Source organism: Dreissena polymorpha, chromosome 7 (genome assembly GCF_020536995.1).
Source record: "Dreissena polymorpha isolate Duluth1 chromosome 7, UMN_Dpol_1.0, whole genome shotgun sequence".
NCBI lineage: Eukaryota > Metazoa > Mollusca > Bivalvia > Myida > Dreissenidae > Dreissena > Dreissena polymorpha.
This window is the reverse complement of record NC_068361.1, coordinates 106610718-106754896: the sequence shown is the minus strand read 5'-3', so window position 1 is coordinate 106754896 and position 144179 is coordinate 106610718. Positions and strand designations below refer to the sequence as shown.

General features: G+C 34.7%; 4 protein-coding genes and 3 long non-coding RNA genes across 7 annotated transcripts; 3 read left to right on the top strand and 4 right to left on the bottom strand.

The window, feature by feature from the left end:
• The first annotated feature begins 13413 nt into the window (after positions 1-13413).
• Positions 13414-16579, top strand: LOC127837018 (uncharacterized). Its single transcript, XR_008029043.1, has 3 exons — positions 13414-13565; positions 14522-14603; positions 14761-16579. It is a non-coding gene; the product is annotated as an uncharacterized LOC127837018 (long non-coding RNA).
• A 1354-nt stretch (positions 16580-17933) lies between these two features.
• On the bottom strand, positions 17934-23819 carry LOC127837017 (uncharacterized). The gene is made up of 5 exons (XM_052363713.1): positions 23607-23819; positions 19943-20070; positions 19434-19531; positions 18700-18912; positions 17934-18109 (listed from the first exon to the last, which is right to left on the bottom strand). Exons 1-5 carry the CDS (start codon positions 23613-23615, stop codon positions 18096-18098), a joined length of 462 nt encoding a protein of 153 aa, XP_052219673.1. The 5' UTR covers positions 23616-23819; the 3' UTR covers positions 17934-18095.
• On the top strand, positions 22872-29317 carry LOC127837020 (uncharacterized). The gene is made up of 3 exons (XR_008029044.1): positions 22872-22962; positions 27848-28108; positions 28301-29317. It is a non-coding gene; the product is annotated as an uncharacterized LOC127837020 (long non-coding RNA).
• Positions 29318-35039: 5722 nt separating this feature from the next.
• On the top strand, positions 35040-37999 carry LOC127840017 (putative nuclease HARBI1). Its single transcript, XM_052368406.1, has 6 exons — positions 35040-35574; positions 36562-36663; positions 36918-36995; positions 37143-37249; positions 37383-37573; positions 37866-37999. The coding sequence occupies exons 1-6, from the start codon at positions 35040-35042 to the stop codon at positions 37867-37869; spliced, it is 1017 nt and encodes a 338-aa protein (XP_052224366.1). The 3' UTR covers positions 37870-37999.
• LOC127837016 (uncharacterized) lies at positions 37568-41459 on the bottom strand. Its single transcript, XM_052363712.1, has 7 exons — positions 41420-41459; positions 40835-41023; positions 40530-40577; positions 39987-40043; positions 39269-39298; positions 39026-39095; positions 37568-38766 (listed from the first exon to the last, which is right to left on the bottom strand). The coding sequence occupies exons 2-7, from the start codon at positions 41007-41009 to the stop codon at positions 38619-38621; spliced, it is 528 nt and encodes a 175-aa protein (XP_052219672.1). The 5' UTR covers positions 41010-41023; positions 41420-41459; the 3' UTR covers positions 37568-38618.
• Positions 41460-46883: 5424 nt separating this feature from the next.
• LOC127837014 (DNA polymerase lambda-like) lies at positions 46884-108825 on the bottom strand. Its single transcript, XM_052363710.1, is given in 6 exon segments — positions 46884-47664; positions 52295-52386; positions 97638-97806; positions 103848-103976; positions 108661-108755; positions 108758-108825. Coding segments are annotated over 6 exon segments (561 nt in total). The 5' UTR covers position 108825; the 3' UTR covers positions 46884-47655.
• A 14586-nt stretch (positions 108826-123411) lies between these two features.
• On the bottom strand, positions 123412-132382 carry LOC127837021 (uncharacterized). Its single transcript, XR_008029045.1, has 3 exons — positions 132289-132382; positions 128685-128846; positions 123412-123470 (listed from the first exon to the last, which is right to left on the bottom strand). It is a non-coding gene; the product is annotated as an uncharacterized LOC127837021 (long non-coding RNA).
• Between the last annotated feature and the right edge of the window lie 11797 nt (positions 132383-144179).

Below are 144179 nucleotides of genomic sequence, written 5' to 3'. Positions count from 1 at the left end.
TGATTGCAATGGTAGTAAATGCTCTTCACAACACAAACATTGTCTATTTTATGTTTCTTATTTATTTGTACAAGTTAATGGTTTTAAAACATTAAAAAAATACATTTACTTATTATAACAAAGACAGTATACCTTATTCTAATATTTCCCAACAAAAAAGGTATATAATAACTGAATGTAAAAAAAAAGAAAATTTGCAGCATTGCTTTTCACAATATAAGATAAAATGAAGTGGGTTTTGCAATGTTTACAGCATTATTATAGAAATTTAAATGGTATAAATGGACATTACAGTATGTACAAAAACACAGTAAAGAGTTTAAAGAAATGTGTTCAAAGATATTGGAAAAAAACTGATTGTCAATCTGTGTGACCACCTATAAAGAAAAAGGTTCTAAATAACTTCTTAGGACATAACAATTTTATTTGAACATATCAATGAAACTGCATTTAATGTGTCCATATGGTTTATAGGAAACTAAAAAAATAATCTTAAAATTAGTAATTAAATAATTCAGACAGTAAAGATTAACAATGACCTTAGTTAAAATTTGACACTTCTTCTTCATGGCAACTGCATTTATAATAACAATATTAAAGGTTTTGAATGTTGATATACCATATATAAAACAAAATGAAATGATTTTGTATTGTCCCCATGGTTTGTGTTCTAAATTTTTTTTTGTAAAAAACCTAAAAACTCAGAAAAAATGATTGTAAAGCATACAGCAACAACAAAGTTTTGCCATCAATATGATATTAATATGATTGATTACCGATGACATCTGATAATAAACAAGAGCACCGCATATCTGGTGCCACGCTGTGCTGTGAAAGCTTGTCAGAATTTTATATTTTTGTAGAGGTCACAGTGACATTGACCTATAACCTAGTGACCCAAAATAGGTGTGGCGTTTAGAACTCATCAAAGTGCATCAACATATGAAGTTTCAAAGTTGAAGGTGGAAGCACTTTGAGTTTAGAGCCAAATGTTAAGGTTTTAGCACATTGCCTACAGCGGACGGGCAGACGTTGGACAACTAGCTGGTTATGACAATAGCTCGGGTTTTCTCTCTCCGAAAACAGCCTCGCTAAAAATACAACTTTGAGCATATTACAACTGTAACTTACCAAAAACAAACCTAATTGGTTTAAAAGTCATAGTGTTTTGACAGTTTTTGTATAAAATGACATATTTGGTACATTTCAATACATGTTTTCAGTAAATTTACTTATACAGTGAAAACTTTTCAAACCTACTTTAAAATTAGCCATTATTAATATTCAGATAACTTAAGTTTAAGTTGTTACAATAACCATTGCGCAAAGTTAGCCAAGTGTGTGAGCCTTGACTTTTACTTCCAGTTAATAATTGCAGCGCTTAAACAACTGAAGCTTGATTGGTCATTGTTGGCCCCGTACTACTTAAAAGTACCCGGGGTACTTTTAAGTACACTTCAATGTACCCTGGGTACAGAGTTGTATTCCTGCCTAAAATCTGATGTCATCAAACGCACTTCCAAATACGAAACAAAATCCTCTTTGAACAAAACCTAACTCAATATGCTTTTTTGAGTACGAGTTTCGATAATATCATCGCGGAGGCCATTTCACAGAATGGAAACAGAAACATTTTTAATTTGAAAATAGAGCCAACAACAGCAGATTTAGCCTAAGTATTCCTGGGTATGTTTAAGTATATTTTCTGTACCCAGGGTATATTGTAGCATACATAATAGTACCCAGGGAACTTTCAAGTAGTACCAGAGCTGACAAAGACCAATCTAACTCAACTTAGCTAACATGTCGACAGGTTGTATCTCATAGTCTCTGCAGTATATTTTATTTTACGCAGTTTTGACAAAATGATATATGCATGATACTATTTCCAATGAAATGGATCTTGATGCAGAACTTCTGCTTAAACTGTAAATGTGCCAAATTCAACAATCAAGTGACAACCGTATACACATTTATAAGAAGCGCTGTTGACATATCAATTAAAATTGTATACAGTAATCTACGTTTTTGTAAATAGTTGCATTTATATTATACTGCTGGTATTAAGTAGTTCCCTTATATTTGAATCTACAACGTTGTAATATCTTGCAGTTTATTTCCGCCAGCTTTTTGTATTCATCGTATAAAAGAGCTGCATTTAGATCCTTGAAATTCAACACTATTTCTTTTCAATCCTTTCAACTTATTGTGAATGCCTACGCATATTTGCACACAGTAAGACCATTATGTTACAATTCAATACATTATGTATTGGCAAACTTTGGATTGGCAAATCGCATGAATCGCAGTTTTACCTTTAGCCAGTTACGTGTGTGTTTTATTATTGATCCAAATCGCAAGTTAAGGTAGCTCGGGAGAAATTGAAAATCATATTAGCAGTGAAACTAGAGGTACGATTTACGCTATTATATAAATATTAGAAAGGTATTCTGTATATCTAACTTTCATTCATGGATTAGAATATACTGTTCACTTTATTAAAATCTTAAATGCATATCGGAACTATTATGGCAATGCAACAAAACGCGGGTTAATTTGCTATTGTTTTTATTTATATTTTATAAATTAAAATTTGACTCTTGTTAATACGAAACATTATTTAATTATATGTAACAGTAACGTGATTCACGCTCGATTTCTCTATAGTCAACATATTTCGAAGCCTGACATGTACGCTTAATCTTAATTCGTACTCTATAGTCGTGTTTATTGAGGCTAATACGATTTTGGTTTATATAATATGTGTGCTTTTAAAACTGTGTAAATACGCAGCGTTATTTCACAACTTAAGGAAAATATACAGCGCGTCGTCTGCTAGTGGTTTTCTAATATCCTGGTCACGTGAGCGAAGCGATCGCTTATTCACGCTGGTAATGCGAATACTTCGATGGCAAACCGATGGCAATAGACTTATCCCGGAATCAATTCTATCACTCAGCAAACGCCACATTCGTTGAGTTCAACTTGGCGTCTTGTGTTGGATAAAGCCTTGTTTAAAACGAAAGTTGAATGAATTGTCAAAAGGAAAATCGAACAAATCATAACAACAATCGATTCGAACATGTAAAATTTTCTCTTTTAGCAAAACTCCAATCCACAATCGTACACAATAGATCCTGCACAATCAACGCAGGATTTCCGTTACAGTATCTTCCCATGCCCTACCAAGATCTTAATATAGATAAAGGTTTAAATTAACTAAAATGATGTTGCGCTCGTAGATTTCGTCGTCTCCGTTCGGTTCTCCGAAATATCGGTGCATACGCCGCCATATTTACGCTAAATTACTGAGTTACGTGAGCCTTTGAGCACCCGTAACTTTACGTGCAAAAATACGGTAAACGTAACTTTACGAAGTTTATAGAAACGCTACTAACTGAACGTTTTGCACTTACGCATGATTTTTGAACGTACGTGGTTTTAAGAAACGGTCCCCAGGAATCTAACCACACGACTCTCTAATTGATAGTACAGCGATCTTCCACATGAAATAGCCGACCCCAATCTTATTAGAATTTTGTTTTTAACGGTGCCTTTCTGTGTACGGAATATCTGCCATAACGATACAATGGTACAGATAATACAAATTGTATGTTTTGCTTTATAAATTAATAATCGAGATGAAAGTAAGATACATAGAATAACCGGACACTTTTAGAAGCTTACATGACTCAATGTGTAATGATTTACGTAACAATGAATTCAACAAAACACAACAAGTGTTTAACGTATTGCGGAAGACTTTGGGCACACCTCAAAAGGTAAAATAGATATTAGAACATTTAGATGTTCCAGCAATTTAACGTATATTAATATATGACACACGTATTTCATGTTGACAATTAAAACAGTTATAACAATAAAGATTATAGAACATTATTATATTAAACACAAGAAGTAAATCGTGTTCGAATTTTACTTCTTACAAGATGGCTATTGTAGGGCAGTTCTGATCGACCATACAATTCATATTTACTTTAGTAAATGTTCAGGAATAGGTACTTATTATGCGCTTTATCGTGTATTTGTTTTAAAGCATATGTAAACATTTAAGGACGTACGCGGCAGTTTAGTTTCACGCAAATATTTTTTTACTGAAACACCGGTTGCGAAATAAGTGCAATATATTTCGGATAAAAAAAGAATGTAAACAATCTTAGAAACGAAAGAACAACAATACATGCTTAAAATGAACGAAAGGTAAAACAATGGACTGTTTTTGTCCATGAAAATTAAATACCTTTGATATGCCCCTTTAAATGGGCCGTCCAACAGATAAAGCGTCGTATCGACGCGAAACGTTATTTTGGGAAACTACGAGGATTGCTTATATAGCTAAAAATACATCTGATCAAACATGAGCGAGGATGGTCGAGTGGTCTAGGCGGGAGTGTTTTTACTCCAGGAATCCAGGGGTCAGTGGTTCGAGCCCTGTTGAGGGTTACTTTTTTGTCCTTTTTTAAAATTGTATTCTTGTTCTTTTATTGGAGATTTTTAGTTCAAATGTTTGAATTTACCAATATTAAGCGTTGTAAGTATTTAATGACAAGCTTCACTACATGCCTAAATCTGTTGGACGGCCTCTTTAATATATTGTATACATCTTGTTTTCAGTTATTAAATTTTACTGTATTATTCTTCTTTTACTCATATTGCTACACATAAGTTGTGTTTTCATTTACATTTAAATCTACTTTTTTATTGGCATACAGCAATACATGTACTAGAATGTGTTTTGACCTGCACCATGTACATGGTTTTCACTGTTTTTAAATTGTATTTTAATACATGATGTCAAACTGCATTTGTGAACAAACGACCCTGGTGACCTATTGTTTTCTTTTTATATTTGTATTAAGTCATAAGTCAATAAACATTTAGGTAAATTTGGAAAAAATCCAGGTGGAGGAAGTCATGTTAAAATAAAAATGACTTTGATGCATTTTATTTATTTTCAAATTTGAAATTCTGTTTTTGTTTATGTTTAAAAATTGATAAAAAAACATGAATCAATGGATTCATGTTTAAAAAAATTAATTTGCAGTCAAACTAAATCAGTTTTACATATTTTGTGAGAAAAAGAGGTTGTTTTCAACACTTTTCTCATTAATTTACTCTAGTTTTTATGTTATTACCTTATTGGTGAATTGTTATTGTGCTGAACTATGCTTGTTGTTCAAGTGCGAATAAAAAAAGAACAACACTGGTGACCCATGATTTTTATTTTATTTTTCTATCCACATCAGATGGTTCTACCTACATACAAAAAATTATCAAATTCTAAGTGGAGTAAAATTTGCATTAAAACTGCCGCGTCGTCTTAATTCAAATGCCCTTCTAAATCTTGCACGATAAATTAAAATAAAGTAATATGTCATAAATCGTATTGTAAGCTTCCCATAGGCTTTCAAAAGCATTAAAACACGGTGTAGCTAGCGTAGGACTAAATCAAGATAGGATACACGATACCGGTATGACATACGATTGATCGTTTTAAGGTAGCGCACCCCTAATGGGCACATATCCAAATATAATCTGATTAATTATTTTCTTAATCAGCATCATTTCACTAAACTACATGCAAATTTGTAGGTAGGCTTTCCATGCTTAAAAAAATAATTATTTTTTTTTCAAAACCACCCCCACGCTCGGCTTTTGTCCAGTTTATTTTCACCCCTGGGGTATATAAAAGTTCCATAATTCATTCAAATTTCCAAATATGGGCATGCAGTTGGTGTGCACAGATGCAGTTAAGGTGTTTAAAGTTTAAACAAGATGAAATAAGTATTATTTTACAGACATTTATTTTTTACAAATTTGTATCTATGGAAGAGCGCCATGAAATGTAAGTGATTTCAGCCAAGTAAAAATTGGGTCGGTTTAAAACAAAGTGTCATACAATTCAAAATAGTATCATTTAAGTTATATTTTAAACTTAGTATTTATAGAAACACTTTATACAGCAAAAATACCAAGAAATAGACAGATTTACCGTTTACATTTAGAAATAAAAATAAAAATGCAACATGCATCATTCGTATTTTCAGCAGTAAATCACCCAATTTAGCCATAACGTTGTTTTAATTATAAAAATTGAAGGATGTGCATAAAAAGTTCAACATATTAAACAAGAAACATAGCTTATATGCTATATTATATCAAATTACGTTAGAAAAGAAATAAAACGCGTCGCAAAAAGTATGCGATGTCGGCAGGATTCGAACCTGCGCGGGAAAATCCCAAAATATTTCTAGTCCACCGCCTTAACCACTCGGCCATGACAACTTCACATTAGTACGAGCTTAAATTAGATATTTATAAGTAAACAGGTAAAAAGTCAATCTTTGAAGAAATTGCGAAATCGTATTTTTCAGATGATATTTGGATCAAAGTCAATATTTATTGTGAAAATAATGTATTCTAAAGAAATAACGTAAACATATATCAAAATTCGAAGTTTGAAAAAAATAAAATAACCGATCACACTCTGGATCAGCAGACGATTTATTTAATAAATCAATCTCTGGGTTAATAGTCGCCATCTTTCGAACTACTTTCAAAAGTACAACAACAACAATTACAGTAGAAGACAATTTTAATTGCGAAAAGTTGAACAATTGAGTACATGTGTCACGATTGTTGAGTGGAATAGTGTTATTTTCAACTGTGTACGAAGCATGTGAACTGGTAGTGGAATAACCGAATTGTTGGTGGAAATGGAATTTAGAAATATATCTAATAATTCATCATTTTTCATGTCATGATCGTGTAGAATTATCATCAGCATCATTTCTGTGGAACATTGCAATATTCAAAATACAAGTGTTTCATAGCTATGGTGCTTTTGACATAGTTCACTAACCATCAAGACTGAAATGATTCATGCACACAGGTAAAGTAAATAATTGAATTTGTGCAGAATGTTTATTTTTTACAAATTATTATTTAATTTAACCAATTTATTTTAGATAGATTGCACTTGAACTTAGGGTCGGCGTTTAGGTTTTGAAAAATGCTCATAACTTCTATCAAAGCGTTTATCGGGGGCGTATGTCATCCTACAGAGACAGCTCTTGTTTTTGCTACTGTCCTCTGCACAAACCATGATATATCTGCATATATGCATCCAACCAAATCAGTTAAACTATTTGTCACTTAATTACAGTAAACTTATTGCATGTTAACTTTTCAACAATATATCTATATATATATATATATATATAAATATCTATATAAATATCTATATATATATATATATATATATATATATATATATCTATATCTATCTATCTATATATATATATATATATATATATATATATATATATATATATATATATATATATATATATATATATATATATATATATATATATATATAGATATATATACATATATATATATATTATATATATATATAATTATATATAACAGATCTTGAAAAAAACACACATCAAACTTCAAATTGTTTTAGTAAATTATAGGCTTTAATTGGTATTGTGACATTGACAACACTCATGCATGCGACTTTACAATTATACAACTATGGAACACATTATTTATTAGAAATTCCAATACATCAACATAACGTCTCAGATTTAAGGCAGATAATCTAGTGCTTTTTTGCTGCCATTTTTACTATTACACATTTTTTCATTTTATGTTATGATGCATTGATCTTGTTTCTAAATTAACCAAGCAATCATGTTAAACTTTTGAAGAAAGATGTTGTCTGATAAATATTGAAAATATAATCACTACAACGTGAACAAAATTCAGTTGAATACTGTGACCAACAAAGATTTGCCAAAGAGCAATTCAGATCATGATTTAAATTAAATACAAGTAATATGAAAGTCTGCCTATTGGATCCCAGTTATGACTTATTTGTCAAATCTGCACATTAATTTGCCCTTGTCCATGTAGAATTGGGGACTAAATACCATCAAGTCATGTAAAAAGGAGCAGGGTATAGCACGCTGCTATTGATCTCTTGAGCTTTCACATGAATTTTACGGGTAATTTTCATACAACAAATGATATTATATAGTGTAATGATAAAGCATTATGAGCACAAATTATATCTCTTACTAGTTGTGCAAAAATCAATTAAGTGTCACATTTCAAAAGAAAATTTATATAAAAAGGTATTATTAATTGTTAAAGCATTAAAAAAGTTTATTTCAATTCACTAAAGCATTTAATTACAAGAACAAGTGCATTTTATGTCCATTACAATACATGTAACAGTATTGGCATTGTATTTATCTGCATTTGATGTGCATTTAATACACTTAAAAATGCAGACCAGACACACTTCTTACAGAAACAAATGTATTTTTTCTGCATTTTTCCAGAATAAATACTCTTCAAGTGTATTTTTTATCATCCCAAATACACTTTACCGGGTAAAAGGTATGTTAAAATGCATTTTTAGTTTGTTTTAAGTATATTTTCAAATGCATTAAGACACTCTTTTGCAAAAAATGTTGAACAAAAACTTGAAAATATTTAATATACTAAAGTGAAGTAATAATTAAAGTTTTGTATGAGCATCAAAAACAGTGTCAAATTCATACCAGTGCCTATTTAGTAGCAGTAGGCCTTATATGGTCTACTTGTGGTAGAAATAATGCATTTTGTATAATACAACATACATAAATTAAAAAATATAGCTGCCCCTACAGTTCAATACAATGTTCAATTAACTACACTATGCAAAGTTGAAATATGACATCAAGCTTGGAATAATCTTTTCAATAATGTATAATATGCTGTTTTAATTTATAAGTGAAGTAGACACTTGCATACAAAAACTGATTTTACATCAAAACTAAATGTTTAATTTGATTTTTAACTCCAGTGGCCAAAGGTCCTGTGTCCATCGTGCGTCCGTGCATTAACTTTTCCTTTAAACATCTTCTCCTAAACTACTGGTCCAATTCTGATGAAATTTCTTAGGAATGTTCCTGGGGTGAACCTCTTTCATATTTGTTCAAATTATGCCCCTGGGGTAAAATTTGACTCTGCCCCGGGGGTCACAAAATTGAAAATTTGCTTATATAAGGCCTATTTTGTGAAAACTTTCAAAATCTCCCGTCCATAACCATTAGACCTAGGGCTATCAAATTTGGTATGTAGAGACATCTAATAGTCCTCTACCAAATTTGTTCAAATTATGCCCCTGGGGTCAAATTTGACCCTGCCCCGGGGGTCACAAAATTGAACATATGCTTATATAGGGTATATTTTGTGAAAACTTTACAAATCTTCTCGTCCATAACCATTGGGCCTAGGGCTACCAAATTTGGTATGTAGTGGCATCTAATAGTCCTCTACCAAGTTTTTTCAAATTATGTCTCTGGGATCAAGTTTGACCCTGCCCCGAGGGTCACAAAATTGAATATATGCTTATATAAGGCCTATTTTGTGAAAACTTCAAAAATTTTCTTGTCCATAACCATCCGGCCTAGGGCTATCAAATTTGGTATATAGTGACATCTAATAGTCCTCTACCAAATTTGTTCAAATTTAATCCCTAGGGTCAAATTTGACCCTGCCCCGGGGGTCACAAAATTGAACGTATGCTTATATAATGCCTATTTTGTGAAAACTTTAAAAAAATTCTTGTCCATAACCATTAGGCCTAGGGCTACACAATTTTGTGTGTAGTGACATTGTATAGTCCTCTACTTAGTTTGTTCAAATTATGCCCCAGGGGTCAAATTTGACCCTGCCCCGGGGCCACAAAATCAATTATATGCTTATATAGTGCCTATTTTGTGAAAATTTTTAAACTCTTCTTGTCCTTAACCATAAGGCATAGGGCTACCAAATTTGGTATGTAGTGACATGTAATAGTTCTCTACCAAGTTTGTTCAAATTATGCCCCTTGGGTCAAATTTGACCCTGCCGGGGTCACAAAACTGAACATACGCTTATATGGGGCCTATTTTGTGAAAACTTTAAAAATCTTGTTGTCCATAACCATTGGGCCTAGGGCTACCAAATTTGGTATGTAGTGACATCTAATAAACCTCTACCAAATTTGTTCAAATAATGCCTCTGGAGGTCACAAAACTGAATAAACGCTGATAAAGCGCCTATTTTGTGAAATCTTTAAAAATCTTCTTGTCGAAAACCATTCGGACTATGGCTACCAAATTTGGTATGCAATAACATCGTATAGTCCTCTACCAAGTTTGTTCAAATTATGCCCTTTGGGTCAAATTTGATCCTGACCCGCGGGTCACAAAATTGAACATTATATACGCTTAAATCTTGCTTATTTTGTGAAAACTTTAAAAATATTCTTGTCCTTAACTCTAGGACCTAGGGCTACCACATTTTGTATGAAGTGAGATATAGTAGTCCTCTACAAAGTTTGCTCAAATTATGCCCCTGGGGTTAAATTTGACCCAGCCCAGAAGGTCACAAAAGTGTACATGTGCTTAAATAAGGCCTATATTTAAGTATTTGCACATGCAGAGAAATTTGTTTCAGCCTTTTTTTCAGCAGTGGAGCGATACAGGGCCATCATGGCCCTCTTGTTTAAATACTCAAAAAATGAAACCGTGTTCATGCTTGCATGAACACAGTTTATAAATGCTGTCAGAATAATAAAATATGCAATTACTATAAATACAAATGCCAGGTAAAAGTGCTTTTTGTACTAAAAAATTCGAATGAATATTACAATAATACATTCTGAATACTTTGGTATGTAATTAACAGTTTTGTCTGAGAAAATCACTAAATTTTATATATTTATTCATATTCACATAAATCATATTTCAAAAACACATAATTACTTCAAATCCTTTCACACAATACTGAAAAAATGCACAGTTTCTTATTGTTATTGATTCTTTATTAATTTATACATGTACCATTTTTTTAATCTCGATGCATTCTAAATTGTATTATGCACATCTTAATCTGTTTTAACAATTATAATATAAAGATTAAGGCTGACTCAGTAAAATAACAATCCATGATTTCTGCAGTACTTGCAGACAAACTAGGAATACTGCTGTGATATTATCTATCTATTCAATGGGATATTAATTTGGCTTCAATAAAAAAAAATCAAAGCATACACATGTATATAATGCGTTTGTATATATATATATATATATATATATATATATATATATATATATATATATATATATATATATATATATATATATATATATATATATATATATATATATATATATATATATATTAGTTAAGCTTAAATTGATTGACCATCGAAAAAAAGATATAATAATATATGTATATATATATATATATATATATATATATATATATATATATATATATATATATATATATATATATATATATTTGTAAAACTAAAAATTAAATATGTATGTTTCTATTACATCATTTAGGACTTTTATTTTCAGACAAAGTAGAGTGAAGCTTAAAACAGTATCCAATTGTAACAGTCAATTTTGGGAAAATCAACCTTATAATTATTTTCTGTGTTGGTCAATGTCATAATTGGTATAAAATGTATATTGAACTGGAAGTTTTCTTTATTTTAAATGACACCATTTGCTTGGTCAGTCATAATTGTCACAATCAAGTGGTCTTTTTACACTGTAGTTTTCTCACTGACTATGGGTTTGTTCTGAGAATGAGCCACACAAAGTATCGTTGGGGAGATGAGTTGTCAATTTTATGTTTATCAGTCTTTCTAATCCAGTATACCTGTAACAAGAAATATCTTTAAAAAAGATATACGGCGTTGATAGTTCAATGAATGAGATCAAGGATAGCGAATGTCTTTTTTCTGTGCAGTTCTTAGCTGCATCACACGCAGTACGGGATGTTACGCGGAGTTTTCGCGGCTTATTTTACATTTTTACATATTGCTGGTCATAAACCTATAGATACAAAACAGAAAACCAAAAGAAGAATGGAAGTGAAATTAAAACATACGAGTCAACCGGCCACACGAGAAGTATCCGTATTTATAGGCGCGTTCTTCGAACAAACCTGTTTTAGTGGTTTGATTCGATTATTAACAGTATCGATAATCATCGCGCTCATGCTTAATACATTGGTCAATATGGTGGAATAATTATTGTTAAATTAATCAAAAATAATATTTATCATTGTATTGTTGAAAACACATTAAGAATCTACATATTTCTGGTCTAAAGAAAATTCCAGGTCACCTAGTTCACGGATAGCGTATTTATTATATAACTATTATTTTACTGGCCGCGAACTCCGGAGATGACCTGTATATAAACTCTGACATTCATACACTGGCCGCGAATTGACCCGGGTTGAAATGCAATGTATTAAAGTGAGGCCTCGCTTCCACTGCTCTTTATACTTTTACATGTTAACATGTTGACAAGAATATGGAAGTAAGTACTAAATATGAGAACATAGCCTTTAAATATAAACGCGTTGCGCTGGTAATTCTCTGAAAATAAAAGGTGTACGCACAAACTGTATTTATGTCGAGAATTGAGTGTAAAACTGTTCTATCTATTAAGCCTTTTCATTAGAAATAAAATTGTTTCATGCAGTAAAACAGTGTTACAAAGACGCGGATATGTTTCCAATGTTCTGGTGGAATACTCAAATCAGCCAATGGAATAAATGAAGTGTATTCATTCGTACCTAGCCGCGGGAAATTTTATTTGAATTTTATTGGACACTTACAAAGGTCAGGAGAGGTGAAAAGCTGGCTTAATTCAGCTTACGCCGAAAATAAAAATAAAACATGCAATGTTAATTTATGAAAAAAACGTTTTAATTTTATCAATATCATGGTAATTACAACTAGACACAGGCAATAAGATCAGAAACGTGCATTAATTATATTAATGATCAACCCAGACATTTGTAGTGATTTATGGTCACTGACCTGTCATAAAAGGTATTTTTTTAGCCAGTACTACAATCGGCAATGATAGTCTGTATTGCATACATATTCCACCGTCTATTATCGATTCGCTTCCTCAAACTGAACAAATATTTAATGTTTAAATCGCGAAACGTAATGCATCTAGTTTCACTTTCGGTTTGGTTGGTTTTGTAAACACCGTAATTTCATCTTAAAAATTGGATGATAGGGTTATTAAATATTAATGGAAAAGTAAATCACTTGGATAAAAGGTCAAAATGCAACACAAATGAACGTTAATAGTGCTCTTAATATCAAAGTTTCGGTAAAAAGTTTGGCGCTAGTTCAACGCGCATCGTATACAGCCTCATAACAATAGACTGACAACCTTTTGGGTAGTAAAGTAGTAATACAAGGCAATATGGCGACCGTTAGCCACGAGGCCTATCTTACGGAGGAATCCGAGATAGCCGATGTATCACGATTGTAACCGATCATTGAAGATCGGCAATGATCGTAAACTAAATCGCGAGAAATCATTAGGGGTGCGCTATCTTAATTAGAGATAGTATTATGTGATAAGTTTCGAAGTACATGTAGTTACGTTCATGAGATATCGCGAAAGCGTTTAGCATATTGCAGTTAAGAATTTAGGATTTGACCAAAACAGGTATGTAATTAAAAGTGAAGAATAGAAATCGCAACAATATTCTTAATTGTTATTAAAAGTTTAAAAACAAGATGAAAAATATGAACGAAGTGAGTAGAATTAAATTTTATATCAATTTGAACTTTAAACAGCTTATCACGCTTATGGCTGGATAAAGACTGCATTGTTTCAGTTTAAGTTACAGTGTTTAATATCTGTACCCGATAAATATTTCCCATTGCTGCGAAGGTTTCTATGGCGACAATGAAGATGCGCAACTGTTTTTTTCTTTCACTATCACATTTGCATGAGCAATTTAACTGGTAACTTTGTCTTATCATAAACCAGCCGATTTGTAGCGTTTCTCTTTGGTCTTGTAGACGAAATAAATACATGGCATTCAAACCAATTGCTAATTCGTGCCATGTTTTTCTCTCTGGGATGAGAAAATGAAAACAATTACTTTGTCCCCCAATCGTCTATTGTCTTCTTTTCTTCATCTTGTACATGGTCTCTACTTATCCACCGTGCTATATCTTTCAATCAATCAATTTCGTCTCCACCTATTGTCACACAATATAACGATGACAAAAGATCTCTCCAAAGTATTAAATAATTACGCATTTGTAACGCGCTTTATAATTGTATGGATTTCTAATGATGATTATTCTAGAACGAAATTGTATTTTTAGTATGAATCCCTGTCATTAGTGTTAATTTACTCATTGATGTTCATTTTTCTTTTTTTTCTCGGTGAAAAAAAATACATTTTTACAAATTGGGAACAAGTCACCTTTCAGCACATGTTAGTTATCACCTCCAAAATTAACATGCCCCTCTTATCATGGCTTCACATAATAAATTATTTATTATGAAAGTATAAAAAATTTAAATTAATCCGTTATACTTTATAACAGCCTACATATACAAAATATATTGCACAATAACAACAAAACAAACGAAGCCAATCTTTACAGAAAAAAGAACGAAAGATGTTTCTCCAAAAAGGCATTGCAGTTATGCTGGCTTTCCTGAGCATATATCCGATTGGAGCAGGAGGTATGATATAATAAGTCAATTAATGCACGTTTATTTAATTGAACTAGATTATTGCAGAAGTAATACTTAAATAATAAAAGCAGTAAAACGTTATGAACTTTCGGGTCGTATTCAGTATAATTGAAATACTTTGCTTAACATTAACATGCCTTTTTAGGGCTGGATGTCTGTTATTGGACTTGCTTGCCAATAGTCGGGGTGGGTGGCGTGGCAGGTCTGACCTATTTGGGATTCACTGCTACCGGAATTGCTGCAGGCTCCTGGGCGGCTTGGTGGATGGCATCCTTTGCAGGCGCAGTACCGAAAGCTAGCTGGTTTGCATTTTTTCAGTCATTTGGTGCAAAAGGAACGGCATATTACACAGCCCCAGCAATATGTGCATACTTGTGCAGCTAATGTGTGAGCGGCTTTACAGATGTGACGGATAATGTGTTCGGAACGATGAAATTTATAACTGAATGGACTTTTTTATTTGAAATTTTACTGTATTGAAAACATGTGTATTGGCAATAGTGATGAAGACCAAAAAATCATCCTCGGAGAAAAACATGTTATTACTGTGGTTTGCATTCTAATTTAAAACTTTTATTTCATTAAAATAATATAAATTGCAATTGAAAATAATACAAAAGTACATATTTAACTTCCTGTTTGATTATTTCATTCTATGACTGATTTGTACACGTAGTTTTAAGTGATTTTATAATTGCTTTACTGATATCAACTATGACTTTAATTTTGAATGAAGTTTTTTGTGTGTGCGTTTCATTCGGTGCCCTGTGCTGTTTCAATCTATGTGGTAATTGGTCATTGGTAAGTGATTTTGCGAAACTTGATGATTGGACGGCACTGGGATGCACGATATGTAAACAAATTGTGTCCACATGTGTCATTTCTTAAGTGTATGATTTTGCGCTGTGCACGATGTGTAGTTACTACGGTCAACATAGTTGCAAACATATTCGAAGCGTTGCACCTCTACCTTTGGAAATCAGCAGCCTACAAATCATAAAGACATAACGTTTTGTGTACAAGATCGATTAAACAACTGTTTTATAATAAAACAAACATATTTTGACTCTCTGGAAATTACACCATTCTACCACAGACTAAGACTTAGCATATGCCTATTTTCCATAAAAAGCATGCATACATACGATTCTTGGTTTAGACGAATGTATTTAAAATAAAAGAAGCTTGTTAACCTTTAAATGCTGTAACTTGTGTCGATTAAAGTACCATAAATACTCAAAATCAACGAATATTTACAAAATATTTCGTAAAATAAAGTTAACCTTTCAAAAATCATTGTTCACAATAGCAATAGCCATAATTTCAACGCTAGATGTGGGATGGTAACATAGATTTAACGAGATACAAGATGCTCGTTTTTATTTTATGTGGCACAATATATTCGATTATATATTTTGTGCAACGATATGTATTCATACGACACACGAAAACTAACATGGTACATAAACATGTGTTGGATATATTATCCCACAAAAAAGAGCATTTTGGATCGTAATAAATCTATGTAACCAGACCACATCTAGCGTTGAAATGTTGGCAATTGCTATAAAACATTGATTTGTTATGTGTTAACTTTATTTTTCGAAATATAGTACGAAATATGCAATGATCATTTTGATTGTAGATGGGGTTTAAAGGAGATTTAAACATTGAAACTTCTAGTATGGCTTTAAAAGACAACTTAAACCAAACTTGATATGTTTGTAAATGTATTACGCCAATTACGGGTTGCTATATGTGACGTGTGTATGTCGCCATGCATTACATGTTCTTAAATATGTATGTACTGAATTTATTAATACCAATTATGCTTCGACTAGCGGCTAAGCCTAAGAAGAAGGTGGTTAACATATAAATATGCTCGAAAATTACTTATATATACCGTATGTATTTTTGTTGTATGTGTTAGTCGCATGAATACATAATAAATATGTAAGATGTAATTATATATATATATTAAATTCGATATAATACAGCTGCAAACTAAGTGCATGCATAGTACTCTAGGTTTTAAACATTGCTACAAAAGTGTTTTTTGGAATGGCAAAATAATTTTTTACCGGAAAAATGGGTGGTGAAAAAACGTATAGCCAGTCTGAAATTATGAAATATTTTAATTGAAAACAATTGTCTTGAACATCTACATAATTATACATTAATCAAAATTGGAAAGACACTTCATGTTTTGTTTATGTCCAATAAGTTAAGCTCTTTCGGTCATTTTTGGCCCAGGTTCTACTTAAAAGTACTCCGGGTACTTTTTAATATACTACATTGTACAACGGGTACGGAAAATATACTAAAACGTACCCGGCCAATAAAACACCCGAGCTTTATTCCAGCCAAAATGCGATGTCATAAAACGCGCTACCGAATACGAAACCAAATTAAAAAATAAAATAAAACCTCGCTCAATATGCTTTTTGAGTATAAGTTTCGATTATATAGAGGCCATATTAAAGAATATTGACATACATATGGAAATAATTAATTTAAAAAAGAGCCGACAACGACAAGAAATAATACGGCTTCAGTCCATTTTACTATGATGCTAATGGCTTACTCGAATTGTTATTACATTCGTTTAAATGTATTGATATACAATATTGGTACTAAATATGATATAATTGAGATATTATTTATGTGTTACACTGTTTATTTTGGAATTTCTTATCGGTTTATTGACTAAACACATTCCTATCTCCATATGTTTTACGTAACTATTACCAGTGCTTTTGCCAACCAGTAATTGCGCATGCGCAGAAAATAAATCCCGAATGTAAACAATAACAATCAACTTGTCCATATGAGCTGCCTCTGGCGGTGTAAGGAAGAAACCCCCTCCAGAAAAACACCCTTCCCTAAAAACAGCCTAGCGGAAGAAACACCCTTTCACATTTTGCATACGCGGAAGAAACACCCTCGCTAGTTTGCAGATACGGAATAAATCCCCTTCCATGGCGGGACAAACCCCCTTCCATAATGAAATTAGAGGCAAACACACAATGCCCGCAGGCAGCCATGATGTACTATGCAAGTAAAAGAAAGTAATTTTTTTGAGATAAGACTTTCTGCTTACATTTTTCAGTGGGACTTTTACACTTCTGATTTATAAAGCGATTCATTTTCATTTTTGGCACAACACCATCCTTCTTGAACAAACCAACTATATATGACTGATACATATATTGATATTATCTCAGCGCTCTATTGGTACTCAAAATCATGCTTTAACTTAAAAGGGGGTGCATTTAAACAGCTCTTTTATGAAAAGGGATAAATTGTCAAGACATCAAGAACGAATTAATTTTCTGTTTACAGAACAATTAACGAAACAGCAAAGCAACGTATTTTTTTCCAAAGATTTTAGATTCCACACCATTATTGTCCGACCACTCAAAGAATTTACGAAACAGCAAAGCAACATATTTGTATTCCAACGATTTAGATTCCACACCATTATCGTCCGACCACTGAAAGAAATAATAAGTGACATTTTATTAAACTAGAGATCTGTACAAAACAGCATTTCTTATGATATCAAAAACATGTACGAGTAAAAGCAACCCGATCATACCGGTATAATAGTAACATGCTACATGTTATCGCTACCAAGACAAAACATCTACATGTACATTCCATCTTCTTAATAAATTCTTTGGCAGTTTGCACAAAAAGATTGACATGTTTTTTTTAAACAATTGGTTAAAATACCAGAGAAGGATTGTTTTGAACTTACAATCTGGATGTGGTGTTGGAGCAACGCGAAGTCATTAAGATATTTGAACAAAAATGCAAACAGATTACATGTATATAACTTTTGGAAAACAGCATGCTGGATTCATCAAAACTGACTGTTCGTTAGAATAATTTGTGTTTTGAAAATTTTCTTCACACGATAATATCCTCCAAAGTAATGTCATACAACGTTTATCGTGAAATTCGGACATCCAATTATAGGAAAATTATATTTAATTGTTTCGCTCTCTCGTTTTCTATTGTTTCTTATTTAATGATATTAGATAGTAAAAAGGGAGACATGATGTATGATGAAACTGCGAACCTGTTGTAGCTTTTATGATGTCCGCTTCTAGAATGCACGTGTTGCCAAGGTGACTCATTAGGGTTGCCCTCTGGTGTGACGTCAGAGGTGAATGACGTGTCAACAAGGAGAGGTGCATCTTGCCCTTGCCACATGTGCCAATCTTCATTGGCTCATAACACATATAAACAAGAGCAACATGTCGGTAGTCTGTGTTCGCTACTTGGAAGGTAACTGTAAATAGACGCCGTTTAAGAGAACATCTACATAGTGAGTTTGCGACCAACATGGATATAGACGATTCTGTGCATGATGTTATCCGCTTTCATATGATGCATAATCATTTATTGAACCGTAATGGTCTCGCAGAAGATGTCCGGATGTACAGACTCAACTGGATCCATTCTGGTTGCAAGCGCCAAATGTTGTTTTTTTCTCATATACTACTCACGAAAACAACATAGCAATACTCTATTCCAATAGTTTCTGATGCAAAAAGCGCTGTTTTAACGTTTGTTTGCAATTGATTATTTGTTGCAATTTTGATAATTACAGCAATTCTGAACATGAAGTGAATTATATATGATTTGTCCGGCTATTAAAAGGTTATGGTGTCTGACATTTTGTAGACAAAATCTGTAAATGTATTTCCTTATCTATCAAGTCATTTATAGAATTTATAGTTCACCGAGTCCAAGATTATTTACGTGAAATCGAGATTTCAGTTATATCTGTATTTATACGTCAGATCTTACGTTCGTATACGCCAGCTTCTGACGTCAATGTAACTCGGCCGATCAGTGACGATTCAGTAAAGAACCCAGTCTCTGGCGCAGAACACCCTTTACTCTGACTGTGGTATATATGAAAGAAATAAAAGCCTGTCGTTAAGATGGATGATATTAAGACAAACTATATTATATTAAATAATAAATAATATCATTCAGTAGTAAATCGTATACGTACAAGCTAAATAGAATAAACGTTGTTGTACAGTAATCTTCACACAAAATTATGCATTGTGTGCTAAATTTGTTGCGATTCCCCAACGCCCTTCCTCATGTAAGACAGACACGCATGAATATGTCACACAGTTTTGAAAAATAAGTGGTGATTACACTTAAAAACTTCGTCATATTATAACAGAATCGAATATGTCACATGCCAAAAAGTAGCAAGCATTTTCAAAAGTGTGCATGCGAAGACTTCGTTCGGCATTGATTTTGTTTTTATCTTCACAAAAAAGTAATACACGAAAACTTACGAATGTCCTGTGTATGAAAAATAGTTGGTTCCATTGGTTGCCTCAAATATGTTCCCCACGGCAGATTGCCATGTGTTGTGTCCCCATTGTAGTTCGGTCCTTTCTGCTTCAAACCAGTTACCTAGAAACTGTATTTCGATAGTGGATAGAAGAAACAACATTGAAACCAAAATATGTACTATAGACTACTACGTTAAAGGTTCATGATGCTTTTCAAAAAATGTGGCTGCCACATTTCTAGCCATGTACTAAAATCTTATTATTTGATTGCTTAATCCAGTTTTTAATATTTATTTTCTCATTAATAAAGAGCCAGGCTCGAATATAGTATTAGCATAGTGTGATTATTATTATCGTCGAGTATTCCAACATCGTGGGAGTTCTAACATCGTGGTATCCATTATTCTCGTGACCTCACGTCGCGTGCGTTATTTTTCCGCGTGCGACTTCTGACAAACGTGACAGCGGAAAAGAAATCAACGAAAATGCGATTCAAACAGGTAAAAAACAAAAAATAAATTACCACATTTCTAAAAAATGATATTTTACTATTCCATGTTCATATCACGTGAAAAATGACCGATATAACGCCCTAAAGTGTTGCCCCAATTTTTTTTCCGTTTACAGAGAAGACGACCTGATCTTTCCAGGGCCGCGTATGCAAATGAGTATCCAAATATTAGGCCAAGCAATTTTTATTTTTCGGTTAAAGTGACTTGATATTTTAGCTGTTTTCTACCTGTTATCAATGGTCTGCAATAAAATAGCACTTAGTAGAGTTAAATGGGTTAAGTAAACGCTACTAATTATATCATGCCTATGGTCTTCACTGGATTATCATTCAAAGGACCTCCATGCTGCAGTATTAAAGGGATTCATTATAAGAACACAAGTTTTAAAATAGAAACGTACACATTTAATGAACAATAAAGAATGTATATTCCTGTTTGTTACACACAATAACGTATGTATTTTTCAGGATTTGGTATCATTCCTTAATATGTTCTTATTTCAGCCAATTCCTCAGCATGTGTTTACAAGGAGGCAGTACTCACCTACATCCTTAACAAATGCATACCTTGCAGTTTTGGAGGAAAATTTGAGTGTCTATAAAGCCTCCAAAGTGTATAAAATACCAGAGCAAACACTTCGTTCGTGATCGAGTGATAGGCAGAATCAGCATCGATAAAACAACCACTGGTCGCTTTCCTGTCCTTTCACTTGATGAAGGAGAAAAGTTAGCGTCCCATCTTCAAGATATGGCCAACTATGGTTATGGATATATCAGATAGGAGGTATGCGACATTGCTACCGACTTTGCCATCCAGCTTGGGAAAAGGACAAAGGAGAATCCTTTCACTCTAAATTGGTTCAACAAGTTTATCAAGCGATGGCCCCAAGTGAGAGTATTGAAACCAAGAGGTCTAGAAAAAGTAAGAGCTAAAGGAGCCTCCGATTCTGTTGTCGCTGACTACTTTAAGGAACTTGTTGCCATAATAAAAAAATATGATCTTAGCGACAAACCACATCTGATATACAACATCGACGGGAAAGGAGTTATGCAAAACCATACTCCACCTGCTATTGTTGCTGGCACTGACTTGAACGATGTATTCCAGATCTCATAAAGGGTGCATCACCAGGAGCTGACTGCATGAAGTCTGACTCAGGGTGGGTGAATGCAGATGTATTCAGATACTATATTCAGAAGCATCTGACAAATTTCTGCCACAAAGAGAAAATGAACAACACCTTCTACTAATTTTGGATGGTCATAAGTCCCATATATCGCTTGACCTTGTAGAATGGGAAAAGAAGCAAAACATCATTCTCTTCATTTTACCAGCTCATTGCTCCCACATTCTCCAGCCTCTTGACGTTGGCTTCTATGGACCGTTCCAGAGGATGTATAATTCCACCTGCAATAAGTTCATGCGAGAGACATCAGCAAGTATTACCAGATACAATATATGTGAGCTATCATGTAAAGTTTATTCTAAAGCTCTTTCAGCAGAGAACTTGCACTCTGCATTTAAGAAGACTGTGATATATCCTTTAGATAGCACGGCAATAAACAAAGAAAGTTTAATACCTGCTGAAGTATATTAAGTTACAAGCGGAACTGCAAGTGACAAAGAAGATTTCAAAGGATAGGATGAAAACCATATGCCTGCTTCTTCAGATAGGCAGGTAAATGAAGATTCAGATGGTGATCGGGATAAGGATATTTTCACGTCAAAAGTGAAGGATTTATTTGAAATCAAAGGGAGAAAGGATGAGAATAAACGAAAAAGGAGAAATGTGAGTGATATAATAGCAGGGAAACCCATCACAGAAAGCCAAATTCAATCAAAATTGATTACTTATAAAGAGCAGCCAACATCAACACAGAAAAGCGAAAATGTCAAAAGAAATAAAGGGAAAGCTCAACATCAAGCCAAAAGCTCAGATCGGCCTAATCTCAGAACAAATCTCTTATAACAAGGACTCCAGCTGATGACCCACAAAGGCCTGGTACATCTCAAGTGAAAGTTCCCAAGGTGAAACTGATGAAGAGATGCCCGAATCTGAAAAGTGTTGCGTCTGCAAGCGATTCCAGCCTAAAGAATTGGTCAATTGTGTATCTCTTCTTTTTACCAAGTGGGTTCAGTGTACTGTTTTCTCTCATTGGCTGCACCAAATGTACTGCAGTGACAAAAGAGTTGTAAGGAGTGGGGATCCCTTTTACTGCATCCATTGCTCCCCTGGTTCAGAGGAATAAGTCATGTTTTAATGAGACATGTTAATAGTGTTCTTGTTGTTTTCAGTGTTCAAAAGTTAGAACTTGTTTATCCCACAAACAAAAGAAATTCTCAGCTAAATGAAAGTTAATTAGTTACAGTAAACAATTGTTTTGATTGGCCTTATGCAAAAAATACCATATTGAAACCGGAAGTTGATACATTTTAACCTGGAATATTTACCAAACACTAAGGATACACAGGGACCGAGACGCTGAGCAATGGGTATGCAATAAAAAGGTAAGTTATGTAATATTTTGCTGCATGTTTTTTTGTTTTATCTACCGTAGTTAACATTAACCGATAACCGATGTAATATTTAAGTGTTGAACCGCCATGATCTCTTGACAGTTTACGTCGCGCGAGGCCGACTTTCGTTATTACCACGATGTTAGGATACTCGAGGATAAGTAAATATATTTTTATTACCTCCCTTTATGGATATGACGATATGCTGTTTCATGTACAATATTAAATCTAGTGCCTTTTGGATCATGTTTTTATGCAGACTTTCTAGTTGGACGACTGCTTTATCCGTTTTTAACAAAAAAGGTTTGGAGGTTCAGTGGCTTTAAAAAAATACTATTGTCATCGATCAAACCAAAATATTGTACAAGGAACATTTCACTTGGCGTTATCTTAGGCTTATACATGTATTATTTATTAACTTACTGTCGAATTGATAACATTAAATTTTGTACATGGAGATAGGGTTTTCAACATCAAGTCTTAAGAATGTAATTATATAAACAAAATGTGCGTGACTAACAACCAAATTACTTTTTTCAGTTATCTAAAAAATTATAACAAGTATATTCCTAAAGATATTTTGAAGGATAAAACAAAGTAAATACTTACATAAAAACGTGATAAAATTTAATTACCCGTCGCATATCAAAATTTGGTTAAAGTGGACGACCATTTAAATCACAGGTTTCGGCATCAGCCACGTCGACAAATGCGAAAAATAAGAAAATAAAAACGCGAGCCAAACCACAAGTAATCATTTTAGGATATAAGGAGAGACAGATCTTATTTGAAAACTTGTCTCTCTATTACGACCATCGGCCGTAGTTTCCAATTATCGTATCATCCACAATTTAAGACGCACGACCAGTGAGTGTAAGGTCAACACGATTTATGGATAACGACTGCGAAAAGGATAGCATGCACAGATGAAAATGTGCCTGATAGATCTGTATTGCTTTTTTAGACTCGAATTGCCTGAAAAGTGGATCCCTTGGAGGCACTAATTTCATCGAAGAATCATAAAAGCAGACCCGGTTTTATCATTTGAAGACCTATGGAACATTTTGGTCTTTGGTTTGATTGAATCTGTTCATGATGGTAATGGAATATGCAACACCACACGTCGGAGTCGTAATGGTGATAATCGGCATATATAACGATGATGAAAACGCACAATAACGCAATTCATCATTCCATTATTCTTTATATAATAAACCACAAACTCTGTACCGTTGTTTATCGTTGATTTGACCATGGTTTGGAACTCAGATGAATATGAATCAGTCCCCGAGTACAGGCGTCTATACCACAAAACATGATCAATCCAACGACACATAACGGAACTACTACTACTACTACTACTACTACTACTACTACTACTACTACTACTACTACTACTACTACTACTACTACTACTACTACAGCACTACTACTACTACTACTACTTCTACTACTACTACTACTGCTACTACATCTACTACTACTACTACTACTACTGACCATGGTTTGGAACTCAGATGAATAAGAATCAGTCCCCGAGTACAGGCGTCTATACCACAAAACATGATCAATCCAACGACACATAACGGAACTACTACTACTATTACTATTACTACTACTACTACGACTATACTACTACTAGTAGTAGTAGTACTACTACTACTACTACTACTACTACTACTACTACTACTACTACTACTACTACTACTACTACTACTACTACTACTACAGCACTACTACTACTACTACTACTTCTACTACTATTACTACTACTACTACGACTATACTACTACTAGTAATAGTACTACTACTACTACTATACTACTACTACTACTACTACTACTACTACTACTACTTCTACTACTACTACTACGACTGACTGCTACTACATCTACTACTACTACTACTACTACTACTACTACTACTACACTACTACAACTACTAATACTACTACTATACGTAACTACTACTACTACTACTTTCTACTACTACTACTACTGTACTACTACTTCTACAACTTCTACTACTACTACGCTACTACTCACTACTTCTAGCATACATACTATACTACTACTACTATTACTACAAAAACTACTACTACTTACTACTACTACTACTACATACTACTACTACTACGTAACTACTACTACTACTACTTCTACTACTACTACTACCTACTACTACCTACTACTACTACTACATACTACTACTACTACTACTACTAGTACTACTACTACTAGTGCTACTACTACCACCACCACCACCACACCACCACCACCACCACGTCTACTATTACTACTTCTACTACTACTGCCACTACTACTACTACTTTTACCACTACTACTACTACTACTACTACTATTACCACTACTACTACTACTACTACTACTCCTACTACTACTACTACTACTACTACTACTACTACTACCACTTCTTATCATAATAATAATGATACTACTACTACTACTACTACTACTACTACTATTACTACTACTACTACTACTACTACTACTACTACTACTACTGCTGCTGCGGCTGCTACTATTACTACTACTTCTACTACTACTACTACTACTACTACTACTACTACTACTACTACTACTACTACTACTACTACTACTACTACTAATAATAATAATAATAATAATAAGAAGAAGAAGAAGAATTATAATAATAATTATAATAAATATTATTATTATTATTATTATTATTATTATTATAAATTTCATTTCGGATTGATAACAACAGCATTGTACCTAAGCATGTATTGAATCCACGTTGTTATTGATGACTTAATGGTACGTCAAATCGAAAACATCGGCCTCACTAAGCATTCACGTAACAAGGGGGGGGGGGTGCGTTTGTACTATTAGTTGCACCCAACTTTATTGGACGCAAAAACTTTTTTTCAGGAACCCAGTGGGTATTTAAGCGTTACAATAATGTTGTATTCAATATGCAACCGACAGGTCACCATATAATTAATTTCTCGATTAAGTTATTTCTAAGATAGCGCGTGAATTGTATTTTTAATTTTTTACCGTATAATTGTTGAAATCAACAGAAGTTGTGACAGCAAAATTTGAGAAGATCTAAGAAGCCGGTCCCCGCAAAATGGAATTTGAATCTTTGTTACAAAAAATAGATATTTGTTTTCTGTATGACGCAAAATTATTTACCTGGCACTCTTATCCGTATAAAATCGATTCTTATTTATAGATATTTGATACTAAATGATTGTTTTGTAACTTTTGTCATCGTTATTAATGTCTATAAATGTAAAATATATCCTAGCATGGGTTGAAATATCCCAGTTCAATAACCTTTTTCGACAATTATCTAAAGGGCTGGAACAAAATTGATTTACTTGAATAAATAAATAATCTTATAAAAAAGAAAATACATTTTAGATGATAATTAATGGAATGTTATGTCAGCTTCCAAAAATTACTGAAATCAAAGGACACACTTCGACTATTGCCGAAGACTAATGATTCACTGGTTAATACCTTTGCATAATACAACGATTTATAACAAGAACACGTTGTGCAAAGCATTTTCGACATACTGAGTTGTCATTTGTTATATCCCCGTACAACAATTTTCGCATCACCAAAGGGTTTTCCAGCAAAAAATATCAGCTATAATCAAGGCATGATTATTGTTTTGTTAAATGACAAGAAAACAAATCATTGTTACAAAGCAATGAAGCTTTTTATGTAGTTAACAAACGCTTAATGGCATATGTTCTGCTGCACATACCTAACTTTCCACAATGTTTTAGTTATGTCAAACTTGACAGTCGGAATGTCCTATTCTTAGACAGTTGTTATAATGAATTTAAAACGTTATAACATATGATCAGATGGACGTAAACGTTTAATTTCCATCAACTGTGACGGATCTTGAGCATATAATGGGAAAATAAGTACATCTTTTTTTCTTCAAAGTCCTGGTTTACATTGTTAAGGACTTTGAGACCATAGGGCCAGTAGTTTGTGGTTATAGGGTCTTAATGTTGCCTAAAGTGTTATATGTTTCTGAAATTCGTTTAATCAGTGTTTGTTTTACAATACACAATTAGCACGTTTAGAGCATTGCCAGGCCTCTTGTACTATCCATAGTAGCAGACAAACAATTGTTTTGAAAAAACAGTCAAATATTTCCATTAATTTGCTCGATTTATGAATGGTAGAATGTTCGCATGGTAAAACACACCAATTTTATCAAGATTCCAAGATTCAAATTAAAAATGATATCTAATACCGCTGTTATTGTTGATTGTACATTCTATAAATTTGTCGTTGCATATGTAAACAAAGTGTGTGCCCGCATACTAGTGTCGGGATAAACACCGTATAAAATTATGTATTTCCGTGACTGATCGTAAAAGGTAGTTATTGAACAACGTGGTGGGGAATACTTGTATGTTTTATCATATTCATGTCGATCAGTCACTGAGTATGGTCAATGAAAGTGAAATTTCATATACAAATGCTCTTTAACTTCATTCTCTAAATACAGTTGAAAAGTGGCCAGAAGGTAGGAGTTTACGTTTCATTTTCAAAATTGTCTAGGGGGACAACCCCCAAAGCCCCCGATTGCAGGAGAAACATCCCCTCCCGCACAAACCCCCTTCGCCACTTCGTTGCTCAATAACAATCGTCGATGGCAAAAATTCGCACCCCCTTTTTCAAAACCCTGGCTACGGGCCTGCTAAGCCTCATTAAATTGTCCCTTTATATAGCTATGAGATAACTAATGACAACATGTGTCTCACGCTTGATATTTTAATCAAATTCATAATTATTCAAATCAATTTCAATGGGAGTTCAGATATAGTCCATTATCGAATTGTTTCGTACTTGTATTTCAGGTAAGGGTGGCTGCTGGAACGGTTGGGACCATCAGGAGGATGGCTAGGAAGAGAGAGTGACAGGACACCTCATCAGAGCCCAAGAGTGCGTCACACATCCCAATTCCGTTGCCCGATGAATATCGAAAGACCCTTATCTTTGACAACGAGTCTGCAGCTCGCATTCTGATATTTGCCTCAGAGAATGGTCTTCGACTCATAGACAATGCCGACACCTGGTTCCTGAATGGCACCCACTCGTCAAGTATGACAATTGAACAAGTATGTAAACATTTAAATCATAACCATTCAGTATGAAGCAGCTCCTTTTGTTTGCAAACAAATTTAGCCTTAAAATGACCCATTTACATGTGCAAATATGTTTGATGATGACATGCATTCTTTTATGCTATCCATTATCAAACGGTAATAATTTTTTTCATGTTTGTTTTTTTATGTTTTCTTATGTTACAGCTCCATCGCAGTTCCAGCAGCCAGCTGCTCATCCTTCGCGTTTCCTTAGGAGAGACCTTCCAGCTATCGGACAGGAGCGATGGCAGAAGTTCTAACATTAGACGACGTTTAATCGAACGATTCGAAAGAGCTCTGCCTTACATTACATTTATTTATTGATGTAACATTATTGATGAATATTACAACTATAAATGAAATTAAATATATAAATTGAAAATTATCAATAACTCTTGCATTGGAAATTAATAATAATATAATACTTGAATTTGGGAAATTATTAAAATATGTTTAATTATAAAGAATATAATTGTAAAATTAAGTAATATAATTTTGAACAAAATATTTCATGAGAATATGTAAAAATGTTCTAGATCAGTAATTTGAACGGTAAAAACAGATAAAATATGTGATAGCGGTAAGAATAATTGCAGTAGTGAATTATAATCAGGTCATACAATCTCGAACGTCCGTCGATCTGGCAAAACGTTCTTATTGTAAGTGCAATCTGATTGCCTCTAGCATTCTAGTCTGGGTTAGCTATTTATAACATCGGTTGAATGTAGTTAATGTTGTCTACACGTTTCCTGCATGATTGAATCAGTACATTTAGAGATTCAGCCAATCAACAATTAGCACGTGTGAAGATTAATACTTCTTACCAATCAGAACAGCACACGTAACAATCAAATGTTTCGTTCTTTATATCTTTGCTAGTATGAATGGAGTATCATGACCACAGCCGGATAGAAATGGTCGTAATTTCTTGCTATCGCAGGCGGGGATCGTTTTGGGGTCTTCGCTTTCATTTTGAAAAACATTTTGAAAACGCGATGTTTAAGCAGAAATAAAACTTTAAGAAATCTGAATTGGAATTTGTCAACGTTTATTGTCTACGTTTACGTTTATCGTGTTTCTCGAGGAACTACGTTACATTTATTAATAAAACTTCCGTTATAATCACATGATAAAATCAAAACAATAGCATGGTGTAGGTCCAACTGGGCAGATCCAATTATACTGTAGAATAACAATCAAAGAATTATTTTTTGTTGTTGTTTTTTTCCCGACCCGTTCTTGAAACACAATTATATATTTACCAATCCGTATTCCCAGCACGATGGTCGTCTTGAGCATCGGTAAAATTTACCTCGCTGTCCGAGTCAGAATCAGAAAATTCTGACTGACTGTCGCTTAATTCTGGCTCATACATGTACGGTTGAACGAAAAACTCATCATAGTCACAATCATCGTCCATTTGTCATCAATTTTTCTAACCGAATATGCGAGGAATAATACATCAAAAGCCATATAACGCCGGTTCGTTATGAAGAGCATGAACAATGGGAGAAAGTGACGTCACTTCCGGTTTGAATGAAAATGGCGAGAAGATCGGAATGTGTAAAAAATCGCGACCTTCTATTCGTTCTCACTTATAACACCGTCATTGAATTGAAGTGAGGTGCGAAACAGTTTGAATATACACTAAATTCGATAAATAAAGGGGTTTTACGGGTTTTTAAAATCGCGGCACGTGAGCTGTGATAATGGGTCATCAGTCGTGGAACTGTCATCAACTGTAGCCAATGGTGACATTGCATATCGAAAAAAAATTTTTTTAAATGACCAAGTACGATTCCCACATGTGACCAGGCGTGCAGATCAATCGTGTAATGTGCATAGTCATGTACTGTGACCACGTAGAATAGACAAAAGTTTTAATAACCTTCGTTTGTTTTAGTCGAAACGGTAAATTGCTTGGCGCATTTTATTTTCACAAAATAAGTGTATATTATTTCTACCATTTCAGAGAGAAGTTGATGTATTAATGACAGTAACAAAAGATGCCCCTCCTTATTCGTCTTGCGATTGCATCATGGAAATCAAAACGATGGTAAACTTGTTAATCTTATTGCAAGAAAAACTGTTGTCTATAATAAGTTGTGTCTTTTCTTCCTTTTATTGCAATAATAATACAATTATTCCATACTTGTTAGAACCCATCAACAGGGTAGTACAATAGTAACTGAATTGAGAAAACATATTCGTTTTCAGGCATTCTGCTCAATATAATTCCAATGAAAAAAAGGTCAACTGATATTTGCACTAAACTTAAAATTGTGAGACAATGCATTAAAGGTTCGAGCAAAAGTGAACTGGTGCTGATTATTAGCCGTTCAAACGCGGTGACCCAATTTCATATTTATAGTGGGTTAATTTTTAAGTGTTTGTTTGCTTCTACAACATAATCGCCGGAATTTACAGTCGGCGACCCAAAACTGCCCCCCCCCCACTTCACTATGTACGTGTCCGGTTATTTTCCAAATCAGTACAGCTTGCCAGAATCCAATTGTAACTTAATGGAGAAGCTCAATTGCCGTTACCGAATTGTGTGTTCGTATAAGAACGTTCTTTTATCCCATCATCAGACGTGCATTGTCGAAATAAACCACTGTGGAATAAATTTTCCTCTATTTCAGCAGTGCTGAAATATAGCTGTCACGCGCGGCGAAGAATGTTCATATTACCCGGAATCAACTATAAAGTTATCATTTTTAGTAAAATCGAATCAGATTCAACAAAACAAACAATTTGATACCAAGATGTAATATATTTTTAACACATTATGCAACTCAAAAAGCAAATAAACATTATTTACAAATATTAAGTGCGCGTACTCGTGACGTCATTATTAACACGTCATACGACACAATGCATGTTGTTTCACGCTAAAGATGCAGTTGTATAGTGTCTTTTTTTCATTATTTCTTAAAAATCGGGGACGCAGAGGTATGATAAACAGAAAAACAGGTTAGTTACTGATCTTTTTGTAATGTATTAGGCTCGACACGATTAAAATAATGAAACAATGTTTGCTTAAAATATCTTTGGGATTTTCCGTCTAGTTCAATTTTCCTATTCTATTTTTAAAGAAATAATTTACGACTTAGAAAATTGATGGGATAAATTGAATACTAGGTCGGTGCCGAATAAAGCAAAGTTTATCTTGCTCGGCACGAAAATCTGAACCACTCGCCAAGGCTCGTGGTTCAGATTTTCTAAGCCTCGCAAAATAAACTTTGCTTTATTCGGCACCGACCTAGTATTCTCTATTTATCCCATCATCAGACGTGCATTGTCGAAATAAACCACTGTGGAATAAATTTACCTGTATTTCAGCAGTGCTTAAATATAGCTGTCACGCGCGGCGAAGAATGTTCATATTACTCGGAATCAACTATAAAGTTATCATTTTTAGTAAAATCGAATCAGATTCAACAAAACAAACAATTTGATACCAAGATGTAATATATTTTTAACACATAATGCAACTCAAAAAGCAAATTAACATTATTTATAAATATTAAGTGCGCGTACTCGTGACGTCATTATTAACACGTCATACGACACAATGCATGTTGTTTCACGCTAAAGATGCAGTTGTTAAGTGTCTTTTTTCATTATTTCTTAAAAATCGGGGACGTAGAGGTATGATAAACAGAAAAACAGGTTAGTTACTGATCTTTTTGTAATGTATTAGGCTCGACACGATTAAAAAAATGAAACAATGTTTGCTTAAAATATCTTTGGGATTTTCCGTCTAGTTCAATTTTCCTATTCTATTTTTAAAGAAATAATTTACGACTTAGAAAATTGATTGGATAAATCGAATACTAGGTCGGTGCCGAATAAAGCATAGTTTATCTTGCTCGGCACGAAAATCTGAACCACTCGCCAAGGCTCGTGGTTCAGATTTTCTAAGCCTCGCAAAATAAACTTTGCTTTATTCGGCACCGACCTAGTATTCTCTATTTATCCCATCATCAGACGTGCATTGTCGAAATAAACCACTGTGGAATAAATTTACCTTTATTTCAGCAGTGCTGAAATATAGCTGTCACGCGCGGCGAAGAATGTTCATATTACTCGGAATCAACTATATAGAGAATACTAGGTCGGTGCCGAATAAAGCAAAGTTTATTTTGCGAGGCTTAGAAAATCTGAACCACGAGCCTTGGCGAGTGGTTCAGATTTTCGTGCCGAGCAAGATAAACTTTGCTTTATTCGGCACCGACCTAGTATTCGATTTATCCCATCAATTTTCTTAGTCGTAAATTATTTCTTTAAACATAGAATAGGAAAATCGAACTAGACGGAAAATCCCAAAGATATTTTAAGCAAACATTGTTTCATTATTTTAATCGTGTCGAGCCTAATACATTACAAAAAGATCAGTAACCAACCTGTTTTTCGTTTATCATACCTCTACGTCCCCGATTTTTAAGAAATAATGAAAAAAAGACACTAAACAACTGCATCTTTAGCGTGAAACAACATGCATTGTGTCGTATGACGTATCAATAATGACGTCACGAGTACGCGCACTTAATATTTGTAAATAATGTTTATTTGCTTTTTGAGTTGCATTATGTGTAAAAACTATATTACATCTTGGTATCAAATTGTTTGTTTTGTTGAATCTGATTCGATTTTACTAAAACTGATTACTTTATAGTTGATTCCGAGTAATATGAACATTCTTCGCCGCGCGTGACAGCTATATTTCAGCACTGCTGAAATAAAGGTAAATTTATTTCACAGTGGTTTATTTCGACAATGCACGTCTGATGATGGGATAAAAAGTAATCATTTTTAGTAAAATCGAATCAGATTTAACAAAACAAACAATTTGATACCAAGATGTAATATATTTTTAAAACATAATGCAACTCAAAAAGCAAATTAACATTATTTATAAATATTAAGTGCGCGTACTCGTGACGTCATTATTAACACGTCATACGACACAATGCATGTTGTTTCACGCTAAAGATGCAGTTGTTTAGTGTCTTTTTTTCCATTATTTCTTAGAAATCGGGGACGTAGAGGTATGATAAACGAAAAACAGGTTGGTTACTGATATTTTTGTAATGTATTAGGCTCGACACGATTAAAATAATGAAACAATGTTTGCTTAAAATATCCTTGGGATTTTCCATCTAGTTCGATTTTCCTATTCTATGTTTAAAGAAATAATTTACGACTAAGAAAATTGATGGGATAAATCGAATACTAGGTCGGTGCCGAATAAAGCAAAGTTTATCTTGCTCGGCACGAAAATCTGAACCACTCGCCAAGGCTCGTGGTTCAGATTTTCTAAGCCTCGCAAAATAAACTTTGCTTTATTCGGCACCGACCTAGTATTCTCTATCTTGAATATGTTTTTTCAAAGCTGTTATGTTTCCAGTGCATGTCCCCAAAAGACGGCATACAATGATCGCATCGTCCGTCCGTCATACCTTCTGTCTCTTGTGCGGATTATATTTCGGCAAGGATTGATGTTGGAATTCCAGGATCATTAATTTACCTTAAGGATTTACATAGTTATTGCTCTTAATGCAAACTTTGTGCAGATCTATGAATCCTTTAGTTTTAAATGTATATTTACATAATGTGTACATTTAAATAAGACGGGCAAAGAACCACAACTCTTTTGTAAGCTTGCCGTGAAGTAACAACATGTATAAGAGTTATCTCCCGTGTGTTAGCGGGACCATAAACTGTACGCGTGCGTGCGTGTGTGTTTGTGTGTGTTTAGTCAGAAAAGATCTGGAAAAAGCAAACAATCCCAAGCATGTAAGACCTAAATCTGACAAAAAATTCCATAGCACCACTTTCACTGAACACAAACCAAACACAAAAGAAAATGCTCCGTGTAACGTAACTGAGTAATAGTCCATTCATTATTAGTTTATTATTTACCTTATATAGTACAAAAAGTTCAATTCGTTCACAACATTTTTATAAAATATTCGAACTTAACTTAAATAAACTCATTGTAAATAATTAACTAAACTAAATGTATATGTTTATGCATGTTGAAATAAATCTCAATTCTCGAAACAGTGTGTTTTTTAAGAATAAAGACCACGAATTTGAATTTATCAAAACAAAGTTGAAAGGTTATTCATTACGATCTTGTTTTTAACAAACATTAACGCAAAACATGTGAATACTGTAGATATTTTATTAAAACTAATTCATGCATTTTTGCTTTTGAAGAACGATTTAAGAACAAAGCACTCAATGTAATTAACAGACGGTTCACGTTAAAAGATTGACGAAGAAAATGTGAGGATGCAATTTCGAAAAGCCAATAATGTTTGACACCTATGTTATCCCCCGCAAAAGGGATATAGATTTGGCGTTATCCGTCCGTTCTTCAGTCCGTCCGTCTGGCACAAAACTGTTCAGTGATATATCTCAGAAACTATATAATACATGTATATCAACACGAAACTTTATTGGTGAATGGACATCAACGAGGATAAGTGTTATTACTTTCTTAAATAACAGTGAATGCATTTGTTGTTTTGTAGGAGATAACTTTTCAGGACTATATCTCAGATACGATACAATATTTCATCATGGAACTTCATGGTGTGTACAAATAATGGGAAGAAGTGTCATGCACAAGAACCATACACTTTCTTAAATAAGAGTTATGGCCCTTGGTTGTTTATGATGCTACTTTTCAGCAGCCAATTGTATAAATATGGATAACTCTTATCCAGCGGATAACTTTTGGTTATCTTCAATTTTAGGATATCTTTTTCGGTTAGCGATTGTATAAAAAAATAGTTATCCAAAACGGTTCACGTTCTGGTTAAGTTTTGGATAAGATTTAGCCAAGATATTTGACGTCGGTTATCTTTATCCAAATGAAGAACGCGCTGACAAAATGGCTGACTTTGACATACCGAACGCTAGACGACCAAGACAATTTCGACGAATAGACAGATTTACGGAAACTGACGACCCTGAAGAAATACGACGACGATTTAGATGTACACCTGACAGCATTGACCGCATAGAACGACTGATCGGACATAGACTTGAGAGACCAACTGGACGGAATCAACCCTTGACACCGAGGCAGCAAATATTGATAACACTGAGATTTTTTGTTTCTGGAAATTTTTTGCAATTAATAGGGGATACTTTTGGGGTGGACATTGCCACGGTTTCAAGGGTAGTGACCACAGTAACTGACGAACTGTGTGACCTGAAAGACCAAACAATTAAATTCCCGACGACGGACAGACATAAATCAATTATTAAACAGAATTTTTTCAAAATCGCTGGATTTCCGTCTGTAATTGCGGCGATCGACGGAACGCACGTTCGCATCATTGTTCCCCATGAACACGAGGAGCAATATGTGAACAGAAAGCACTATCACAGTGTCAATGTACAGGCAACGTGCGACCATCGAGGTATTTATCAATTTGTACACAAAAATTCAAAACATAATTTTAGTTCTTACCTTCAAGTTTGAGTATCCCTTCATTTTATAAATCCATTTATTTATATTTATATGCATCCTGCTGTTTTACACACCAGATCAAAGATTCTGTAACACTTACTTATGATCTGGTACGATTTTTTATTATTCAGTTTTTCTTTTAACACACGTCCTTTAAGTCCAAATTTCCACAGTGTAATGCATATTTTGCGCCCAAAAACTCACATGTACTCAGTTCAAATGACGTAACGATTCTAAATAAAGATAGGTAAAGTCTGTTTCATGGTTCAAATATAGTCTGATCCTTTGTATTATAGAGGCACAAGACAGGGAATTCTAAAAGCCTTCTTTCCTCTCTATTCATCCAACCCTATAAATTCATCCACCCCCTTATTTTGGTAATTATGACATTTTTCTGAAAAAAACTTAAGTAAGTAATGCTTATTTAAAAAACATACAACATAGATGTTCTATTTTGGTTAAAAACATGTGAATTTTAGATTTTGTTAGAGAGAAAACAATAATTTTGAAAATATTCACTTTTAAACAGTGTTTTTGTGTTTATTAGTCTATAAGATATATTTTTTAATGATTATATCAAAATTACTTCAAAAGATTTATGTTTTCCTATAAAAATGTTGATTGAACAGATTGATAGGAAAGATACAGACAAATTAGTGGTTGCTAGGGTGTGCGTTGTAAATTATTTTGCAATACTTTTGTTGGAAAGATATAAAATGTCTAATTAAATGTCTCACTTGTGGTGAAATTCTTTTCATTCAGTAGAAAAAGTCAATTTCACTCTTAAGGGGATGAATATACAGTAAAAGAGGCTACAAAGAATTATTTTCTTGCTACATTTTAATAATAAGATGTATCATACTATTTGAATGATTTACTGCAACGGAATGTCTAAAGTTAAATTGCATACATTATATTCTATGTAATCATATTTCAGGTGTATTCACCAGCATAAATGCCACATGGCCTGGAAGTACTCATGATGCTCATGTTTTCAGAACCTCAGTACTATCTGATTATTTGGAAGCCCATCATCATGGTAAGCGCATATTCTAAAATGGATTGATTTTTTTTTTAATGCTATTTCATTTATTGTTCTGCATGTTCCTGTTTCTCATTTATAAATGTATACTTATAAAAGGTTATTCGCCGTGGCGTAATGGATGTCCGCCTAGCGAACTGGATGTCATGGGTTCGAACCCCACTGGGAATGTTCCTTTGATCTCCCCCAAAAATTATATACATTTAGAAGAGGATCATTATGTAATTGTTGTTTAATTGTTCTGTTCAAAGGTTTGGAGGATGGAATTGTGTTAGGGGACAGTGCCTATCCATGCAGGAAGTTTCTCATGACACCTTACCTTCATCCTGGTGAGTGCTTCTCTGTTGAACACCTTATCAATTTACCGGTCTTTACAAAACACATTGTACTGAATCTTTTCTTATAACACATGTCTAAGTTCATGTTTATGTTATATGTTTGAAATTAATATTGTAACTATAGCATATTTACACCAGGATCCCCACAGCAACAGATGTTCAATGACGCACATGCAAAGACAAGAAATGTTATCGAAAGAGCATTCGGTGTACTGAAGCGGAGGTTTCATGTCCTTCATGGAGAGGTGTTAATTAAGTATTAATGTGTTAATAAGCACTAAAACATTTATGTTTAATATCATGAAATATCTAAAAAATATGCACTAAATTAACTTATTTTAATTTAAAAATGTTTAATAATGTTCTTTAAACATTAAGGTACGAATGAAGCCGGGCAAGGTAACAAAAATAATTCTGGCATGTGTAGTATTGCACAATCTCGCTAAGGCATGGGGTGAGAGGGAGGCATTCCCAGAGGAAGAAGACCCTCAACCTCCACCACTTGTCCAGCTTGAGGGTAACCCTGACGGGCAGGCTATCAGGGATGCAATAACTGCAAACTATTTCAGGTTTGAAAATAATTCATTCAATGCTAAGAATACATGAAACAAATGTTATGACTATGTGCAATAAATTTGTTAAAAATATTTTACTTAGCAAGTAAAAGGCTGTTTAAATCTAGCTTAAAAATGAACAAAAGCATTACATTAATAAGCAATGCACAATAATTATAATATTAATAATAATATTGAATATTAAAAAACCATTTATAACATAAATAAATAATAATATTTATAACAATATTAATAACAATAATAATGAGTAATAAAACTAATCATCAATAAATAACATTAATTGCAGATGAAGACGGACGGACATTACAAGGCACCATGGGTGACTTGATCTATGTATGGCGTAATAGTATTCAGACTGATGTACGGACATAGACAAAACAAGTCTTAAAAATGTGTGTTCATGTACATCTGATAAAGACAAAACAAGTCTATAAAATGTGTGTTCATTTACATCTGATAAAGACAAAACAAGTCTATAAAATGTGTGTTCATTTACATCTGATAAAGACAAAACAAGTCTTTAAAATGTGTGTTCATAAATATATAGTTTAATAATTTTGATTATTTTCCCTGTGCATAATTATAGAGATCCATTATGTTTACATTTAACTGACAACTAGGTCAGCCATCATCTGATTGAACAGATGTATTTAAATATAGGTCAGGAATTTTCTCATGCACCTTGTAAACACTGTCTACAACTGAGTGTCTACTCTCTAACTTACTTTATTTACATTTTTGTGTTTATTGTGAGATGATTTCATGTTCATCCATATAATTTTAAATAGTAACTAAATGTTAAGTCACTTGTATGTAAAACCTTGCAAGAGGTAGATGTTGTAGTTGGCTATTTTCAATTGCCACTTTCTACACTAAGTCTTGGTCACTGACCATCATTCACATATATTAAAAACTTGGAACTTAAAACCCATTGTGTTGTTTACACAAACCCCGGCTACAAATGTAATTTGTATCATTTATTATCATTTTTAGATTTTTTTTTTCAAAATGATAAAAAATGTTGTTTTATGACATTCTTTTACAGTTTGTCTTTGGCAAATGCCATCATGAGTTTTCCCTCCTCAAAAAACTCTCTCTGGGATTTCATAAGGAGCAACTTTTCCTGTTGAACTGCAATGGATCCAGCATAATATGCCATCTGCAGTTCCCTCAGGGTCTGCTCTTTCCTGATTTATAGGAAAGTGCTTTGTAGCATTTTTTACCATAAACATTTATAAATAATAAGTTATTATAACTTAATAACAAAATCTTATTTATTATGTCATACATCTGCAGTGTTTATGTTGATTTTTAAATCTAAGTAAGGTCTAAGAGTTTTTCCATTTAAATTTGATTTCCTTAATGATATTATTAAATTTATTAAATAAATGAAATTATTACACAAAGTTTGAATATGTAACAAATGAGAAAAAAATTAGGATATACCTTTTACCAATAGCTGGATTCCTGCTTGGTTTAATTTCCTTATTATTCACAGGAACAGGCACACTAAGAACTGAAATGCAGATATTTATTTTACATCTTGTTAAATACTTATTTACAATGTTAAGTTTCAATATTTTCTATGGAATAAAACACTTTAATTTAATGCATTTAACTTATCTTATTAACTTCATAAGTGTGGTCAATAGGCGTTTCTTGATTGTATAAGCCAATTATGCTATTTACCTTGATCTGCACTGCTGTCTTTTGATGTTTCTGGAAAAAAAATGAAATCATTTATTAATAATTTAGAAAACAATATTAACTTATTATAATTTCCTGTGATTTTTTTAAACATATATAGTCAATATGATTAAGAGCAACAGTATATCAATTATTTATAACTGCATCAGGGATGGAAATTAGTGGTTGACCGTGAGCCCGGGGCAAGTAGATTTTGGCCTGGGCAACTCAATTTCAAAAGTTGGTAGTCAAGCTGTGCAACTTATTTTTTTTAAAGCTTGAAACAAATCAGTGCAATAAAAAATTGTGACTGTGGATCAACAATTGGAAAAAAAGTTACTTTTTGCTGTTAAAAAAACAACCTTTTTTTTAACTTTTTGCATTTGGGAAACATTTTGTAAGAGGCTGTAATTTTGGGCAAACAAAATCACTGATTTCAAAATGTTAAATTTTGTTTTGTATAAATGTGTAAGTAAATTATTACTATTGTTAAAGCCATGTTTTGATGCATGTACAACAATAAATAAATAAATAATACTTGATTTATTGAGTGATAAATTGTTATGTAATGTCATTTGTGTGTTTTTCTTAATGCTCCATATTAATTGCTTATCATTGTTGGATGAAAGTGAACATTAATGACAAGCTATCTAACTTTCCTTGACATGTTGCTATTACAAAGTCATGTATTTAAAAAAGTAAAAGTTACAATATAACTTACCATTTACTGTTTCATCATCGTCGAATGGACGAATATCGTCAGCAAAGTTGAGGAAGTCTAAAATGTAAATACATGAACATCATTGAAATATATATAAAAATGATTTATACATATTTAAATACTATTAAAAGTAACAATATTATGTATTCCCCTTAAGTAGCCTCATTTGCCTTGGCAAACTGACCTACGCCAATGTCGGAGTCGTGGAGATGTCACATACAAGAGCATGTAACACTTTTATAAACAAACGCGTGATTTCTCAGATTATAAGCATACTTGCAAGAAAGAATATTAATAGTACGATTATAATGCCAATTTCTCGCTAATCATTAAAGGCATTTGCGTACATAGTATTGATTATTTTAGTATCAATTAACCTTCGAAAAAAATGAACTCTTCTAAAAGACTACACAATCTAGAAAATTCTATGCATAGAAGCGTGTAATGTTTATCAGTGACAGTGTGATTTTTAAGCGACATGGAGGCACATGGAATGTGTTTTGTTTCTTGCAAAGGAAATTAAAATAAATTGGATTTAATTACCATCCAGTTGGAGCAGCTCAACAAATCCTGTTGCGCTGCGCACTGCACCTAACGAGAATAAAAATATGTATGGATTAAAATGGAATTATGTGAATATATTGAATGAAAGGTAAGAATAGTTAGATACATGTATGTAGCTGGCACAGAAAAATTACGCACTCGACAGTGTAATTCTTTTCAGTGGTTTATGATTTAGGTATAATCTGATTGTGTTGTATTTATAAATTAGGTACAATTGCAGTGGAGCTTTCATAATCAATATAGTTATTTTTTTTTAATAATTAAGTACGCGGGTGGTCACATACCGATGGTGGTTTCGGATTGAGAAGCACCCGGAATCCCACTGAAGGACGGCGTTTCCTTCATTGTTTCAATGATTGACATCGTTACCGTGTCTGCGGCTTTCATCGGTTGTCCGCCACCCGTCTGCCGGGCGTTTTTTCGCTCCATCGTAAGCGACTCTCTGGCCTTCGAGACCATTTTCCGATATTTTTCTAAATAAATAACACACAATAAAATTACTGATTACATAATTGTGTCTTATTCTATCTCGGCAACATATTACAATCAGTCACTTGCGCAATTTGAAACTTGTCAGATATTTACGGAAAATGCTAATTGTTCATTTCTGAAATTGAAGGAATGACAATAAGCTCTATAAATTTTTGTAATTATGCATAATCTCTATATATTAGTCTCTAGAAATTGTATACGGATTCATATTGCGTTTCAAACGGCGCTATGATTACATGCGCACGGACGTTGTTCTTCGACTTCGGCATGTGGAATACTAACACCTAAATACATCAGTTAAGTATTAATAAATACATATATTTACATATCTCATATTAACGAATGGCCGAAAAATATCAATGTTGGCGTTCGCATACCTTTCACGTCGTCAATCGTGCGACACGCACGACCGACGGAATTCACTTTTTCCGTTATTTCGGCCCACGCCCCATCTATCTTGAATTTTCTTGGTGACTGGTGTTGAGCCGCTTGAAAATTTCTTTGTCAAAACTTTGTCAAATTTCATAACACCTTCACGGACTAGAGCAGTTTCCTCATGGGAAAAGTTAACTGAACGTTTTTTACGAAGCGAAAGCGTTTCAGCCATTTTGTTGTCGTCTGAAATGACACTTTCCGCGAAACCGTCTTGACCGGAACCAGATAAAATATGCATTGTGGGTTTTTTATGTTTGGCTAACTTTAACCAAATCGGATAAAGATATCCAATGCGACTTGCATTTTTATACAATAGGATAACCACGTTGGATAACATATCCAAAAACGGATAAAGTTAACCAAAGGTTATCTTTTGGATTGGCTAAAGTTATCCATATTTATACAATTGGCTGCAGGGCTATATCTCAGATACTACAAGATTTCAACATGATACTTCATGGGTGGATATCAATGCTGAGAATCGCAATACGTAAAAAACAAAAATCCTACACTTTATTATTTTTTAAGACGATAACGTTTATCAAGGGATTTGTACCCATTCATAAACAAAATTTATTTTGGCGAGACACGTATTGGTTAATGCTTGCGTTAAAAACAATCGTTGATGGATTTTTTTGGTGACAGAGACAGTGATAGTGCAGGATTTGCGATGTACAACCAAAAGATAAACTTTTTCTTACTAATATGATTTTAAGCCTCGACTTAAGTGTGGTTAAATGTTTTAGATAGATTTCCAAATACCAGGTTTAAAATGTTATTTAACTTAATCCGATGTTCGTAAAATATATGAAGATAGCTTTCAAAACAGTCACGAACTTCGTTGAGAAAATTCATTCAATCCGGTTTGTGATGTAATAAAAGTGAAACACCAATAGAAACTTGCCATTTAACATGGGCTCATTTACGCACGATCTACCGAAAACACGTTATTATCTAACGTCCACATGGCTATTATAGCACTTTGATATAAAAGGAGTCACGAAATGCCTTGATAAATTCAATTGGGCGGCCGCTTTTTAATATAACGAAAGTTACACCTCTGAATTATGAATGGTAGACAATCATTTAAACATTATCTCTGTATTCATTATTTTAATAATGCCTACTTGTCTTTCATAACATAACCATATACTATACTTACGCAAGTACGTCTTACATCTCATGCGTGTATTTTGACATGAACTTTATGACGTCAACCGTGCTAAATTAGAGCTTCAGTTTGACATAATAATAAATGTGTCAACACTGTTAAAACGATGACACATATAGGCCGTGCTCTTGGGAAAGGGGGTCAAATTCATATGCGTAAAGTGTCGTCCCAGATTAGCCTGTGCAGTCCGCGTAGGCTACTCAAGGACGACACTTTCCGCCTCTATGATTTTTTTCGTTTACAAAAATTTTCTTCTTAGCAAAAATTTAGTTTAGGCGGAAAGTGTCTTCCCTGATATGCCTGTGCGGATTACATAGGCTAATCTGGGAAGACACTTAACGCACATGCATTAACCCCCTTTGTTCACAGAGCACGGCTCATATCAATGTGTAGTAGTACTACGAATTGGACAGAAACTAGACTGTGATTGATTAACAAGTTTAAAAGTTAGCAGTTATACTCGGTGAGTGTTATTGCAGTCGTACTTTTTTTAAATAAGAGAATCATACATGCTTTTTTTCCACAACATTATGAATATACATCGATTTAATGACATAATAAACAACATAATGAGGCACATTAACTATTCATGTTGTATTTTCTTTTCTAACATACGGCTAATACAATCGCAACCAGATTGCGTTGGCAAGATTTAATATATTTAATATATCAGAAACGTTTGACGAGGATATCATAATTCGCGAACATGAGGTGATAGTGGTGTTATTTAAGGCGGAGAAGTAAATGTTATCTTCGTTTACATTCGATATTCGATTCGATGGTTAAAATATTCGATTTTACAGATAGTCGATGATGACATTTCCAATATTATCTAACACAGGCGATATCGTCCATTGGTTCAAAAAGGTACCTTTTTGCACCAAGGGGGCGATATATCGTTACACGACTCAACGGTTTTTAGCAAGCCTTGTTTTTATACTCTTCGGTACGATTTCGTATCAGATACGTGCACATTTTCAGTAATTCTACTTTGCCAGATGTTCCTGTAGCTACAGTTTAAGGTTTAAACACTTTAACGTCAATGTGAGATGCCAAAAGTGCGTGCTATCGAAAACCGTTAAGCTTACAACACACGTGCGTCTTAATTTGCCAACCAAGCCTTAGTAAAATACTCAGTCAACACGGCCTGAAAGCCAGTATGACATCACATATACTTTAATGAATTGTTTGTATTTTTTAGTATCTGGTGTACATGTGTATTTAAATATATATAAAAAACACATGTACATTGGCACACGTAATAAAATATGTAAACAGCATGTGCTGTATTTAATTATTGTGTTTTATAGTCAATTAGTTAAAAAAACGTGGTATTAATATGGTAGGACAAAAACGTTCGAAAGAAACACATTAAGCACATGTGGTGCCGTTGCACTATTCAAACAAACACTGAACCCGTATACGTTTCACTTGACCAGATTAGATGCACTCATGTGATGGTGAAATAGCGAGTAAACCTATATTATATAAAATATAATAGTATCGTGATTTATTGTAGTATAAACACCATATGTGTCTTGTTCTGAGAAAACTGGGCTTAATTCATGTGCGTAAAGTGTCGTACCAGATTAGCCTGTGCAGTCCGCACAGGCTAATCAGGGACGACACTTTACGCTTTAATGGTATTTTTAGTTTCAAGGAAGTCCCTCCTTACCGAAAATCAAGTTGAGGCGGAAAGTGTCGTCCCTGATAAGCCTGTGCGGACTGCAAGGCTAATCTGGGACAACATTTTACGCACATGCATTATGACCAGCTTTCACAGAACAAGACACACATAATCTTTATTAATCAGGTGCACATAACGAGACTATGATGTATTTTTGTTTAAACAAGTAGACGTATTATTTTTATGAATTCGAACGTAATGAAATCCTAAGTGACGTTTCTACCAGTATGTTTTTGTGTTTAGAATGCATGTTAATAAAATTATCAAATACACGTTTGAACCGAGGGCCAAGTAAAGCCTGATATACATTTATTATTAATTTCATGCCTATGGTTAGAAGCCTTATTTACACTCAAAATCAATGGATATTTCGTAAAATAAAGTTAACCCATGAACATTCAGTGTTTCTTATAGCAATAGCGAAAATTTCAACGCTAGATGTTGTGTGGTGACATTAAAGGGAATATACATTGTCAATGTGCAGATATCGTCGCGGAAAATTCACATGGAACATATTGTGACACAAAAAAAAATAAAAACAAGCATTTTGTATCTCATTTAAACTATGTTACCAGACCATAATTTGCGTTGTAAATTTTGCTATTGCTATAAAGAACACTGATTTTTTACGTGTTCATTTAATTATACGAAATATTTAGCGAGACTTCGGTTTGTCCTATCGTCCGTAAGTCTGTCTCGCTTCTTATAAGGGAAATAAATCAAACTCTGCAAGAATTGATGTAATTTAAATGAATCTTCTTTTGATGATAAATAACTTCAATAGAAATGGCATTAGCACCATAACTATCTCTTCTCTTAAAGACATAAAGGGTTATGGTATTTCGTTTATTGTTCATGTGTTGGGCATTTATTCACCAGTATTGTATTGTTTTGCCTATTTTGGACGAATACTCTTTACGTCGTGAAGGGAATCTTACACAAATTCATATAGTGATTTGGAACACTGAAGGGCAGTACAGAGTAAAATCATTCCTCTTTCTACTGTATTGCATTGTTATTGTTAGTGTTGCATATGCTAATTTTCTTAATAAACTTGTCTGTGTTCTTATACTTTGAATAACAATATCACACATTCGGTTCGGAAAACTTCCTTGGCATTTTTCTCTTACAGTGACACCACTTGTTTAAGTACAGAGTGCACACATGTCCGCAACTTCCGGTCAGCATTTGCTGAAACTTAATGGATAAAATAATTACCGCTGAGGTGTGCACTGAGAGACGATGTTCTGCTGAAAATGAAATTATATATCCATAAATCTCCCGGAACAATAAGCGGGGATCTTTTTCAAAACTCTACACGTCCCCCTTTGTTCAAGCCTCTGAACATTTTCCATGCACATAAAATAACGCCGCATCCCTCTGAAGAATGGACAAAAGAAACACAGTTGCCAAGCAACGCAACCTCAAGACAGTAAGAACACATTCAGCGTGTACATCTTGTAAAGTGCATTCCCCAGTAATTTCTGACTAGACTTTAATACATCAATTATTACATCGTTCATAAAACGTGTTATCATTGTTCAGTCTGTTTGTGCGTAATTACTGATCCGTAAGTTAACTGCTATCCTTGTGGTTTTTCATTGCAGAATAGACAAAACCAGCACATGCATAAAATATATTTTTGACAATTGGTCACTTACCGCGAAGCAACTGTAAGAGTTATGTTTTCCAGAAAATATCCCTTAGAAAGCATTAAACCTTTATCAGACAAAAAGTTATTGCAATAGCGCCAAGTTGTCTACACAAAATCAAAACTCAACCAAATACGTTTCATGTAAAATGTTTTAAAAAAGGAGCCTTTTCACAGATTTTGGCATGTTTTGAAGTTTGTCATTAAATGCTTTATATTGATAAATGTAAAAATTAACATTTAAAAGCTCCAGTAAAAAATCAAAAATTAAATTTAAAACAGGAAAAAAGTTGCCCGCAGCAGGGCTCGAACCAGTGACACCTGAAGTAAAAACGGATTAGCCAACTGAGCTATCCTGCCAAGCATACATAAAATGCGTATTTTATACGTTATATGAGCAATCTTCGTAGTTTCAAAAATTTAAACGACAACAACAGAACTCTCCAAATGTTTCAATCGTTTTGCGTTGCAACGCTTTATAATTTTGAGGTTTTTAAATCGTCAAAAGATGCCTATAATGGCTATATTAGACCATGGCAAATGTTCAGTAATACTGTTTCCTCACAAATATCATAACTATACCGAACATTTGCGAATCTGAAACAACTTTTTTCATTTTTTCAATTTACCAAACCGTGAAAAGATCCCTTTAATTAATACATGATCTGGCGGTAGATATGCAATTTGATTTGCACGTGTATTTGGTGTCTAGCATTGCTTAGATTGTAAATCAATTTATACTTTACTCCAACAGCTGTTATGGTGAAACAACATGCAGACATACCAGTTTCACAACATTATTTACTGTTAAAATATATTAAATACACATGATAGTCCATTCAAAATGATGAGGTATTTGAAATAAATTAAAATTATTTAAACATTTCTTAAATATAACACAAAAATTAACAATGACTGTATAACTATAAGGATGTCACATTAAATATCACGTATAAATTGTTATGTGAAAGCATCATAAATATATTGCACATAACAACACAAATACAATTAATAATTGAATACAGTAAATGCATAATTACAACATTTAGCATATATTGACATCTATCTCACAACTTGTATAAAAAATATTCGACATAAAATTGAATTCATTTTAAATAAATAACAAAAATAAATTAACATTTGTGTGCATACAGACGCAAATCGCAATGCTCCAAACATTGCGTTTTACGGAATACAGACCAAAATGATCTATATGAATCTAAATTTAACAAAAGCTAGTCAATAGGCTTTTGATCACGATATTATTTATAGCAGGTCCAAACACAAAACATGTGACAAATGCAGACATATAACTGAAACTTATTCTTTACTATTGATGAACAATACATTAAAAGCATGTTGGTTTTATAATTCAAGTGTCAAGATTTTTGGAATCGTAAACAAACAAATCAAAGAAATCGACTGACGATGGGGTAGGCGTAAAAAGGTTAGCAATGAAAATTAAGGATGCAATTTCCAGCTAACCGCCAATAACTTAATACTACACGTCGTAGATTCTCAACCAATTATAAAATATATATCGTTTCATCTCCGAGTTTTCGTAGCAACAGTTAATGGTCCTTTTCTTCTGGGGGTCTTAAAGGGATTCCCATTTTTATAAACACCGATTCTTCCGTGGGGGTGGCACTGGCGTACCTTCGTAGATCTTTTATGTCCCCTGTAATTGGAACATAACATAGTTTTATTACACATATATTTTACAGTTTCTAGTGCTAAACATAATAATATTAATACACAATACATGAATATAGTAAGTGGATTAAGCAGAAAGGTTATAAAATAATAATGGATTATTTTTACAGATAATTTTGCAAAATTCGTTGTATATCGCATGTTAACAGTGTATTTAGCTATATATGGAACCTTTTAAATACATGAATGTATTTATAATCCATAAAGTGAAACAGTTATTGTAATTTGGAAGAGCATGAAATAATACAATTCGAATCAAACCACATATTATTTAAGAAGCAACGGCACAATTACGAATTATAGTTATACTTCATGTATATGTATAATATATATCAGCACCTAGTCTATTATCAGTAAAATATAACAACAATTATAATTTCAAAACATAAAAATAATTATAATTTCGAAGAACCACACACCTCTGTTCTGTTCCTGTAATTTGGGCATTTAAACTCTGGAGTAAAAGTGAAATAAAATGCTTTAGAATAGTATATATGCGATTGTGACAAATTATCATAAATATCTTTACATATGGTCTTTAAGGCATATTTGAAATACCAAGTTGCGTATTTATTTATTGACTTTACGCAGTGACAAGCTAAAATATCGCACTGACACATTTAACCGGTCGATTCTGTTTTTGCAAAGATATCTTAGGCAAATCCAAATGCATGAGTAATAAGGAATTGAAGTGTGAAAAGCTGATTTGGGATATATATTCTTACTTTTTTTCTTTCAAATATTTAAAGAAAGCAGTGACTTTTCACTAAAGCTTTCAGGAATAGTTTTGACAAATCATTTAGATTCATATGCCAAGTTTGATAAGTATCCCACATGAACGTCGGTTCCGTTACTTTCCCGTACATTTCACTATTCTGATACGAGGCCTACAGTGATACAATTTCAAGGCTGATATGGCACGTATGACACGTGTACTGACGTAAACATAGAAAGAACGAGTAGTATACCACCTATTCACGTTCATTTTACTTAACAAGCGGTAGATACGTTTTTTCACATGAGCTTACGAAAACCAAACGTTTAAAATGATAAGACTACATTTAATTTGATACTACACGCTTCACACCTATATTCAATAAAACCTCAAATGTATCAGTAATTCTTCGCACGCAATAGTCACTTTTTGTTGACAACGGCTTACGTAAATACAAGTGCTGAGGGACTTGGGGCTAACAGCGACAGTGATAGTGTAGGATATGAGTTGTAAAACCAAAAGATAAACTAGGTCTAATAAGGTTGGTTTAAGCCTCGACTTAGTGTGTTCAAATATTTAGAATAAATTATAAATGACCAATTTCGAAATATGATTATAAAGTAAATATGATGGTGTAAAATAAATTACAATATATTTCCAACAGGCTTGATTATGATAATACTTTGATATAAAAGACGTCCCGTGCTACGCTGAGAAATGTCAATATACCCGCTTGGTAATGTAATAAAATTGAACACCAATAGAAACGTGTCATTTTACACGAGCACATATACACGTGAGCTACCGACGACGCGATAACATTTAACGTCCACGAATTGATTTACACCTTTGCATTATGAAGGGTAGTCAATAATTAACACATAATTCACACATCATCTCTGTATTCGTTATTTTAATTAGACCTACGCGTCGTCCATTCAAATAGTATACCTGTATTCATTATTTTGATAATGCCTAATTGTCTTTGATATCGAAAACATAACATACGCAAGTACGTCTTACATCATGCGCGCATTTTGACATGAAGTATATGACGTCAACGGGGCACAATTAGAGCTTCTTTCTGACATATTAATTAATGTGCCAACGTAAAAATACGTATTTACAATCTTTGTTCTGGACTTACGATTAATTATGACATTTCAAACGTTATCTAACAACGGCGGAATACCGTTACATGACGCAACAGTCATTAATAAGCCTTTAAGTAATCCCCTGTAAGATTTTGGATCAGATGCGTGTAAATAGTCTACGATGCTACTTTATCACCACTTCCTGCTGCTATTAGTTAGTAATAAACACCATACCATCATGATAACGGCCTTCTTTCGGAAACACGAACGCTTACAACACACGGGGTTCTAAATTTTCAAACCAAGCCTAAGTCAAAGGCTCTGTAAAGAAGGACGTCATCTCTGTATGACATCACACGTAGTTTATTTATTTTTTTAATAATTTAGTATTTCAGGTATTGTTGCATATCAAATGAAACAGGTGTACATGGGCAAACATGATTATCTCAGGTAACAGCAGGCGCTGTATTTAATAATTGTGTTGTATAGCCAATTAGTTGAACAGCCATGATATTTACATGACAGGACAAACACGGTCGAAAAAAACAACAACACAATTTTCACATGCGGGGCTGGCGTGTTATGCGAACACTCTCAACACGTGTATTTTTTATTTGACCACATTAGATTTCCAAATGTTTAATAGCGAGGAAACCTATAATTATTGCAAATAATGAATCGTCATGTATTGTATTTTAAAAACCATATAACTTGATCATATTTTTATTTAGTAATTGTGTAAAACTTCATTCCTAAGCTCGATCCCTGAAGAGTTTAACAGACTCACTGGAAATATAAATAAAATACACTTTTTTATGTTTCGCGCCCACATTTATTTGTTAAGTTTCCGATGCCTTTGAGCAAATCTTTTATTATCTCTTGCATGAACAATTTGTGATCATATTCCCCGTATACGACGCCAACATTCAAGGAATGCTCTTACAGTGACATTTCCATCTTCTTCGCCAGATGACGCAACGAGCTATTGAAATGGGCGGAGCCTGTGAAGTATACCAGCGCGCATGCGTACTCGTCGTATGGCACAACGATGATATCCAGGCGTCGGTGATGAAACAATTAATACATGCCTAGTTAAGCTAAAGAGCGACCGCGTGATGGAGTATAACAATACGTGTTTAGCAAACCATGGCCATAAGAAATGTATTGGCGTTAGTAAGGGACTATCTATATATTTTCCATACACCGTATGCAGAAAACATCGTCTTGGATTCGAAGAATGTTATGGAACATATTTTATGAAATACATAATTTGAATGGAAGTGTATTGTCGATATGAGTGGTCGCATATGTTTTTTGTTTTCGTTTTAAAACTTCTTATGATGCTTTCATTTTTTCCAGTCCTTTGGAAAGTCACATTGTTTGCCAACGTATGTCCTTTTATACTAAAATGAAGGCCTGGCAGGGAGCATGTCTCGTATAAACCCGCAAAAAAATACTTGAGGCAATTACTGTGTTCTTCTCTATTTTGTTGGAATTACAACCTGGGCGACCCCTTTCAATTTTCAACATACACATTCAATAAGTAATGACTATACTTTTAAAGTGTCAGTATGTCAACAAAACACTAACATTAACTTTTTTTTAGAGGTTTCAAAAACATAGGTATAAAAACTCATTGTAATAAACTAACGTAATTTACCGTTAAAAAACAGTAACAACATCGCACGATATCAATTTACGTTTATTTAAATAATTACGTATGCCAACAAATTCAAGAACACAAAACCATTGAGATGGTACAATATTGCGTCATATAATTGAGTGACCTTTATATTATGTATTTGTTCAATACGTCATGCATCATGTTCTTATTGTGAGAATACTAAACTATGCAAGACTCAGATTTCTACAATTTTCTTTGATCAGTGCCAACCCACGCATACTATAAATGTCAATAGAATGCAATGTATTCAGTTGTTTTCTGATTAATATTCAGTCGCAAATCTTCGTTAATATCTTATGGAGACAGCTGTGCGGGAACAATATAGAATACGACTTACACGACTGGATAGAATAACACTAGGACGAAAAGTAAATAATAGCATTGCCGTATACGGAAGATTTTCAAAAGATATCAAGAACTTCGTCATAACAACATGTGATAGAATTGACGTGCTGATACTCACAGCTGTTAAACGAATGCATACGGTGACAATACGAGGAAAATCAAATAATGCATTACCGCATATTGAAGATTTGTCGTACATTTTTATGCGTTTTTACATAGCTGGGACTGGACCATTTGATAGAAAATCAAAACCGCTGTAATTTGAGTGGTTTCAACCAAAGATGTAATCAAATTAACCTATAGCTCATACGATCATTGTGGGAAATGGGTTATTCTAAATCGTTTTGTATTTTATTCCCGATAGAACAGGTATTGTCTTTGCTAAACACTGTTTTGTTAGTTTATGAAAAGTGGAAAGCATCAATGTTTACCAGTACTCTATGCTTTCATGGCAATTAGAAAACACGATGACAGTTCTTCACGTAGGTTAATTATAGTGACCGCTAACACACACTAAAAAACTGTATGAATTTTAAAGGTATCCATACTCTTTTAATTGTTTTATCTCATAAAGCTACATTTGGATGAGACAATGACTGTCTTGTGAAAGCTTCGTGGAAGCTGTGAGTGACATAATAGTAGTAACAACGTACGAGCAAATATACACATAGCAATATAATCTATATGCATGTTAATTTTGACAGAAATGATAATTTTTTCATGTTGATATTACGATAAGTAGATAGTCACGGTATACCTTGCTGTTCTCTCCTGGCAACTTGCAAACGCCAAGGTATTTCTTCTGGTTGCCGTTATCTTCAGCCGTGACAAGGTCGCCCGTCAGAAATCCTGCAAAATATATCATATTTGTCCCCTTTGTCTTTTTTCATTTTAAGTTCAACTATTTAAGCCAATTGTTATGATTAATTAACTCTTCTCACTCTGAGAAAAGATTGCTGAAGAAAGTTGCCAATCATATCCAAGAGCACATATGCCAATGATATCCAAGAGCACATACTTACATTACTTAAGCTATTAAAGGGGCCTTTTCACGTTTGGGTAAATTGACAAAATTGAAAAAGTTGTTTCAGATTCGCAAATTTTTGTTTGAGTTATGATATTTGTGGGGAAATTGTAATTCTGAACATTTACAATGCTCTAAAATAACCATTACATGCATCTTTTGACGATTTCAAAACCCGAAAATTATCAAGCGTTGCAACGCGAAACGAATTAATAATTTGGAGTTCTGTTGTTGTCGTTATATTATGTGAAACTACGAGTATTGCTTATATTAAGTATAAAATATATTAGATATTGTATCCGGAAGGATGGCCGAGTGGTTTAAGTAGATTGTTCTTTTACTCCAGGACTCCAGGGGTCAGTGGTTCGAGCCCTGCTGAGGGTTACCTTTTTTTCTTTTATTCTTTTTTTACTGAAGCTTTTTATATCTAATGTTCATTTACCAATATAAAGCATTTTATGAAAAACTTCAAAACATGCCAAAATCTGTGAAAAGGCCCCTTTAACGGTGCCGCGGCGAAGTGGGGTGATACAGCACTCTGGGACAGAAATTTATAGTTTCCCAGTGTATTGTGTCAAAATTAATTAATTCGCACACATTACAATCGGAAAAAACCACATGTAGGAAAATAATAACATGCGCGTACAATCGTCATGGTTGTTTATGTAAGTGATTTGTGAATGGGATTAAAAGGCTTTTACCACTTAAAGTATCTAATAGAAAGCCATTTACTGGAAGAATTTAAGTGGTTCCATGACACATTTATTTCGTCAAAAAAAATAAATATTTTATCGAGTATTTTAGATTTGAACTACTCGTTAACGAATCACAACTACTGACAAACAGCAGTCTTATTGTTAGGTCAGAAATGGAAAGTTGTTAACAACAAATACAGTGGCTATTTAATTTATTTTAAAGGGAAAAGCAGGGGGGGGGGGCTAAAACAGTCAAACTATTTTCCTCTTCTTAAAAAATGGAGTAGATCTTCCGATCCTAAAGCCTTATGCGATAAATACTGAATATATACGCAAGTACAATTTCGTGCATTTATTATTTTGGCAAAAATAGTAAGACATGTGTGCTTTCTATGTTTTTGTTAAATGTGTCTGCAATCAATTGCGATTGGGAGAGGGAGTCACTTAACCGGGTTTGGCCCTATATATCACATGCAAATTATCTAGTCACTTTTAACGATGTGATAGTAAACGGCCTTGTTAATGAAATGCAAATTAGCTTGTCCGTTTGTTGATGACATACTAAACGTATATTTGGAAAAACGTTTTATTGACGATCTAACAAAAAACTGTACATACTCTAGTGTTAATTAATTGAAATGAGCTTAGCATTCAGTGAAAAACTTAGCATGTTTCCTATGTGAGGTATTTTATGTACATAAAGACCCCCCCCACACACACACTCTTCAAAAATCAGACAATCCGATTATCGTGTAAATTTAAACAAAAGGGCCTCAAAGACCCAAATTCGCTCACCTGAGATACAAAAGAACTGATCTGTTCTGTACAGCCCAAAATATAATTAGAAAAAATGTTCTTACACATTTTCATGAAGAGTGAACTATAAATGCCCCCTTGTGGCAATGTTTTTCAAAAGACTGGAACCATTTTCGAACTCATCCAAGATATCATTAAAACAAATGTTCAAAATAAGTTTCATGAAGATTGGACAATAAATGTGACTTTTAGAATGTTAACAAGTTTTTACTATAGTCATTTTAGGAAAATGCCCCGCCCCCTGGCCCCTTAACTAGTCCAATATATCATTAGACATTTGGACAAATCTTCTGACAAAGTTTCACGAAGATCCAACAATAAATGTGGCCTCTAGAGTGTAAACAAGGCAAATATTCATGACGCAAAACGGACGACAGACAATGGACGAAAGCTGATCGCAAAAGTTTGCCATGAGCAAAAAATATTTAGCTCATAAAGATTGTCACCATGTTTGAAGATATCACTAAATCTAAATGAGTAAAAAAATCAATAGATGATCAGAACATATGTACGCAGCAAGTATCATTAAGATTGAACTGACAATGTGAGTAACAGTATTCACAATGTTTCGCTGTAGACAACTATAGACATTCAAAAAAAAAACTGCCCTCCACCCGAGTGCCTTGTTTTTAAACAAATATGAACTATATTCAGACTCATCTTGCAATTATATTTCCAATTAAAACAACTCGTTTCAAACACAAATCTTTGATAATCACAAACAAATTCAGACCTCGTAAATAAACAAGACAAGACAAATAGAACAACAAGGTACCAACCAGGTTCACTCAGAGATGTTTATTGATTTTGCTGCTCTGCATGTGGCTGATAAAGGTCAGTTGAAGGAATTAAGTATGCATTCATGATTGGAGGTCAAACAATACATACTATCAACCGTTTCTTCTCCTCTATGTAATTTTCTGCCAAATAAATATTTCAACATTTCACAAACTTTCAGAATATTTAATAAATAAATGTGGCCTCTAGAGTGTTAACAATGTTTTACTATGGCCATATATAGCCGTATAAGGAAAAATGCCCCGCCCCGTGGTGACCATGTTTTTCAACCAACCGAAATCATTTTCAAACTCGTCCAAGATATAATTGGGACACATCTTCTGATCAAGTTACATGATGATCTGACAATAAATGTGGCCTCTAGAGTGTTAACAAGGTTTTACTATAGCCATATACGGAAAAATGTTCCGCCACCTGGTAGCCATGTTTTTCAACCAACCGGAACCATTTTCGATCTTATCCAAGATTTTATTGGGACAAAACTTCTGGGCAAGTTTCATGAAATCGGACAATAAATGTGGCCCCTATAGTGTTTACACGTTTTTACTACAGCCATGTAAGGAAAAATGCAAATATTTTTAAACCAATCGAAACCATTTTCGAACTCGTTCAAGATATCATTGGTAGAAATCTTCTTACAAAATTTCATGAAGATCGGATCTATAGTCATGTAAGAACATGTTTTTCAACCAACCGGAACCAATTTCGAACTACTGTGAAACCATTTATTTTCGACAGCACAAAATTTCGTCATTTTGATAAAAATGACGATTTCGTCAGCACTTAAATTCGCCGATTTCTGATTTTGAATTTTAAAAAATTTGCGTCAGTCAATATCCGATTTGTGTGTAATACATATTCGCGATCAATCGCAGTTGCAAAAAATCGTGGTACGAACGCGGGAACACAGTTGAGAATCACTGCAGGAGGTGGGGCCTGTTTGTCACATGCCAATTAACTAGTCTTTTGTTATCAAGGGACAGTAATGGACCCGTTTAATGTATGCCATTCACACGTTCATTGTTATGATTAGCGGACAAGTGGGATCGAATAACCGTTAACGAGTGTTTGTAACAACGAAGCCAATTGCCATAGTCTTATTTTATTATTATAATTCCCATACTGATAACAATCGTATCGTAATTTGGAGGTTCCAGATTGTTAAGTGTTTTTTTTCCAAATAAAATGCTTTTTTTATTCTGATATCGACATTAAAATTATAAACTCTATGTGTGTGTTTGTTGTTAAAAAGTAAACTACTGGTAAATAAATCAATAATGTCAATAATTTAAAAATAAATAAATTGATACATATAAAATAGTAATAAGTGTGGTTAAACGCAAACAATCAAACAACAAACAGCAATTAAAATATTCTTTATTAATTTGTGATAAATACGCATGTTGATCACACATCGTCATCTTTTCATTTGGTTTATTGTCTTTCATCGGCATTCGCTGCGTGATAGCTAATATGCAACACCCCTGAAAAACACAATGCACCTAATGGGTAATAAAGTTATAAACAATTAGCGCTTATTCATTACCATTCTACATAAACGAAGTCAGCGCATTCGATACAGCTATACCGCACACGCGTTTTAAAGAAGTGTAACGTGTCAGTTAAGTACCTTGTGTAATCTACATCCCTTTGTGTCAAAACCGGATTAATCTTGATTACGAAACAACAGTGAATGTGTGCATGGATTATGTTGGAATTTAATGCCTCATGTCTACGGTAAAGTTTTAAAATAGTGTTCAACTTAGTGTTTGTTTTTGTTCAAACATAGAGCATGATTGTTCGTTAGGATCTTAAATTCGCCGATCGGTCGACTGACGAAATTTATGAAAATTAATGTCTGACGATTAATAATGGTTTCACAGTAGTCGAAGATTTTATAAGCACAAATTGTCTGACCAAATTTCATGATGATCGGACAATAAATGTGGCCTCTAGTGTGTAACAAGGCAAATGTTGACGCCGCAAGACGGACAAAAGGCGATCACAAAAGTTCACCATGAGCATCTTGTGATTACGTGAGCTAAAAATAAACCAAATTTGCTCATTACAAATCTAATTGTACTCACTTGCGTTAAGATTCCACAATTAATTCGGGATTTTCGAAACTACATAAGTTGTCTCTCATTTGGGTATACACGAGTATCCCTGGTAAAAAGTGGTCCGTCTAAAATGGGTATATGACTCATATCCGCGGATATGACCGAAACGTGCGGATATGGACGAATACAAATCGACACTTTTTCTGCAATGTTTATTTCAATCTTTAATTTAAAAAAAATACACAATATTTTTTAAATATATTAGTATTGTCTCAAATTATAACAATTTAATAGACATTATCATTTATCCAACTCTAAATTCATATCCGCGAACATGACGAAGTGCCAGAAGATTGTTTTAGGGCTACACACCACAAACAATATAACCACGCCGACACCATATATGTTTTGTTGTTTAAGTTTAAATAATGTTTATATAATATACTGAATGTATTATTATTCTTAATGTCGTCTGAAAACTTTAGAATTTAGATATACAATATGCTTTAGAAAATAGTAAAGTATTTTGGGCCGATTATCGCCAGACCACAAGTAATTAATGATGTTACTTTTCTCTGGTTATATTTTAATTTGAATACACAATGTTGAATTTATTTAAATATACTGAATGTTATGAATGCATTAAATATTGTCTGAAATGTCACTGTTTCAAGTGGCATTTTTCATTTGAAAATAAATGATGATTTCAAATGCGCGAACATGATAAAATCGACGAATGTGGTTTATCAAATAAAGGATCTATATTTGTAGTGCTATAATAACTTTATGCAAGGTAAAAATATCTTCTATTTCATTGTTACTATATATTTATGCTTTCCGGTGGTTTATTGAGCAATAAAGTGAATGAAAACTGATAATTTAACTGTTTCAAACTGTGAACATTGACAGCGAAAATTATCGATAATTTTCACTTTTTACTGTGAAATGACGTCATTTTTTTGACGAAATTACGTCATTATCCCAGCGAAAATCTTTTGGTAAACTCTTATACAATGTGTCAACATTTTTGTTATTCCGTCTTGACAGAGTTGTCGTTCGTGCGGGTAGGTATACCTACTTCCGGTGTTAAGGAAAACGATGGGGAAATACTACTGTTCCAAGTTAAATGCAATAATTTTAGCGGTATAATCGTTAAATTTTCAAAATAGTAAAATTACATAAATTGCCTAAAGACTCATGTACAAGAAAAGCTTGGATGATAGCAATTTGCCGGAAAACTTGGTTTCCAACGGCGTATACTCGCGTCTCTTCCGACCACTTTCGAGACGGAATCTGTCAAAACTCTGTTGACCGAAACAAAATTCCTACTGAAAATTTACCTCAGCGCAAAGTAGTACCAAAACATGAAAGAAAGCAGCGTACATTTAGAGCCCCACTTCCAGAAAATATTCCTGTAATCTCTGCCCTACATTTCCATTCGTAAGTACCAGACAGGAAGCATGTTTTGTAGTCATAATCCATATTGTCCACATCATGTTCAAAGGGTTAATAAAAATATACGTTTTCCCTATAGTTTCATCCATTCCTATGAATTCAGCCACCAAATGTAAGACATGTTTGGATAAACATGAGGTATTGATCTTATTTTTGTCAGAAAAAGTTTAACATGATATTAAAAGGATAAAATAAAAAACAATAGATCTAGTCAAATTTTGATAATGTATTTCTTTTATCCTATATAATTTTACATACATTCATACATGTAAGCGTTATGCATTTAAATCAACAAATTCATGAACATTTCATTATTTATAATGAATAATATGTCCGACACATAAAATGAAAAATAAAAAAATAAACAGACCCACCCGCCATAATTTTCCCCAAAATTTGGATGAGTTATTTATTTTTCTATTACCTAATGTTGAAAATTCCATTCCAAATGTCTCGTTTCTTGGTTTATTTTTGGAGTTTTCACTTCATGAACACTTATATTTGTTAATGCAGCATCAACTTACTTAAACAATATCCCGGAAAGAAAAAAATAATGCATTTGGATATCAACCGTACTTTCGTTTAAACAACTGACGACAGAAATAATTCGATTTACGATGTTACTATTAATTTAGTTTTAGTGGAGATTCGTTAATAAGACACAAAGACACTATTTTGTTATACAGATCATTTCGTCTTAGAGGAGTGGGTGAGTCATGTAAAATATCGAATAATATATATATTTTTATAAACAACTGGTAGCAAGATGAGTTGCAGATAATTGGTCAGTAACCACATTTGAACTAAATCTTTGACCTGTTAATTCTTTTTAGCTCAATTCAACAGTGAAAAATGCCCATAATATCACTTTAAAATCGATAATCCACCGAATCCAACAAATATCCTCTATATATTATTGTTTATTAGTACGTATAAATATGCACGTCATTTTATTTATTCAAATGAACAAAGGATATCATAGTGCTACATTTAAATGTTTCAAGAATGATTAAAATTATTATAGTTGCGATGTTATTGAAAAGCAATGCATGTCCCGCTCAAAGTTTAGATTTTTCGTTAATATTATATTTTATAAGTGAATGTAACAGCTGTAATATTAATCTTAAACATATAGGCTTCGTATTTTAACTTATCGGGATATTGGATATGAACTGTTGAAATATTAACGAAAATTCTAAAATTTGAACTATAATGGTTATAATCATTCTTGAAACATTTAAATGTAGCACTACGATATCCTCGGTTCATTTGAATAAATAAAATAACGTGCATATTTTTACGTTCCAATAAACTATACTATATAGTAACAATCAAATATAAGATAATTGTACCTTGCATATTTAATACATATTGTGTATTTTTCATTAAACATTGAAATTGACATTGCAGAAAAAGTGTCGATATTGCTTATATTCGTCCATATCCGCACTTTTCTGTCATATCCGCGGATATGAGTCATATACGCATTTTAGACGGACTGCTTTTTACCCGGGATACTCGCATTCTATACATAAATGGTGACGTCACTACGTTATTGTCACCTCTATACTTAGACGCATCACGCACCTCCATTTGGAGGCATTTATGACTACGACACAAAGAAGTCGGCGGATGAATGAAGAATTTGCTTTATAAGTAAACTTTCATGTTATGATTTAAAAGTCAAGTATAATTTTGTTCAGTCTTACGGTCTTATGTTAGTATCATTTCAAATTTTCGTAAGTTTTCAACAATTTCGCTCTTTATTCATTTTTTTTTAAACTGTACTTTCACTTTCGGTTGTACAACAACATGTATCCTTTATTGACGAAAGTTTGCAATGAAATAGCGTTTTCAAAACCGCTTAAAAAGTTTCAGAAGGTGTATCTGATGCATGTTATGAATAGACACAATGTCATAGCTATATTGCCGACTAGTATAAGAACAATTTGGTATTTCAAGTGGCTCCATTTGCATTGCAAGAAAAGTTCAAATTGACTTGTTCAGTTTGTTAAATTTTGACACCCTAAGTATATATTTTTTTATAAATGCCTGATAGTTTTTTTTTCTTTAAATAATTGAGATCAATGAAAATTTTAGTAAAAGCACAGCATTGCTGTTCTATGATGGTCATTTTTTAGTGGAATAGTATGTTACAATAAAACAATTATAACTGTTGTATTAATGAATTTAGATTAGGTTTAGGTGTCATCTTTAAATGGGGTAGTAATTCATTATATGAGATTAGCACATTATATAGTTGAAAAATAAATAACACTTTAATGACTTACCATAGTAAAATAAAGTAGCATAGAATATGTTGCAGGTCATAAAATGTAAAACTGAAATTGAAGAAGCTTTACAAATATTTTACACTGATAACACTGTTGGTTTTCAAAAAAAAAATCTTCCTATCTACCTGCCCTAGTTTTTTTGGGGCAAATTTAAATATTATTAATATCATTGAGTTAAATTTTTAAAATATCAATATGTTTTGATTACATTAGCTTATTTTATTATTAATAATAAATACTTTGCAAGGAAAGTCCAATTCTGTTTTAATTAGTCTTAATTAGGTACTAGTAAAATTGAAAATATCAGTGACATCCAAAACTTGGCTTATATGCGAATGAATGCATATTTTCTTTGACAGTTACATAGTGCCCTATTTAATTGGATTAAAAACAACAAATAACTATAGTTCCACAACCCAGCCTAAGTTGACTCAAACTGAATTAATTCATCAATTGATCCTATTTAATTATATTAAAAATAACATGTAAGATTTTGAGAATATTCCATGTATTCCTCTAGTATTCCTCTAGTACACCAACATGCACGTCTTACTAATAATTTACATGCACTCCTTAAACAGTTTAACAAAAATAATGAATGATTAATCCAAAGAAAACAACAAACAAGCTGCTTCATATTAAAAGTTAATTACATAAGATTACATAAGCAAAAAAAATCATTTTGATAATAAATCAAGATTATACTTCAACCAAACCATTATAAATTTATTGTGGGGTGGGGGGGGGGGTAATGTAAGCACTAAAACTAAAATGGGGGAAATGTCTGGGGAGGGAACATCTTAGGGGGAGCGTCCGGAATTCTTGCTAAGGGCGACAGTGTTGTTAATGTGTCTTTAGAAGAAATAACTGAAGGAAAGTACTCATTGGTGTATGCCCATCCAGAAGCATTTCTGAGCATATCAATTGGAACAGCAATATTGAGTGCATTTGAAAGAGATATAACTGTTTCATGCATTGCTTTTGATGAAGCCCACAAGTCATGGTCCTTTAATGGTAGCTTTTCTATTAGGGAATTTTATACTTATTTTTTACTCTACAATCTAGCTCTTTTGTCATAAAATGAGAAGTTTTATTATCCAACAGGTTTTGTGTTTGAACCTCACAAATTTTATAATACCAAAGTCCCATCATATAATCATCATCACAATCAGCAGCAGCATTATCATATTCATCATCATCATCTTTAGCAGCAGCATCATTGTGTTCTATTATCAGAATTCAATACAAATACAAACACAACCATTACAACTCTTACTACTACTACTACTAATTAATTAAGTATCTACTACTACAACAAGAACAACAACTACGACTGCTACTACTGATCTTACTTCTACTACTACTAGTCTACTACTACTACTACTACTACTACTACTACTACTACTACTACTACTACTACTACTACTACTACTACAACTACTACTACTACTACTCCTACCACCACCACCACCACAACCACCACCACTACTACTACTACTACTACTACTACTACTTGGTACACCAGAACTTGTTGTCCATGGAGACGATAATGAGAACTCCCAGAGTATTGATCGAACCCACGCCCAGCGGACATCATTCTCCATAGCGACCATGAATTAATATTTGACGCCATGTAAAACATATTTTACCTTATTACAAAAAACATGGAATTCACAAAATGACTGAAAATTCTTTAAAATAAATGCAAATTTGAAACAAAACAACCTAAGCAATACATAATAAGAAACACTACATTATTGAAACACTGATACCATGAACATTTTAGGGTGTAACACCTTATGTACATGGACCAGACCTTTTGTGTACTTTGAAACTTTATGTACCACCTACATAAAATATAGGTGTTATTGTCCATTCATTCATAGCAGTCCTAATGAATTAAGGTCATTCTCTAAACATGATTAAAGTCTAAAGAAGGAAATAATTTGATTTTTTTACAGTTTGAACATTAAGGTCATTCTCTCTTCTCTTCAAAGTATCACATTTCAATTATACAATATAATACAAACATTTTAGACTTTATAATCCTTAGTCAGGATAAGATAAGAGACAAATGAATTTTTATAATTTACTTCAATTTCAGGTAAGACTAATAAGTCATTTATTAAGTACTACATGTACTTGGGCTAATAAATTAAACTAAGACACTCAGTGACACTTAGACAATCTGACAAAATATAAAATCTATAGCCAATATATAAGTCTAAATTCATAAATACTATCACACAAAATACATTTCATCAATAACACACATTCATATTAAATTAGTTATCTCTTTATATTATAAATATGGTACATAAAGTGTCAGATAGTGGTACATAAAGTGTCGGTACATAAACGGACTGGTGAGTAATGTGTGACATTCAACATTTTAAAAATCAGTTAACAATATATGGACTTCATTGTTTTGCATATACGCAATCAAAGCATATTTATTAAAAATTAAAACGCACTGTTCATGGCTGTATCTTTTTATTTATACATGCATAAACTATTCTGGTTATTAATACATTTTTAAAATTATATATAAACAAGAGAACCACATTATGGGTGCCAAGTTAGGCTGCGGTGCAGTTTTGAATAAATTAAATTTATTAAAAGAATTTTTTAGAGGTTAGTGACCTTGACCTTTGACCGAGTGACCCCAAAATGGGTGTGGCGTGTAAAAATCATCACGGTGCATATACATGTGAGGTTTCAATGTTATAGGTGGAAGCACTTTGATATTAGAGCCGATGTAAAGATTTTAGCACGACACGGACATCTGACGACATGCTATGACAATACCTAGGGTTTTCCCCGAAAACAGCCGAGCTAAAATTGAGCGCCATTAGTCCAAATTTTTGACGCTCTTAAATATTAAGCTACTTATTATATGGGTAATATTTGTAGCAAAGAATTTAGCCCATATAAAAAGTATCTATAAATTCTTTGCGCGTCTTATAAGTAAGACTAGAGCGCCATATAAATTAAATGGAAAACATACAACATTATGTCAAGAAAAATAAAGCTGTAAAAATCTCACCTGCTCGTCTTTGATGTTGCAATTAGCACATTCAGCATTTTCGGTATCTACTAAATAAATATATGAAAGTGCCAAATGTCCAAGATACCATGACGTCCTCCTCAAAATGTTGGATCCTTTGAGTTTGAACTCCATTTATTTTATCCCTGATTAATCCTCTCACACATGAGGCCTACATGTAAAATTCCTTGTAATGTTCACAGCGTTTATTTTAAATCGTTTACTTTCTCAAATTTCAGCAGGTATTTAATTATAAATATTTATTTATTATTTTGATTTATTTACTATTTCGAAGATACAGTCTTGCAACGTGTTTAGTTAGTCTAAGTTACGTGTTTAGTGATTCTTACAAACAATAGACTGACATGAAAAGTGGCTCCTTTTGAAGCACAAACTGCATCCATGTATATATTACAGCTGGCCCGGTTTGATGGGGCCTGTTTTTGATAATAATTAGTTACCATTTTTCACTTCCGTGTTTATTATGTTTACCAACGCCATGATGGAAAAAAGTCCGTTTCCCACAATGCTTAGCGCGCATTCACACAGGTCAGTAAGACCGGTGTGACACATTGGGGATACTCGTGATACCTACACGAATGGGAGACAACTTATGTAGTTTCGAAATGACCGAATTATAGTATACAGTAACGAATGCCCTTCGTTAATATGCAACAGGGAGCATTCCAGATTCGCCGACGTTGTACATCGTCTTTTTTTTCTAAACCAAAGTTTTTGACCAGAACTCCGATATAATCGCACAACATTTCAAAGCTCACATATATCTATCAAATTTATAGATTTTATTTGTTGAGTGATATAGGTTTTGTGCCAAAAAACATTTGCGCGCCACTAATATTTGTGTAGGGAGGGAGTGGATGTTTCGTCCCACTGATACATATTATAGTACTATACATGATAATTATGAAAATTGAATACAATATTTTTTATACTGTCAAATAAATATATTCATATATGTGTAAAGTGTAAATTGTTTTTCTTAGGCCAATATAAATTAAATGAAGTGTTTGTGACTTTAAATTATCAGTGTAATTTAAACAGTTAATTAACCCTTTATTAAAAGAAATACATTATATTTATGGACATTATCATAATTCAATATCTATTTTTACAAAAGTCGTTAGTCATTTATTTCTGGAATGCTAATTAATAATGAGCGAATTGCAAATCATACGTGCACCTGTAATGTCATTCCAATTATTTATGAGCGACTAAAACAATTAATAAACGACACGTGTAACTGTCATTGATATAGGACATTAGCCATTTTCGTTTTCGCCAAAAAACCCACTGACATAATTGTGAAATCACGGAAATAATGTTACCCAGGCATTTAAAATGACCATTTACGTCAGAAAGTGCGGTGTACATGTCAGCTAATCGCTCACCCTAAAATGAAATGACAGCGCATACTATATGTTCGCTACATTGTAGTATGTTAATGTATCATCTACCTATGCGTCAGGTCTAGCGTCGATAAGGACGGGGGTGAAACATGTCATATATTTGCCCACGAGCGTACTGTGAATGCGGTAAACAAAGTCACAACATGACTAAGATATACCGAAAGATACAATTCACTGGAATGTGAGAAACATACAAAGCACTAACCTTCCAAAAGCGGTGATAGTAACTATCAAAACAGAATCGAAAGTTTACATTACATTCGAGTGTGAAGTACGTATGTCTGCAGAAAAAGTTTATCAAAAGTTTAATTGCCTTCTTAACCATCAGACTTTGTTAGTAGTACTCATTTGCCATGGACGTGAGATTTGATTAAATTCATTACATACACAGGTGTATGATACTACGTACTAAAAGACATGTACTTCATGAGATAGGGCATATTCAAATCGATGGCTGGGCGTAAAAGAAGTCAGGACCACCTATTAAGGCTTTTTTAAATAATGAAATGAGACACAAAGAAAACAGCCAAAGCAAGTAAGGGAAACAAACATATTACAGTAAGTATTCTCATTACTTCTCATACAGGATATTTTTTATTTCTTTCCTAATAGAGAAGAAAATCAAACGTGGGAAGGCATAAGGAGTATAAAAAAGGTCAAAGCCAGTGACATGCAATGAACTACAGCGCACACCCAATGCAAGGGAATGACATCTAAATAATTATTTCCAATAAGGCTCATGTTACTTGAGAGCTCATGTATACAATAGAAAACGTAACCCCGAGATTTATTATTAGATTTTCACAATTGGTTAACAAACTGATTTAAAAAGGCAATGCCGATGTTTTGTTAAAACGAATGCCTGCTAGAATACTGAAAAACGACCGCTGATATTGAAGTTATAATCGGTCAGATCAAGGTCGATACAATATCGAGCAATATTTATGCAAAAATGGCATGTATAGTTTCGATAATATACTTGGTTATGAATATCTTTGTTGAAGTCAATGTGTGTAATAATTAATTGATTATGTTTGATTAAGTTTAATTTTATATCCTTTTACCACAAGTTATGACTTATGTACATGACAATTCTTATTTATGTATGTTTAAGCGAGGCAGAAAACAAACCCTCCCACGGATAAGTACCATATATTCGATTGGCTGTGTTGTTAGTTTTTACTAATAATTATTGGGTCCTAAACCTAGGTGTAACGTTTAAGCATTGCAAAACGCATGTCTGTGAAAGACAACAAATTAGCTAACACTAATCAGAGCGCATTTTCTTTCGAAATCAAACTCGAAATCAAACTGACCGCGTCTATTCTATACAAGTAATAACAAACATGTAAACGGCAACACTCCATTTTTATAATTGTTTATATGTCGTAAGTGGAATTTTTTAAATATTTTAAAATTAAAATCTACATGCGACATCCTGTTTGACCGTATCGAAAATACGAACGTCGAACCGCATACTTGTATGGAAAAAATATATATAGGAGAAAAACACAAAAAGTTGAAATAAAACGATAACACCCAGAAAAATTAACATGGTTAATCAATTGACAGTGACGAAAAACAGAACGTCAGACCGCGACTTTTTATTGAAAAACAAAAAAACACGAACAGACTTAAACAATAAGTTGACAGAAAACGCCACAATCCTTCAAAGTCAACACTGTAAAATGACCCAACGAACGAACAATCAACTAACCGACTTAAACAATGTCGTAGTATGGTAAACAGTAAACAAGTTTAATTGAACTCGAAGGGAACTCCTCGCAGTGACGAAGTCATCGATCGAAGTGTTCGTTAATTCCGTTCAGAAGGCGAACACTGATTCTTGATGTTGACTTCATCGACGACACCACATCGATTCCATCTGCTGTTTTATCTTTCTGTCATCTCATATTTCTGATCATTAACAGGTCCCTTATTTTCCATGATAACGCAAATATCAATAACAATAACAACATATGAATATTGACATTCCAATAATTACGTTTTAACTCCATCAACGGTCGTTAGGTTTGTATAGAGTCTTGATCAAATAAGCAACGAGGAATAAATAAAAATCCACACTTTTGAAATAAAAACGATGAACATAAAATTTAACATAATGTTCTTTAATCCGGTGAAATAAGTTTGAAATACACCGTGTAAACTTAAATTATTTGTACAAGAATTTTGTATGAAAAACACAACAACAAACAAACAACGATGACAATATTTCTGCGTTTTTTTGCTAAACAATAAATAATAATTAACTAAGAAATTTACATAGTTATGAAACGGTCAGTTCGTTTAAGACTATATAATCAAGAGTTGTGTTTAAGACAATTACTCACTCTTTATTTTGCGCGAATCAATTTAAAACATGCCAGAACCGTTTCCAAAACAGCTACAGCTTCGTTTGCATTATAATTGAAACACAGCAAAAAAATCACACAACGCGTATATAAACCCAATATAATGAATTTTTAGTTCACGCACCCCAGTTTAAATCATTTTTTTAAGTGGCTATGACAAGTAAAACTAGGTTAGTATTGCAAATTACCTATTGTCTTATACTAAATTCTTCAAACCTTATTTTTGCCGATGGCCTACTGTAAATAAATTTATCGCACTTATAAACTCAGAATAAAAAATTGTACTGAATAATTTAGCAAAATTCGTTTTCTTTGCAAATAAGACCAGAACACTGCAGAGTGATTAAAAAAAAGGATTCATTACATTTGTTAGTATCATTCCAAACATCATTGTGTGTACATGTACTATTTATGCTCTTGTTAACCATTGTTGTTAATTGTATGTCTTACCCACTGTATATTTGTTCTATATATTGTTTGCTATAAACATTGTATATGTTTTATGCAATAAGGAATATGGTATGGTATATATATATATATATATATATATATATATATATATATATATATATATATAAAGAAACATTTTCATTATGCTAATTTACTATAATATAAAAATAAGCAAGCATCAAACTCATGACTTAAGATTCTTGTCTTACGACGGTATGAAAAAACTTCAAAGAAGACATCGTGACTGCGCTGTCATGATTGGGAACTAACCCCGTCCAATATACAGATGAAGAGAATACTCACAATCAGTTGTCAAAATTTAAACATGAAAAGGGCCAAACAAACAAGCCCTATAAAACAAAAGGCTTTTTATCTCATAGTGCATAAACGATTTTCTTATTTTATATAGCGAGTTTATATAAACATACATGGTCGATATATATTATATAATGTGTCTTAAATAAAAGAGCTTTGGAACTTTGATAATGTGTAAACAATTGTTATTTGAGTGGGTTCTTTTTATAAAGTTACATTGTTTTCGTAAATCTGAAACAATACTTTGCCATCTGTGCAATTTCCCCACTCTTTCACGTAGTATCTTTATACCCGATGCATGAGGTAAATCACATCATTGATGGAATGGATTGCGTTAATGACAAGTTGTTAACGATTTAATAAAATACAACACATTTTGAACAGTTCTCCGGATCCTCTTACAACAGAATTCTATAAGATACTTGAAGTAAATGCCACAACTGATGGTTTAACGAAAGTATTGCATTCCACGATTCATCAATACGAACACTCATGGATTGGCGCATTTACTGACGTGCTTGTGCTCCGATCATGACTTTGATAGTCAGGATAATAAGATGATATGGGCATCCGAATATGACCGGCATCAATCAGCATTTATTTGGGCTGTGCTCTGGGAAAATGGGCTTAATGCATGAGCGTAAAGTGTCGTCCCGGATTAGCATGTGCAGTCCACACAGGCTAGTCAGGGACGACACTTTCCGCTTTATGATATTTTTCATTGAAAGAAAGTCTCTTCGGAAAGTGTCGGCCATGATTACCGGTAGCCTGTGCGACTACACAGGTTAATCTGGGATCATACTCTACCCACATGTATTAAACACCCTTTTATCAGAGCGCGACTCATACATTTATTTAATGTATTTTGCATAACGCGTAATTCAATCACAAACTTACATATTATACACTCATTCAAGTATTTTATGAGGTTTAAATATTTTAAGGCAATTAATCTTGTGTATGTTTTTATATAGATTCATGGAACGGTAAACCGATCTATTAACATAAAACGATTAAAACTTAAACTGTTTGGAACTGATCGCTCATCGCACCAAGGCAAACCGGATTCAATCCCCGAAGCAGGTGGCTTTGTTGGTGGTCACTATACCTGAAAGGTGGGGTTTCCTAAGGGTAATTCGGTTTTTCCCCCACATCACCAAGACCACAACCAAATTTAAAATCTATAAGCGACACCTAGAAAAAGCTGGAAATTGCAGCTATAAATACAAAATGGTGCAACTATAGTGAGTATGGTAAGTTAATTAGGTACAATTGCTGGGACACACTCCGGGTCAGAACATAATGCAGTATTAGACAGGAAAAGACGTTATAAACTTCGAAATGCAAACACACGATTTATACAAAGCGATTGTAGGCATAGTAATACCTCACACTTACATCATAATAAAAAAGAAACCAAAATCGCGTTTAAAACGATTTTAATCAGATGTACATATGCAGACGTAAGATGACAACGTGGTTGTCAACACGTGATGCGTTAAACATAACATTACACACATAATTGTAGTGTACAAGTGTAGTCAGTACGATCATCCAGGTAACACAAAAAACTATGCATGGACAATGAAAAAATCTATTCGAACAATCCAAGAACATTATTAAAAACAAATGCTTTGTTAATGCATTTATATTTTATATAAATATCTGATTATAAATAATCTGGCAAACCAAACCAACCAAAACTTACATTTTCAATATTACAAAAATATATGTTCAACAATTATAAAATCATACGACTATTAAAGAAAGCTTGGAAATTAGAATTAAAATTACAAATGTTAACGAAAACTGATATCCTCTTTACATGCTGTGTTATGTTATATTGAAATGCCCATAAATTCGTGTTTGTATGTTATACTGATATACGTGATGTTATAAAACTGTCATATAATAATATGTGTATATGATGATGTACTATGTACAAATCAAATAAAAAATATGTTCTGTTCTAATTCTGTAACTCACAGTAATGCCCTAGGCTACTGCACGGAAGAATCCGCTAACATTTTAAACCGTAACAATTTACAATCTAGGTTTCGCAGCATTTATTTAGAATAAAAGTGGATTCAAATCAAATTTCATTTGCGTCTAGAGAGGGTTTGTCTATTGCCTTAAACAAAAGATGCATGATAATTGCTATTAACCCTGCGACTTGTTATTTTGAAAATCCATTTAGTATGGCTTGAGACAATCTTGTCATAAAGTTCATGCGTCAGTGCGAATACTTAAAGTAATATAAAACTTGTCTTTACCGCACGTATAAGTATTTTAGTTCATTTGCCGTTACAATAAGGCTCAATGGAAAAGCAACATCTCGGAGACTATAATGTACTCAATTGAACAATTGCAGCGGATACAAAATAGTAACAGTATCGGTGTTTTCTTGGTCTAGTTGTGTATTTTAAAAGTATATACCCCAATAGACAAATCGTTTAATACTTTATATCACAAATTACAATTAAGAATAATTTAAAAGTTTGACATTTTTAAACAAACGGCGACTAACGGCATGACTTTTATATTATGACACATATTTGTGAAAAAATATTTACAAAAAGAAATTGAGCTGTAAATTCATAATTAAATTTAAATGTTAAGATCAAGTTCTTTTTTGTTACTTTCTATGTCCATATTGTTTTTGTCCTGTCTGTTTGTTGGTTTGTTTGCGTCAAACTTTAACATTGTCCATAACTTTTGCAATAGACAAGATAGCAACTTGATATTTGGCATGCACGTGTATCTTGTGGAGCTTCACATTGGAAAGGCAAAAGGTCAAGGTCAAGAACATCCAACAAGGTCAAAGGTCAAATATATGGGGGTACAAAGAGTTTCACAAACACACCATTTTTTAAATTAAAATTTCACTTTGCAGAAGTCATAGTTACGTGCAATGTTATCTCTATATTCAAAATATCACTTCTATATCATTTAATGCACGCTTAAGGACACTATCCATTTATTCAAACGGCTTTTGGACCAACGTTTGACACCCACACCACACCAAGAAAATTTTTACATGTTTTTTTAATCTTGAAGAACTTACTGAAAGATCCTTCAAAAGAAATCAAGTAAATAAGAAATCAAGTAAATAAGATTGATATAAAACATTCTATTATAGAATGTTTTCACTCTCTTTACCAAAGTTACAAAACTCGGATGTGACGTTTGTAAGGATTGACATGCGTCCGCTATAATAACAATCACACATGTACATGTACCTCAAATAAAGCGTAAACATATTAATCAGGTATACTCGCACTTTATAGTTGCTTATATCTGAAACAATGAAGCGAGACATGAGCCGTATTGATACATCATTATTTAATGGCATTATGAAACTGTATCCAATGGGCTGCCGTTTCAATTGTCCATGAAACTGTATCCAATGGGCTGCCGTTTAAATTGTCCATACAGGTAGTTATCTTATCTTATTATAGCTGTGACGCAAGACAATCGTAGTTATCTGATACATATCGGATATGAGTACACTAACCAACGCATCCGGGGAATTTCGTTCAATACACCCATATATCATATTATCAAATACCGCGAAAAACCAACTGAAATATTTAGTGAATCTTGAGATAATAGCTATAAATCATAGACACTTATCACATTGTGATTTTATAACAGCAAATTGTTTGAAAGTTATTTTATAATAGTAATTTGTTGCAGATTACCTGACGCAATTCTCACGAAGTTAAGGTATGTGTATAAGTTAATACACATACCTGCGAAGATTAACGAATGCATCTTCTATTTTCAGAACAGGATTTACCTTTGGCAATTATTACGTAAACAGGAGACCTGCGCAAACAATACAGTTTACTATTTAAAACTATAAAATTATATCACAAACTCTGGCAAACGTAACCAAAAACATCTGACAAAATACTAGTACTTGAATTCTTATTTTGATATATCGATGTCTCAACCGCTCTTTATCGCCCTTTATCGAGTAACAAAGGGTCGTTAATATTTTGTTTGATCGATAATGCTAAGCAAGGAAGGGTTATATGTATACACTGTATAAAGCTATGAGTTTTCTTCGAAATTCCTAAGGCACATCAGCGTATAATAAACGCCTGAGAGCCATCATAATTGATCTACAAGATTACTATCGCAAGTAAAATATATTAACATTCCAGTCATGCTGCCCACAAAGCGGAAAATATTCCGTAAGAAAGGAGATAAATAAGAAAGATTATTTTTCTTTGTTTTGACTTGAATTGTGGAGAAGAATATCTTTTATATATGTATACTATCTGAAAGCATGTAAGAATTAAATTTATGTTCTTGCGTTTTCCTAAACAATTCTCTTCGCGTAAAACACATGTTTTTAAGGTAACCATGAACTTTAATTGGTCATACCGAATTATAAACTGATCTGGTAAACTTATCAAGACCACTAAGGAATATTTTACCGTTAACTGACTAAATAAATTATTACTATCACATTTTACTATCCGTAATCTAATTCGCTCATTTTCGCCAAGTGCGATTTTCGATCACGTGTGTTTATTTTATTGTGAAAATACTGAGCTCACGTGATAGGCGCGAAAGTGGACGTGTTTTTGAAACGGGAAAGAAGTTTGTGGAAATTTGTGGATTTTAAATTAAGTTTTTGGGAATAAGCGAAAAAACAGAAATAGTAGTGGCAGTCAAAGTGGCAGTCAAAGTGTAAACAAAGCAAAAATATCCAAACAGAGAGGCCCGTCGGAGGAGGTTTACACAAATGTTTCAGTAAGTGAAATATTAGGACAATCTAATGCGGTGTTATACCCAGACGAAATCAGTCCACTACAGAGTGAAGTGTTTGAGCTGTCTTGTGTAGATTCGTCCAGACCAAGTTTTGAAAAAATGGCGGAAAACGGTCAGGAGCCAACAATCAAGGACGTCATGAACTTTATGAGAACAATGGATAACAGGTTAGCGGCTATTGATGTAAAATTAAATGCAATAGATTCATAAGAGAAGAAAGTGTGTGTTTTCGAGAAAGAACTTAAGAAAATATGGGTAGCTCTTGAAGATAGGGTGAAGCGTATTGTTGTGACGTATCCAGTACGGTACGGGCGGGTATGGTAAGTACGGGTTTTACCCTCACTCTTGCGGAAGTGGGGTATACAAATTGCTTTTCACGGTCTCTTACGATCCAGCACTAGACGAAGCAAGACGTGTCCTCAGGAATAGGTATATCCCAAGCCCTGGCCTGTTTCTACAGTGTAATAGTTATAATACCACTAGGTTTACTTTATTGGCGACGAGGATGAGATTGGAAGTTACTGTGTACAGTCGGTTTTAATAATTATTTTTCACTTTTTTCCAGAACATCCGGTTAGGTACGTTTTGAAAAGTGGGTGGGGAAATTGTGGGTTTGAAAATAATTAGTTGATTGTACAGCAGTTTCAAGGTGGGGGTTAAGGTTTAACACTGTTGTAAGGAGTATCGGTGTAATTAATTAATTAATTACACGGATTTAAGTAGCCAGGGAGTCTGTCAACAGTATTAAAGGGACAGTGTTGGGAAAATTGTAGAGAAATAAGTAAAGCCAAGATATTTAAATATTTGGTCTATTTGTTTAAGCTGTGTCTTTTAGTCACGCTGAAACCATTTAACTGTCAAGCGGTGTCTTATAGTCACGCTTGGTCAGTGTATTTGTGAGGTCTAGCAAACCGTTTAATTGTCAAGCTGTGTCTTATAGTCACGCTTGGTCAGAGTATTGGTGACTGATAGTGCAAAGGTAAAAACCTTAGTGTCCGTAAAGGTGACCAGAGGCTGTGAAGTCCTACATCCTAATATCCTTTTACGTATCCTTTCTTAAAAAACATTGTTTGGGTAATATTAATTTTTTATTGCAATTAAAGTAATTTACACTTTATTGAATATTTTGGTTTGGTAGTTCAATAAATAAAACAGTAGTAACATTGTTTTGTGTGTTGGTTACATTTAATTGGCCCTGCACTTGTTTCTTCAATAAAAATGTCTATCAACGTGAATACCGCATCTGTGCTAGAATTAAGGCAAATTCCGGGAGTCGGTGAGAAAATTGCTACCCTGATTGTGGAATTGCGCTCCTCGTTTGGGTACGTCACCAAAGAAGTGCTGCATTTAGCCTTGCGAGGCAAGATGACGTCAGAAGTGTTAGCCATGTTGGACTTTTCTGAGCCAAAGCCTGCATCTCGAAATTTGATGGATTTTGAAGGCTGGTCTATGCATGAAGATCTGAATGCAATGGCTGCAGCACTCCCTTCATGTCCTGTGCGCTTGAACTCCATACCTGCGTCTACGAGTACAAGACTATCGGTATCATACACACAGTCGTCATGGATAACCACGACTGCCCCAATAATGTCCTCGTGGGCAAACCCGCCATACAGTAAGGTATCATGGCCTGGTTTGTTGACACAGACTAAACCAATGGTTCGTCATTACAGTCCTGTGAAGTTTGAAGATGACCAGGGTCAACGTTCGTGTACGGGTAGTTCAAGAACCAGCTCATGTTCTCCGGTTCAGACAAGTATACAGGTTTCAAAGACACGGAAATCAATTTGTAAGGAGGAGTCTTCGGACCATGAATATGGGAAATTAGGGAAGTCTAGCTCTCGCAGTGCTGAACAGTACCCAACACCAAGTTCTAGAAAACATCGGGACAGTGAACAAAGTGATGCGGGTGGACCACGGAAGCGGACAACCGGAAGTGAAAGTAAAAATACTGAAGGTGGTAGGTCTTATAGATCACCATCTCCAAGTAGATCACATTCGTCAAGGGACAGCAGAGAGTCTAAAAGCCACCGGAAGGGGACAACCGGAAGTGCAAGTAAAACTACTGCAGGGGGTAGGTTGTATCGATCACCATCCCAGAGTAGGTCAAGGTCACCAGAAGACAGAAAAGGTTCTTCACGCAACCGGAAGCGGACAACCGGAAGTGCACGCAAAAGTACTGCAGGTGGTTGGTCTTCTAGATCACCATCTTTCAGTAGGTCAAGGTCACAGGAAGACAGAAGAGAATTTTCACGTAACCGGAAACGGACAACCGGAAGTAGGAAAAGAACAACTGCAGGTGGTAGGTCTTTTAGATCACCATCATCCAGTGGATCACAGTCACCAGAAGATAAAAGAAGGTCTTCACGTAGTATTCGGAAGTCTAAGACTTATAGCGACAAAGAGCACCGGAAGTCAACAACAAGAGATGGAAGCAAAGATAATGGAAGGACTTATAGTTCTTCATTATTATCATCTAAAAACCGGTCGACAGTTACACCCAGGACAAACGGACGACAATCAAGAAGTCAAAAAGTAAATGTGCATAGATCGTCGTCCAGTTCTGATTCAGATGGAAGTGTAATACCACGTAGATGTCCCTCAGTACACATGAAAAGTAAGAGGAACACAAGAAGGGCACATTCACGTCGGTCATCAAGCTCAGACTCCGAATCGAGGTCAAGGTCACATAAAGAAAGAGGTTATTCTCACAAACGTAGCTCTCGAAGACAGGGTGATCCTCGAAAACATCCGAAGGCGTTGCGTTATGATGGGAAAACCAGTTGGCTATCCTTTAAGCGAAAGTTTGAAAGTTTTCAAAGGGTGATGAATTGGTCGGAAGACGAATGTAAAGATTATCTGTTGTGGAGTTTAGAGGGCAAGGCTCTTGACTTCTTCACTATTACTACAACAGAAAATGAACGCTATTCATTTCGTCGTTTAATGAAGTCCTTGGAGTCTCGTTTCGGTACCAAGGAACTTCGTGAGACGTCGAAGGCTAAGTTCCGTCAGGCTGTTCAAGGGCATGAGGAGTCGCTGGAAGACTGGGCTGACCGTGTGCTTACTTTAGCCACACCAGCGTTTACGGACCTTCCAGAAGACCATATGCGGTTAGAAGCGATTTCCCGGTTTTGCCAGGGTTGTAATGACAGAGAGGCAGCCAAGCATGCTTGTTTAGAAAATCCTTTAAGCATGGAAGAAGCTCTCGACCTGGTTAAACAGCACCAATACATATCGCTGGCTGTAGATGGCAAAAAGAACAGACGGGGCCGAGAAGACGTTTCAGTAAACGTGGTGCAGGCATCTTCAGAAGCAAAGACAGAAGAGCTTATAGCATCTGCTTTGAAAGAATTTGCCAAGAAAATGAACATTACCCCGCCTTCAGCCGTGGTAAGAGAGACACAGCCTGGTTGGAAGCCACAAAGATGGGGGCCTTCAGCCGGGGTAAAGGAGACACAGCCTGGTGGGAAGCCACAAAGATGGGGGCCATGTTTTCACGGTGGAAGGATGGGTCACCGGAAGAGAGATTGTATACAATTTCAGGAATTGTTGAAGAAAAAAGGATATAAGACCGAACGTTTAAACGACAAGGGGCTGGACGGGAAGACCACACGTCCGAGCCCACAAAAGTGAAGACTGATGGTCTACCAGAAAGGTCGGTTGGGAAGAGAGAGATAGGGGCGACTTCTAATGGCAGGGTCTGTGACTCGCCAAAGGTTTTCAAGAAATCCCAACAGATGATATCTCAGCAAAAACACCAACAACATCAAAGTATAAAGAGCGTTGATGTTCCTAAACGACCAGTTAACTGTGGACCACAAGTGAATCAATCAGCTGTTACAGATTCATGCGGTAGGGTCTTTGACTCGCCAAACATGTTAGAAGTACCAAAACAGGCTGAGGAGGGGAGTAGTCAGAATAGCACACAGTATACTCCGCCAGTTTCAGTAAGAAGTCCTGTAGGTGGGGCCTGTGGCTCGCCTACACGGAAAAAGCAAATGCAGAAGGATCCAGTGAGTCAACAGGAAATACAGTCCAGTTTGCGTCAAAGTGACGACGGTAAAGATAAGGAGTCCACTGAGCAGGGGACAAGCTCTGGAGGGCCAAGTGACTCAATAAAGATATGCCGGGTACAGGCAGGTTCTTCTGTAGTGCAAATCACGGTTGGTGATTTATTACTGAACGCAAAGTTGGATTCGGGGGCAGAAATTACGATTCTTTCTTCAAGAATGTATGATAAGTTGTAGAAAGCTCCGAAAAAGGTCCAAGATGTAGTAATGCAGATGGCTGACGCAGAAACGGCTCTTAAAGGGTTCATAACAGCACCTATAAGTATGAAATTGGGCAGCCGTTGCTTCAAAGAAAGGATTTATGTGGCTCCAATCGTCGATGAAATGCTTTTAGGGCATGACATTTTGCATCATCTAGGAGTATTGTTAGATATGCAATCAGACACGTTGATACTGGATGGGGAAAGAATACCAGTTAGCTCTAGTTTCAAAGAAGGGAAGCCGACGGTGGCTAGAGTGATGTTGAAAAAGAGAGTGGTGGTGCCACCTTATTCGGTGGTACGCTTGCCTTGTAAGTTAGATGCACCCATGCCCAGTGACTACGTTGTCGAATCGTTGGGGACACTTAAAGTTCTGATGCCAAGGACAGTTATGGCAGCCAACAGGGATCCATTGGTGTGTTTCATCAATGTTAAAGAGACTTTTGCAACATTGAGGAAGAACACGTTGATTGCAATGGCTTGTGAGGTATTTAGTTACCTTGAAGGGTCACAAGAACCTGATGTTTCTTATAGTAACTCAGGGTTAAATGTCTCCGCAGTAAGTGAGAACCAGTTAGGGGAGATGAAGACATCTTGTTATCAGCTCCCAACACCAGAAACAGATGGGAAATCTAAAACTAGCCTTCCAGAACATCTTAAAGGCCTTTATGAGTCATCCATTACATGCCTCAATGAAGAACAAAGCCAGAAATTGTATGCATGCTTATCGGAATATCAGGATGTCTTTGCACAAGATGATTTCGATTTGGGAACTTTTACGGGAATCGACCACAAAATCGATACCGGAGATGCAAAGCCAATAAAGCAGCGCATGAGACGAACACCGGCTTGTTTTATAAATGAGGAAGAAGGGCATTTAAGAAAAATGCTAGATGCAGGCGTTATTCAAGAATCTGTTTCTGATTGGGCGTCATCACCAGTTCTCATACGGAAAAGAGATGGTTCGGTCCGGTGGTGTATCGACTACAGAGCCTTGAATGATGTGACTGTTAAAGATACATTTCCATTACCGTTGATTGAGGATTGCCTAGACACCCTTGCGGGAAACCTGTGGTTTTCAAAATTGGATGCAAATTCCGCTTATTGGCAGGTTCTGGTCAATCCTGAAGATCGAAAGAAGACTGCGTTTGTGACCAAATATGGGTTGTTTGAACATGTGCGTATGGGTTTTGGAATGAGCAATTCTCCCGCCACATTTTCCCGGGTTATCAACCTGGTATTGCGTGGGCTTACATGGAAGACGGTGCTTGCGTTCCTAGATGATGTCCTGGTCCTAGGTCAAGATTTTGATAGTCACTTGAGAAACTTGATAGACACTTTACGTCGATTCAGACAACACGGTTTAAAGTTGAAGCCCCGGAAATGTATTCTCTTTCAACGGGAAGTGGAGTTTTTGGGCCGGACAGTTACCAGTAACCAGCTGAAGATGACTTCAAAAGATAAACAGACAGTTGCGGAGTGGCCCGTTCCAGTTTCATCGAAAGATGTAGAAAGGTTCCTTGGATTGGCTAATTACCATCGTTCATTTGTTAAGGACTTTGCACAATTGGCTCAACCTTTATACAATTTAACAGGAAAGAATAAATTTCGGTGGAATGAGGAAGAACAAGAGTCTTTTGAGGCATTAAAGAAGGCACTTACTCATCCGCCAGTATTGAGCCTTCCAAACAGTAAAGATCCATTTATTTTGGATACAGATGCTTCAGACGTGGCCATTGGTGCTGAACTTATCCAGTTGCAAAACGGGGAAGAAAGAGTTATTGCTTATAGCAGTCTGTCTTTAACCCCAGAACAGCGAAAGTATTGCACAACCAGAAAGGAACTATTGAGCATTGTAAGATTTACCAGTCATTTTCGGTATTATTTGCTGGGGCAAATGTTTACAGTGCGAACAGATCATTCCAGTCTGACGTGGTTACTGAAGTTCAAGGATCCCCAAGGACAGTTGGCTAGATGGATTGAAGAGTTGTCCCAATACCACATGGTTATTCAACATCGGCCGGGTAAGAAACACGGCAATGCAGACAGTTTATCCCGAAGGCCTGATGATCTGGTTCCCTGTTCGTTTTACGTAGCGGGTATTCGTCCAGAGCACTTGCCATGTGGGGGTTGTCATTACTGCAAACGTGCGGATGAGCAATGGGGTAGTTTCACTGAAAATGTGGATGATGCAGTTAATTTGTCAAATTTCACAAATAACCAGGTGAAGAAGGTTTTGGTGGAAACTGTATCAAGTTCAAGTTCCAGTTTCAGTGCGCAAGTAAATGATAATGGTTTAGTCCATAATGAGGATTTAGGATTGAGTGAGGCTCATTTTGATATCATCAACGTGAGTGATCAGTGCATTAAAGTGTGTAATGTAAAGGTGATGCAAGAAAGTACTGCAGAAATACCTACGTGTTGGGGTTTTACCCTGGAAGAACTACAGGTTGAGCAGAGTAAGGATAAAGATTTGACCATTATTATCGAGTGGCTGTTAAAGGGCAATGAGCCTGATGAAGGAATTTTATTCCTAGCCAGTCCAGAAGCCAAGTACTACTGGGTGAATAAAGAACTGTTCCAGTTATCGGATGGTGTGTTGTTTAAACAGAAACTGAGCAGTAAAGATCTGGAACTAGTGGTACCCAACAGCCTTCAAGAACAAACGTTGGTGTGGCATCACGATATACCATCATCAGGTCATCAAGGTGTGGCTAGAACTAAAGCAAAGTTGAAGGAAAAGTTCTTTTGGGTAAGATTGTCCAAGGACACTGAAACCTTTGTGCTAACCTGTCCCGTGTGCAATAAGAATAAGAAGAACAAACACTACGGGAGGGTCCCAATGACTATGTATCAGGCTGGAGCCCCGATGGAGAGAGTGCACATTGATTTCATTGGCCCATTACCCAAGACCAAGCGAGGAAATGAACACTGCCTGATGATGGTAGATCAATTCACGAAATGGGTGGAATGCATACCATTACCCTCACAGAAAGCGGAAATAACTGCTCGGGCAGCAGTCGACGAGTTTTTCTCTCGATTTGGGTTCCCTTTACAGTTGTTCTCTGATCAGGGGCGTAATTTCGAAAGTAAACTGTTTGAAGCATTGTGTAAAGCACTTCATATCCATAAGGCAAGAACTACACCTTATAGGCCTTCTGCAAATGGACAAGTGGAACGCTTTAACAGGACATTGATGGATGCTGTGAGGTGTTTTTTGGGGAAATCTCAAATGAAATGGGATCTGCATGTGCAACAGATAGCTGGAGCAATTAGAGCCTCAGTTAACAGGAGTACTGGTTTTACCCCAAATATGCTCATGTTGGGCCGAGAAGTTACTACCCCAGCGCAACTCATGTTTCCAAATGTGCATGATAAACATGAGGATTGTGAAACTTACGTGGCAGATTTGGTTAAAACCATGAAAGAAGCTCATGCGTCAGCTAGGTCCACATTGGAGACTTCTCAGAAACGCATGAAGCACTATTATGATCTACGGATCTTACAGCGCCCATATTCAGAAGGAGATGTAATATATCTTTTAGATACTGCAACTCTGAAGGGCAAGGCTCGTAAGTTGTGTTCACCTTGGAAAGGCCCAGCGGTTATCGTTAAGAAGTTGTCGGCTTACCTGTATCAGGTACGTTTGCGCAATTCTGTATCGATAGTAAACCACGATAGGATGATGCCATGTAGAGATCGCAGTCTCCCAGAATGGATTGCCAAAATTAAAAGGGGAGAGATATCCGGAACTCCAGAACAAGAAAGTGAAGTGGATAATAAAGAGTACTGTGTTTGCAGGAAGCCGTATAGCGGTAGATTCATGATTCAGTGTGATTTCTGTGAGGAGTGGTATCATGGATCATGTGTCAATGTAACGGCGACAGAGGCGCTTGAAATAGATAAATACAAGTGCAGGGCCTGTAAACAAAAATGTTAAGATGCTAATTTAGAATTTCTGTTTCAGATTCTATCAGCAGATATGGCATCAGCTAAATCCACTAAAGATTTTCTGTTGGTAGCTGAAGACTACCTTAGTCGTGGTCAGGTGTATAGACCGGCAGGAGAGTTTGTCAAGAAACTGGCATTGTGTCCAAGTTGTTGTGGGGGAAAAAAGGAAGTGGAGCTTTTATTGGGAGTGGTCAGCCGGATGGTAGCTCTGGTAAAATCACAGTCAAACAAGCCTGGACGGCGGAACGTAAAGCCTAACACCGCTTGGCTGAAGGAAACTGCACAGTCACTAGAGACGTACCAGCTGGTCGGCCGTGATTGGATAAGTTCTCACGTATGGAAGCTCCCATCATTACCTCCATCCAAACAGCAGGAATATGATCCAACTAGGGGACAGAGGGATATCCGATACCCTAAAGTAGCAGAATTGTTACAAGCACCGGGGGAGGATGAAGTCTTGGACTATGAGGATTTGGATGAGGAAAAGTTGTTGGCCTCACCCGTTAACAGTAACAGTACAGCAGGAAGTCCTCGTAGGTCGCCTCGACTCCTGAAATCTGCCTCTCATACTCCTGAAATAAGGAAAGCTCCCACAAGTACGGAGGCCAAGCCCATGGAAGAGGAAACGGTTGTGACTTGTAGTCCAACCGCGGATCGCCCTACAGAGGCCCAGCCCATGGAAGTTGACGGCACGGTTGTGACTGGTAGTCCACCCAAGGACCGTACTTCTGAATTGCAGGACAAAACAGCGGTGAGGGCTTGTAGCTCCACCCTGGATGTTTCAAGAATGTCAACTCTCCAGAAAGAGAAAGTGCAAGTGGCAAGTTCAGAAGGGGCTTCTAGCTCTTCTGAGGACCGGTCTCGATTCCAGTCGGCGGGTGCGCGTCCGAAGACTTATAGTCGTCGCGATGTGGAGGAGCCCGTTCGCCATGTACCGATGAAGAACCCGGAGTACTCTGTACGGACATCAATCCAGACAGGTGCAAGGTCAGAAGGGGCTTATAGCTCTTCTGAGGATCGGCCTCATCGGGTCCAGTGGGCGGACTCACGTCCGAAGGTTTATAGTCATCGGGATGTGGAGCCTGCTCGTACAGTAAAGATAAAAAACCCGGAGTACCCAGTGGGGATTTTGAAAAGGAATTTTCCGGTGGGAAAGGGAGAAGAGTTGGTAATTTCCATGCCAGTGCTTAAAAGGGTTAAGACCTGCGATCTCCTTGCCCACGCCAAAGAGAAGGCTGAAGAGCGCCGGGAGGGGGAGAAGAAACGTAGGAATCGCGGGATGGAAAAGACATGCTGGGTGCCGGGTTGTATGGAGAAGGCGAAGTATTTAAAAGCCCATGCTTTTATTGTGCACATCCCTTCCATATTCAGCGAAACGCTGGATTCTACTGATGAGCGATTACTCAGAGGGAGGAGGAGTGCACTAAGTCAGGCGGGAAGATGGCTTTTAGGTAAACCAGTTACGCTGGATGAGTTGGTGGCGTTTGTTGTGGTGCAGAAGATGCTTAGCACACTGGACAACACATCAATCTCGGAGCGGCAGGAGGCAGCTATGAAGGAGTTTTGTAAATTCCTTCATGAGCCTATTCCAGAGAAAGTTACCTTGGTACCGTGCAACTCTGTTGGTGCGCTACTGCACTGGAAGGTCTTGTTACTCCTTGCAGCTAGTTTATCAGAGGAAGAGAGGGCCTATTGGGTACTTAACTTCCAGGCCCCTGAAGATGCACAGCCGGTTGCCGAGGCCATACCAATCCAGCCTAAGTATCCTGAAGCGTTTGACGCCCATTTCCATCTTGACAGGACACTGCACAGGTTACAGCTTCAGCAAGGGGGAATGCAGGACATGATGGATGCAGTTCCGGTAGAGGAGAGTAGGCGAACATCCCTGGTAGGGGGCGTCTCTATCTACTGTGACCCAGAAACCTACCCGACGGATCAGCACCTGTGGGATTTGCCGCAATACATCTCCGTTGGGGTGGGTATCCATCCACGTCATGCGCGTTATAGCGTTGTTCGGGTTAATCAGGCAGTGAGAAGGTTCCAGAACCTGTTAGCGAATCCTCGCGTGGCGGTTTTTGGGGAGGTTGGACTTGATCACTCAGAGCCCATGAAGTACTGGGCATATCAAGTCGAGATGTTGGAGAAGATGTTACCGTTCTTGGAAGATAGACATGTGCTAGTGATTCACTGCCGTGGAATGGAGGGGGATTGCGGTACAGAAGCGTTTCTCCTGCTCCTCCATGTCCTGAAGAGGTATGTGCGGACGCATCATCCGATACATCTGCATTGCTTCACTGGCAACAGGTATGTCCAGGATCGGTGGCTAGAGGGGTTCCCACGGACATACTTTGGGTTCACCAACAAGGTTAGGACATTCTCTCCGGACCAGATCGCGGCTCTACAAAATGTCAAAGATAGTCGCCTTCTCCTGGAGACGGATGCTCCTTATTTTCCAGCACCTGGATCCAGAGTATCGTCACCCAGCCAGATATCCACAGTGGCCGAGGCGGTGGCAGCACTTCGAGGAACTACTGTGGAACATGTGTTGGAAATCTCCGTGGCCAATGGGAAACATCTGTACCAGTCCCAGTAGAGGTCAGTCAGGCTTTAAGCTCACTGGTCCTCATTTAGCGGGTTCCAGCTGGGTTTATAACTCGCCGGATACTTACAGTGTGAAGAATTAAGCCTTCTCCAAGAAAACACTTCATCTATTGGTTTCCAGCTGGGTTTATAACTCGCCGGATACTTACAGAGTGAAGAATTAAGCCTTCTCCAAGAAAACACTTCATCTATTGGTTTCCAGCTGGGTTTATAACTCGCTGGGTATTTATCCAATCCAGTAAAGTAGAAGTCATTGGGTCTGTGGCTCATGACTGAAAAGCAACAAAATCCAAGCAGTTGCGACAAAGAAGACGGCCAGAAGTAGGGCTAATAGCTCTAATTGGGAAAATCCTGACCACGGACTAAGGTAGTGAAAAGCAGTACTTGTGAGAAACCCGCATCTGGTAGAGGGCCCATCTCTGTGGAGCGACTTGTAGTTGCTGACCCCCTCATGCAGATAACCCCCAGTCTTGGTAAGGTCCTTTTTTCATAAAGTTGGGGGGAGTGTTGTGACGTATCCAGTACGGTACGGGCGGGTATGGTAAGTACGGGTTTTACCCTCACTCTTGCGGAAGTGGGGTATACAAATTGCTTTTCACGGTCTCTTACGATCCAGCACTAGACGAAGCAAGACGTGTCCTCAGGAATAGGTATATCCCAAGCCCTGGCCTGTTTCTACAGTGTAATAGTTATAATACCACTAGGTTTACTTTAGTATAGACGCGCGCGTGTTGGCGCTTGAGGAAAAGGTGGAGTTGGTTGATTTTGGGGCAACGATAGTGGCAGATAGGCTAGTTCTGCTAGAAAAGGAGCGAAACGAGCTCCGGGATGTCGTTGTTTATTTGAAATCGCAGTCAATGCGTAATAACTTAGTGTTTATGAATATCCCGGAAGACAACTCAACAGGAAATGAGCCGCCCGAAGTCACAGAGCGGAAGCTCCGCGATCACATAGAGGAAACACTCAAGGTCGCCAAAGAAACCGCTGACACCATACGTTTCGAGCATGTACACCGCGCGCCATGATATCCGGTGCACGGCAAAGTGCGAAATATAGTCGCAAAATTTACCTTCTTCAGGGACAGGGAACTAGTGTGGAAACAATGGAAACACCTTACAGGTACAAACTACCAAATGCACGAACAGTTTCCACCGGAAGTGGTAGAGAAGCGGCGCAACATGGTTCCCCAAATGAAAGGTGCCAGAAATGAAGGCAAACGTGCGTGGATCGCATACGATACGTTGTACGTCGACGGCAAACCGGTACGTCCCTAGGAACACTACGAGGGTGAACTGTCTATACTGTCGTGGAACGTGCACGGCCCACAAAAGACAAAAAAGAATCTAGTGATTTTGTAAATATCCTTAAAAAATATGATATATATTTTCTTTATGAATCTTGGTGTGACTCAAATAGTAATATCCAGTTGAACGGATATGTATCTCACAATTTTTATCGCAAATTCAAGCATAAAAATGCAAAACGTAGTAGCGGTGGAATTGTTTTACTTTACAAAGAACATTTAAAGAATGGAATACATGTAGTAAAAAACCATTACGACACTCTAATTTGGTTAAAACTATATCATTCTTTTTTTAATACTCCAGAAGATATTTATCTATGTGGATCATATATATGGGGCGATGATTCCCCAATATACAATATTTTAAACGTTGATTTGTTTGATATTTTAGAAAATGATATATGTTTATATGAAACTCTTGGTTGTGTATTTATATGTTGTGATTTTAACAGTAGAGTTGGTGATAAAAAAGATTATATTGTTTGTGACAAATTTAATAGTTGTATCGATAGCCAAGATTATACTTCAGATTGCATCCCTGACAGGGCCTCATTAGATAAATCACTCAACACCCACGGGGTGAAATTGCTCGATATTTGTAAGGGCGCATCGTTTCGCATTGTAAATGGTCGCATTGGTAATAGCGATCAGTTCACTTTTTAGTCAAATAACGGTTGTTCAGTGATCGATTATCTTTAAACAAAAGAACGTAACTTCTCACAGATACAACAATTTTATATACAACGTTTTAATGAATGGGGTGACCATGCACCGTTATGCTTTTCATTGTTATGCAATAACAGATTGCATAGCGAAGAAAAACAATCAGACACTAAATATAAATGGAATGACTCCCTGCGTGAACAATTTCTCTCGGGGATTATTCGAATATTGCCAACTTTTTAATATTGTGCATAATATAAATTGCCCTGACAGGGACTCAATTAACGTTTTGATTGATAAGTTTTCTAATACTATTCGCGATGTTGCAGATCCATTGTTTGCCAAAGATTGTTTTTATTCACACGATACTTATTTTGTAGGATACACTAAAAGGAATAAAGATTGGTTTGACCATGATTGTATTGTCGCCCGTAATATGTATTTTGAAGCGCTTAAATTGTTTTATGTTGACAAAAGCGATACAAACAGGTGTACTTTGTGTGATGCAAAAACTAATCATTATAAAAATATCGTTAGAAAGAAAAAGCACGCAGACTATAAAAAACGTATGTCCGAATTGGCAAATTTACGCCAAAGTAGGCCCAGAGAATTTTGGAAACATTTTAAATCTAATTCTGCAAAAACATCTTCCAAAATAACTCTCGATGAGTTTAACAAGTATTTTGAAAATTTAAGCACAGACATTTCAAATGATAAGAATTATGATGCTGAAAATTTTAATAGTTGTAATGATTTTGATAATCCTTATCATGTTTACTCTGAGCTCGATGATCAAATTTCAGTTGGAAGAGATCATTAATGCTGTTAAGTCATTGAAGCGGAACAAATCTTGCGGTAGTGTTTATTATTTGAACGAGTATTTTATTGAAAGTGTTGATATATTAGCCTTGCATATATGCTACTTATTTAATTGCGTATTAAACTCAGGGTATTATCCTGAAAAATGGACCGAGGGAATAATTGTCCCTCTGCACAAAAAAGGTTCAAAAGAAGATGCTAATAATTATCGAGGGATAACTTTGGTCAGCTGTTTATCTAAGCTCTTTACAACCGTTTTAAACAATCGTATTGAAAATATCAGTTGTGAAAATAACACCATTTCGGACGCCCAATTCGGATTTCGGAAAGGGCGGTCTACGACTGATGCAATATTTATTCTCCATTCTCTTGTTAAAAGTTATTTATTTGAAAATAAGAGATTATATATTATTTTTGTGGATATGATGAAATGTTTTGATACATATATAGAAATGCATTATGGTTAAACATGTATAAAGGTTGCATACAGGGTAAAATTCTAAGGATTGTTCGGGATATGTATAAAAAAGTTAAATCTTGTGTTAAGTCATTGTCTTCATATTTTGACTATTTTTCATATGCAGTGGGGCTTCGTCAGGGGGAGGTTATGTCCCCTTTATTATGTTCTTTGTTTGTAGAAGATCTCGAGTTGTTTTTACAAAATGATGTACAATCCGGATTGCATATTGATGACATTGTCTTGATTTTACTGTTGTTTGCTGATGATATGGCCATTGTAGGTAAATCGCCAGACGAAATTCAAAATCATTTAGATAATCTACATTATTATTGCAATGTTTGGGGATTAAAAGTTAATACAGAGAAAACAAAGATTATGGTATTTCGGAAAAGAGGCGGATTATTGCCCAATGAAAAGTGGACCTACAATGGACATGTAATTCAAGTAGTGAACGCTTTTAATTATCTAGCAGTTGTTTTTAACTATACTGGGAGTTTTACATTGAATCAGGAACACCTAACGGGTAAAGCATTAAAAGCAATGAATATCATATTATCTAAATGTCATGACTAAGATTTAAAGCCCAAAATACTTTGTCAACTATTTGACGCTTTTGTTGGTTCCATTTTAAACTATGCCTCGGAAGTTTGGGACTATACTAAATCTAAGGAATTAGAAAGAATCCATTTGACATTTTGTAAACGATTATTAAAGTTTAAACTTAACACGTGTAATGCATGTGTTTATGGTGAGCTGGGTAGATATACCATGTATATAAATAGATATGTACGTGTCATTAAATATTGGTTTAATATACGTAGATCTAAAAATATCATTATCAAAACTGTATATAACTTGACCGTTTCAGATTACCACAAAGGCTGTCATAATTGGATGTTTTAATGTTAAAAAGATGATTGATGACTATGGTTTAAGTTATGTATTTTATGATGTAACTAATAGTAATATTGATACTAATACATTTGTAGAGGAATTTAAACGAAGAGTATATGATCACTTAACACAGGACTGGTATGGGCCGTTAAACAACAGTTCAATGCTAGATGTTTATCGAAGTTTTAAAATCAACTTTGAATATGAGTCCTACCTAGACATTATCCCACGAAGTTTGAGATACCTTTTTACTAGACTTAGATTGTCAGCCCACCCATTACATATTCAAAGCGGTCGTTATGCGAGACAAATCATTTCTAGAAACCAACGATATTGCATTTGTTGCGATTCGACCGATATTGAAGATAAATTTCACTTTATTTGTATTTGCCCGACCTTTGGAAACATTAGAAAAAAATACAATAAAGCATGTTATTATATAAGACCATCTATCTTTAAATATTTAAGTTTACTGCAAACGAATAATTAAACAGAACTAATTAATATATGCCTTTATGTAAAAGAATCACTTAAAGTACGAACATCTATTCTAAATGCAAGACTACTTTAATTGTTCATCCTCTTTTTTCATTTTTCTTTCTTTTCTGTTGTTGTTATATTTAATTAATAATCACGCCACTGTATTTGCTTAGTAAATGATTTGTAAATTTGTTCCTATCACAATTGACAAACTGTACTGTTATCATTATGTGTTGTTGACGATGTACATTGTACAAGTCGAAATAAACTGTCTGTCTGTCTGTCTCAAACGTGTGATTGAAACCACGATCTCTGGTGTGGTAGTAAGACACTTTAACCGCGTCGCTAAAGAGCTAGCCAAACAGCAAGGCTGTTAGAAGTGACGTTAAATTATTACAATTTTATAAAGTAGAGTGTTGGAGTTGAACAATGATTTACATTCATTTGTATATTCTCGTTATTACTTAAAATACCAAACGTTAATAATACTACACCACTTATAACTGTATGTCTGCATCACGAAAGTGTGCACTATTTTACTTAATTATCTATTCATGTATATTATTTTGAGCTGAATATGATCATCATAAATGATTAAAGACTCGTTCATATATTAAAGAAGTAAATGGTATACCAGCACAAGAATATAGACTAACCAAAAGACATATCATATGGTCATATTTTTTATTTAAACATAACACAGACGAAATAATGATTGTTAACGTCAATATAGCTGCAATATATTTGCACTAACGTTTTGAAAATGGTTTTACAAACAATATACTTAAATAATACCGCTGCATATTCACATAAAACATTCTCTAGTGATATTTTACGATTGAAAAATCAACACGTGAATCTCACGTAGAGCATGTAATGAATGTGACAGGAGGTAACATTGAACATAGACATGGTGATTTATAACGACATGGTAAATACAAAGCTACATAATATGATGTCACGTAAGGCAGGATCTCGGGCAATTATTAGCAATACATGAGTATAGAACAATTATAAGTAATTAACATAATAATTAGCATAACATGTTTATTATGATGTACACATTTAAACTATGGATTGTGAAATCACTCCACAAACACTTAACAAACTTGAGCAATAAATGGAAAGTTTTTTTAATTAAAATAGTAGTCTCACGATCTTACGATTATAAATACCCCGTAATATACAAGTTCGATATACATATATACGAAAATAAATGAACACATCCTTGTGATTGTCAAATATTAAGTATTTACGACAATCTTTATTTCCCCAACAACACGTTAAAGTATAACAGAAAGTCAGTCTTTTCTTCGTCCTGCACCCCGTCAAAAATGTTTGCAACTGCGCCTCTCCGTGATGACCTCATTTTGTCACCACCTTCACATTTGGCTAGCATTTCATTTTGTTCATGTTCTGGAATTCCACTGAAGATATCACATTTGGCATCGCGTCGGCATCTCAAAACGTGCATAATGTCCGTGTTTATTTCCTCGTCCTCAACTGTTTCTGAGTCTTCGCTTACATGTTCATCAAAACACCTGAAAATTTCGGAAACATCGTCCTCTGTTAATCCTTCATAAATGTCATGAACCGCACTACGACGTCTGTGCAAGCCGGTGTTGATTTCTTCCATTAAGTAAAAGTCTTCAATAGATGACAGCCGTTTTGCCTTTTCGTGGGCTTCAACGTTTGCAAAAATGTCAGCCAACGCCATTCTCCTTTGCTGAAAATTCTTACAAATACGGCCCATGCCGAGAAAGTTGTCGAAATCCCCGTCGGAGCTTTGTTGGTAAATGTTTTTCACTTCTGTAGAAAAATTCCCCATATACGTTTTATCTGTAAGCTCGACGAGTTTCTTTAACGATTTCAGCGTTGATTCACCTACTTTTCGTATATTACTTTCAAGTTGAAAGTTTAATATTTCCTTTATGAATTTACGAATCCTGGTTTGTTAGTCACTGTCTTGTGAAATTCTTCCGAACATCGTGTCTTACACTGAATCGTGTGTGTCTATTTATCTCAATGCGCACATTCTCGTTTTCACGCTACGGTTTAATGGATCAACTACACTGGCGATATGATAGCGGTAGTAGCGAATGGATGACGTATGCAGATAGGCAGATAGGCTTAACTGCACGCGCGAACCGATTGGTTAACGAAGAGTTTCGATTGTATGGAAAGAATGTGCTTAATCGAAACGGAATATGAGTAATCAGTTTACAGCTGATACATGGGTTGAAATACTGTTCAATAAATAATAATTAACACGTCAATTTATTTAGTAAAAATATAAGCACGCAAAATAAAAGACTAAATGAATCTCCGAACATACGAATAAACGAACGAGCGAACGAACCAACTAACGAATAAATAAATACATATTTCATAGTTTAATGGGTGTGATCTATCTATACTTTTTAACAATATTTATTTAATATTTTATGGTGTTACTTAAGATCTGGTATTTGTTGATTTTTTTTACTGTGTTCATAGAAGGTATGGTTTTTTTTCATCGAAACAGTACATTCTAAAAACGTAAAAATATACTATTGAAATTATTTACTCTCTGAAAACAAATGAGTAAACAACAATTATTTATAAGGAAGAACGGCTCGATTGGTCATTGTCGGCTCGTGTACTACTTACATGTACCCCGGGTACAGTATACTTACATGTACTAATAACATATGCTAAAACGTACCCGGCCGATATTAGACAGTACCCGAGTTTTATTCCACCCAAAATCCGCTGTCATTAAACGCGCTACCGATTAGCGTAATTACGAAACAAACTTCTATTAAAAACGAAACTTCATCAATGTGCTTTTTGAATACGAATTTTGATAATTATAGAGGCCATTTAACAGACAATTGACATAATTAACAGCATAAATAATTTATAAAATATTAGCCGACAACGACCGATTTAGCGTTAAAGCTCCCGGGTACGTGTTAGTATATTTATCGTACCCGGGGTACAAGTAAGTACACTTAAGTGTACACGGGGAACATGTAAGTAGTACCCGAGCCGACAATGACCAATCGAGCAGAAGTACGTTACCATTCAGAAGGTGGGTAACAGATGGTGTTATTTACAAAATCACTCACTAATGTTTAGCTAAAAAACTACTCAGGTTCGTATTTAACATATTCAAAAAAAACGTACAAACATAGAAAATTACGTATCTGTATTTGAAACGACTAACGACCTAACCGTGGTTAAGATAAACTTGGTTTTAAACACTTTACCTCGAGCACATTTTTGTGAATAGGTGCGCTATACTCGCGTCGTTACGAAAGTAAAATTATTATTTCCACATGGGCAAAGTACAAGATAGTGACAACATTCTAGTACTCAGACGACCTGACACAGATAGTGCATTATTAAAGTATTATCAATCATTTTGTTTTTTAACCCATTTATGCCTAGTGTGTAGAAAAAAAGGCCTTGGCAAACAGCGTAGACCCATGCGGCGTCTCATCAGGGTCAACGCTGTTTACTTAAAGGAATTTCTGTAAGAAATATTCTGAATATAGAAATAAATAAACTAGACATCCCTAATTTTGGAAATAAATTGATCCAATTTAGAAGGATGAGAGAGTCCATTAGGCTTAAACGGGTTAAATAGGTAGAACAATGAAAACGAGTCTCATTCAAAATATAAACTATAAACGAACGGTTTATAAAGATTTTATACTCTTATAATGTGTACACACAACTGTTGATGCGATTAACGCGTTCAAATCATTTACGAAAATACAGTACCTATTATAAAAAAGAGTGTGTAACGTTGACGTGTTAAGTATACTGCAATTTTCTATTTTGAAATAAGTAATATATATGTTGTTGCTTCCTGAAACGCATCTCCAACGATTTGAGCCCGTTTATGGATGTACGAGCTTCTAATTATGCCAACTGTAGTGTATATTTGTTGAAAATAATGATATAACAGAATATAAAAACAAGTAATTAAGAGATAATAATGGCTTTTTCGGAGCGAAATTTTTCTAATCACATGATCAACCGCCAATTACATATTGATCATCGTCTTTTGTTTTTAAGCATTGATATGACAGTAAGCGTTTTTAAAGAAAGCGAGACGTAAACTATTCTGATTTAGCGCACACATATTTTGAATACACATTAAAATTTGCATTCCAAAATTTTGAAACAAAACCATGAATAATAACCCATGTGTCCTCAACGTCAGACGTTTCGTGAACGCTTTACTGAAAGGGGCCTTTTCTCAGATTTTGGCATGTATTGAAGTTTGTCATTAAATGCTTTATACTGATAAATTTAAACATGGTACCTAAAAATCTCCAGTAAAACAACAATCATACAATTAAAAAAAGAAAAAAGTAACCCTCAACTGGACTTGAACCACTGCCCCCTGAAGTCCTGGAGTAAAAAATCTCCCACTTAGACCACTCGGCTATCAGTGCTTATGCTTTGTACAGATGTATTTTTGACTTTATATAAGCATTCCTCGTAGTTTCACAAAATATAACGACAACAACAGAACTTTCCAAATTATCCAATCGTTTCGCGTTGCAACGCTTTATAATTTTCAGGTTTTTAAATCGTCAAAAGATGCATACAATGGATATTTAATAGCATGATAAATGTTCAGTATTTCTATTTCCTCACAAATGTCATAACTAAAACGAAAATTTGCGAATCTGAAACAAATTTCTTTAATTTTTCAATTTACCGAAACGTGAAAACGCCCTTTTAAAGTCACATGTTAAAGATTAATGTTTAACACATCTTACGAATTCGTCTGAAAACTTTTTATTAACGAAGGCGTTTTATATATGATTTGCTTTCTGAGAAAACTGGGCCTAATGCATGTGAGTAAAGTGTCGTCCCTGATTAGTGTGCAGTCCACACAGGCTAATCAGTGACGACACTTTCCGGCTAAATTGGATTTTTGCTAAGAAGAGACTTCATTTAAACGAAAAATGTCATAAAAGCGGAAAGTGTCGTCCCTGATTAGCCTGAGCGGACTGCGCACATGCATTAAGCCCCGTTTTCTTACAACACGACTCATATAATTCACGAAGAACGCAAACTACAAACGGAATAGCTATTTTTAACATACTAATGCACTTCAGCGGAATCCACCGATGGCTCATGGTGAAATTAACAAATGCAAAGAGCTCATACATTCTAAACTGCATACATTTCAATAAGTTTCTTAGTTGTTTGGGGGTATTTGAGGCGCCAATATTGACGATACAAATTAGTGATCACATGCATTGATTACTTAAACATGAATATACCACAATTGTCATTATGAAAATTAAAGTCTCAAGTGAAGGCAAACATATAATACTCAGAAAATAAAAAGGAAATACTTCGATATGCAAAAGATCCACGCGTACATCCAAAGGTTTGACTGGGTCAAAACAATGTCGCCACTAAAATACGCGGCTTGAAATAAGTTGAAGCCAATATTTCTCCATACTTATATCATGAATAATGCAAACAATTTATATTGCAGGACTTCAATTGTCTGAATAAAAATCAATGTCGCCATAAAGTAGCAGACATATCAGTCTCGTGATTAAAGTTTAGTATTTATTGTGTTTGTTAATCACACGAGCTTTTAGTTTACAACACTTGATTTCAACTCGTTAACTCATGTCAAATTGTTGACAGTTTAATTGTAGCAGCGAAAATATCGATGTAACATTTTACTAGCAGTGTTTAATTTAAAATCAATATATTGCAAATAATTAGATTACCAAAGACTTAGGATGATTAAAATAATAATAAGAAAAGACAATTTTGTTTAGTTTGTTTGTGTCTTACCAAACGTGAAACAGATGCTGTGAAATCAGAGATAATCTTTCGAAGGATGCAACTCTTGTCTGTAAACGAAAGACTTATTAGTTTTGTGATATGAAACCATGGCATTGGGACTTGATGGTATGCAAACTGAGAAATAACTATGTATCAGTATGTACCTAATAAGATTTCTTGAACTACAGATTAGCACAGTCAAACGGTGTAAGCGTGTTGATAGCAATTTAATTCGCCACTTCAAACAAAATGTCGCCGCTTTCGCAAGTTTGGCAATTATGGCGATCTATAGCGAAACCCATGTGCATTTGTTTTACTTTGATATGCTCTATATATGTTCAACAATCAGATAAAGTGATGTTTACGCTTATAATGATAATAAACGATTAGAAGTACTCGTATTCATACAAATGACACACTTATCTATGAAACACATGACATACAAAAACAAGAATGAGAAACACACACATACACTCCTACATAGGTGACTTCAAGGTACGTACTATGGGCGGATAACCCATGGTCTAAAGCAACACTTATGAAATTGTTAAAAAGTGGTTTCATGCTGATTGTGTACCAGACGAAACAGTTAAAACTAATAAATCTGTCACGAAAAGATGGTTTGAATAATTCGTTCGAATTAGGTCAAGGAAAACAAGAAACGACGGACAAAAGGCGATCGCAAAAGCTAACCATGAGGACGTTGTGCTATGGTGAACTAAAATGAAGTTTCATGATATGAGTCATGTTCTGAGAAACTAGTCATAATTTCTGAGCGTGAAGTGTCGTCCCATATTATCAGGGACGACACTTTCCGCTTTTATGACATATTTCGTTTAAATGAAGTCTCTTCTTAGCAAAAATCCAATTTAGGCGGAAAGTGTTGTCCCGGATTAGCCTTTGAGGACTGCATAGGCTAATCTGGGACAACACTTTACGCACATGCATTATGTCCAGTTTTCTCAGAACACGACTCATATGGTCGGATATGGGACGATTTTAGGAACAACTGTGCTCGTATCCAAGCGTTTTATCAATCAGTGTTCGTATAAGATTAAAACACTTATACTGTATAAATTAACTTGTCATGGGCAATAATCAAGATGACGGGGAGTGGGGGAAGGGGGATACAAACTAGAAACAAACTTAAAACACTTATACTGTATAAATTAACTTGTCATGGGCAATAATCAAGATGACGGGGATGACGCAGAGTGGGGGAAGGGGGGGGGGATACAAATTACAGACAAACTTAAAACACTTATACTGTATAAATTAACTTGTCATGGGCAATAATCAAGATGACGGGGATGACGCGGAGTGGGGAAAGGGGGGATACAAATTACAGACAAACTTAAAACACTTATACTATATACATAAACTTGTCATGGGCAATAATCAAGATGACGGGGAGTGGGGGGAGGGGGGATACAAAGTACAGACATGACTTAGCTTGAAACTATCTTGCTCTACTATATCAAAGTAATCCTTTATTGAATCTGAAATTCAGGTCTACACGAGATAAAGTTCAATCCATTGCGTCTTTCAATTGTAGTGCATCGTTACGAGATTCATTAGCATTCGCAATATTTTAATCATGTATAAATTTCTAGAATGCACATTAATTGAGTTTAAACGACCCAGTAAAACACTATAAAGTCTGCATTTGTGTCTGAGTGAATACATGTGTACGTCCGCAGGTACACATACGATGTAACCTTAAAAGAACAAAATAGACAGTTTGTTAAGACCATGAATTACAATAAAGGTACAGATTGTTTGAATAATATTGTATTTCTTCTGGTGATTTTCCCAACATGGTCATATGGTCTGCAAAACACAGTAAAATTATAATTATATCTTCCATATTTAAACCAGAGTTAAAGCTGTCATGTGTAAAACAAAGTTCAAAATCCTCAACAAACAATGAAAAAAAATAGGAGACATTACCCTCTACACGACAATGCTCCGAATCCTTCATCACACTTACGTTAACTAAGCATGCTGTAGAGTCATATACCACACTGACTCAAACATGTGTACGCAATCATGGTACGTCATATAATCCTACTTTATTATCTCAAATATATATTCATTTAAAACGTGAAAATGTTTGTTGAACATCATCAATATTTTTATTAATCGAAATGTTCTGAATTTTTTATGAGTTAACATGGAGTTCCTCTGTTACACGCATGTATTAATTGCTACTATAAAAGAAAAACCAAGGTCGATAGTTTTTCATGCATATTGTTTTATCTTAAATGAATGTTTGAAATTAATACACACATACTGGGTACAACATTGTTAATCAGATTCCATGCTTTAACAAGAGAAATACGTGCTCATGAACTTGTAGATAGCTAAGAATACATTCAAAACATTGACTCGAATGCCGGAAAGTAATGCTGAAATCTGATGAATATTCAAACAATAAAGATCCGCTATTCGGAAACAAACATTCCTCAATAATCAGAGAGATAATGAGCCAGAAATTATGCCCAAGTCAGAGACAAATAGATGATGCTGCCAGGAAAAATAACGTATTCTATGAGATAGCAAACGTATACAACAGTGTTTGTGTAAACAAAAAAGATGATTGACGGTTCGTCTGTGTGTGTGTGTGTGTGCTTCAAACGAAATATCTCTTGTTTACCAGACTGTATAATTTTCACGTTTCGGTACTTTCATACGTTAAGTACGTCATTATATCTCTGCGATGCGATGAAAGTTTGAATCGTCATCCACGGTGAAATTTTCATAAAAACATGGACTAACAAAAACAATTAAACTAAGTAGCCTAAATCCTGCAATCAAACGATAATAACACAATATAGATCGCCTTTCAGTAATGATAGTTGTTTTTTTTTGTTTTAACTTTTGCGATACTGGAAAGCAAACACGAATGTTCAGATTTCCCATTATATGTATAGATATAATTCTATTTTAACGAGTAACACAACGTATACCGTCTTCTTCAATTTGGCCAGCATGCCATTTTATGCATTTTACATGTATTAAATAACGGAGTCTCCATCTGGCCAAACAGGGCTTAATGCATGCGCGTAAAGTGTCGTCAAAGATCAGCCTATGCAGTTTAACAGGCTAATCAGGCACGACAAATTCCGCTTTTATTGGATTTTTCGTTTAAATGAAGCCTCTACTTAGCGAACATCCTGTTTTGGCGGAAAGTGTCGTCCCATATAAGCAAGAGCTGACTGAACAGGCTAATCTGGGATGACACTTTAATCACATGCAATGATTCCAGTTTTCCCATTACGAAGCTCAAATGCACGGAGGTACTCAACACATACCATCTTTCTTCAGTTTGGCCAGCAGTTTGCCGAACAATCCCCTGTGAGACTTGCCATCGGGATAGGTGACCTGCACGTCCACGTCCCCGCACGTTGCCTTCCCGCGCCTGTAGGAGCCGCAGGCCTGGGCTAGGACCCCTTCCTGAAGGCTTTCAGCTGCCTCAACCATCTGTACACCATGATAAAGGTCTCGTTCTGGGAAAAACAGGTTTAATGAATGTGCGCAGTGTCGTCTCGGATTAGCCTGTGCAATGCGCACAGGCTAATCAGGGACAGCACTATATGGTAATTTTCGTTAAAAGGAGGCTCTTGATACCGAAACTGCAAGTTCAGTGAACTGCACAGGCTAATATGGGATGACACTTTACTCACATGCATTACGCCCATTTCTAACATTAAGCTCATTATGTGACAGCCTTGTGTTTTATCTTAAAAAGGATTTTACAAAAAATATTTCAGTTTTAGGAAAACATTTGGTCGGTCATATAAACACCTTCTTCTAGAACGCTATAATTAAGCTTTTCGTACGTGTCCAGTTCTAATCACAACAAATCAGCTCCGACCGTTTTCAAGAGGTGCGTCATTCAATTTAAGCGTATTGCTGTTATTTATAGATTTCTGCATGCTACTGATGTCATAGGAGTTTTATTTTGTTTAATCCTTGCCCACTTTCCCAAGCAAAGTGAAAATAGCTATGTACATACAGCATAAACCCAGAAAAGCCTGCGAGTAACCCGCAGTCTGTTCCGGTTTTATGTTGTTTGCTGCTCACCAGTATCAAAGGGTTGGAAATGAAGCCTTTAAAGCATGAATATAGTAAGAAATGTCTTTATATAAATGTAACTTTCTAAGGGACTACACATGCGTCAAAATACGTGTATCAATTTAAAGTATATAATGCCAAACTCTAAAACATGCCAGAATCTGTGAAAAGGTCATTTTAAATACAACTTAAAGGAATAGAAAAAAAACACATTTTATTTTGAAAGTCATTAGCTAAAGATATGCCTGCGAAACGCGTCCTTTGTGGCTAGTAAATGTATTCAACAATCAGGAGAACTAACTGACGAAAACAATGTGATGCTATGGCCGGTTCTCTAAAGGAATATTAAAATGCGTGGTATTGTATTGGTTACGCAACATAATGTTACAACCCTGGCATTGATAATGACTCATTTTCAGTCCTTCAAACAAACCATATATAAGCGTTTAAACTATAGTGACCGATTCTTTCTAGTTTTTGTTCGATCACCAAAGGGATCAATTCAATGCGTGCAAACAAGTTAAGGTCGGACATGACGAATGCATGTTTTGTGATAAAATGAGAAAAGATGCGTTTACGTGCTTAATGCCAGCTCCAAAAACATAAAACATGCCAATAAAAGGTTTGGAATAAGTTCTTTTTCCAAATGCAGCTTATGTGGGATTGGAGCTAATATGATGTAGAGACGTCTAGAGCAAACATGTAGAACTGGTAATCGCGTAAGTTAATATATTCAGAGATCGTAAGTCAACTTCTGACAACGACTCTTTATCAACAATAACGACAGCAACGAAGCTTAATTCTTGGCCAAGCATAGTGTTGACTTGTTGATGTTTTTTGTGAAACATTTTTGGGAGATATGTGATAAGTCATTGTTTTCGCATTTTCTTGTCTGCCACTTAAGTAACTTGGAAAGGAAACGTGATTTACTATAAAGCGTTCAAACTACGAAGAAAATGTTACAATCTTAACAATTTTATTTTGATATCAACATTATTCCAAATATTATGACATTCAAAAAAGAAAACGCGTGATAAGGCACCTTCAGTTTTGCAGCAGACATTTTTCATGTAACTTAAAAGGCATTTTTGTCAACTTTACATAAAGTCACTACTATCTCTACTATTCTTTGGTGTGAAACTAAACAATCGGTAAAATGCTACAAAGTATTATATGAAAGCAGTACGGATGTGTTCGTTTATCGGCTTTGATAATGAATTACCGGTTTTATAATTACACATTTTCTCAGTAAATGGTATAATTTCGGAATTTTGATTATTATGAATACAATATTTTTGCACATAAGACACTTTTCTTTAAATTTTGCAAATTTGCGAACAAGTGTCTTACAGAGATCGGATTTTAGACCATGGCATAAACAACGGGTGGTCTTAACCCAAAATAAAAAAAGCGCATAATCATGAACAAACAGATATTTAATAAGCATGTATTGTATAAACGCTTAAAAATAACAACATACTTAAAAATGAAGATGTTTGAGAAATGTCAACGAACAAAGATCAAACACGTGTTGATATTTTGCTGCTGTTCATAAAGCAGCGTGTGACGTGAACATATACATCACACACTATACACAAGTTTTTCCTCAGATGATATATACATGTTATATTTAAGTTAAAAAATGCAGTCCGCACAGGCTAATCATGGAAAACGCTTTCCGCCAAAATTAGATTTTTGCTAAGAAGACACCGTATTTAAACGAAAAATGTCAAACAATCGGAAAGTCTCGTCCCTGATTAGCCTGTGCGAGCTGCACACTAGGCTAATCTGGGACGACACTTTACGCACATGCATTATACCCAGTTTTCTAAGAACGCGACTCATTATGTGAGGACTCGGAGTGTGTTCAGTCCCTTAACTCCTACCTTATTAACCCTTTTATGCCGAGTGGACTCTCCCATCCTTTTAAATTGGATAAATTTATTTCCAAAATTAGGGATTTCTGGTATATTTACTGATATTTTTAGAATATTTCTTACAGAAATTCCTGTAAGCAAACAGCATTGACTCTGATGAGACGCCGCATTATGCGGCGTCTCATCTGGGTCTACGCTGTTTGTCAATGCCTTTTTTGTTAGACGCTAGGAATACATGGGTTAATTTTTTAACTTTCCATGTTATGGAAAGTCGGGACGAATTTGGATTCATATATGCAGTGTTAAACAATTAAAAAAAATGAAGAAATTCAATTTTGGTGGTGTCTTATGCTCTGGTGGGCCACCAGAGTACCCAAGGGCATCGCAATGATTTCGGAATGATGTCATGAGCCGAGACTGGGCAAAGAGCCCGGGTAACATGAGCCGAGACTGGGCATAGAGCCCGGGTAACGCAAGTGGAAAGCAGGGGTACCAACAGCGCAAACCGCAGACCCAACAATATCAAAGCACACGAGTCCCGCAATCTTGGAAAAAAAATACATGGCTTTTTGTCCTTCTTTAGCAAGAACCTTATAAAGGCCCCTTCCCCCTAGAGAAAGGCCCCTTCCCCAAAAAGATTTGTTTAATGATACAAGTTTCCAATTGTAAAGCATACGATGGGATTTTCCCCTCTTCTTAGTTTTGTCGATTATGTGTCCTCATAATGAAAAGCCTTTCCCAAAATTTACAAAAAAGCCCTCAAGTATATTAACGGTTCTTAACTTTTAACAACGTCATTGACTGAGTAAAGTTGCAGTCATTCCCATGTCATAGCACTTGTTGTTTTTTTATAATGCCAGATGTTTTGATTTATAAGCTTAACAAATACCACGATTTCCCGATTGCAGACTAATATTTTGTCATTTGCTAATCGCACGACTTACCGGTATAAGTTAAGTTAAGCACATTGTACGATATGAAGCGTAGGATAAACTAATAGATGCAACTCCAAAAACAATATCATGTGATAAATTATTTTCTAATTCGGTACTTTTATAACAGAACGATGACTATAGTCAAAAAACATTATGTATACCACTGATAGGATACGGCTTCAACAGTTTTAAACAAGAGCTGCGATTGTGAAACACAATGACCCTACTGCGCGCTGAAGTCCCACATCAGCTTTTTTAGACAAAACAGGACCCACAACTTATCCAAAAATCAATGGACAAAATGAAAACACACTTCATTTGTAAGTAATGTTGGATGACTCAAATACCAAAAAAAACAGCTAAATATCTGAAGGCGTTGCGTAAAAAAAACACCGGTTTGAGGACCAGTCGAACATCATACTGACCCATGAATTAATCACAAATCAAACGCGCATCTTAAACGATCTCAATCAAATGAACCTATTAAGAAAGAAAAACAACAACATTAATGACCAAACCTGACGCGTGAATCGAATACTACACATATACAGGTGGTGAATTGGTGTGGTTAGTATTAGAAATCTATTACAAAGCTTAAAGAATAGATTTTAAAGTTATGAGCATACACGGAAGTATGGTCCATCTGTTGATAAAATGACTTCGTGCATATACATGTATTATACACATAAACGTCTTTACTCCTATATATATGATGTCGATATACATCGACAGAGTACCGGTACGTCTAATTATTTGGACTAATACGTCTTCACTCAATTAAAGTTTAGCAACCGAATGGTTAGGCGTTGGATTGTTTTAAAACACGAACACTACTAACATATGTGTAACCGATTGTATTGTTCTACTTTAAACGCTCTCCAGAGAAATCGTACAATAAAAACGGCATGACAGGCAAATAATACTGCTCACATTTAGAACATCCGTTTTAGCAAACCTTGAAAGAACCATCAATGTTCACACCTTATGATGAACTCATTGAGGACCCTTTACGATACAGAACTAATTTCTACACTTGTTTGATTAGTGAACTCATTATATGACAATCAAACTCTATACAATCGGTCTTAATTCGAAATTAAGATATCTTTGACATAATATAACGTGTGTCTATTGTTTATTTATTCCGCTTATATGCAGACTCCAAGATAATAGCAGAGTCTTATCATATCGATGATGCAAAAGCAACATTAAAAATTATTATTGCAAAACAATGCATGGAAGTGGGTTAAAAAGTAGTTAAAGTATGACAGATCACGCTTATGGTATGTATTCAATTTGGGTCTGTATTCAATTTGGGTCTCTATTCAATTTGGGTCTCTATTCAATTTGGGTCTGCATTTTATTTTGGTCTGTATTCAATTTGGGTATGTATTCAATTTAGGTCTGTATTCAATTTCGGTATGCATTCAATTTGGGTATGTACATGTATTCAATTTGGGTTTGTATTCAATTTTAATCTGTATTCAATTTCGGTCAGTATTCACTTTGGGTCCGTTTTCAATTTGGGTCTGTATTCAATTTGGGTCTGTATTCAATTTGGGTATGTATCAATTTAGGTCTGTGTTCAATTTGGGTCTGTGTTCAATTTGGGTATGTATTCAATTTGGGTCTGTATTCAATCTGGGTATGTATTCAATTTTGGTATGTATTCAATTTGCGTATGTATTCAATTGGGGTCCGTATTCAATTTGGGGCCGTTTTCAATTTGGGTCTGTATTCAATTTGGGTATGTATTCAATTTGGGTATGTATCAATTTGGGTATGTATCAATTTGGGTCTGTTTTCAATTTGGGTCTGTATTCAATTTGGGTATGTATTTAATTTGGGTATGTATTCAATTTGGATCTGTTTTCAATTTGGATCCTTTTTCAATTTGGATATGTATTCAATTTGGGTATGTATTCAATTTGGGTCTATATTCAATTCGGGTCCGTTTTCAATTTGAGTCTGTATTCAATTTGGTCTGTATTTAATTTGGTCTGTATTCAATTTGGGTCTGTTTTCAATTTGGTCTGTTTTCAATTTGGGTCTGTATTCAATTTGGGTCTGCATTTAATTTGGGTCTGTATTCAATTTTCGTATGTATTCAATTTGGGTCCGTATTCAATTTGGGTCCGTTTTCATTTTGGATCGGTAATCATTTTGAGTCTGTATTCAATTTGGGTATGTATCAATTTGGGTCTGTTTTCTATTTGGGTCTGTTTTAAATTTGGGTCTGTATTCAATTTGGATCTGTATTCAATTTGGGTCCGTTTTCAATTTGGGTCTGTATTTTATTTGGGTCTGTTTTCGATTTGGGTCTGTTTTCGATTTGGGTCTGTATTCAATTTGGGTCTGTAATCACGACGCTGTCAATTAATTTATTTTTTCAATTTGACGAAATGACAATTCATTGTGTTTATACTTTTTGAAAAGAATGAATTCATTTTAATCAAACAAACTAAGTCAAAATAAATATCCTGACTTAGAAACCTTTTTAATTACTGGTATTTATTTGTTTAAGGATTATCATTAATGAAAAAAAAAGTTAAATAAACAAGTACTTCAATATGATAACCTGCTTATACTAAGACACAGAAGACTGTAGTATAAACACAAAACAAACATCTCTTACCACTTTCTCTATTTCTGCTGCCTCTGCTCGCGGCATCCTATCAAGGAAATCATGGTAACACCGAAGGCCAACGTTCTGTTGATGGGTAAGATTTGTCTTGGTTCGAAGGTCTTCGAGGGTGCGAAGTCCCTAATAGTAAAGAGAAAAAATTGTACTACACATGGTCGGAAAAAACTATTTGGAGAAAAATTATTGATCCTCATACCACACATCTCCTTCAGGAGTTGGAACCATAGATAATCAGTCCTGCTAAAGTGACACGTTTGTTACTGTGAATAATTTACTGAAATCATAGGTTATACTAAGAAGGTAATAATAAGTTGTATATATTCTACAGGATGTGTATGTTATAGTCTTTGTCCAATTTGCATTTCGCCTGTACGATGATCGCTTCGCCCATTTGATTATGTGGCTTAGCGGTAAGAATACCTAAACAAGCTAACACCAAAGTGGCATCTTGGCTTAAAGATTACGCGATATTCCGGATCATTTTAATGGGCCTTTTCACCCACCTTTAACACTGCTAAAGGGGGTTGTGTCATATATTCATTATTTAAATGCAAACAAAAAATATTAATTAATAAAGAACATGAGCTATGTATAACGGGTATTTCGGTACTTTAAACCAGGGACCTAAACAAACCTGTATAGGTCCCTGTTTAAACACACTCCCAAACGCTTTCGCGCTAACCGAAATCTAACCTGTTTTTAAGGCCCGGTCACACCGCCAGAACTTTGCTTGAGCGTTCCTGTAGCGGTGAAAAACAATCATCACCGCTCGCTACCGTTCACGACCGTTAAACAGAAGTTGGCCACCGTTAAGGCAACGCCGTATACGCTCGGTCACCGCTGATGGTTCCTCCTACCGCTCAGAAAGTTTTGAGCTGCACAAAATATTGCGAGCGGTGAGGAGCGGGCAATTTTCCGCTCTGACAAAGTTCACCACCGTTCTACCAACGCACAGTCAAAATTTGGCACCGCTAGACGCAAGTTCGTGGACGTTTGGGTCCGCAAGGCCAACGCAGAAATCTTGAATGCTGGACAACCGCTGTTTCGCAAGCTTTGCCCGGGCGGTGATTAAACGTTGCACAAACTTTGGTGGAGCGGTTGTAAGCGTTTTTCAAACGGACACGGAATTGCTGGAACGGTGTCGGGCGTTGAAGTAGCGATCCATTGCAGTGATGAACTTTGGTTTGGCGTTGGTATTGAGGTGTTGGAGCGGTACCAGAATTTGGCTATAAATACGGGGAGAAATGAGTCAGGAGTCCATTTAAAATCGGGCTACCGTTGAGTGTAGTCCTCATTTTAATTTGCTCAGTTACAGTAAAAGTGTTCTACCATGGATGATGTGAGACTTGTTGTGATTGGTGCACTAGTCCAGCAGCAGAATCAGAACTTCCTCAGATTGCAACAAGCTGTTGACAGAAGGAGAAGAGAGAGAAGAAGGAGAGACAGAGTTGTGTGGGTCAGAAAGTGGATACTGAGAAGGCCTGAACATGGACTGTATAACAAGCTGATGGTGGAGCTGAGGAATGAGGATCCACGAGCCTTCCATCCCTTTAGGAGGATGCCACCAGCCATGTTTGATGAAGTTGTACAGAGGCTGACCCACCGATTGACCAAACAAGACACCAAATTACCGCCCAAGCCTGGAACCTGGTCTCAAAGTGGCAATCACCCTACGGCACCTGGCCTCTGGTAACACCTACAGAAACATGCAATACGCCTGGAGGGTTCCCCACAACACCATCAGGGTGGTAGTTAGAGAAGTGGTAAAGGTCATCATTGAGGAGTACACAGATGAATTGTTGTTTTGCCCAACAACTGAACAAGGATGGAGAGACCTGGCTGACAAATGGTACCAGAGATGGAAGTTTCCCCACACAGTTGGTGCCATTGATGGCAAGCACGTGGCCTGTAAAGCTCCTCCTAACTCTGGCTCATAGTTCTACAGAATGCTGCCTCTCCATCTCCAGCTTTCCACTTCTTTTGTCTTCGTGGCATGATGAACTTCAACTATTGACTTCTATCAAAAATTATCAGAACGTCTATCAAAGCGATCCGTTTAGTTCCGTAGTCAAAGCGGTTTGCCGCAATACAAACTTTAAACACCCGCCGAGCCGACGCGCGCATGCGAAGAACGCCGCTCTATCAACGCTCGCGTCACCGCTAAACCAAAGCTCGCTACCGCTCGATACCGTTAAACCAACGCTAAACCAACGCTGGCTTCAGCGGTGCACCGCTTTGGCAACGCCCGTGTTGTCGATTTTTTCCCATTTTGTGCGCGGTGACGAGCGTTGCCAAAATTCGGCCCCTTTTCATACCGTTCAAGGATCGCTCCAGCATAGTTCTGGCGGTGTGACCGGGCCTTAAAACTACGTGTAATGGTGATATAAGTAATTTACACCTCTCCCCTACACTGGAATTTACCCACGTTATTTACGAAAACACTAACAATATATTTTGTCCACATGTATTTGACACGAACAGCGCTTTATAACTTCAATTTCAGTTTTACACGCTTTTTGACGCCGAGTGAGTACCGAAATGCCCCATGTTATTAGGTATACACGTTATATAAATAGTATTAAATATTAATGATTGCTTTTGGGGCATTTATCAATAATTATTATTGAAAGTAAAAAACCAAAAAAAAAAAAAAAAAAAAAAAAAAAAAAAACAGTGGCATCGATAAATTTTCAATAAAATAGTAGCATGAAATAGTTTTCACTTGTGTCTGAAATGAAAAGCGATTTATAACGTTGATTTCGTTAAGTTACGCCAATACAAATATTCACTATTAATTAACATATTTACATGATATAATGCATGCTTAATATTGCTTAAATGGCATGCTCAGTTTCTGAAATAAATTAATTTTGTATAAGGGGGATTTTGGTAATTATACACATTGAAGCTTCCACTTGCACTTGTCAAGACCACATTTCCGCGTTAGAAATTGTAAAATTTAATTACTCTAACTTATCTATCGGGATACCGACTGTCACAGTTACATAAACCTTTTTACACCGTTTCTTTATATATCATTTCCTATTTTTTTCGAACAAAATGAATGAAACTCGTTGAATAAATGAGAACCAGGCATTCAGCTGTTCTTGAAAATGGCGAACAGGTCGTTTGTATTCACGAACATACAATAATGCTCATGAATAAAAAACATCCGAAAAATAACGATTGTACTAAATGGCAGCATTTATGGCAGTTAATTATGTACGTTATCACTTATGTACTCAGAAACGATAATACACGTATTATTTAAATATAATATTAAACTATATTTTTATTATTTATGGTACTCTAGACCAGTGACCTATTCAAACAAATAGGTCCCTGTCAAGACCTTCCAAAAAGTCGGATGGAACACGCGAGAAGGGTAATTCAAGGGAGGCAACTGCTTGATAAATGCAATACCCATTCATATGATGTACAGAGTTGTTTCCCTTTAATGTCTTTCAGCATTCTCACTGCAAGAATTTAATTAATGTTTTGCACACTTATTCATCACTGTCATTTGTATCATAATCCTGGAATTATACGCTAAATACTTTGTTGCAAATGTCTTAAATAATATTTAAGATTTTTTTAAAAAATAACTGTCGTACATTGTCAAATAAAAACAAGACAACTTGAATGTGTGTATACCCATGTAGTTTAGAGAACAACTTCCCCCAAAAAAGCAAAACACGATCTTCAATTCAACTTCGGGGCTTTGGAATGTCTTAAGATATATCAATAAATTAATAGATCTTTAAAATTACTTAAATACTCACTGCTTTGAAATGCCTTAAATCAAGATTATACGACTTTCATATGTATTAAATTGTAATATATTGATAAAAAATATGTTACAATAACACAAAATAGGCAAAAAAAAACTATATATTGAAGACGAATTTCATAAAATGCAGCAAAGACAAATAAGCGCCTCGAGCCGATTGTGACAAAGATATTTCGTTAATATTTTCCTACAATAACCGAAGCATTCGTCTTTTTATTAAGTGTTCGTGTGTGAAATGAATAGATGTCGTTGCAGGAATTTAAAATAAACCGTTAAACTAAATTTAGATTCACATCGTATATGCATGATATACATGCTGGTGAATTCGAGTGTACAGATATTTTCGATTTCATAATAAAATATCTGGCTTTTTACGCATTTTTCGACACATGTTCTTCTTAATTTTGATTATAATTTATATTAAAATGTATGTATAATCAGTTTTTTACACATTTTATATAAATTCATAAATATTTGACAAAATCGTATAACCCCGCTTTAAAAACTTATTGAGACTCTAAAAAATCTTACTAAGAAGAGGGGGTTTGGGGATTTCAATAATAATGTAGTTGATATGATACCTGGCTCACTTTGGGAGGTCTCTCACTTCAAGATCTTCTCCAAAGAGTGCAATAATTGTGATACACACGAAACTACTGCGCAGTTTTTAAATAGAACTAAGGCTTTTAATGCTTATTAATAAGGTTATCAATAAAGTACATAACTATACGGTTTCTGTGGCTTTGTCTATGGAAAAGTACCTTCTATGGTTTGCAACATGGCATGAACTCAATCCTCAAAGATTACATTATTTCTATACAACATAGTATTAAGATTGAGATGATGCTCTATTTACGGTTCAAATGTACGTGTTTTAACATACTTTCGCTTTCTTACTTAATAAATTCACTTTCAGTCAATATTTCCAGCTTGTACTTAGTTCAAGTTTAATAGACATTTTCAATTATACCAGCTGGTATCATGTTCAAGCCTAATCTGCACTTTCAACAATACCTGCTGGTACCAGGTTCGCGCTGTATGTGGCCCTGCACCCCAAACATCCTTAAACATCTCAATGACCCGGATCTCTTCGCTAGATTTGAACTCCGTAGATCTCCACTTTCGACAATCTCCCATATCTTCTCAGCAAGACGCTTTCCCAAATTCGGAAGGCTCATTGCCTCCCTAAGTCCATTATCACAGCCATCAAAATTAGCACTCGTCTACTCGCCTTACACCAGTAAATGTTGGCTTTCTCATATTTTCTCTTTTATATACATCTGCTTGTAACACTTTCTTGGTCTAAAGTCATTATATGAGCAACCAGGCTTGATTGTTTTAACTGGTTGTTTAAATGACTGCACATGTAATTAATTGTGCTTTAAACAATTGATGCAATGTACAGCTAGGCTTTGAAAGAAATGAATAATAAAAATCAATTTTCAAGTCTTTCATTCAACTTACTTTTTAATGCATTGCAAAAGTTGAAAACGCAACATACAGTTAAAACATTAAAGGGGCCTTTTCACAGATTTTGGCATTTTTTAACTTATTCATTAAATGCTTTATATTGATAAATGTAAACATTGGATCGTAAAAGCTCCAGTAAAAAATCAAGAATAAAATTAAAAAAAGGAAAAGAACATTGCCCGGAGCAAGTTTCGAACCAGTGACCCCTGGAGTCCTGCCAGAGTCCTGAAGTAAAAACGCTTTAGCCTACTGAGCTATTCCGCCGAGTACACATGCTTGACGTATTTTATACCTTATATAAGCAATCTTCGTAGTTTCACAAAATTTAACGACAAAAACAGAACTCTCCAAATTATTCAATCGTTTCGCGTTGCAACGCTTTATAATTTTTAGGTTTTAAAATCGTCAAAAGATGCATATAATGGCTATATTAGACCATGGTAAATGTTCAGTATTACTGTTTCTTCACAAATATCATAACTAAAACGAAAATGTGCGAATCTGAAACAACTTTTTTCAATTTTGTCAATTTACCAAAGCGTGAAAAGATCCCTTTAAAGCTGTATGCAGTCACTGCCTTGGAATGGTTAAACAATGTTTAAAGGTTTAAATCTGAGCGACAGCTTTGGTCACTTTTCCACACCAGCCAACAACTCTTATTCATAAATCTTATAATTTTTATGTTTCATTTTCATGACAAAGAAAAGAGAGACAAATGGTGCCTCAAAAATACAACATCATAAGCCTTCAAGTTTTCAAATAAGACAGGAGTATGTTCTTAAAGTCCACATGACTACAACATTAAAACCATTCATGTATGCAGTGCACATATTTTTATACACACATAAAAACTGCCAAAATATATAGTTTATGACTTTGTTGTAATGAGCAGTTTTGCCATTTAAAAAGCAGCACTGGACCCATTAATTAACTTTAAGAGAAGTTTAGAAGTCTGATTGGAATTTTTTGCATGAGGCAGATGTAACTGCTTTAGACATATAGCTTACAATTTATTAAATTTGCCATAAACAGCATGAGAAAAGAAACCATAATGATTACCTCACTAGTAGAAATTCTCTTAGGATGTTTGCGAAGAGCTTAAATGGCCTTCTGAGAGCCAAGGCTCGCCATTTGTCATAAGTGGATTCATAATTTAGTACAAAAAGTTCAGTTCGTTCACAACTTTTATATCAAATATTCGAACTTAACTTAAACTTATTGTAAATAATAAACTTAACTAACTGTATATGTTTATTCATGCAGAAATAAATCTCAATTCTCGAAACTGTGTGTTTTTAAGAATAAAGACCAAATATAAGTTTGAATTTATCAAAACAAAGTTGAAAGGGTATTCATTACGATATTTTTTTTTAACAAGCATTAACGCAAAACATGTTAATATTGAAGATATATTATCAAAACTAATTCATGCATTTTTGCTTTTGAAGAACGATTTAAGAACATAGCACTCAAGGTAATTAACTGACGGTCCACGTTAAAAGATTGACGAAGAAAATTATTTGAGTATGCAATTTCGAACAGCCAATAATGTATTAATACAAATCGTACATTATAAACCAAGTATAAATAATTAGTTCCATCCTCTAGTTGTCATAGAAACAGTTATATATTCTATTCACATTCTTAACAAGCGGTAATAACGTTCGTCACATGAGCATAAGTCAAAAGAAACCTTTTATTATGATACTACTACAAGCTACTATGCTTGACACCTATGTTATCCCCCGCAAAAGGGATATAAATTTGGCGTTATCCGTCCGTCATTCAGTCCGTCCGTCTGGCACAAAACTTTTTAGTGCTATATCTCAGAAACTATATAATATATCAACACGAAACTTCACGTATGAATTTGAATTTATCAAAACAAATCGGACGTCACGTCCGGTTACTGTAAACAACTTTTTGAAACTCTTACGCTTAAATTAAGTATTTAAATGTTTTTTTATCGTCTGGTTAGAAAAAACATATTTAAGCAGTACAAAAACAGAATCTCTGAAAAAAAAGTCGATAAAAAGATGTAATCTTGTGGAGTTTGGACAACAGTAAACGACGTAAGTGATATTGTGCCTTTCACTGGGACAGCGGCATCCGCGGACTTAAAAAATGTTACGGATGGCGTCGCGGTTGGTGTGGATTACACGCTAAATTTGAAGAAGTCACTGCAAAAAAAAGTTAAATTCCACCGATCAAGAAGATGTTATTATATACGAGACAGGTGGAGGTTTCCGTCTTTTACTTAACACGGGTATGTACGAACTTTTCAAGATTGCGGCCGATCAATTTTTCACCAATAACACTCTTCAGTATAAATGCTGCAAAGTTCCGGTGCACGACAGACAGGAAAATCTTGTTGAAACGCAATACAAGCTAAGTTCTGGTCGACAGGGTATTTATACTTTAAACTTGTATCACACAAAGAGTTCTTGTTTAATCAACGGGAAAAACGCTCATCAGTTCATGAAAATTTACCTGCCAGTTATGTTAAAAAATATAGAAGATAGATTAGTAAATGACAAAACAACAACAACTAATGTAAACAATGCCTTCAAAAATCTTTTGATGTCAATAAGCAAAAATGAATCTAAATTTTCGGAGAATCAAAATGAAAATGAATCTGATAGCCATGAAGAATTACGTCGCCTCAATGATTCAGTTCAGTCAGTACGAAAAGAAAAGCATGCTCGTCGAATTGATAAAGACACACATTCGTATATCCATAAGATATTGAATGATTTTATGAAATCAATTTCAAGTGAAATAAATGAGATCAAAAGTGAAATGCGGGAACACATACTACAGACCTCAACGCAACTCGCTGAAATAAAAGATATTGTATGTGGTTTAAAACATCAACACACTTTGTGCTGTTGTGACATGAAAAATAATTTGAAAGATGTTTCTTCAAATTCAGAATCTGTTAAAACGCAAATGTGCAACATGAACGAGGGACTTCTAAAACGATGGCAATCCTTCTCTGAATCAATTGAAAACCAGATGTCTAAAATTTTAACGCAACAAACAATATCGCTAAATAAATTCATGGAAACTCCTACAAGATCGTATGAAGACATTTCAAATAACAGCTCTTCCAATGCTCCGAAGACTAATTCTACGCAGAATAAAGATCAAAGTTCCAATAATGAAAATACAAATGACAGCTCCTCAGTGGTTTCTGAAATACAAAAAACACCAACTAAAGATCAAAGATCCAGCCAAACAGTAACCAGACAGACGCTAATCATAGGAGACTCCATCTTGAAAGGGATAAACAAGTCTGGCTTGAAGACGGACGTAGATGTTCTTACTTGCCCAGGAAAGAAACTTCATGAAATCCAGTCAAATCTGAGTAGACAAATCGCTACGAAATACAATAACATCGTTGTTTATGCTTGGGGAAATTATGCTGCTCTCGGTTCTGCTCGATCGACGCTCTACAATGACGGGGAATCTCTAATCCTGGACATAAGAAGAAAATCGGAATCGTGCGCAGTATATTTGTGTACCGCTTGTCCACGCATAGACACTGACGTACTTCCGCTAAATGAATCATTAAAGCGGACTGGAATAGACATGACCGCACGCATCATTGATTGTCATCAGGCGTTTGTATTTGGCAATGGGAACACAGCCCGCCATTACTACCATCGAGACGGCATTCATCTCAATGCAAAAGGCACTAGTGCTCTTGTTACAGCCATAAATCAACAACTACCAATAACAAGGCACGGGTCCGGAAAAGCAAGTGTGAACGAACATCCTCAAATTGCTTCGTTTACTAACAGATCGCGATGGCAACAGGGAAACAAATGCACGGTATGTGGACTGCGAAATCACAGCGCCGAAGACTGCTATCGAAATCGATGGGGTGCCGGCGGCTACTCGTACTACCATGGGCGCTACAGGAAATACCGAGGACAGAGATGAGTCATGGCTCCAACGATGTTTCCAATATAGGACAATTTTAACAGACAATCGCATAATATACAACAAACAAGCAGTATCCTTTCTCCAAATAGGTTCCATACACTTAAGTACATATGTATAGAATGTAATAATAATGTCTGCAAATGTGATGCGAGCAATTCTCTTTTTAAAACATCATTCAAATTATTTGACACCTAGTAAAAACAACATTGATAAATCTAGTTCAAGTACAAATTGCAATACATGTATTTCAAATATTGACAGGCGTATTGCTATTGACAAGTATGACAATAATACTGCTCCTAATTTAGACTTTAATTTTTTTTAATAGATGGTTAAATGTTGTTGTCTTAATATACCTCACATAATGCCTAAATTAGATGAAATTAAATATGTACTTTCACATTCAAAAATACATATTTTAGGACAATGCGAAACATTTTTAATCAATGAAATGCAAGATTAGGATATACAAATTCCAAATTTTAATTGTATTCGTCGTGACAGAGATAATCGTAAGGGTGGTGGCATAGTTGTTTACATAAAAGACAATATACCTTTCAAACATAGATTAGATTTAAATACGTGCTCATTAGAATCGGTCTGGATGGAAATTATGTTCCCAAACGCTAATTCGTTTCTAATTAACGTTATTTATGGCCACCGGATTCTACAATTGACTGGGTATCAGCCTATGATATCAGCTTTAAAAATGTTATTAACTGTATGAGTAAAGAACTTTATATTTTAGGTGATTTAAATATGAACTTTCAATCTGAAAAAGAAACATTCAAAAACTCCCGCTGGAATTCGTTTGTAATTTCAAATGGTCTTAAACAGTTAGTAATGGAACCAACAAGAATTACAAAGAAAAAGTATACAATTATTGATCATTTATATGCAAATAGACCCAATCGTATAAGCAATGTTTTTGTTTCATCGTATAGTGTTAGTGATCATTTTCCTGTATGTTTTACAAGACAAATGCATACAAAAATACCTAAGAACAAGCATATATCAAAAGAATATAGGCAATTCAAACATTTTAAGGAACACACTTTTCAAAACGATTTATTAATGTCAAATTCAGAAATGATTGACATGGTCTCAGATCCCAATACATGTCTTAATTATTTACTTGATACCATAACATCAACATTAAACATCCATGCACCTATTAAAACAAAAAGAATTAAGTCACAAATTTTACCTGGATGGTTTTCAGACGAAATTAAACATGCAATTAAAATGCGAGACTGGTTAAAAAAACATCACAAAATCGACGAGTACAAAAAAAAGGAACCATGTAACGTTTCTTATAAGAAAATATAAACAACAATTTTATAATAACTCAGTAAAGGAAAATGTGTCAACAAAACATATATGGAAAACAATTAATTCCCTTGCACATCCAAATCCTTCCCTCACTCTGCCATTAACACTTGACGTAAATAATACAACCATTGACAGCATTCCTGAGATCTTAGACACATTCAACACACATTTTACTTAAATCTCCGATTTGATCACCAAAACTAAATTTGAACCATATAATTATACAAAATTCAAAAGATATCTCAATGATAAAGTAAATGCACATTTATTTTGAAATTGCACCAATAACAGTATTTGAGGTCCGTAAAATAATCGACTGTTTAAAAAAAAATAAAGCACCTGGCCTTGACAAAATCGGTTCTGATATACTCAACCATTGTCGGCTCAATAACATCAATCATAAATAAGAGCATTCAAAGTGGAATTTTTCCGGACAGGCTTAAGAATGCATATATATTGCCTGTGCATAAAGAATCAGATAAAAATGACCTAAACAACTATAGACCCATTTCCATACTCCCTACTATTTCTAAGATATATGAAAGACACATTTCAAATCAAATGAAGTCATTTCTTGAAATACATCAATTGTTGCATACTATCCAGTCTGGTTTTCGTGAAAATCATTTTTGTCATTCATCATTGATTTGACTTATAGATTCATGGCTACAAAACATAGATTCTGGAAAAATTGTAGGGACAGTGTACCTTGACCTTAGAAAAGCCTTTGATTTAGTAGATCATGATAATTTACTTAAAAACTTTCTATGTATCATTTCTCTGAGAGTGTGCTTACCTTGATGCAGTCGTACCTATCTAACAGACAACAATGCGTCAAAGTAGGAACACAAAAATCAGCTTTTCAAACTATAAAAGCCGGGGTACCTCAAGGATCTATTCTCGGCCCTCTTCTGTTCCTTATATATATATATATATATATATATATATATATTAATGGCATGCCGTTTTTCCTTCAAAAGGGAGCGTTAGATCTTTATGCAGATGACTCTACCTTACATGTAGCTGATGTTGACATTAAAAGCATTCAAAGTACTTTGCAAAATGGCTTAGATATAATATCAAATTGGTGCTCTTTTAACAATATGTTAATACATCCAAACAAAACTAAATGCATGATATTATCCAGTGCTTATAAGTCTGCAAACACCTTATTACTTAAAATCAACAACATTGTTATTGATCAAGTTGAACATCATAATTTACTTGGTATAACTGTTGACAAACATCTCACTTGGAAACTGCATATAAATAACATCTGTCGAAAGCTCATCTCAAAGCTAGCCTTATTAAAACGCAATAAACCCTATCTAAATTATGAAACAGTGAAGTTGTTTTATAATTCATACATCTTACCACATATGGACTAATGTTGTACAATATGGTGCTCAGCCACAAGATCAAATTTAGAGAAGGTAATTTCGATACAGAAACGTGCTGCAAAAATAATAATGAATAAGCCGTTTTCCTCTCCTTCAATTCCGATTTTCAATAAACTGGTATGGTTGTCATTTGACAATAGGTGTAAATTTCTTGTTGGGACTATAGTGTACAAAGTTTTAGTTGGCTCAATGCCTCCTTATTTTGATGACGTTATTTTTGTATCAAATAACAATACATACTTTCTTAGGTCCACCACCCACAGCGATTTATCATATGGTGCATTTAAAACGAATTACGGAAAGCGTACTTTTTCCTTTTGTGCAAGAAATATATGGAACCTTATTCCAAATAATATAAGACAAGCACCTACAATTATTTCCTTTGAACGGCACCTTAAAAATCATTTGCTACAAACGCAAAACTTTTTTTGATATTGTGGGTTGTATGGATTAAAATACCGCCTTTGGGTATTTTATTCTTCTTCTTTTTGCTTTGTGATTGTCTGTTGTTATGAAAGAATGAAATAACCATTGTTATTATTATTATAATTATTATGATTATTATTATTATTATTATTATTATTATTATTATTATTATTATTATTATTATTACTATTATTTGTATTATTATTATTATTATTATTATTGTAATTATATTACTATTATTTTATATTATTAATATTATTTGTATTAGTATTATTATTTTCATTATATGATGCTTTTGTAATTATTTTAGGGCTGATTGCAGTAGGCTAGTCATTGTTGAGTTATATTTACATATACTGTGTTTTTGAAGACCACATTGTAAATAAGATATGCTATTTCTTAATGTGTTATCTTCGTGAAATAAAGTTATTATTATTATTATTATTATTATCAACGAGGATATGTGTCGTCACTTTTTTAAATAACAGTGAATGTATGTGTTGTTTTGTATAAGATAACTTTTCAGGGCTATATCTCAAATACGATACAATATTTCATCATGAAACTCCATGAGTGTCTTTACGCGTCTTGGCTCACGTAAAACACAATCTCTGAGGGATTTTTGGATGACAGCGACAGTGATAGTGCAGGATTTGCGATGTACAACCAAAAGATAAATTATGACTAACTAAATTGGTTTTAAGCCTCGACTTAAGTGTGGTAAAATGCTTTAGATAGATTTCAAAACACCAGGTTTAAAATGTTATTAAACTAAACCCGATGTCCGTTAAATATATACATTGTATTAAGATAGCTTTCAAAACAGTCACGAACTTCGTTGAGAAAATTCATTCAATCCGCTTTTTGATGTAATAAAAGTGAAACACCAATAGAAACTTGTTATTTTACACGGGCTAATTTACGCACGATCTAACGTCCACATGGCTATCAAAGCACTTTGATATAAAATGAGTCACGAAATGCATTGAGAAATTCAATTAAGCCGCTTTTTAATGTAATGAAAGTTAAACACCAATACAAACGTGTCTTTTTACACGCGCAAATAAACTCGTGATCTACCGACGACGCATTAAATATGAAATGTCCACGAAATGATTTACACCTCTGCATTATGAATTGAAGTCAATCATTAAAACATCATTTCAAAATTCATTATTTGAGCTTTGTTTCTAGGAAAACTGGGCTTAATGCATGTGCGTAAAGTGTCATCCCAGATTAGCCTGTGCAGTCTGCACATGCTAATCAGGGACGACACTTTCCGCTTAAACTTGATTTTCGGTAAGGAGGGAGTTCCTTGAAACTAAAAATACCATTTAAGCGGAAAGTGTCTTCCCTGATTAGCCTTTGCGGACTACACGGGCTAATGTGGGACGACACTTAATGCACATGCATTAAGCCCAATTTTCTCAGAACAAGACACATTTTAAAGAACCTCCTTGTCTTTTATAACATGAACATATACTTTACATACGCAAGCACGTCTTACATCTCATGCGTGCAGTTTGACATGAAAAATATGACGTCAACCGTGCTTAATTAGAGCTTCATTTTGACATAATAATAAATGTGTCAACACTATTTAAACGATGAAATATATAGGTCGTGTTTTGTGGAAAGGGGGTCAAATTCATTATTGCATGTGCGTAAAGTGTCGTCCCAGATTAGTCCGTGCAGTCCGCACAGGCTACTCAAGGACGACACTTTCCGCTTCTATGATATTTTTCGTTTATAGAAAGTTTCATCTTGCAAAAATCCAGTTTAGGCGGAAAGTGTCTTCCCCGATAAGCCTGTGCGGACTGCACATGCTAATCTGAGAAGACACTTAACGCACATGCATTAAACCCCTTTTTTCACAGAGCATCAATGTGAAGTAGTACTATGTACTAGTACTGCGACTTGGGCAGAAACTAGTCTGTGATTGATGAACAAGTTTAAAAGTTAACATTTATTCTCGGTGATTGTTAATGAAGTCGTACTTTTTTAAAATAAAAGAATCGTACATGCTTTTTTCCAAAACAATAGGAATATACAACGCTTTAATGACATAATAAACAATAAATAGAGGCACACCAACTATTCCTGCTGTGTTTGTTTTCTAACATACGACTAATACAATCGCAACCAGATTGCGTTGCCAAGATTTAATATACTAAATATATCAGAAAGGTTTGATATTCGATGGTTAAAATATCAGATTTTACAGATTATCGATGATGACATTTCCAATATTATCTAACAGAGGTGATATCGCCCCATTGGTTCAAAAAGGTACCTTTTTGCACCAAGGGGACCATATATCGTTATACGACTCAACGGTTATTAGCAAGCCTTATTTTAATAATCTTCGGTAAGATTTTGTATCAGATACGTGCATATTTTCAGTAATGCTACTTTGCCAGATGTTCCTGCGACTAAAGATTTAAACACTTTTACGTCGAGGTGAGTTGTCAAAACTGTGTGCTATCGAAAACCGTTAAGCTTAAAACACACGTGCGTCTTAATTTGCCAACCAAGCCTTTAAAGTAAAAGACTCTGTCAACATGGCCTGAAATCAAGTATGACATCACACAAACTTTAATGGATTGTTTGTATTTTTTTAGTATCTGGTGTATTTCGATACATATAAAAACACGTGTACATTGGCATACGTGATTACATGTAATTATAATAACAGCATATGCTGTATTTGATAATTGTGTTTCATAGCTAATTATTAATAAAAAAAGTTGTATTAACAAGGTAGGACAAACACGTTCTAAAGAAACACATTTGGTGCTGGCGCGCTATGTAAACAAACACTAAACCCGTATACTTTTCACTTGACCAGATCAGATGCACTAATGTGATGGTGAAATAGCGAGTAAACCTTAATTATACCCGAGGGCCTGAAACCCAAATGTCACTCACCTGAGATAAAAAGAAATTACCTGTTCTTTGCAGCCCAAGACATCAATGGAACAAATGTTCTAACCAAGTTTCACGAACAACAAATGGCCCCCTGGCTGCCATGTTTTTCAACAGACCTGAACCATTTGTGAACTCGTCCAAGATATCATTGGGTGCAATCATCAGACAAAGTTTCATGACGATCCTACAATAAATGTGGCCTCTACAGTGTTAACAAGGCAAATATTCGTGACGCCCAACGGAAGATAGTATGCTCATAAAGATTTTCACCATGTTTGAAGATTATATTATAAAAACTCATTGAGTAAACTAAATCAAGATTTGATAACAACATTTGTACTCAGCAAGTGTCATTCAGATTTACCTAAAAATATAACTAAAAATATTCACAATGTTTCACTATAAACAACTGTAGACATACAAAAAACTTCCACCCCCAATGAGAGCCTTGTTTTTAAAGAAACGCGAACTATTTTCAGACTCACATTGCAATTATATTTCCAATTAAAAAATCAATAAATCCGTTCTTAGACACAAATTGTTGATAATCACAAAAAAATCCGTACCTCATCAATAAACTGTGTGCCTCAAAAATTATATCTTCTCTTATCTATAGTGCCACACATTAAAGAAATAGCACAACAAGGTATCGAGTTGCTGATCTAAAAATATAACAACAAGATTCACTCAGATGTTTATTGATTTGTGCTCAGGCAGATAATAATGGTCAGTTGGAGTAATTAAGTGTACATTCACGATTGAAATTCAAACAATTCAAGCTTTTAACCTTTTTTTTTGTCCCTTAAGTAATTTTCTGCGAAATAAATATTACTACATTTAACTTCGAGAATATTAAACTAGAGTGTACGCAAGGTTTTACTATAGCCATATCAGAAACAATGCTCCAACCAGCCCAAACCATTTTCAAACTCGTCAAAGATATAATAAGGATGAATCTTCTGACAAAGTGTCATGAAATCGAACAATAAATGTGGCCTCTAGAAAGTTAACAAGGTTTTACAAAAGCCATATAAAGAAAAATTCCCCGCCCCATGGTGGCCATGTTTTTCAAGGAACCGGAACCATTTTCAAACTGATCTTCTGACCAAGTTTCATGATGATCGGATAATAAATTTGGCCTCTAGAGTGTAAACAAGGTTTTACTATAGCTATTTAAGGAAAAATGTCCGCCTACTTGGCGGCCATGTTTTTCAACCAACCGGAACCAATTTCAAACTCATCCAAGATATCATTTGGACAAATCTTTTGATCAAGTTTCATGAAGATCGGATACTAAATGTGGCCTCTATAGTGTTTTACTAAAGTAATATATAGCCATATAAGAAAAATGCCCCGTCGCCTGCTGGCAAGGTTCTTAAAGCAACATGAACCATGATCGAACTTTTCCAAGATATCATTGGGACAAATTCTCAGACCAAATTTTATAATGATTTGAAATCAAATGTAGCCTCTATAGTGTTAACAAGATTTTACTATTGCCATATAAGGAAAAATGCCCCGTCTCTAGCGGCAATGTTTTTCAACCAACCAGCATCATTTTCGAGCTCATTCAAGATATTATTGAGACGAATCTTCTCACCAAGTTTCATGAAGATTGGAAATACATTTGGCCTCTAGATTGTGAACAAGGTTGTTCAAGCAAACGTAACCATTTTCGAACTCATCCAAGATATCATTGCGACCAATCCTCTGACCAAAGGTCATGAAGATTGGACGATATATGAGACCTCTAGAGTGTTAACAAGGCAAATGTTGACGCCGCACAACGCACGACGGACAAAAGGCGTGCACAAAAGCTCACCATTAGCACTCTGTGCTCAGGTGAGCTAATAAAAAATAATAATATCGTGATTTATTGTAGTATAAACACCTTATAATCTGTCTTAATCAGGTGCACATAACGACACGATGATGCCTTTTTGTTTAAACACCTTGTCGTATTATTCTTATGAATTCAAACGTAATGAAATCCTAAGTGACGTTTCTACCAGTATGTTTTTGTGTTTGAATGCATGTTCATAAAAGTATTAAATACATGTTTGAACCGAAATATATTGTCACACACAAAAATTAAAAAAGAGCATTTTGTATCTCGTTTAATCTTTGTTACCTGACCATTTGGCTATTGCTATAAGGAACACTGATATTTTACTATTAACTTCATTATACGAAATATTAACGAGACTTCGGTTTGTCCTATCGTCCGTAAGTCACTGCCGCTTCTTGTAAGGGATTTAAATCAAACTCTGCAAAAATTGATGCAATTTAAATGATTCTTCTTGTGATGATAAATATACATACAGGGTCATGGTATTTTGTTTATTTTTAATGTGCGGAGCATTCATTCACGAGTATTGTAAATATTTTGTGTATTTTGGACGATTACTCTGTACGTAATGAAGAGTATCTTACACCAGTTATTTTGTGATATGTAACACAGAAAGGCAGTGCAGAGTAAAACCATTTCTCTTTCTACTGTATTACAGTGTTATTGTTAGTTATGAAGATTTTAATTTCTGAATAGACTTGTTTGTTTTCTCAAACTTTGAATGCCGAGATCACACTTTCGGGTCGAAAAACTGCATTGGCTTTTTTTAAAAGTCAAACCACTTGTTTAAGTACCGAGTGCATATATGTCCGCAACATCCGGTCAGAATTCGATGAAATTGTAATAATAAATTCATTTCCACTGAAGTGTGCACTGATAGACATTGTTCCGCTTAAATTTATATTATATATTCATAAAAATCTTTTTCAAAACTCCACACCCCCCTTTGTTTAACCATCTAACTGTTTTCCATGCACTTAATATAACGCCACATCCCTCTTAAGAATGGACTCAATAAGCACAATGGCTAAGTACCGCAACTTTAAGACTTTGAAGATATTAAGAACACACTCAGCGAAGACATCTTCAAAAGCGCAGTCTCAAGCACTATCTGACAAGCATTAAATAGTTCAATTACAATTGTATCGTTCATATACTGTGTAATTATTGTTCAGTGTGTTTGTGCGTAAAAAGAACTAAAAACTGATCCATGAGTTAACTGCTAACATTGTTATTTTTATTTGAAGAATAAACAAAACCATTACATGCACAAGAAATTTATGACAATTGGTCACATACCTTGAAGCAACAATAAGAGTTATTTCCCGTCTATGAGCGGGAGCCTCACTGTATGTTTGCATTGCGAGAAAATATCCCGTACAAGCATCAAACCTTAATATGACTAAAAGGTATTGCACTGACGCCAGGTTCATGGCACAAAAAAACAACAACCAAATACGTTTCATTTAAAATGTTTTAATTAATTCATGGTATGGCGGTAGATATGCAATCTGATCTTTACGTGTATTTGATGTCTAGCATTGTAAATCAATTTATACTTTTCTCCAGCAGCTGAAACAACATGCAGACAAATCAGTTAAACAACATTATTTTCTGTTAAAAATAAAATAAATATGCTAATTCGTTCAAAATGATGAGGTATTTGATATTAATTTAATTTACATTATAACATTTCTTAAATATAACACAAAAAACAACAATGACTGCATCCATAAATGGATGTCACATTATATATCACGTATAGATATAAATTGTTATGTAAAAGCATAATACATATATTTCATAAATAAGTACTGAATGCACTAAATTCATTATTACAACATTAAGCAAATATTGACATCTCGTTCACAATTTGTACACACAAAAAATCGACATAAAATTGAATTCATTTAAAAAAAAATTACCAAAATAAATGTACATGTGTGTGCATACAGACGTACACCACAATGCTCCAAATATTGTGTTTTGCGGAATAAAGATGAAAATGATCTATATGAATCTAACTTTAACAAAACCTAGTCTATAGGCTTTTGATCATAATATTGTTCATAGCAGGTCCAAACACAAAACATGCGACAACTGCATGCATATAACTGAAACTTATTCTTTACTATTGATAAACAATACATTAAAAGCATGTTGGTTTTATAATTCAAGTGTCAAGATTTTTGGAACCGTTAACAAACAACTGAAAGAAATCGACTGACGATGGGGAAGGCGTTAAAAGGTTAGCAAATAAAAATTAAGGATGCAATTTCCAGCTAACCGGCAATACCATAATACTACACGTCGTAGATTCTCAACCAAAAATATCGTTTCATCTCCGAGTTGTCGTAGCAAAAGTTAATGGTCCCTTTCTTCTGGGGGTCTAAACGGGATTCCCATTTTTATAAACACCGATTTTTCCGTGGGGTTGGCACTGGGGTACCTTCGTAGATCTTTTCTGTCCCCTGAAATTGGAATAGAACATATTTGCACATAAACTTTACAGTTTTTTTAGTGTTAAACATAATAATAATAATAATACAAAATACATGAATATAGTAAGTGGATTAAGCAGAAATGTTATAAAATAGTAATGGAAAAACTTTACAGATAATTTAACAAAATTCGTTTTATGTCGCATGTTAACAGTGTATTTAGCTATACATGGAACCTTTTAAAACATGAATGTATTTATAATCCATGAAGTAAAACAGTTATTGTAATTTGGAGGAGCATAAAATAATACAATTCGAATCCAAACCACTTATTATTCAAGTAGCAACGGCACAATGAAGAATTATACCGGTAATTATACTTCGTGTATATGTATCAGCATATGGTCTATAATCAGTAAAATATAACAACACTAATAATTGCAACACATAAAAATAATTATAATTTCGAAGAAGCACACCCTGATCTTTTCTGTTCCCTGTAATTGGACTTATCAACTCTGGCGTTATAGTGTAAAAAAATGCTGTTTGAATACTCTATATGCGATTGTGACAAATTAACATAAATAGCTTTACATACGGTCTTTAAGGCATATTTGAAATACCAAGTTGCGTATTTATTTATTGACTTTACACACTGACACATTAAACCGGTCGATTCTGTTTTTCACAAAGATAATTTTGGCAAATCCAAACGCATGAGTAATAAGGAATACAAGTGTGAAAAACATATTTGGGATATATATTCTTGCTCCTTTTTTCTTCAAATATCTCAAGAAAGCAGTGACTTTTCACAAAGGCTTTCGTGAATAATTTTGACAAATCATGTAGATTCATATGCCAATGTTGATATGTATCCCACATGAACGTTAGCTCTGTTATTTGCCCATACATTTCACTTTTCTGATACGAGGCTTGCAGTGATACAATTTCAAGGCTGTAATAGCACGTTTGACACGTGTACTGACGTGAACATAGAAAGAACGACTAGTATACTGCCTATTGAAGTACTTATCAAGCGGTGGAAACGTTTTTCACTCGAGCTTACGAAAACAAACTTTTATAGTGATACGACTACATTTAATTTGACACTACACGCTTCGCACCTATATTTGAATAAAAACACACATGTATCACGGACCCTTGATGATATATACGCTCCGTGCATGTATCGATACTTCTTCATACGCACTAGTATAGTCACTTGTTTTGTTGACAAAGGCTTACGTAGATACAAGTGCTCAGGAATTTATGGTTAACAGCGACAGTGATAGTGTAGGATACGAGTTGTAAAATCAAAAGATAAACTAGGTCTAACAAGGTTGGTTTAAGCCTCCACTTAGTGTGTTAAAATGTTTAGAAAAATTATAAATTACCAGTTTTCAAATATGATTAAAGCAAATCTGGTGTGTGTAAAATAAATTACAATATATTTCTAATAAATGAATATGAGACATACACAAAATGAGAACTAATTGTACGCTTGTTCATTACAAACTATTTACAAGTTTGGTGCATATTGTTTTGATACTTTTATGATATATTTATAAATAGTATGCATTGTGTATGTATATATGAATTTCTGAATAAAAGCTTAAAAACAACAACAAAGAAAAGGATAAATAAATATATTTCCAATAGGACTTGGCTATGATAGCACTTTGATATAAAAGAAGTCACGTTCTACGCTGAGAAATGTCAATATAGCCGCTTGGTGATGTAATAAAAATTGAACACCAATAGAAACGTGTCATTTTACACGAGCACATATACACGTGAGCTACCGACGACGCGATAACATCTAACGCCAACGAATTGATTTACACCTCTGCATTATGAAGGGTAGTCAATAATTAACACATAATTCACACTTCATCTCTGTATTCGTTATTTTAATTAGACCTACGCGTCTTCCATTCAAATAGTATGCCTGTATTGGTATTTTTAAATAATGCCTAATTGTCTTTCATAACGAAAACATAACATACGCAACTACGTATTATACATCATGAGTGCATTTTGACTTGAACAACGAGGTCGTATTATTGTGACGTCAACGGGGCACAACTAAAGCTCCTTTTTGACATATTAATAAATGTGCCAACACTGCTTTAAGCGAGTTAACTCATTAATGTGTCATCACTGTTATAAACAATGAACTATTAGTGCAAGCGGATTTATACTTTTTATTTTATGCTTTCCGGTGGTTTATAGAGAAATATCAGTGAATTAAAACTGATAATTTCACTGTTTCAAACAATGAAAATTACCAGTGAAAATTATCGATAATTTTCACTGTTTACAGTAAAATGACGTCATTTTTTTGACGAAATGACGTAATTATTTCAGCGAAATTCTTTTGTTAAACTCTTTAACCATGTATATAAACTGTGAAACAAAGCATAAAATAAAAAGAAAATTTGTTGAATTCGGTGGAATATCGATTTTAATTCACTTGTGATCATAAAAATATATATTTACACTAGTGGCTGCGCCACTCGTGAATATATTTTTTTTTATGATCACTCATGAATTAAAATCGATAATCCACCGAATCCAACAAATATCCTCTATGCATTCAATTATTGATTCGAATGTTTATATGTAATTTAATTCCAATCCACGAAAATGTGAGCATTGTGACATAATACGAGCGACTAAATCAACAAAGATGCTAATCCTACTGCTGCTTCCCCTAATGCTTATTCTCATTCTGCTTCCTATTCAATCACTCCTCCCCCACCCCTCGAGCTACTACAAATAACAACAAAAAAATACTACGACTACTAATTCGATTACTTACAGTTATACTTGTATTAGAACTACATCTTGCTATTACTTCTTCGACTGCTGCTACCACCACCACTTATTTCTACTACTGCTGCTAAAACAACAAAAACCTATTACAATTACTACAACTGAATTACTGATAGTAGTAGTATTACTTCGTATTGGACGGAAACTACACCGAGACTGATGAACAATATTTTTTCAACATATGAGCCTCGCTATGTGAAAAGGGGGTTTAATGCATGAGCGAAAATGCGTAAAGTGTCGTCCCACATCAGCATGTTCATGCCGCACAGGCTAATCAGGGACGTCACTTTCCGCCTAAACTGGTTTTTCGTCAAGGAGAGTATACCTTTTAACGAAAACTACAATAAAAGCGGAAAGTGTCGTCCCTGGTCAGCCTGTGCGGACTGAACAGGCTAAGCTGGGACGACACTTTACGCACATGCAATAAACCGCTTTTTCACAGAGAACGGTCCATATATAATTGTTTACATAAGGGTCTTTCGAATATATTACCGATAAATGAGCGGTGTTACAATCGACGAGTTTACTGCAATTTAACTAGTATCCATTTTAATAAGGGAATGACACATGTTTGTTTTCCACAACACTGGGAATACGCATCGATTTAAAGACGTACTAAACGAAAAAAATAGAAGCGCACATAAAGATAAAGCTGTATTTTTTATACAGTAGCTTAAACCACAGATAGCTTTGCCAAGTTAAAATATTATAAATGTATTAGACAAGTCAAACTGTTATCAAAGTCATGCAATTGTATGCACATTTTTAATTTCAGAACAAGAGCTGTCCCCGAAAAACGCTTTGATGGAACTTATGAGCATTTTTCGAAACCTAAACGCAGATTTCGAAACCTAAACGCGGTCCCTAAGTTCAAGGTCACAGTCAAAAGGGTCGCAATTTGTGTGCGTATGGAAAGGCCTTGTCCATATACACATGCATACCAAATATGAAGGTTTCATCTTAAGCGGCATAGAAGTTATGAGCATTTCTCGAAACCTAAACGCAGATTTCGAAACATAAACGCGGACCTTCAGTTCAAGGTCAAGGTCAAAGGGGTCAAAATTTGTGTGCGTATGGAAAGGCCTTGTCCATATACACATGTATACCAAATATGAAGGTTACATCTGATGCGACATAGACGTTATGAGCATTTTTCAAATAAGTGTGACGGACGGACAGACGGACAGAAAGACGGACAGTGTGATCACTATATGCCTTTCTTCGGGGGCATAAAAATACGTATTTTAAATCTTTGTTCTGTACGTATGATCAATTATGACATTTAAAACGTTATCTAACAACGGCGGAATACCGTTACATGACGCAACAGTCATTAATAAGCCTTTTTAGTAATTCCCTTTAACATTTTGGATCAGATGCGTGTTAATAGTCAACGATGCTTCTTTCACGCCAGTTCCTGCTGCTATAAGTTAGTTATAAACACCATACCATCGTGATAACGGCCTGCTATCAGAAACATGAATGCTTACAACACATGGGGTTCTCAATTTTCAAACAAAGCCAAAGTCAAAGGCTCTGTCAAGAAGGACGTCATCTCTCTACGACATCGCAGGAAGTTTACTTATTATTTTTTATTATTTAGTATTCAGGGAATGTGATATATCAAATGAATCAAATGAAACACATGTACATGGAAACACATGATTATCTCTGATTACAGTCAGCGCTTTATTTAATAATCGTGTTTCATAGCGAATTAGTTGAACAGCCGCGATATTTACATGCAAGGACAAACACGTTCGGCAAAAAGCACAACACAATTAGCACATGCGGGTATGTAGTGTTAGGCGCACACTCTCAACACGTGTATTTTTTATTTGACCACATTAGATGCACCAATATTAATGTGATAATGAAGTAGCGAGGAAACCTTTAATTATTTCCACCGGTGGATAGCGCGTGGCTATGATATTAATGATTAAAAACATCATTTTGAATGAAAAATAATCAAATTATAACGAAAAATCAACTTTACAATCATATATAAATAAATGTATATATATACATGGGGATTTCACATTATGTCTGCTTCATTGTGCACCGTAGCTTGGCGCACACGCCGAAGTCTTCAATGTCTGTCTGTCTGTCTGTTTGTATGTCTGTGTATCTGGTTGTTTATGCATATCTTTCTCCATTTATATATATATATATATATATATATATATATATATATATATATATATATATATATATATATTCGAAGTTTTATTCATAAGCATGATCACGTAAAAGTGTAAACGCCAATAATATACTCACTTGAAATATAATTAATATACACTTTAAAGGGTCCGCGCCCAAATTTATTTTTTAAGTTACCGATGCCCTTGCGCAAATCTGTTATTATCTCTTACATACAATAATTTGTAATCATATTCCCCGTGTACGTACATTCCTGACGACGCCAACATTCAAGGAATTCTCGGACAATGACATTCCCATCTTCTTCACCAGATGACGCAACGAGCGATTGAAATGGGCGGAGCCTGTGAAGTATACCAGCGCGCATGCGTCTTCGTCGTATGGCACAACGATGATATCCAGGCGTCAATGCTGAAACATTTAATGCGTTTGGAACGCTTACATGTTAGTTTAACTAATGAGCGACCGCATGGTGTGGTATTACACTATGTGTTTAAGCAAATCATGGCCATAAGAAATGTCCTGGCGCAGTTAAGGGACCATCGGTATATTTTTAATACAACAACAAAAACATCTATTAGGTTTTAATTAAGCATGATAATTGCTTTTAGCCAAATGCATAAAAACATAAGTGTAATGACATGGATAATAATAATTATGAAAATAAAGTAATGGTAGAAGTAAACAAAGATTCAACTGATTCATAACATGTGATATGTTCCTTTAACATCGATAATGACAGTTTCTTATAAAAATAATGAGATAAACAATACACTATTCTACGTCAAATTCTGAGAAAAATTGTTTAGTATAGCAATACACCATATGCAGAATAAATCGTCTGGGATTCGATGAATGTTATGGAATTTTTTTACGAAATACATACATTTTGTATTTTGAACAAAAGTGTATTTTCAATATGAGTTGTCGCATATGGTTTTTGTTTTCGTTTTAAAATTCTTATGATGCTTTCAGTTTTATCAGTACTATGAAAAGTCACATTTTTTGCCAACGTTTGTCTTTTTATCACTTAAAAATAGGCCTGACAAAAGGCATGTTTTGTATAAACCCGCCAAAAAAAAATACATAAGGCAATTACTGTGTTCTTTTCTCTTTCGTTATCATTCCAACTGGGCGACGACTTTTATTTTTCAACATACACATTCAAGACGTAATGACTATACTTTTACTTGTCAGTATGTCAACAAAACACAAACATTTACTTTGTAGAGGTTTCAAAAACATGGGTATAAATGCTCATTGTAATAAACTAACGTAATTTACCGTTAAAAACAGTAACAAAAGAGCAAGGTATACATTTACGTTCATTTTAATAATAACGTATGCCAACAAATTCAAGCCGAAACCATTGATGTGGTACAATATCGCTTCATATAATTTAGTGACCTATATATAATGCATATGTTCAATATGTCACGTATTTTCTTATTGTGAGAATACGAAACTATACAAGACTCATATTTCTACAATTCTCTTTGATCAGTGACAACCCACGCATACTATAAATGTCAATTGTATGCAATGTATGCAGTTGTTTTCTGATTAATATTCAGTCGCAAATCTTCGCTAATATTTCATGGAGACAGCTGTGCGGGAACAATGGTATACGAAAAACAGGAATGGATAGGATGATACTAGGAAGAAAAGTAAATAATAGCATTACCGTAATTCAGTGATTCATTTTGAAATCTACATCAATGAGTCCCTGGGATATTTTGAAACAATGGGTCCAAACTGAAAACAATGGGTCCCAGATTGTGTCTTAGTAAATTCGTTACAAATAATCTACTTAACATGATACGCCTTAGCCAGGGGTTCTTTTATGCAATTTTACAGCTAAAAAAAGAAATAGGTTTATAGCAACTAAATTCTTTATTTGTTTTACTTTAAATAACAAACAGTGAAACATATATCATCTTAAACAGAGAACTTTTAACTTATTTAACAATTTGGACTGACTAGAGTTTTAATAATTTGGAGGACTAGTGTTAATAATTTTTTGGTCAAAATTATCCCTTTCAAACAGTGTGACAAAAGACAATTTCTGCTTTGATCAAAAGGTTTAAACCTTCAATAAATATTTAGTGTAACAACAATCATACTGTATTTAAGGTGTATAGCCTTCTCGCCTTGTTTTTCTTCATACAGGGTGAGCTTTTTCCATAAATTCATCCCTGACAAAATTGCACAACTTCACTCTCATAAATTTGTCTTCGTTCCTTACAGTTAAACTGTTCCTGAATTTGGTCAAGACCTTATTTTGTTCATAAAAAACCCTCTCGGATCCTGCAGTATGAACAGCAGAAGTCTGTGTTGTTATATGTACTTACATTCGACGTTACATAGGACGGAATGCTGAAAGATCTGTATCACTGTTATGTATGTACCGTATAAAAATAAAAGATGCTGTTTATTTCAGAACTTGCACATTTGTAATTGTCACTTTAGAAAAAACAACAATGATCAATTAATCCAGAAAATTATAATAACATCGCTTTACAATATAACTGTCTGCGCTCACAACAGACGAACACAAAATGTGTTTTCCGCCGTTTATTCTTCACCTTTAACCAAATGTTTTACATCGAGGCTGCGTTATCGATAAATATCTACACACTGAGCGAGTTTAAATTGTTGAGGATCAATTTTGAAAACCTTTTTTGGTGGCATTTTCTTTGTTTACCATCCGGGACAGCAAATTAAACGTCCAATGAACTTTTAATAAAACGCCGTAACTGATTGGATAATTGATATATTTCAACCAATCAAAATACGCGTATTACATTCTGAATGTAGTAATGTTACTTCCGTTCTACTTTTCAAAACGGTGTTAACATGTGTTTCGCTTATCTCCACAAATTGAACTCGGTATCATGTACCACTTTGACGATGTTGAAAATCGGACTTTTGAAACAATGCGTCACGAGTACGCATATGTTTGAGAATGATGCGTCCCCAGAAAAAAACGTGCGTCTGGCACGCGGGACGCACATCAAAATGAATCAATGCCGTATACGGAAGATGTTCAAATGATAACAAGAACTTCGTCATAACAACATGTGTTATAATTGACGTATTAATACTCACGGCCATTTTCAGCGCTTAAATCCTAGCTCCACGAATGCATACGGTGACAATACAAGGAAAAACAAATAAAGCATTACCGTATATTTAAGATTTGTCGCATTATTCAAATAAATACGTTATAACGTTATTTGTATGAATACAAGCATTAACCTTCAACCCCGTTTTCAATGCCAACATGATATGGTTTGTATTCTACATTTTATGCGTTTGTTCATTGCTGGGACTAGGACCATTTGATAGAAATCAAAACCTCTGTAATTTGAATGGTTCCAACCAAAGCTCTAATCATATTGACCGATAGCGCAAGCGATCGTTGTGTGAAATGGGTAATTCTCAATCGTTTTGTGTTTTATTCTCGATAAAACAGGCACTGTCTTTGCTTAACAGTTTAGCTAGTTTATGAAAAGTGGAGAGCATCAATATATACCGGTACTCGATGCTTTCATGGCAATTCGAAAACACGATGACAGTTCTTCACGTAGGCTAATTATAGTGACCGCTAATACACTCTAAAAACTGTATGGCATTTATAAGTATACATATATTTTTAATTGTTTTATCTTATAAAGCTACATTTGGATGAGACAAATACTGTCACGTGAAAGCTTCGTGAAAGATGTGATTGACGTAATACTAGTTGCAAAGTACGAGCAAATACATATAAAGCAATATAATCTATATGAATGTAATATTTGACAGAAAGGAATATTTGTTCATGGTGTCTGATATTACGGTATAGGTATACCTTGCTGTTCTCTCCTGGCAACTTGCACACGCCAAGGTATTTCTTCTGGTTGCCGTTATCTTCAGCCGTGAAAAGGTCGTCCGTCAAAAATCCTGCAAAATATATCATATTTGTCTCCATTGTCTTTTTTCATTTTGAGTTCAGCTATTCAAGCCAATCGCGGCGATCTATTAACTCTTTTCATTTTGGGAAAAGATTGCTGAAGAAAGTTGCCAATCATAATTATCCAAGTGCACATACTCACATTACTAAAGCTATTAACGGTGCGGCGGCGACGCGTGGTGATACATAACAGTAATTTACAGTTTCCCAGTTTAATGAGTCAAAATTAATTAATTCGCACGCATTGCAATCGGGAAAAACACATGTAGGAAAATAATAACATGTGCGTACAATCGTCATGGTTGTTTATGTAAGTTATTTGTGAATGGGATTAAAAAGCTTTTACCACTAAAATTATCTAATAGAAAGCCATTAACTGGAAGAATTAAAGTGGTTCCATGTCACATTTATTTCGTCAAAAGAAAAACAATATTTTATCGAGTATTTTAGACTTGAACTACCATAAACGAATCACAACTACTGACAAACGGCAGTCTTTGATGTTGTGTCAGAAATGGAAAGTTGTTAACATCAAATACAATGGCTATATAATTTATTTTAAAGGGGAGGGCGGGAGTGGGACAAAAACAGTCATACTTTTTCCTCTGAAATATGGAGTGGAACTTCCGATCCTAATGCCTTATGCGATAAATATTGAACAGTGGAAAAACGTTTTATTGACGATCCAATAAAAAACTGTACATACTCTAGTGTTGTGTAATTGAAATGAGCTAAGCAGGCAGTGAAAAACTTAGCGTGTTTCCTATGCGAGGTGACGTTATGTAAATAAAGACCCCCCCCCCCCTCCCTAAAATCAGACAATCCGATTATCGTGTAAATTTAAACAAGAGGGCCTGAAAGACCGAAAGTCGCTCACATTGAATACAAAGGAACTGATCTGTTCTGTGCAGCCCAAGATATAATTAGAACAAATACTCTTACAAAGTTTCATGCAGAGTGAACTAAAATGCCCCCTTGTGGCCATGTTTTTCAAAAGACTGGAACCATTTTCGAACTCATCCAAGATATTATTAAAACAAATGTACTGGGATGACAATTTATGCATATGCATTAAGCCCTGTTTTCTCAAAATGAAGCTTAATTTATATTTTTTATTAATGATTAAAAAACAAGAGATGTGTCCGTCAGAAACACAATGCCCCCTTCTGCGCCGCTTTGAAATAAAGTTTGTATTTATCATTTGTCAGGTATAGAAATCATCTCCTTTTACAGCTTATTAGCTTATTACTTCCTTTGGATTTCGTCCAATCCAACCGGGGGGGGGGGGGGGTCTGTAGACAGTCAAAATGACCAAGTCAAACATCAATGACAACCAAGGCCTGTGGTTTATCAAAGAGATCATAGCCAGAGGTTATCACGTACCTATAGAAATGAGTCCAGATGTATGTAATGAACCCTACTATTCACAAGTTAGTACAGTAAAAAATGATAATTATATCATTAAAAAAAACTTTGACAAATCATTCATTTGAGTTATAAATATTCGAATAAAAAATCTGGACAGTAACTGTAAAAAGAAGTTAAATTTTTGGTAAGTATATATTTAATATGACATTTAATTATATAAATTACTTCCCTTGAAAATAATAGTCTCTAACAAATCTCTATTTTTAGTAGCAAATAATTAAAAGCCATTCTCTAGTTTTAGTAGCAAATAATTAAAAGCCACTACCGTGACTGTAGATTCACCACTCAATGTGCAGCTCCATGAGATACTCATGCATGCCAAATATCAAGTTGCTATATTTAATATTAAAAAATTATCTCCCTTAAAGCTTATTACTTCCCTTTGATTTGTATTTTTTACCTTAGACCTTGAAGGATGACCTTGACCTTTTACCACAATTTGTTTGTCAGAAACACAATGCCGCCTACTGCGCCACTTTGATTTATTAAAAAATATATATATAATTTGGCAGGTCAGATTATTATGTCCATTTAAAGCTTATTACTTCCCTTGCATTTGTTTTTTATCCTTAGACCTGGAAGGATGATGTTCACCTTGGAATTTTACCACTCAAAATGTGCAGCTCCATGAGATACACATGCATGCCAAATATCAAGCTGTTATCTTCAATATTTAAAAAGTTATGGCCAATGTTAAAGTTTTTTCGGACGGACGGACACACTGACATACTGACGGACAGTTCAACTGCTATATGCCACCCTACCGGCATAAAAACAAACATCTGGACCTGTGCTTTAAGTCACACTCTTTATAAATTTGAATGGGTTGTGTTCATTTAAAACTTGCAATATAAAAAGCTATAAGATAATTTTTATTTGTGGGTGAAGCTCACAAATAATGCAGACGCAATTTTGCAAATCAGTATGCCTTAGCTACGGTAGGGCCCGTGACCCATGACTGCCTGTGTGGATAACTCCAGTCAAATTAAGCAGACGACAAATGCTTAAATCGTTTTTGTTTATACTTAACTGGTACACTGCAGCAGACGACAGCCTGTAATTTTGTAAACAATTGGTTTAAGAGCTTGTGGGACATATTGACCAGTCTAGTGTTTATAACAGCTTGTGCGATGATATTGGTAAGTTTATCATTGAAATATGTACATATTTGGCAGCTTCCAGGGAAAACAGGGCTTTATGCTGCATTAAAAGTCTGTCATGTGGGCAAAATTATTTCTTAATAATTTAAAGAAAATAGATAAAGTATTAGATACACATATCACAACATCTACATGATTATAGACTTATAATTCTTTAGCAAGGCAACCACAATTCTGAAGATGGTTGCCAGTGATGCGACCAATTGTGAAAAAAAAGACATATTGTTGTTATTTTCTATAAGTTATCTCCAAACATAAATATGAGGATAAACAGTCACACACATCTCGACCTGTGATTTAGGACACATTATTTAAAATTTGAATTGGTTGTGTTCATTTCAAACTTGCGATATAAAAGGCTATAACATAAGTTTGAAAACTGAGTTGCTTCTAAGATTATGTAATTGCGAACAAATTTAGTGCATTCAGCGCTTTGATTTAAACTGGGTTTCGTCTAAACTTATACAACAGCGAACACCTACAATGCCTTCAGCGCTTTGATTTGTGGAGTGATATAGGTTTTGTGCCCAAAACATTTGGGTGCCACTGATATTTTTTGATGGAAGGGAGTGGATGTTTCGCCCCACTGATACATATTATAGTTGTATACAATATATATGCACCGAATACAATCTTTTGAATGTTAAATACATGTATTATGAATATAATGTTACTGTCGAATAAATATATTCAAATATGTTTAATGTATTACAAAATTGTGTATCTACGGCCAATATAAATAAAATAAAGTTTTTGTGACTTTTAATTATCAGTGTCATGGCGTGAACAGTTAATTGACCCTTTATTAAAGAAATAAGTCATATTTATGTAGTTTATCACAATACAATAAGAACTTACAAAAGTCGTTAGTCATTTATTTCTGGAATGCTTATTATTAATAAGCGAATTGCAAATCAAACATGCACCTGTAATGTCAATCCAATTATTTATGAGCGACTTAAAAACAATTAATTAGCGACACAGGTCTTTAACGACTAATTAGTTAACACTAGTATTCGTGTAACTTTCAGTGATATGGGGCATTAGTCATTTTCGTTTACGCCAGAAAACCCACTGACATAATTGTTAGATCATTGAAATAATGTTATACAGCCATATCAAATGACAATATACGTAAGAAAGTACAGTGTACATGTCAGCTTAACGCTCACCTTATTATATGAAATGACAGCTCATACTATCTTTTCGCTAGTAGTCCTATGCGTCAGGTCTAGCGACGATAATGAGGGGTTGAAACAGGTCATATATTTGCCCGCGAGCAAACTGATGACTGCGGTAAACTAAGTCGCACCATGACTAAGATATACAGAAAGATAAAATACACTGGAATGTGAGAAACATACCCAGCAATAACATTTTTCAAAGGCGATGAAAAGTTACTATCAAAACCGAATCGATAGTATACATTACACTCGGGTGAGATGTATGTATGGCTTCTGATAAAGTTTAAATTTCCTCTTTAACCATCAGACTTTGTTAGTAGTACTCATTTGCCATGGACGTGAGATTTGATAAAATTCATTACAGACACTGTCTATGATACTACATACAAAAACACATGTACTTCATGAGATAGGGCCTATTCAAATCGATGGCTGGGCGTAAAAGAAGTAGGACCACTTATAAAGGTTTTTTTGCAATGTACTTCATGAGAAAGGGACTATGCAATGTACTTCATGAGATAGGGACTATGCAATGTACTTCATGAGATAGGGACTATAAAATGTACTTCATGAGATAGGGACTATGCAATGTACTACATGAGATAGCGACTATGCAATGTACTACATGAGATAGGGACTATGCAATTTACTTCATGATATAGGGACTATAAAATGTACTACATGATATAGGGACTATGCAATGTACTTCATGAGATAGGGACTATGCAATGTACTTCATAAGATAGGGACTATAAAATGTACTACATGAGATAGGGACTATGCAATGTACTTCATGAGATAGGGACTATGCAATGTACTTCATGAGATAGGGACTATGCAATGTACTACATGAGATAGGGACTATGTAATGTACTTCATGAGATAGGAACTATAAAATGTACTACATGAGATAGGGACTATGCAATGTACTTCATGAGATAGGGACTATGCAATGTACTACATGAGATAGGGACTATGCAATGTACTTCATGAGATAGGGACTATGCAAATCAATAATTGGGCGTAAAAGAAGTGATGGACAACATATTAAGGCTTTTAATAAATAATGAAATGACACACACTAACAAACCAGCTCTAGCAAGTAAGGGAATCAAACACATTACAGTTTGTATTCTCATTACTTCTCATACATATTTTTTTTCCTTAAAGAAAAAAATAATTAAATCAAACGTGGAAAGTCATAAGAAGTATGAAAAGGTCAAAGTCAGTGATTTGCAATGAAATAGAGCGCACACCAAATGCAAGGGAATGACGTCTAAAAAATAATTGCCAATAAGGCTCATGTACTTGAGAGCGCATGTAAACAATAGAAAATGTAACCCTGTGATTATTAGATTTTCATAATTGACTAACAAACTGAGTTAATCAAAAAGCTGAAGGCACTAAATTTGTTCGCTGTTGTATAATCTTAGGCGCAACTCAGTTTTCAAAAGTATGTTATAGCTTTTTATATCGCAAGTTTGAAATGACCACAACCCATTCAAATTTATAAAGAGTTAGTCTTAACACACAGCTCGATATGGGTTTTTTTTCAAATCATTGATACAGCTAATCAGTATGCACATGCTAATTTTATTTGACATGCATTAAGCCCCGTTTTCCCTAAAGGCAGCCAATATGTACAGATTTCAATGATAAACACTAGACTGACCAACGTTGTCTTACAAGCTGTTGAATACACACTATGTAGTGTACAAGTGAGAACAGGAAGATGCGGTGGTTAGAGCAGACGCTTTAAGCTTTCGTAGTCTGCTTATATTCAATGGAGTTATCCACACAGAGAGTCCCGGGTTACGGTTCCTACCGTAGCTAAGCCCATACTGATTTGCAAAATTGCGTCTGCATTATTTGTGAGCTGACGCCGATGTTTTGTTGAAACGAATGCCTGCTAGAATATTGAAACCCGACTGTTGATATTAAAGTTATAATATTTCAGATCGAGGTCGAGACAATATCGAACAATATTGATGCAAAAACGGCATGCATATTTTCGATATCATACTTAATAATATCTTAGTTGAAGTCATCGTGTGTAATAATCAATTAATTATGTTTTATTAAATTTAATTGTATATCATTATTACCACAAGTTATGATAGAACACTTCACTTAAGTACATGACAATTCTTATTTATGTGTGTTTTAGCAAAACAGAAAACAAAACCCAAACGGATAAGTACCATATGTTCGATTGACTGTGTTGTTCTTTATTTACTTATAATTATTGGGTCCTAAACGCAGGTGTAACGTTTAAGCATTGCAAAACGCAAGTCTTTTAAACGAAAACACTCCTTTTGATAAGTATGTAAATGTCGTATGCGGAATTAATCTATAGGAGAAAAACACATAAAGTTGAAATAAAACGCTCACTCCCAGCACAATTAACCTGGTTTATCTACTGACAGTGACGACAATCAGAACTTCAAACAGCGAACCTTTATTGAAAAAAACACACGAACAAACTTAAACAATAAGTTTACATCACACGCTATAAACGCCGCAAAGTCAACATTGTAAAATGACCCAACGAAAGAACAATCACCACTAACCAACTTAAACAATGTCGCAGTGTGATAAACAATAAACAAGTTTAATTGAATTCAAAGAGAAATCCTCGCAATGACGCAGTCATCGATTGAATTGTTCGTTAACTCCGTTCAGAGGGCGAACACTGACTCTTGATGTTGACTTCATCGACACCACATCGAGCTCATCTGCTGTTTTATCTTGTTGTCATCTCATATTTTCTGATCATTATCAGGTCCCTTATTTTCCATGACAACGCAAATTTCAATAACAATAACAACACATGAATATTGACCTTCCAATAATTACGTTTTAACTCCAACAATCGACGTCAGGTTTGTATTGAGTCTTGATCAAATGTGTCTTGTTCTGAAAAAATTGGGCTTAATGCATGTGCGTAAAGTATCGTCCCAGATTAGCCTGTGCAGTTTTTTCAGAACACAACTCAAATAAGCAACGACGAATAAATTAACATTAACACTTTTGAAATAAAACTGATGAACATAAAATTGAACAGAATTTTGTGTGGAAAAAACAACAACAACAATTAAACAACGATAACAATATTTCTGCGATCATTTGCTAAGTAATAAATACGTTAACTAGGAAATTCACATAGTTATGAAATTGTCAGTTCGTTTAAGACTATAATCAAGAGTTTTTTTAAACAATAACTCACTCTTTTTTGAGCAAATCAATTTAAAACATGACAGAATCCGTTGCCAAAAAACAGCTAAATCTTCGTTTGCATTTTAATTGAAACACAACCAAAAAAAATCACACAACGCGTATTTAAACCCAACATAATGAATTTTTAGTTCACGCGCCTAGTTTAAATTATTGTTTAAAGTGACTATGGCAAGTAAAACTGGGTTAGTATTGAAATGTATGCAAATTAAAGTTTTCTTATATAAATAAGCTCAAACATGTTCATGATGTTAATTTAATTTAACATACAAATGAGCAAGTATCAAACGTACCGGGGTATTACTTAAGATTCTTGTCTTACGAAGGTATAAAAGAAGACATTGCGACTGCGCTTATATGATTGGGCACTAACCCCGTCCAATCTACCGATGAATAGAATACTCACAACCAGTTCTCAAGATCTAAACATGAAAAGGGCCAAACAAACAAGCCCCATTATTATCAAAGGATTTGTATATCAAAGTGCATAAACGATTTTCTTACTTATTTAGCGAGTATATATCAACAGACACGGTTGATATACTATACTATCAAAAAAACTTTAAAAAACTTCCTATATAATGTCTTTTCAATAATAAGAGCTTTGGAACTTTGATAATGTGTAAACACTGTAATTTGAGTGGGTTCTGTTATAAAGTTTCATTGTTTTCGTAAATCTGAAACAATAGTTTGTCATCTGTGTAATTTCCCCATTCTTTCACGTAGATATATGTATACCAGATACATGAGGCAAATAACATCACTGATGGAATATAGTGCATTAACGATATATCGAGTTCTGTTGAAAAAGGACCCAAAGAACATATCAAAATGTTTGTTTATTAAATTGTAAACAACTACTTGAAGTAAATGTCACAACTAATAGTTTAACGAAAGTATTGCTCTCCCCGATTCATCAATACGAACACTCATGGATTGGCGCATTTGCTGACGTGCTTGTGCTCCGATCATGAATTTGATAGTCAGGATAATCACATGATAAGGCATCCGCATAAGCCCGGTATCACTCAGCATTCAATTGGGCTGTGCTCTGTGAAAAAGGGGTGTAATGCATGTGTTTTAACTGTCGTCCCAGATTAGCCTGTGCAGTCCGAACAGGCTAATTAGTGACGACACTTTCCTCTTTTATGATTTTTTTCATTTAAAGGGGCCTTTTCACAGATTTTAGCATTTTTTAACTTATTCATTAAATGCTTTATATTGATAAATGTAAACATTGGATCGTAAAAGCTTCAGTAAAAAATCAAGAATAAAATTTAAAAAAGGAAAAGAACATTGCCCGGAGCAGGTTTCGAACCAGTGACCCCTGGAGTCCTGCCAGAGTCCTGAAGTAAAAACGCTCTAGCCTACTGAGCTATTCCGCCGAATACACATAGTTGACGTATTTTATACCTTATATAAGCAATCTTCGTAGTTTCACAAAATTTAACGACAAAAACAGAACTCTCCAAATTATTCAATCGTTTCGCGTTGCAACGCTTTATAATTTTTAGGTTTTAAAATCGTCAAAAGATGCATATAATGGCTATATTAGACCATGGTAAATGTTCAGTATTACTGTTTCCTCACAAATATCATAACTAAAACGAAAATTTGCGAATCTGAAACAACTTTTTTCAATTTTGTCAATTTACCAAAGCGTGAAAAGATCCCTTTAAAGTAAAGTCTATTCTAAGAAAAATCCAGTTCAGGCGGACAGTGACGTTCCTGAATAGCCTTTGCGGACTGCAAGGGCTAATCTGGGACGACACTTTACGCACTTGCATTAACCCCAATTTTCACGGAGCGAATCTCGATGATTTATTTTTCCATTTTGTATAATGCGCAATTCAATCACAAACTTAAATGATCGACACACATTTAAGTGTTTTCTGAGGTTTACACATGTTAATGTTCGTGATTGATTTATAAATTCATGGAAAGGAACATTAGATGTGATACTTACAATGGCATTTGCGCCATATTTTCATTAATATAGCAAACAAGGAACATCCATAAACTCAACCAGGTAAATCATTCTTGCTCTTACCCAATACTTGTACAACAGGACACCAATCTATTAACATATAGCAATACAAACTGTTTGGTAATTCCATCTAGGCTAACCAAGATTCGATCCCCAAAGCAGGTGAGTGCGGCTGGTGATCAATATACCTGACAGGTGCGCTTTCATACGGCTAATCCAGCTCCCCCCGCCCACCCCCGCCCCCCCCCCCAAAAAAAAAACAAACAAAAAAAACACACATCACAAAACCACACTCACATTGAAAATCTAAAAATCTAAAGCGTCAGCTAGAAAAAAATGGAAATTGAAACCATAAATAGTAAGAGCACCGCCTTGCGGGTGAAGGCCACTAATATATTTTTCTTTTTAACGGTTAAGGGACTTATCTCAATGCTTCAATCAAATAGATGGAACGGTGGGGTGGAGAGGGTTGTATAGTGTGGGGTGTGGTCATTTATTACATTATCTTCCAAAGATAAGAAATAAAAATGCAAAAAAAATGGGGGGGGGAGGGGTTTGGGGGGATAGTTGGACGGTCTTTCAAAAATAAAATAATTAAAATAAATATGTTTTGTTTCTAACCATGTTTCAAAAAATAACGATACAATGGCTATTTTAGCAAAATTTAATTATTTGACCTTGAGAGTCAAGATCATTCAAAGGTCAAGGTAAAATTCAACTTGCCAGGTACAGTACCCTCATGATAGTATGAAAGTATTTGAAGTTTGAAAGCAATAGCCTTGATACTTAAGAAGTAAAGTGGATGTAAACACAACATTTAACCATATATTCAAAGTTACTTAGTAAAAAAAGGGCCATAATTCCGTCAAAATGACAACCAGAGTTATGCAACTTTTCCTGTACGATAGTTTGCGAGTCTTCCAAGTCTGAAAGCAATAGCTATGATACTTTAGGAGTAAAGTAGACCAAAACACAAAACTTAACGTAATTTTCAATTTTCTAAGTATAAAAGAGCCATAATTCTGTCAAAGTGCCAGTCAGAATTACATAACTTTGCCTTAACAGTCCCCAAGTATGAAAGCAATAGCTTTGATACTTTAGGATTAGTGTGAAAGCAATAAATTTGATACTTTGGGAATAAAGTGGACCTAAACACAAAACTTAACCAAATTTTCAATTTTCTAAGTATAAAAAGGGCACATAATTCTGTCAAAATGCACGCCAGAGTAATCTAACTTTGCCTGCCCAGTCCCCTCATGATATTAAGTAAGTGTACCAAATTTGAATGCAATAGCTTTGATACTTTATGAGAAAAGTGGACCTAAACGCAAAACTTAACCGGACGCCGACGCCAATGTGATGACAATAGCTCATTTTTTTCAAAAAATAGATTAGCTAAAAATTGTCGCAACTATCGTGAGTATGGTAAGTTAATATGGACAATTGCTAGGGCACACTCCGGGTCAAAACATAATGCAGTTTCATACGCGAAAAGACGTCATATACTTTGAAGTAAAAACACACGATTTAAGCAAAGCGATTGGGGTTTTAACGGATTTGAGATCTAGCCAAACCTCAAACTTACACCATAATTAAAAAGAAAACAAAAAGCGCGTTTTAAACGATTTTAATAAAATGTACCTATGCAGGCGTAAAAAGAAAACGTGAATGCCAAAACGTGATGCGTGAGTCGAATATTACACACATAATTTTTAGTGTTCTAGAATCGTCAGTATAGGATTCATATTAAACGATTGGGGATATGTTTTAAAGTTACAATACATAACGAAATATGGTCAATCTATGAAAGTATTTGTAAATTATCAAATAAGTCATGTATCTACAGAAAACTGTTAAACAAACTAGTTGTCAGAAGAGCGGCAATACGTTTCATCCAGTAACACAAAAGCTAGAACTATGCATACTTATTCAGAATCTTTCAGAACAATCAAACCAAATTATAAAAGGAAAATGCATTTTAATGCATTATATTTTATATCAATATCTGATTATAAATAGTCTGGCAAACCAAAACAACCCAAACATACATTTTCAAGATTACAAAAATATAAGTTCAACAATTATAAAAGCATACGGCTAATTCTGTAACTCATAAATATGGCCTACTACACGAAAGTATCCACTTACATTTCAACCCGTAACAATGTACAGTCTACCGGTACCTTGCGCTGCAATTTTTTAGAACAAATTTTGATTCAAACCAGATTTCATTTGCGTCTATAGAGGTTTTTTTTATTGCTTTAATCAATAGATGCAGGTTAATTGCTAATTTCCATGTGACTTGTTATTTTGAAAATCCTTTTAGCTGGTTTTGGACAATCTTGTAATAAATTCATGCGTCAGTGCAACGCCTTAGAGTAATGTTACCGCACGAATACTTATAATATTTTATTTCATTTGCCGTAACAATAAGGCTTGATGTCAAAGCAACATCACAGTGACTATTATGCACAATCGTGAAACATCGGCTATCTTCGTCTGTTGCTCCAGAGTGTATTATGCACTCAATTGAGCGCATACAAAATGGGTAATATCGGTTAAACTAATATGGCGTTTTCTTGGTGTAAATGTGTAGTTTAAAAGTCTTACCCCAAATAAACGAACATTTTAATAATTTTTATTACAAAAAACAATTTAAAATAATGTAAAAGATTGACGTCCATAAAAGGCGACTAACGGCATTACTATCATATCATGACACATATTTACGAAGAAATATTTACAAAAAGAAGTTGTACTGTAAATTCATAATAAAATTAAAATGCAAATATCAGG

What these genes read in the sequence shown, in the direction of transcription:
- LOC127837017 (XM_052363713.1), bottom strand. An exon ending in TTTTCATACACAGGACATTC is followed by an intron (nt 19,532 to 19,942) that starts GTAAGTTTTCGT and finishes TATATACCACAG; the next exon opens with TCAGAGTAAAGGGTGTTCTG. An exon ending in AGAAGCTGGCGTATACGAAC is followed by an intron (nt 18,913 to 19,433) that starts GTAAGATCTGAC and finishes GTCTATTTACAG; the next exon opens with TTACCTTCCAAGTAGCGAAC.
- LOC127840017 (XM_052368406.1), top strand. Translation starts at nt 35,040, where the DNA reads ATGGCTGACTTTGACATACCGAACGCTAGACGACCAAGACAATTTCGA. An exon ending in TTTGGAAGCCCATCATCATG is followed by an intron (nt 36,664 to 36,917) that starts GTAAGCGCATAT and finishes TTCTGTTCAAAG; the next exon opens with GTTTGGAGGATGGAATTGTG. An exon ending in TTCATGTCCTTCATGGAGAG is followed by an intron (nt 37,250 to 37,382) that starts GTGTTAATTAAG and finishes TTAAACATTAAG; the next exon opens with GTACGAATGAAGCCGGGCAA.
- LOC127837016 (XM_052363712.1), bottom strand. Translation starts at nt 41,009, where the DNA reads ATGGTCTCGAAGGCCAGAGAGTCGCTTACGATGGAGCGAAAAAACGCC. An exon ending in TCAATCCGAAACCACCATCG is followed by an intron (nt 40,578 to 40,834) that starts GTATGTGACCAC and finishes TATTCTCGTTAG; the next exon opens with GTGCAGTGCGCAGCGCAACA. An exon ending in AATCCAGCTATTGGTAAAAG is followed by an intron (nt 38,767 to 39,025) that starts GTATATCCTAAT and finishes CCTATAAATCAG; the next exon opens with GAAAGAGCAGACCCTGAGGG.